The 144,179-nt window shown below is 33.3% G+C and overlaps 4 protein-coding genes and 4 long non-coding RNA genes across 13 annotated transcripts; 6 read left to right on the top strand and 2 right to left on the bottom strand.

The window, feature by feature from the left end:
* Nucleotides 1–16,111: 16,111 nt before the first annotated feature.
* LOC133867700 (uncharacterized) lies at nt 16,112–18,204 on the top strand. The gene is made up of 3 exons (XM_062304465.1): nt 16,112–16,869; nt 16,955–17,387; nt 18,009–18,204. Exons 1-3 carry the CDS (start codon nt 16,830–16,832, stop codon nt 18,022–18,024), a joined length of 489 nt encoding a protein of 162 aa, XP_062160449.1. The 5' UTR covers nt 16,112–16,829; the 3' UTR covers nt 18,025–18,204.
* A 937-nt stretch (nt 18,205–19,141) lies between these two features.
* On the top strand, nt 19,142–19,975 carry LOC133867782 (uncharacterized). The gene is made up of 2 exons (XR_009900185.1): nt 19,142–19,450; nt 19,673–19,975. It is a non-coding gene; the product is annotated as an uncharacterized LOC133867782 (long non-coding RNA).
* Nucleotides 19,976–61,388: 41,413 nt separating this feature from the next.
* Nucleotides 61,389–62,528, top strand: LOC133869257 (uncharacterized). The gene has a single exon (XM_062306212.1). It carries the CDS (start codon nt 61,389–61,391, stop codon nt 62,526–62,528), a length of 1,140 nt encoding a protein of 379 aa, XP_062162196.1.
* Nucleotides 62,529–62,790: 262 nt separating this feature from the next.
* Nucleotides 62,791–65,240, top strand: LOC133869450 (uncharacterized). The gene is made up of 3 exons (XR_009900451.1): nt 62,791–62,937; nt 63,015–63,079; nt 63,686–65,240. It is a non-coding gene; the product is annotated as an uncharacterized LOC133869450 (long non-coding RNA).
* Nucleotides 65,241–76,332: 11,092 nt separating this feature from the next.
* LOC133867713 (ankyrin repeat-containing protein NPR4-like) lies at nt 76,333–80,652 on the top strand. 3 transcript variants are annotated; one of them, XM_062304480.1, is made up of 6 exons: nt 76,333–76,436; nt 77,085–77,434; nt 77,582–78,073; nt 78,222–78,371; nt 79,663–79,697; nt 79,793–80,652. In XM_062304480.1, the coding sequence occupies exons 2-6, from the start codon at nt 77,101–77,103 to the stop codon at nt 80,405–80,407; spliced, it is 1,626 nt and encodes a 541-aa protein (XP_062160464.1). In that variant the 5' UTR covers nt 76,333–76,436; nt 77,085–77,100; the 3' UTR covers nt 80,408–80,652. The 3 variants fall into 3 exon arrangements, with proteins under 3 accessions (XP_062160464.1, XP_062160462.1, XP_062160463.1); XM_062304478.1 differs by having other exon boundaries at nt 79,255–79,697; XM_062304479.1 differs by having other exon boundaries at nt 76,335–76,436; nt 77,110–77,434; nt 79,255–79,697.
* A 43-nt stretch (nt 80,653–80,695) lies between these two features.
* LOC133867715 (uncharacterized) lies at nt 80,696–81,752 on the bottom strand. The gene is made up of 3 exons (XR_009900150.1): nt 81,588–81,752; nt 81,412–81,474; nt 80,696–81,094 (listed from the first exon to the last, which is right to left on the bottom strand). It is a non-coding gene; the product is annotated as an uncharacterized LOC133867715 (long non-coding RNA).
* Nucleotides 81,753–102,509: 20,757 nt separating this feature from the next.
* Nucleotides 102,510–110,171, top strand: LOC133869512 (ankyrin repeat-containing protein NPR4-like). Of its 4 annotated transcripts, none has more exons than XM_062306537.1 (6): nt 102,510–102,621; nt 103,149–103,440; nt 105,452–105,943; nt 106,091–106,243; nt 108,877–109,316; nt 109,407–110,171. In XM_062306537.1, exons 2-6 carry the CDS (start codon nt 103,158–103,160, stop codon nt 110,019–110,021), a joined length of 1,983 nt encoding a protein of 660 aa, XP_062162521.1. In that variant the 5' UTR covers nt 102,510–102,621; nt 103,149–103,157; the 3' UTR covers nt 110,022–110,171. The 4 variants fall into 4 exon arrangements, with proteins under 4 accessions (XP_062162521.1, XP_062162522.1, XP_062162523.1 ...); XM_062306538.1 differs by having other exon boundaries at nt 103,129–103,440; XM_062306539.1 differs by having other exon boundaries at nt 102,518–102,604.
* A 10,470-nt stretch (nt 110,172–120,641) lies between these two features.
* LOC133867720 (uncharacterized) lies at nt 120,642–127,892 on the bottom strand. The gene is made up of 4 exons (XR_009900151.1): nt 127,811–127,892; nt 121,990–122,166; nt 121,153–121,192; nt 120,642–120,912 (listed from the first exon to the last, which is right to left on the bottom strand). It is a non-coding gene; the product is annotated as an uncharacterized LOC133867720 (long non-coding RNA).
* Nucleotides 127,893–144,179: the final 16,287 nt, after the last annotated feature.

Raw genomic sequence — 144,179 nt, 5'->3', positions numbered from 1 at the left:
TTTTTTTTTGTCAATTTGTAGGACACATAATGTTTAATGAATATCTTATGTTTGAGGCGCACCATAGAGGTCGGTTTAATAGGGAAAATAGGTTAGCCTATGTTGGTGGGAATGTTACAAATTACCTTGACCTGTATGACAGAGATGAGCTGTCATTTTTTGAGGTGGAGACTGTAGTTAAATGCTATGGGTATAGTCCCAGTGACCTAATTTGTCACAGAATACCTAACAAGAGTTTAGATGAAGGGGTACGAGTTCTGTCTTTTGACCATGATGTCCTTAAAGTGGTGGGCACCATAATGGCCATGGAATAATAGAGTTATATGTGGTTAGGTTTATTTTGTATGATGTAGCTATTGATGTACCTAGAGGAGAGGAAAGTGTTGATGAGGAATATAAAGAAGAATATGAGAGAAATACTGTATATAGGAGTGATCCATTTTGGAATAAGGTTCTAAATGATGACTCTGACGCATTAGAAATAGATGTTGCTGATCATACGGAGTATGGAGAGGCAGGAGTTTCTGTCGAAGGAGAAAATATAGGAGTAGATCAAGAGTTTGTAGGAGAACCATCACATGCAATAGAAGAAGAGTTGGAAGCAGAAGTAGCAGTTGCTTTAGCTGCAACTGAAGATGAGGCTGCAGAAGGTGAGGGTGTGGGTAAGGGTGTAGGTGTGGGTGAGGGTGAGGGTGTGCCTGTTTTCAATATGTCTCGGAGTGATATACTGATCATTCCTTGTAATACTAGTGAAGAGGATGAGTCTGATTTTTCAAAAAGGCCGTGTGTCACCAAGAGGATGCCATTTACAAAATCTGATTTTGAGAAGCCGACTCTGTAGCTAGGTATGCTTTTGAGAGTGTGTGTGATTTTAGAAAAGCCATTAAACAAACCAATATATTGAAGGGGAAGGACTTAGTTTACTAAAAGAATTCTAGATCGAAAGTAATTGCAATGTGTGGAGACAAGAATTGCAAATATATCCCATGTGCTCATGCCATCTCATCAATATGGCATGGTGGAGGCAACCCTAAGGATCATCTGAACCTATAATTTGGCAAGGAGATGTATCTAAAGGTATACACACCCATCATCTACCCTGTACCTAGTGAGGAGTAGTGAGTCAGGACAAATCAACCCATCATTGAACCACCTAAGGCAAGGGCATCTTCGGGAAGACCTAAAAAATTGAGGAATAGAAGGGTTGATGAGACCTCTGATAAGTGCCAAATATTGTATATTTGGACCCTTTAATTTGCATTTGTTAAACCTTTAGCTTTGTTATTTTCTGATTTTTTTGTTAGTTTTGGTGTTTTAGTGTTTTGCAGGACCTTGAGATAAAATGCAGTATTCTGTGGAACTTGCAAAGAAACAAGAGAATCAAGCACCTGGAAGGCGTAGCACAGAGAAAAACGATGTCGATCAAGCGACCCAGAAAGTCGATTGATCCCATTGTCGCTTGAGCGACAATCAGAGTTGACGTGTCGTGCGCGTATTCCAATGCTTTGACATTTGCTGACAAGCCTATTAGGGTTTTCTAGGGGTAAAGGCACCATTTTGTAAAAGTTTGCCTAAACCCTAGCGTTCTTTTCTCCTATTAGGGTTTAAAGAGGTAGATGTGTCATTTTGTAAAAATTGAGTTTAACCTAATTTTTTGCTATAAATACCCCATGCTAGGCACCACTTTAGACATCCTGTACAGTGTACATATCACTTTCTCTTCAGAGCACTTATCTTAGCTCTTATCTTTTCTTTTGTAAGTTGTTACTTCATTCTTATTTCTTTTAATTTAAAGTTATTCAATTTTCCATTCTTCTTTATTTTCTTTGATATTTTCATTAATCACTTTAATTTAAAGTTATTTAATTTCCAGTTCTTCTTCTTTCTTTTCAATTTTAATTATTGCTTACTTTTTGTTTATTGTTAGTTAGTTTCCGTTTTTCCTTTCTTTCCCATTTTTTTAATTTATTGTTTTCTTTTTACTTTTATTAAATTTATATTCTTTCTATTCTTTGCTTTTATTATTTTATATTTTCATTTTAAGAGTTTTTTGGTGTTTTTAGTCATGAGAGGCTAAATTCCTCAACTAAGGTTGGTGATGAAACCTCATCAATGATAACACCTATACTCTTGTCATGATATTTATAGATTCAATGTTCTCATGTATATTCCAATTCCATGTCAATTTATTGAATTATATTCTTTAGATTGATAATTTTATTAGATGTTTGTTGTAATTCAATTGATGGATATATCGATTAATTTCTTTGAGATTGAGGTATTTATTGTGATTTTCGGATACAATAGATGATTTCAACTCTAAAGGGATAATCGTTGTGATTTGTTTAAGTTGAATTCTTCAAATGTGTTCATGCTTTGTTATTTAAGAATCTGAATATCGAGCTTCTTGAATTGAATTTATGAATAAAATGTAAGAGTAGGGTGTTTGAGTTGATTTGGTGAATTTTGATACCTTAGTGTTTTTATAAATTGTTCTTATTCAGTTTTATTTTCGTTTATTATTTTGCTTGACAAAAATTTCAAATATTTGGCTCTAGGTTAAAATAAAGTTAATTTAAATAGAAATTGATTTTTTCTTTTTTACACACCCTTCCCTGTGGATTCGACCTCGTATTTGCACATACACTACATTGCAAACGATTCATGCGCTTGCGAGCAGTGGCGGAGCCAGGACTTTGGTTTAGGGCGTCAAATATTTATTTTTTATTTTTTAATTTTTTTTTGATGAATGAAAGAAAAAATTAAGTTGAATAAAAATCAATTAAAAATATTAAAAAATATAACTAATGCAATAAATAAATAATTAAGCAAAAATTAGTCATTTTTTAAAACACATATTCTTTGAGCCATGTTGGATTGAAACAACGCCATGTTTTTTCAAATTCTATTTGTCAAAAATTATGGTTAACTAGTTGACAAGGTCTTTTTTGTAAATATGTTCTTTGGATTTGATTTCTATCACTAGAGAATGTAATCATAAACTTTTTTTTTTCGTAAGCAATGATCTATTGGCAAATTGGCTAAATCTACCTTAACGTGAGTTCGTTTATAATTTGATTGGAGCTCAATAGAATAATTGTTGTTTTCTATTATCTCATGTAACTATAATTATATATTTTATACAATTAAAATATGAAAAAAAAAAAAAAGAAAAAAAAAAAGAGCATTATAAATATAAAAGTTTGATTACATATATGATTTTTTTTTTTTTGAACGGATAAGCATGTGCTACCCATAGATAAAACAGCCCGAAGGCGTACATGATGAGAAATGAGGGACAGACCCCTCACACTCTAAGCCAGAAGGATCTGGCTTAAAAACAGCTGCCTAGCAGAATCTCAAATTTTACTAAAATTACATAAAGCCCCCAACTAAAAAATTCTAGTAAAACTTGAGCCACACAAAGGCAAACTGTACATAGAAACAAGAAAAAATACAACACAAAGGCAGAAAACCCTAAAAAAGTCGTCGGCAATGGAGTAGGGAGGCTGCTTCGCCGGAGTGACGGCGCGTGTAGAACACGCGCCGCATCCGGACGCACCCGGCCGAAGAACCGACGCCGGAGACCCCAGACGCCGCCAAGCACGACCAGAAAGTGCGGAGCGTGGCCTACACGCGCAGAAAGAAAACAAAGACGCCCTGGCGTGTGAGGGCCACGCGCCGAGCTCCGGGGACCTGCACGACCGCAGCTTCCAGCACCCAGGGCGGAACACGGCAGGGACCTCGGCTGGGTAGCGCGTGTCCACCAGAAGTCGACGGACATGCGTAGATCTAGCTTCAAAAATTAGAGAAAAAACCAAGAAAATCCGGCCAGAACATGCCGTCGACGACACCAAAACCGGCCTCACTCCACCTTAGACTTCTTAAGAAGAGTCATCCTGCCAAAAACAGAAAGAAAAACAAGAACAAAACAAAGCCACCATAGCCAAAAGAGCTAGGAGTCAGACAACCACCACCGGTTTAACCGGGGGGAACCAAACTCTACAGTCCTAAAGACTGAGAGGAACAAAAAAAAAAACAGCCGGGAGGAGGGAGGCGAGGCCTCCCTCTCTGGCAAAACGGTTCTGCAACGGGGAGGCTCTCTGGGTTTTTCTTGAGGAGGAAACGGGGAGAGAGAAAAGTACATCAGGCAGAGGTTGAATTATTTTTTAAAAAGTTACAAATAAATTGATTTGAACAGTACGTTGAAACTTGATAGCTTGATTTGAATTGTTGAATGCTTAAAGTTAGAAAGAAATACCGTAAGAGAGAAATACTGTAAGTCTCACACTTGATGACTGGAAGTAATAAAAATAAAAATAAAAAATAAAAAATAAAAAAAATATAGCACTTGGTGGTTGGAAAGTGGAAACTTGCGATTTGCTAGTTTAAGCTGAATAATAATAATAATATATATATAAAAAAATAAAAAAAAATAAAAAAAAAAGGAAGAAGAAGAAGAAATGATTGTTAATTGTGCTTTGACGTACTGTGCCTTGTCAGTTGTCATTTCTCTTTAACATCACATATTTCAAAAATAAAATGGTTAAAAAAAGCCATGCCTTTTTTAAAGAAGGCGCAAACTTTGAAAAAAAAAAACTCGCAGAGGTTTTAGGGTTTGGGGAGCACTAATGAAACGATGTGTTTTGAAAAGAAAAGAAAAGAAAAAAAAAACACACGCATCATCTTCAACCTTCCTCTCTTCTTCAACTTCTGTAACTTTTTAACCTAATTGCAGAAACGGCTTGAACAGTAATAACAGAAGAAAATCACGGCGGGAGGAGGCCAAATCTGCCCCTCTATGAGTTGTTGAGGCCTTGAGGGTGGGCAACTAGGGGCATATGTAAAAATTCTACCATGGGTAAGAAGAATTTTTGGGAGTTGAGGGGGGGGGGGGGGGGCATGTGACCCCCCTCGACCCCCCTGCCTCCGCCCCTGCTTGCGAGTTAAATAAATTTGCACATCAACCTCAAATCGCCACACAGTTAGAAAAGGTGGTACGAAGAACCAATGTATGATGTACAAAAAATATAGTCACAATACTAGAACATGCACTGCGAGGATGCGGCATGATGAAAGATAAGAATGTAGGCAGAATTTCTATAGAAAACATGCAGCAGATCTTGACTGCAATCTTGACATGGTATGTGTTTCCTGTCTTCTATTTATGACTGCAAACTTATATGTTATTCAATGTTGTTTACTAACTAGTTTATTTGCTTTTTTTTTTTTTTGTAGTTGGATGGTTCATCCAGCGCCCCATCTATGGTTCATTCTACTGCATCAATGCCAATGCCCCATCCAGTGCCTCATCCAATTTTCCATGTATTGGTAATCCTACTCACCCCAACAGGAAGTAGGGTCAAAAGAGGAGAAGAGAAGAGGGTTCAAGCAATGCATGTGGTACCAATTTTGGTTATGTTATTTACTGCCTATTTGCAAATTTGGGACCAAATTTGAAACAAAATTTTGTAACAATTTTGGTTATGCCTATTTACTACCCGTTGGCAAATTTGGTACTAAATTTGGTACCAAGTTGTGATCAAAGATGCTACGAAAATTGGTACCATATTTGCTTATGCCTATTTACTGCAATTTGGTACTTCCTCTTTACTGACCAAAACTTATCCTTCTGTCTACATAGTTTGAATTTGTGTAAAGACCAAGAAATTAAATAGGGAGTTTAGCAATCAATGAATTATATCTATTAAGTAGATGAGACTAATAATTACATTTTAAGTGATAATATTAATATTATGTAAATATAAATATAATAAGTCTAAGATAAAATAATGGAGTTAAAATAAATAGTAACAATAAGTCCTAGTTAAATAAATAATTAATTATAAGTGTAAGTTTTAATATAATTAAAAATGATGGGCTAAATAGCAATTTATAAATGATAGAAATAGTATAAAGTGGGGGTCCCGATGTAATTAATAAAAGTAGGGGTTTTTTAAAATTAGGAAATCCCCCCTTGCCACATGTCAGCACATGGTTGGCTAGGAGGAGATGACATTGTCTCCTCCCAACCACCCAAAGCTAGACACGTGTCCCACTTCTCTCTCTCTTCCTTTTCTCTTTCCTTTCTCCCTTCTTTTCTTTTTCTTTCCGGATCCCCTCTTCCTCTCACCCGCACAATATCTCTCCCTCTCTTTCTTTTCTTTCTCCTTCCCCCTCTCACTCGGTCACACGCACAACCCTTACCATTTTCTCTCTTCCTCCTATCTTCTTCTCCACGCACATAGCTCCTCTCCATTTCTCTCTTCTCTTTTCTCCTTCAACCCATCACACACCCACACAACCCTTTAGCCGAGAGACCGAACCTGAGAGAGACCCTGAGGTGCGATTTTTGGAGTGGGTTCGATCGCCGGTGGATGGTACCAAATCGACGCTAGTGACTTCGTGGGGTTTCAAGTAGTGATTTTCTGGTGCGTTTCCAACCATGGGTTTTCATGAGGTGAAATCCTTAACATTTCCTTGTTTTTTCGTATTACCCAATATTGCCTAAATAGCATGAAAATCACATTACATTGTTAGGGTTTTGCTTGAGCTTAATTCTTGTTGAGATTTTTGGGGTGAAACTTAATGGGTCTCTTTGGGTTGTAAATTCTGGATTTTTATTGTTTTGGGTGGTGGTTTGGCCGAATGGGTCTTTCCTTTTGGTCTTTGTGGCTACCGATTGAGGTGTGATTTTATGGGATTAATTTAGTTTAGAATTTCTGAATTTTTGAAGCCAAAACTGATTGGGTTTGTTGGTGAAATTTTCTGGATTTGTTGTTGGCCGAATGAGTCTTTGATGTTTGATTCTAGGTGAATGACCATATGATATTTGGTGTGGATTTGTGAATGTGATTGATGATTTTAGTTAGGTTATTGGAACTTTGAATGGGCTTACATGGTGGCCAGATCAATTGAGTTGTTGTTCTCTTGGGGTTTTGGTTCTTGAATATGTTAGCCTATGATTAATGCTCTATTAATAGGTTGTTAATGTTTGATTGGAAATTGATTCTAATGGGTATTTTGATGGAAATTTGAATTTGGTTTTAGGACTTGTAAATTGGGTGATGATGTTGGTTTATATTTTATTATTCGAGATTAAATTTAATTGTGTTGTATTGTTGTTTGGGTTTGTGTTCTTGGGGTTAATGCTAATTGAGAATGGTTGAATGGTTTGGTTAGTTTCTTGTAGTAGCCATGTATGGAGAGAGTGGTTTTAATGGGTGTTCTTGATAGGATTTAAATCTAGATTTTTGGATTGATAATTTGATGATGTTGGATTTTTGATTAAGTTCCCATAGAGTTGTTTTAATGACATTGGAGTTAGTTATAGGTCTTTGATGCTAGTGGGTGCCTAGGCCCTTCATTGGAGTTGATTCGGGGAATACCTTATATGTGGTAGCCGAATGGAGTTTATGTGGTGTTGATTTATTAACTTTTGATTTCTATGGCTAAGGGATGCATGGATTGAATTGTGTAGATTGGTTAAGGATTGATTTTCATAGAAAATTGATGAGTATGTGTTAGGCTTTGGTGAAATTGGATTATGAGGCATGTGGGACCTTGAAAGTGAATGGTGGTTTAGGGATGATAATTGTTATAAGATGTTGGTAGAAGTTATTGTTGATTGGGCTATGTACATTAAAGGTTAATTATGGTAGCTCATAGCTAATGCTTTGAGGTGAACTAAAGGAAGAGTCCAATAGAATAAAAATGAAATACGTAAGGATTATAGTATGGACATCATAATTCATGATAAGGAGTTGTTAAATTAGTAGATTAAATAGGATAAGTTCCATAATCTAAATTACCTAGATGGTTAGTAATTAATAAAGAGTAAGTGTTAAGCAATAGGCTCTATGAGTTAATTATTGGAATGATTACTTAATTAGAAATAAATTAAGGAAATATATATATATACATATAGGCTTTAAATTTGTTTAGAGTAGTAATTAAATAACTAACACGCTTATTCATGTATTTAAAAGTGCTCTAATGCATTATTGAATTAGCTAGACTTAAGCTTAATAAGCATTTGATATATATGTATGTATACATATATGGATCAAGTGTATTTAGTTAGCTTAACTGGATAAACAAGCGATAAGACTTAATTATTAATACTGATAATTAGGTAACTAAGTAACTAATCCACCTATTCATATACACTAAGTATTTTAGTGTATCTTTGGATGGGGTTTAAGCATCGTATATATTCATGTATACATGTATATAAATATATACATATATATGAGTTTAATATATATTGTTAACTTAGTAAATAAGTAATAAGCCATTAAATGATTAACGATGATAATGTGACATAATAATAATATATAAGCTAATGAAATAGTAAACGTGTCTTAAGGATAATAAACAAGATAAATATGAACCTAAATTATGTGAATTTTAAATGTACTCGCAAGTGCACAAATCGTTTGCATTTACTGGATTACAAGTGCGAGGTCGATCCCACAGGGTATTGTGTTTTTGAAAAACAAATTTATGTCTAAACTAATTAAATCTTAACCTAGTTCCCAAAAAAGTTTGATTTTTGATAAAAAGAAAAAGAAAAAACATAAATAAAATAAAACCAAAATAAAAAAAAAAAAAAAAAAAGAAAGAAAATGTACTAAGGTTTTGGAATCCACACCCACTAAATCATAGCAATATATTCTCATGTTCATCAATACATCCAAAGTTCTCACCATATAAATCTTATGTATGTTCTACTATGCTTCAAAAAATCATTAAATCATTCAATGAATTCGTTCTTTGCACAAATCACAAAAGATATCCGGTTAAACCAAATCATCAAATGTATCCGTAGAATGAAACACAATGAATATCCAACGTTTTGATAAATAAAAACCCAAGCAATCAATTATATGAAACTATCTCAAATCATCACATGTATCCGTAAATCACAATAGATATCCAAGAATTATTCCACAGATTGAAAAGAAGTAAAACATTGGAAAAATTAAACCAAATAAAATCAGATAGTATAAACTTACATGAAAATATTGTTGCTCTTCAATGGTAAGGCTTTATCCTCAACCTTAGTTGAAAAACTAGCTACATATGGTTATGAAAAATAAATCCTAAACTAAAGAAAAACTAAACTAAAAGGAAAAGAATATATGTGGTCTCTAGCTTCTCCTCCTAAATCATAGCAATATATTCTCATGTTCATCAATACACATTCGAAGTTCTCACCATATAAATCTTATATATGTTCTACTATGCTTCAAAAAATCATTAAATCATTCAATGAATCCGTTCTTTGCACATATCACAAAAGATATCCGGTTAAACCAAATCATCAAATGTATCTGTAGAATAAAACACAATGAATATCCAACGTTTTGATAAATAAAAACCCAAGCAATCAATTATGTGAAACTATCTCAAATCATCACATGTATCCGTAAATCACAATAGATATCCAAGAATTATTCCACAAATTGAAAAGAAGTAAAACATTGGAAAAATTAAACCAAATAAAATCGGATAGTATAAACTTACATGAAAATATTGTTGCTCTTCAATGGTGAGGCTTTATCCTCAACCTTAGTTGAAAAACTAGCTACACATGGCTATGAAAAATAAATCATAAACTAAAGAAAAACTAAACTAAAAGGAAAAGAATATATGTGGTCTCTAGCTTCTCCCCCCTTTTCTTGAGGCTTAAAGGTCTATTTATAGGGAGAAAACAAATCCTAGAAGCTCTAGAATTTCTAGAAAAATCGGAGGTTAGTCTCCTAGTTTGAGTAAGAAACTCAAAAGTCATTCCAAGAAGGAAAAGGACTCCAAATCCGTCCAGATTTGCGGTATTTTATTGCGAGACACTTTTGGCATATCAAACTTACGAATTAGGAAACTATTATTTCACAAGTATTTGTAGAAAATTGAGTTAGCTTTCTAACGCCGCTTGATTCACCTTAATCGGATATTTGATCTGAAAGTTATGGCTAAAATACTATGACATGTGCAGAATCTGAATTCTAATCCGATTTTGACTCCAATTAGAGAAAAATTCCGATTTAGTCATCTCCTTGATTTGGTTGAACATAACCACATCATCTAGGTCTTCTCAAAATGTGCTTTCTTTCACCTTAAAGCTATTGTTTTCTCTCAATGATCTGCAAAATACTAAAATACCAAAAACTAACAAAAAATATTAGAAAATAACAAAACTAAAGGCTTAGTAAATGCAAATTAAGGGGTCCACATATGCAATATTTGACACTCATCACTAAACCTAAATATTAACTTAATAATAGTTTAGAAGCAAGTAATGCGATCTGTGAGCACGCGGGTAGTATTCGTGGCATAGAGTATAGAGTTCAATAGCCTGGTCTAATGCTACCAATGTTTGCAGGCTCATGTCATGATTGGAGACCTCAGTTCGTTCTCCAATGTTGAGTTCAAGTAACTAGAACACGTGGTAAATGTTGGAGTCATGAGTCCAATGTAGCCAAGGTGAGTATTCTACTCACTGAGAAACTATTATTTTTATGTATTATGAATTTGCAAAATATATATATGCGTTTTATAAATCCGAACCAACATGTATATTGAATATATCTATTTTGGTTGATTTGAGTAGTTTCAATTATGTTCAAATAATACCAATAATGTTATGAAATGATGCATGAATGAAAGGTGTTGAATTGATTTAAAGTGTTTGAATATGTGCTACGGTTGGGATTTAAATTATGTAAAGTAGAATGATAACAATGGATGTTGATTGATTTATTGTTTTGAAGAAAGCATAATTTGCAAGAGTAGGTTATAGAGTTTGAATTGTAAAGCATTAAGCATGAACATGCATAATAATGAAAGAGAGGGTAAGCTTTATAATAACAAAAGAGAGGGTAAGCCTCATAATAACGAAAGATAGGGTAAGCCTCATAATAATGAAGGAAATGATAAGCCTCACAATGTATTACATATTAATTATAGGGAAAAGTACACATAAAAAATATTTTTTTTAAAACAAAATAAAGAAAAATTAAAGAAAAAAAGGAAAAAACAAATAAAAAATAAATTTTAGTTTTAAAAAAATTGAAAATTATAAAAAAAATAAAATTAAATGTGATCGATCGTGGTACGATCAGTGTAATGGATCGTGGTACGATCTATGTGATGGATTGTGGTATGATCATGTGTGATGGATCGTGGTACAATTTATGTGATCGGTCTTGGTACGATTTATGTGATGGAACGTAAGACGATCATGTGTGATTGATCGTGGTACAATTTATGTAATCGATCGTGGTAGGATCTAACTGTAATCAATCATAGTACAATCTAAGTGTGATCGATCATGGTACGATCAATGTGATTGATCGTGGTACGATATAAGTGTGATCGATCGTGGTAGGATCTAAGTGTGATCGATCCTAGTACGATCTAAGTGTGATCGATCGTGGTACGATCTATGTGATCGATCGTGGTACGATCTATGTGATCAATCGTGGTATGATAAAGGTAATGGAATGTGGTACGATCATATGATCGATCATGGTACGATCTATGTAATCATTTGTGGTACGGTCAATGTGATCGAACGTGGTACAATCTATGTGATCAAACGTGATACGATCAATGTGATCGATCGGGGTACGATCTATGATCGATCATGGTATGATCTAAGTTATGGAATGTGGTATGATCATGTGATCGATCGTTGTATGATCAATGTGAGACCTTTTTTTTTTTTTTTTTTTTTTTTTAAACGACTCTAATTTGAGATATTTTTTTTGTTTAAACGGCTGCAATTAGAGCCGTTTTGATCAAAACAACTCCATTTCGAACCGTTTTGTTAAAACGGCTCAAATTAGAGCCGTTTTAAAAAAACGCATCTAATTAGAACCGCTTTTGTTAAAATGGCTCAAACTAATTTGACCTGTTACAACGAAAACAGCTCTAATCGGAGCCGTTTTAGTAAAAACGGCTCTAATTAGAGCCGTTCTAACAAAAATGGCTAAAAAAGCTTTTTTTTTTTTTGTAGTGCCATGTTTATAGTGCCATGAGGAGGTTCTTGTTCATTCAATTCATTGTCTAATATCCATCTTTCACCAATATCCAAAATCTACAGTAAAAATAAGGCATTCATTATTTAGTACAAAATATTTATAGGGAAAGTATGCTATAGATATGTAAATAAATACAAATCACAAAGATGTATTTGCTTGAAACCATGTACCTCTACATTTGATTCTCTTGCCATCACTACTCTAATAAATTAGATGATTCAATTAAGATCCAGTGGCTTGATAGACTATGGAATCGGAGGCTTAACACTCAATTATGTCACCCTGCAATCGAAAAATTAGGATCATTTACTCGTGCTTTGGGTGGCTCTAAATAGGAACACTGGCCATAAATGAGGAACCTTTATTTTTTTAGATGGCACATTAGAATACTTATAAAGTAAAGTTATAGGTCCTAGCCAGCCAAAAAAAAAAAAAAAGGAAGTAACAATTTGTTCTTTTATTTCCATACATTTAACTTTTGCTAGGTAAGTTATAGGATCATGAATTGATGATTAAGCCTGGGCTTTATTTTATTGCCTACGGACAAAATCCAATACATTTTTCACAAATTGGTTCTTAGGCATGTATCCTAGCCATATATGTGTCAATTAGCAATAGAAAGGCCTCCAGAAATCATTCTCCCATTTTTACAAGTAGTACGCGACAATGGTAGGATACATCCACAATTCAAAAGTTGGCATTTAAGTCACTCGATCCCATACTTCCACAGTTCAATAGTTTTTATTCTCTTACGACACAAAAAGAGGCAATTAAACACGACAAAGTCAAGAAAAACCATGGAGAAAAAACAAACCACAAAAAAAATAAAGCCGAACCTGTGTGAAAAAAAAAAAAAAAAAAACTAAAGCCTCATCATCTTATGGGTTTGTTTATTAATAATACTTGTTCATGGGTTTGTTTATTAATAATACTTGTTAACGCCTTTTAAGCCAATTTTTTTACTTTTCAACAAAAAAAAAAAGCCTAAACTTTTTTTTTTTTTTTTGTCAAGAACCTGTGTGAAAAAACAAATGCAAACCCAAACCTGTGTTAAATCCATGCAAACGCAAAGGTTGTCCCTGTAGATTCTTGGAGTCCCACGTAAGTTTGAGTCTTTGAGAGATGAAAACTAGGATTAGAGACACTCGTTGACGTGGGTCTTCTTTTAGGAAGAGAACAAGAACAAGAAGACATGGTCTTTTGTATCTACATAGTATCTATCCATTATTATGAACAAGAACAAGAACGAGATATTCACTTAAGTCAATTAAAAAAGAGAATGATAAAAAGTGACGTGGGTGTCTTTTTTTTTTAGGAAGCTATCTAACGTCGGTTTGAAGAGTTGAGTGAATTAAAATAAGCTATATAAGCCATGTGAGAGGCACATGGTAAAGGATACTTGACAGCTTATTAGATAGATTTATAGGAATTCCTTACGAACCGGTTTGTAGAAAATTTATGTCTTATATATATAGGTTTTTTTAAAATTTTTATTATTATTGTTTAATTGAAAAAATGACACATGGCAAGGGTTCTATGGGAATATTTCGACAAATAGGGTCTTTTTGGCACTTTATAATAGTTTGGAGGGTCAAAATCCAAGGGTTGGTAGTTTGGGACTACTTCCAAACGGCTAGTAATTTGGGGGGCTTAAATGTAATTTTCTCATTTGATTACAATTAACCCATATATATATATATATATATATATATATATATACACACTCCCATTTTGGCCAAAGTTGTGGCCGAGCCACCCCCAAGGTCTGTTTGGGGGTGGCCGAATCACCCTCGTAGCCCTTGGGGGTGGTTTGACCACCCGCAATGGCCAAACCCTAACCTTTTCTATTTTTTTGTTTTTTTTTTTAATATTTTTTTTTTTTGGCCCTTGGGGGGTCGGCCACCCCCATGAGCCATGGAGGTAGTTTAGCCACCCCTAAACCGGCCTCAGCCACCCTCTTGGCCAAAATGGCGGTGGCCGGCCACCCTATTTATTTAATTTTTTTTTTATTTCATATTTTAAATTTTTCTCTGTTTTTTTAAATTGTTTGAAATTTTATTATTTTTTATTTGAAAAAATGACACATGGCAAGGTTATTATGGGAATATTTCGATAAATGGGGTCTTTTTGGCACTTTTTGGTAGTTTTGGGGGTAGAATTCAAGAGTTGGTAGTTTCAGGGTCACTTCCAAAACGACTGGTAGTTTGGAGGAGCTTAAATGTAATTTTCCCTAATCAAATATTGGGATTTGATAACCATACTTGTTTTTATGCTAAACCCTATAAAAAATGGAACTTTGTACTGTAGACAAACAAGTTAATGAGCACAATGTAGTCCTTAACGCTAATTCGTAGTGTTGGACGTAGGTGTGTAACACCGAACCATCCATAATTCATTTTGTTCATTTCTCTTTCTTACTTCCACTATTTTTCTCCATATTTTACATGGTATCAGTGTTGTGGTCCTACTCTCCTTTTGACGCACTTAACCACACCAGATCATATTCTTCAACTAAGCTCACAAGATTTATAGTGTACCAGCATGCACTAGACCCGAACTCATCTAGTGGGCTCCAGGCCAAAAAAAAAAAAAAAAAACTTGTTTGGATTTTAGTCCCATAGTGGGCCCTTTTGCGGCTCAATTCATTGGTAAATTTTGGCACAATGTGGTTTGGCCCCTTCACATGATTTTTAATGGTTAGTTTATGTTCTCCGATCATCATTGTAAATTGCAGCTTGGCTCCTCATGTGATTCTTTTAACGGATAGTCTATGTTTTCCAGCCGTCACTTTCAACCTTTATTGCCAGCGGCGAAGCCAAGATTTTGAGTCAGGGGTCAAAACTTTTTTTTTTCGATGATTTTTTTTCTCAAACTATAGCAAATCGCAAGTTACTCACACAACACACCTCATAGTATTTATATATAGGTTAAATCTGAATGATTCTTCCATGTTACAATCTAAAATGCCCAAAATCTGATTTTGTTGCCCCTCACAGTTGTAGTAATGCTTCACCTTTTTTTTTCTTTTTTTTTTTTTTTTCTTTTCTTTCTTAATGCTTCACTTTTTGTCTTTTAACTTGATGTGTATTGGTAAGAGTCTAAGACCTAGGTAATACTTAACTTTTAGGGCTAAAGACCCTTTTAGTACCTATGGTTTAAAGTTTTTATTTTTTTGCTTCCTGTGCTTCAATTCGTATCACAAATGATAGCTAAGTTATGGGAAAAGACGGAGATGGTACCTCCGTCCAAATTTTCTTCAAAAAACTAACGGTTGTCCACGTATCTACTCTCAGGTGTTGACACGTGTCGTATGCATTAAAAAAAACTGGAGGTGCATGAAGGATCCATATATGATGTTGTCATTACTTATCCTTGGGCCTATGACACCTGGAAACGAAATTAATGTATATTTGCAACCATTGGTGGATGATTTGCATGAATTATGGCATGAAAGCGTAATCACATACGATGCGTTGAGTCAACAAACATTTAAGTTGCATGAGGCATTATTATGGACTATAAATGATTTTCATGCATATGCAAATTTATCTGGGTGGTCTACCAAGGGAAAGCTTGGGTGTCCAGTATGTAACAAGGATACAACATATAAATGGTTGAAGTATGGTGGAAAGGTGTGTTTCATGGGTCATTGACGTTTCTTACCTCAAGGCCATGTATGGCGAAAAAAAAAAAAAAAATCGTTGTTTGACGGTACTGAGGAGCATAGAATGAAACCTAAGGAATTGTCTAGAGATCAACTGTTACAACAACTAATGCATGTCACAGAAGTGCAGTTTGGAAAAGTATGTGGAACAAAAAGGAAGCACACTGATAGTGAGTTGAATTGGACAAAGAAATTTTTTTTTTTTTAAGTTACCTTACTGGTCAACACTGAAATTAAGACACAATTTAGATGTCATGCATATTGAGAAGAACATGTGTGATAGTGTATTGGGTACATTGATGAATATTGATGGGAAGACAAAGGATATGGCCAAGGCACAAATGGATTTATGTGATATGGGTATACGCAGAGAATCGCGCTTGCAAACAAATGATGCAGCTCAATCAATGCCACCTGCGAAGTACACCTTGACACGAGACGAGAAGAAATTTTTTTGTGATTGGCTGAAAGTTGTGAAGTTTCCTGACGGGTATGCATATAACATTGGCGATGTGTGAACAAGCTTCCTAGTAAGATTTCGGGAATGAAAGGCCACGATTGTCATATCTTCTTACAGCGTTTACTCCCTGTTGCAATTCGTGGATATTTAACAACCGAAATACGTACAACATTGATGGAGTTGAGTAACTTTTGTAAGCAACTGTGTGCACAGACATTGAAATTAGATGTCTTGAAGCAAATGAAGGACGATATTGTCGTGATTCTATGCAAGTTGGAAAAGATTTTTCCACCTACCTTTTTTGATATTATGGTTCATCTAGCTGTTCATTTACCTCGAGAAGTTGAGCTTGTGGGACCAGTACAATACAGTTGGATGTATCCAATGGAAAGAACACTTGGTAAATATAAGGTGTTTGTGCAAAATAGAGGATGCACAGAGGGGTCAATTGCCAAAGGTTATTTATCTGATGAGTGTTTGACATTTTACTCCTCGTATCTTCATGGGATTAAGACAAGATGGAATTGTGAAGAGAGAAATGCTAACGGATGGTTAGAGGAAAGGAGTATAGGCTTAGATGTGTTCTTTCAATGAGTTCGACCCTTGGGAGTAGCAAAATTTGTAACACTTGAAGAGAAGGTTTTCACAAGGACTAGATGGTATGTGCTTAACAATTGTAAGGAAACTGCTTCGTACATGGAGTAAGTGTAACATTGATTTTATTTTTCCTTTATGTTCAATGTACTTGATAATTAAGATGAGTACTTATATGTATTTTTTATGCAGTGAACACCATTAAAAGATTGGTGGAGAATGCGACCTTGACATTGAGAAAAGGTATGAAGCTGACTTTGAACGTAGGTTTCAAAATCGTATATATGGGAGCGATGTGGGGAATGTTTTCGAAACAATTATATGATCTTGCATGCGAGGCTGATCATCTAGTTAGGTCAAACAGAGATTGTATTGTGAATGGAGTTAGGTTCCACACAAAAAAATGTGAACAAACTCGTATTACCCAAAACAGTGGTATTGTTGTTCGAGGTGAGCATGGCACGTCGAATATTGAGTTCTATGGTGTGTTGAGGAACATTTTGGAGTTACGTTACCCAGGCCCAAATCACGTGTATTTGTTTGAGTGTGACTGGTGGAACACTGGGAGTAGAACGGGAATGCAAATGGACCAATACTTTACAACTGTGAATACTTCTCGTACATGGTATGAATCTGACTCGTTTATCTTAGCATCTCAAGTTTCACAAGTATTTTACTTGAATGATATCAAATTGAGTGGAAGTTGGAAAGTGGTGCAAAAGATGACCCATAGAAACATGTATGATATTCCAACAATACTAGATAGAGATAATGAAGAAGATGACCAAGGAGTCAGTGGTGAGGTACACCAAGAACGTGAATGTGTTGGGAGTAATGCCATTAATGTAGAAAACAATGATGAAGACTCAAATTTATTATTTAGAGATGACGCGGAACCTACCCCAATAGCTGTTAATGAAGTATTTGTGCAACTTGATGAAAACACGTGCATTGATGATATCTTGTATAATGAAGAACATGACACAAACTCTGATGATAAAGAAGAGTTGTCTAATGAAAACACAAACTTTGAACATGAAGAGGAGTTTTCGGGCAAGACAGATACAGATTCTGATGATGATATGTGTTGAATATATTTCATTTTGGTGTAAGCATTTAATGAATATATTGTTTGATGTATCCTAATGTATAGTTAACTAAATTATTTGTATGAACCTGTTTCATAATGACTTAGTATGATATAATATCATTATATGACTGATGTGTTTCTTTGGCATGTTGGCAGGTTGTTGTTACCCTAATAGAAATGGTGGCAAGAGAAAGGAAAGCAGGGGGAGGCCTAGGCTAAGGCCAAGACCATATTAATCATCATGGCTCACAATCTCTCATTGATGAAGGTGAAGATCTAGGTATAGACTTACTGATGGCAAATGCAGTGCAATCAACGGCTCACTCGAGTTCACAAGGATCTATCCTAACTGCATCATGTAAGTGCTCATATATTTTATGTGTAGTCTTCTTTTGATTTTTGAAGGGATTTTTTTTTTCTTTGTGTTATAAACTATGAACACACTACTTTACTAGATATAATTGACTGCGTTTCCATGTTTTGCCTAACAACGAGCACATTAATTAGACAAAAAAGGGGTAGGAATAAGTGCATAGAGTTTGTGGAATTGTGTAAAAGTGGTCCAATTCGTCTAGAAATCAAGGATGGGACTCGAGGAGCTGTAGGCAAATGTGGTGGGCAATTTAGGAGGATGGTGAGCAAAATTGTTCACGACCATTGTGAGCTACATCATGCTTCTTGGTGCAAGGTCCCATCTGAACAAAAGTCAATGTTAGGAAACTGTATAAAGGTATGTCTCTCATTGTTTGAGATAAAGTTATTTGATACAAATTATGTGATAAAATTTTGACCATTATTTTCTTTATTATTATGTCTCAGTCTTATGTCACCTTGAACATGGACTGTGTGGAGGAGATCTTGACACTTGATGGAGCACTTCAGCGTAGCTATATAGGAATTCGCAACAGATTTTACAACAAATACTATAAACCATTTCTCAGAGATGATGAAGGGGAGGGTAATGAGGAAGGTAATGAGCAGGGTGACGATGAGGGTAAAGCTGAGGCATGGAAGGTAAATCTTATTAATCTAAATTTACAAGGTTGTTATCTATATGCTTTGTACACATCTTTTTAATTTAATGAGTACTGTTTTTTTGAAAACCATTCGACAGGATAAGTCTAGACGGAATAAGAAGAATAGACTTAAATTGTTAACAAATCACACTGCTGGCTCCAAACCATTATAAGTCATCACGATGAAGATCTAAGAATTTTAAATTATTATATTATCATAAAAAATTTGTTGGAAGTATACGTTTATTATATGAGTATTATTTGCAGACAAAGAAAACTGTATTGGAGCCCCGTTGGGTAGAGTTTTTTAAGAAGACTCACACAAAGAAAAATGGTTCTTTTGTAAACCCACATTGTGAGACTTTATATGTAAGTAAATGAAACGTTTATTTGATAATTATGATTTCTTATAATGTATTTATATAATTAGCTTGCATAAACTATTTAATCATAATTTATATTGAGTATGCAAAATCAAATGATGGAGGAATCAGCTGAAGAAGGCATTGACAACACAAAGGAAGCTTCCATAATGACACAAGTACTAGAGGGGCCACGATCTGGCCACGTTAGAGGCATGGGGTATGGTGTCATACCTACCTCATCCTCATCTTGGTTCTGTGACGCAATCCATATCAACAACCATGAAGAGTGTCACAAAAAAATGGAGGCGATGTAGGAGAAGATAGATATGCTAATGGAAATTGTGTTGTTAGAGAATATTTACAATATAATTTATTTTTACACACACTCACTAATTATTATAATGGACATGATTATGATATGAAATTCTCTTCTTCTTAGGCCTGGACGGAGCGTGGAAGGTGATTCAAGCTAGGGCAACCTCTCTTGACATAGTTCAACTGAAGGTGTCTATCGGATTGATGGTGATAGTGGACTTATGCGTAGTTGCCCAATGTTAAAATATGAGTTGTTGCAATTGGAAAGATTAGTGATGAGAAAGGCATGAGTTTGTGATAGAAAAAAAAACAAAACTCATTAACACCTTTTGTAGTAGTTTGTCTTTTGTACGTCTTTCCCCATACTATTAAGCTCATGTAATTGTTACTTTTTTGTATTTTATTTAATTATGAACCTTTGTGTATCTGTTAGCCTCTAGTTTTCTATTTAGTTTTAAATATTCGCTTTCCCCCCCCCCCCCTTCCCACATATTATATAGTATAACAGCTTAAGAACCAAGGGCGGTATTTATGCATGCACATGGATTGTCTAGTGTGATCGTTTTACGGCTAAGGTACGTTGACAATTCAAAGCATTAAGAATCAAGTCAGATTACAAAGTTTTTGCTGGAGGCGTAACCTTCGTTGATTTTGTGATTAATGTTGTTTACTTGTGAGTTTCTTCCACTGATTTACAGACTGGTGACTGCTGAAGTGGCTTATTATAGGAACTACCGTAAGTTTACTAGGTTCCTTCTAGAGTTTTTATGCATCATAGTCGTTGAGAGATATTGAAGTAGGTATTTGACCTCTCCACTTTGAGGAGGCACAGTTGATAATTAGGGCATTGCATTTTCTGTGTGTGGGAAGCAAGCATGATGCATGTTGTATGCCATTCATATGGTGACTAGGCTTAAGATCTTATTGTTGATTTAGCTAAAAATATGCAGTCTCTTAGCCGTGGAGATGCTAAAATTGAACTAATTTATTGCTACCTGGGCATTGTAAGGAGCAATATTGTAACCTGCTAGTTCATATTATTGTATTCTATTTCCTAGTCAAGTATATCTATATTGATTTTTTTTTGCTCGATCAATATCCACTTTTATCTAATTTGTAAATAATTTATACTTTTTCCTTTGGTTTTCATCAGGGTAATGAAGTTAGGTCTAGGGATCTGCCACAACCAATCACATTAATGAGTGGGCAAGAATTTACTTTTACAATTCGGAGTTATGTTAGTGTGAACTATGATGATTTTGTTAATGACATAGAAGTGGGTGACATGCTTCTTGTTGATGGTATGCTATATTTGTCCTCTCCGGTAAACAAGGAAGTTTTTATCATCTAAATTGTGCTCATACATTTATTTTGTGAAATATTTGGATATCACATATTTTAGTGAAGGATAATAATGTTAATGACAACAAAAAAGCTTGGTCTGGAAGTCATATATTTGTGTGGCCATTTGCATTTGCACTTATACATTTACACTTATACACTAGCGTCGGCATATGCATGATTTTGTCACTTATTATTAAGTTTTCTGAGTGCTGAGATTGAACAGATGTGTGGCTGAGTATTACTATGAAAGTTAATCATGATCCCACATGTGCTAAGATGAAATCGACATGCTTTTAGAAATATTCATTATGTTGTTTCGTGGAAGGGTATCTTCAAAAAGAAATCTAAGAATCTGCTCCTAGTCCAGCTTTGAAACCTGCAGAGTGTGGTTTGATAGAATTCTGTTAATAGAGTCAAAATTTCTTTTGTTTAGTAGTTTCTGCTGGCATGTTTGTTTGGCTTGCCCTGTAGTTTTCTACATTTTTGGTTTGTTGGTTTGTAAAGGGCTTGGTGTATTAATTGTTGCTTGCTACAGTCAACCAGATGGTTCTGTGGTTTTGGTCTGTTAGAGACAGTTGTAATATTTTTCATGATTTTTAGAGGGTAGGTTGTCCTCAATTTGACAAAGAATGCTTCATAGCAGTCCAATTATTTGTTAGAAACATGTTATGTTTTGAGCAATTTTTTGTGGTTGACGTCAGATACGGTTTCTCTAATGTCAAGGTCTAAGAATACTACCATATATTTTTATGGTTATGATGTTTCTTACTAGGATTGCTTTCTAGTGGTTAAACTTTAGAGGTTTGAGAAACTTGCCCAATTCAACATATTTGCTTTGTTAATTGGAATTCCAGAGTGTAGCTTGCTTAGAGAAACTGGATTAACATTGGCTGTGTTATTTATTTATAGATAACTCTCTGAGTTATGTTTAAGGCAAGTGATAGATGTTGCAATAATGTTAAGTGATAGATATTGTTTAAGTTCTTTCTGCGCTATAGATGGTATCTCGTCCAACTGGTTTCGTGAAATAGGTGGTATATACAGTACTGGCATGGACAATTTGGCAGTTGTCTCCATAGAAATTTGAAAATGGCTGAGGTTTTGATGAAAGCTAATGCATATTGCTTCCTTAGATTTATTTCATAGTTTCCCATACTTACATGCAAAACGAGGTGACCATCGTGGAATGTCTCTATCATCTTTACCCTATCTTGTTCCCAAAATTGCTTTTTTATTTATTATTACGATAGAAAATTCACATACATTTTTCATGTCAAGCAGTAGACCAGATTTACTTGACGCTGCACTATTGAGACCTGGTAGGCTAGATTGCCTTCTATTTTGCGATTTTCCATCCTCGCTTGATAGTTTGGATATTCTTACAGTTTTCTCTAGAAAGGTATGTAAGGCTATCTAATTAATGAGCCTCTCTTTTAGTTTCTATTTAGCTTTGCACAGACTAATTAATGCTTTTTCAAATATTTAGAATGGGTCGTGAGTTTTGTTTATATAAATGTTTTGTGTTTTATTTATTTATTTATTTTGTATCATAATAATTTGTTATATGTTTGGCAATCTATATTCTAGTTATATATAAAGTGTGCTTTCTTCAACTTTATAAAAAACTTTCAACGACAAGAAAGCAAGCATATGGATCCAAGAAAAGGAATAAGAAAAAGAAGAAGCAACTGTATGTGTATCATATAATGTGGAATAAGATTTGATGATTGAGTGTAATTTATGTCCAATGTGAACTTTAGTTGTTAGGCTTGAACATATATATAACTCTTGACATTCATATTTTTAATTAAATGTAAATCATATTTTACCCAAAAGTGTGGAATATTTGTATGTTGTAGGAATTTAATGGTAAATTTAGCATTAATAATAATATAAATCAATTTATTTATTTATTTTTTTAAAATATATATATATATATATATATTATTATTATTATTATTATTATTATTATTATTATTAGCAACAACTTGAGATTGTTGCTAATAAGTTGTAATCAGGCTGATAATCCAAACTATCAATAGCTATTAGCAACGAATTATGGTCATTGCTAATAAGCAACTATCTCCAACGACATTGGAGTCATTGCTAATAAGCAACTATCAACAACGACTTACGGTGGTTGCTAATATGCCACTACTAGCAACGACATTTCATTCGTTGCTGATAAGTACACTATCAATGACAATACCCATTTTGCTGATTAGTACACTATAGTGAAGACACTAAGCTTACCAACAACGACAAAAAGTCGTTGCGGATAAGGTGTTATCAGCGACAACGCAGAGTCGTCGCTAATGAGCAAGAATGTCCATCTTTTTACAAGGACATATCGGCAACGATGTGTCATCGCTAATTACTTTTAGCAACGACAAATTGTTGTTGCTAAAGACCAAGTTTCTTATATATATATATATATATATATATATATATAGCCTTTCCACTTGTGATCGTTTGTCCAAATGGGGGTATAAGTGTGATGTTCTGTACCTATTTTGCAAAAGTGGTATTGAAAGTCGAGATCATATTTTTTTTTCGAGTGTGGTTTCTCTTTCCGTATTTGGAAGGCAGGATATGCTTCGTTGCATTATGTCTTCCCCTCCTTCCTCTTGACAGGATGTGATTGGTGTGGGGTGTAGGAAGTCAAAGTTGAAGTCCATGGTTGATGTCTATAACCTTTGGCGTGCTAGAAATGATATTAAGCATAGTGGCCAATCAAAAACAGATAAACATATTTTAAAGAAGATTTTTTGGAAAGTTCGTTCCAGAATTTCAAGAAAATGGAGATTCATGAAGTCTAGGGAAAATTTCAGCCTCTGTCAAAATTGTAATCTCAATGTTAATGTGGTGATGTGAAGTCAGTTTTTTTCTGGTTGATGGGGTTGAGATTTCTGAAACAGGGACATAGGTCTATGTTTTGTGCCATGTTTTTATGGTTTTGTTTGTCTGAGTTTTTATTTTGGTTTAGTTGTTGAATGAAATCGATCTACTAATGCCTACAAAATAAAAAATAAAAATATATTATATTGAATAAGGTTTATGGTGTGAGTATTAAGATTATCACACAAGATCTTAAATCATAAACCTTATAGGTTCACAATCTATTGTTTGCAGTCAATGGAATTGGCATTCTATTTGTTAAGACTGTAATACATAAACCTCGATGATTTATCTTCATTGAGGGAATCAACTCTGTCAAAATGGAATGATTGTAACTCCTTGACTTCTTATGATATTAATTCTAAATCCTTAGAGGATTCTGAACTCATATGTCAAGTGGATGCTACTTTTATGCACTTAGGAGTAAGACCTTTATTGTGGTCAAAATTCTTGGTGTGTTTGATGATTACATGTAACATTGTGAGAACAACTTTCTTAAGAATGAATCCAAGCCCTTTATTTAAAGGATAATAAATTTTCACACGAGATAGATTTAATAGAGTAATTTTTTCCAGCCTCTAGCCAAAGTATTTTGATAAAGTGTTACTAAAATATTTATACATAGTGAAAAGAATTTCACATGTCCGGGAATAATTATTTGATTAAATTGGGTACTAAAGGATAAATAGGTAGAGAATTAATTGAATTAAATCTCTATGGAAAAAATTCATGGAAGAATAAAAAATCAATATTAAGAATTGTCTAAAGAATTAATTGTATTAATAAAAAAAATATAAACTACAATTCAATTACATTTTTTTAGATGAATCAATTGTAATTAAATTAGTAACATTGTGATAGTCATGAGATGATAATGGTCACGTGCCTATTTAAACTAATTTTCATTTTATTCCCATTGGGTCCCTCATTGAGCTAATGTAAATTAACAAAGTTCCAGCTTTTATTTATTGGCTTGTTTTAAAGTTTTTAAAACATAGGTTAGAGAGAAAAAATGCATAGAGATGCATGAAGACAAGATTGGGCTTGGGATAGAACCTAAGCCCAATTGCACAAGAATTGACGCCTGGGCTAGGAGTAAAATCTCAACCTTGGCCGTGTTTCTTGTTGTTAAATCAACACTTATCCTAAAATCTTAAGCTTAAAAAGAAATAAATTTAATCATTTAATCAATACTTGAAGATTCTCCCTCACATGTGGCCTCAAACTCCCTCTTAATAGGTGAGGCTCAACACGTGAAATATTTAATTGAAATCAGAGATGAATGATGGAAATAGGGTTCAAACTCAAAAACTCTTGCTTTGATACCATTAAAGATAATATAGTTCAATTGACAAATAAATATAAAGTGCATGGAATAAATAAAGACACAAAGAATTGAGTGGTTCAGTCTATGACCTACGTCTACAGGATAAAGCCCAAATGTCTATATTTTGCTCTTATTTATTTGGCCACTATATACAATATAACATGTTCCTATTTATAGGAGAATTAGAGTAGATGATCAGAATAATACCAATAGACTTCAACTACAACTAGGTGATAGTCTTCAACTATAACTAAGTGATAGATTTCAACTGCATGTAGCTATTGACTAGGTGATAGACTTCAACTATCCTAGTCGCCCACTATATATTTGAAGCTTAATCCCACATTGCTAAAAACTACCTCCTCTATTAGCATGCTCAGACTATAAATTAACCATTATGAAGATAGTAGCATTGTAGGAAATATATTTTACTATTTTCCTAATTAATCCAGAAACTAGAAACTTTTCCGAGTGCCTCTTGCGGCAGAAAAGTTATTTGAAGACCTGGAACATATTCCCTAACATGTTAGGATCTTGACTAGAAAGTTTCAAGTTGTTTCCACGTTGTTTGCTATTTTAATTAATTTTTGCATTTGAAACAGTGTCACTGTATTTTTTTTATTTTATTTTTTTCTTTACAGCCAATGCTATTTAGATTCCAATTTTTAGTTATGCCTTAGATAAGCCCTAAAATTGTTTGGAAACTTGTTTTCGCACGAAAAAATTATGGTTTGACGTAATAGAAGAATCATTTCGGTGTTTAGTAATTGTCACGAACCCGTTCTGGTCTAATTACTGTTAATTAGTCAACGAATCTAAAATTCAGAATTCCTGCAGCATGTTAAAATCTTGTTTTGTTTGATTATCAAATAAATTTGATTCCTTTGATAATGGAATATGTTGTAAAGTATTATAATGTATTGGAAACTCAAAAGGATTAATTTTACAAGTTTAGTTCATGTGGCTTTACAATTCTTGAAAAATTGTTTACAACTTTATGTTTACAAGACATGATTGTTTGCAAAATTATTTTGTTGTTCTCTTGATGTCCAATTGTTCAAAAGGAGTTTTGATCTTTGGTGCATAGTGTAAGAACACAAAAGTTTGTTTTGGGTAATTGTGGTACTATAATTGGGAACCAAAATACCACACAAAATGTTAACCGTGTGTTTAATTAACTCATAATTAAGGGACCCTTGATGAATTTAATTCATAGATGCAATATATGTTGCCTAGCTAGCATAGTGCTAGATTTTTTGAAATGCTAGCTACAATATTGTGACCCTCATTATAAGTTTATGTTGAACATTATAAGTATTTAATATTTTCTAAGCAAACATTAATAGGTGATGCAGGAAAATCAAGAATAAGATTATAAGATTATTTTTGGAATAAAATCATGTCAGCACAAGAATGGAAATAATCGTATAAAATATTTAACGATTACTTTTAAAATGAGAAATATTTAGTTTCATTCTCTCACACATCTTGCATTCTCGTGTTCATTTTTATACAAGAGATTTGCAAATCTACCATTGAATCTATGGGACCCACAAATTTAATGGTGAAATGAAAAAAAGAAAAGAAAAAAGGGATGGACAAGAGATATATATATATAAGAGAATGACACAAAACACATCTATATATTTTAGAATAATATATTGTTCTTTGTCTACAAGCTTAATTAGGGTTATTTTTGTGTTTTTATTTTTTATTTTTTATTTTTCTCCAAGCATTTTGCCTGGAAAGTACTCAAACTTAGAGGTTTGTATTATTTTGAAAATTAAGTTTTGGAGTATCAATAAAATTTAAGGCTTTCAGATTATTCTCTATTTGCTTCTTTGGGCCCCTAAAGTCTTTCTCTTCCCTCTAAAACCTAATTTATTCTATTTTGGACCCAGGTTCATAACACCTCCCAACAAATGAGCTCTACATGACGCAAGGGAGAAGGTGCGGCCAACATGCAAGGGAGAAGGTGCGGCCAAGATGCAAAAGAAAATAGGAAGCGTATTAATAAAGATAAGGGATTAAAATCTAACAAATTAAATTCATAACGTAGAAACTAAAATTAATAAACAGGATAGAATAGTTTGGTTATAAAACAGTACTGCACCAAAGATGTTCATCTAGAAATAGATTATCCAAGTCTAACCCTCATCAGTAGGTTGTTTCCTTACTTATTCTTAGATGCAGCTGTGATGGCATCCGTCTGGGGTTTCAATATTGCTTCTATCAGATTTTGAATATGCGCCAATTTCTTCATCATCTCCTCAGCCCAAGGTGGCGGCCCAGTCTCGTCTGGTATATTCAATATATAACAAATTAATCTTAGCATTCTTTCTTTGACTGACACCTTAAACGACATAACATAACCTAACAAATTTATTAACCAGATAATGATGATACATGCAAACACGCACACATGTACGGATTTAAAATTTTTTGTTAAATCATTACTTATATCAAAAGCTTAAGCCGATAAAATGAAATAAATTTAATCTTTTAATCAATACTTTAATACTTGTCCTTACATATAGTCTCACACTTCTTTTAATAGGTGAGGTCCAACACGTGAAATATTTAATTAAAATTGAAGATAAATATAAGGAGATAGGGTTCAAACTCAAGACCTCTGATCTGCTCTAATACCATGTTAAATTGTCACTTGTCTCAAAAGCTTAAACTGATAAAAAGAGATAAATTTAATTATTTAATCAATATTTTCATAGTTTTAATATAACAAATACCCAACATATAACAATTTTTGGTGCCAGTGCTTAATTGTAGGGTACTGCACGCTGCTCACTTTTATAAGATAAGTATAATTAATTACGAATGACATAACATGAAAATTTCAATATGATATATGCAAACACACAAACACAGATATATCCCAAGTTTCAATATGACAAAATATAGCTGATGATCGGAAGGAAAAACCTTTTGTTTGAGTGCCCGGTGCTTCACTTTTCCGGTTCTTCCTGTCATCCTTCTCAGGTTGATGCATTTTGCCCTTCTAGAATCAGCAAGTCTAATCACTCTCCCTCAACAAATCAATCCACCCTAAAGGCCTATGACTGCAATGAAGTTTCTGTCAGCCCTTCATGAGGATTTATAGCACAAACCTAATTAAGAGCACTAGCAGCAGGTTCCCAACCATTTTCTTTATTTTAGGAAAAATTTAGGGAACCAAACCACTTTTTTTTCCCTATACAAAAACACCTCACAACAGCTTCCCTTTATCTTTTCTTATAAATTAAAATAATATTTCTTTTATCTTTTACTTCTTTTTTTCTTTTTCTTTTTAATTTCATTGCAGACTTTCTTCCTCCTCCTCTTCTTCTTTCTTTTTCTCTTGAGACTTTTTTTTTTTTTTTTCGTCTTCTTCTCCCTCTCATCTGTCTCTCTTTTTTCTTTTCTTTTTTTTTTTTTTTTTTTTTTTCGTCTTCTTCTCCCTCTCGTATGTCTCTCTTCTTTCTTTCTTTTTTCGTCTTCTCTCCCTCTCTCTCTCTCGTCTCCATCTTCTCCCTATTTTGTCTATCTATTTTTTTTCTTTCTTCCATAAACTCTTCTCTCTCTCTCTCTCTCTCTTGTCTGCATCTTCTTTGAGGTTGAGGAATGAGAACAAAATGAGAGAGGAGAGAGAGAGCTGTTTTTTTGAGAATGAGGAATGATGATGCGTGAAGAAGAGAGGAGAGAGGAGAGAGAAGCATTTTTTTTTTATTAAAATAATCTGTTGGGAAGCTACAGTGCTTCCCAATACATTGGGAAGCACTGTAGCTTCCCAAGCATCCTCATCTAAAATGAGGAAGCTGCTGTGGCTCATATTTTGCACATTTTTTTTCAAATTTTTCCTATTTTATGGAATAGAACTACTTATAGGGCATCTGCTACTAGTGCTCTTAGAGAGCATCATATTATCACAAAGTCAATGGTAATTAATTAGCTGGCTTTTCATTTCTTTTTTTTTTTCTTTCGATGGTATTTTGCACTTAACTGAAGATCGATGTTTATACCAATGAGTATCTCTATGTTTGATATGTGTAAACAACTTTGACTTTCATTAATGCTTTAGTTGGATTGGATCGGGCTATGATTTAATCGTACTTAAATCAACGCCTGCAGTTTTTACCGTCTTGGACCTTATGTGGGGCTAAAGATATTTTTAAAAAATTACATCGAAATAAATAAACATTTTAAAATCATACTGAGACAATGTATAAAAAATATTAAATATAGTTTCTTAATTTTTCATTGTAGATAGGGTTGTAACCAAGTTGAGTCGAGCCGCATATTGAATCTTTAAGCTCGATTCGTTTAATTGTTTAGTGTATATATTTACATTCATCACACACATATAAATACACATAAATCCACTCATATACATGCAAAGACGTTGTCAAATATGTATAAATATACACACACACACAGATACACATATATCTAGACTCACGATAATGGAGTTCATTTTTGTCTTTTTAAATACTTAACATGTTCTTATAATAAAGTTAAAAATTATATTATGAAAATAATTAAAATGAAGTTATACAAAGTTATACAAGCTGAATTGAGTTTATATGATCTCATTTATTTAATCGAATTTAAATTTTTGTTTAAGCTCTGTTTGTTTAAGAAACGGACCAATCTTGAGCCAATCTTATCTAAACCAAGCCCAAACTAGTTGGCTAGCAACTCTTTTCATTTATTGTCCAAATTGTCGATCTCTCTCCTAGAAACATAGACTTTTGTTTTGTGGTCCAACACAAAACAAATTGGTAACGTGAATAGCTTTTTTGGTTTCTTTGATATAATAAAAAAAAAAACAGTAGATTAAAAGAGCTTTGAAAAAGGATAAAAGTAAGTGAATTGTTTTGGTGGAGGCTATGTTTGAAAACAGTGTTATACATGAAATTCATTAAAAAAAATAAAAAATAAAAAAATTGAAATAATTTGATAGTGTTAAAGAGTGTTTTGGAAAATGTTAAATTTTTTATTTTTTCGTGAAATTTTTTTAATTTTGAAAATCATTTTATAGTCTATTTTGAGAAATGTTGGTAGTGTTACAGTCATTTTTACATTCTCACGTAACTTTTAAAATTACAAGTAAATTTAGAATAAATTATTATTAGATTTTAATCTAAAAATAATTTTAAAAATTATGCAATAGAGTATGGGATCGAGAAAGAGTACTGTACTCTTTTGACAATTTTTTTTTTTTGAAATTAAAACAAATAAATTTGCCCAAAAAAAATGGTCGCGTGCTGTAATTGTGACAACGTAGTCGATCTCAAAGGCTGCTATGCTGGAGAAAAATAAAAAATTGCACAAAGTCATTGGAAAAATGGCCATTTTTCCTCACATGGATACGGTGGAGGATCTATGGTATAGAGTTATCTATGTAATATTGCCCAGACATGATAACGAAGTCGTAAGCTAAAAATATTTCATTTTGCAGCGAAATAATTTTTCTTCTATTTAATGTCTGAATACACATACTAAAGCTGCTGTATAAACTTCTATTTGAATAAACATATATTAACATTGTCAGTTAGTACATTAGATACACATGCAGTATATCATTTGATTATAAAAAGTGCTACAAGCGGCACATTAAAATATATACATTTAAAATAGACTAAAGGTGCATTTAAGATTGCGATTTCGTAGACAAAAAGTATGATTTTAAACCAAATCGCAAAAAATGAATCGTTCAGAAATTGCGTTTTTAAAAAACTTACAATTTGAAAATGAATTAAACGCTTTTTCAAATTACAGGTAACATGGTGCTTTTTCGAAAACACAAAATCTTAAAAGCTAATCTACGATTTTAAATGTCAAACTATAATTTTATCAAATATTTAACTGCGTTTTTAAAAATTACATTTTAAAAATCGTTATTTTTAAATCGTAAACCCAAAAAAATCTTAAGCCAAGTTAGTTTATGAAAATATCGAGGCTACATACCGCATCCACTGTAGTAACCTAAGCTAGAATACAGGTCCTCTATCTCCTCTACCTCATCTCTTGCATCATCAACTATAAAATTGTAGAATTATCACAATTTCATAAGTGAATATGTGAAGCCATGGTCCTAGTAATTATATTAAAAACAAACATATGTAATATGAGCCTCCCTTTGATTTTTCATTTTTCAAGACCATAACAAAGTTGTTTTTCATTTTGTGGCTTTCAACAGATTGATTTATTTTTTAGTAGAAAGAGAATTAATTGGGGAAACATTTACCCCACGGTCCCCGCCCTACGAACAAATTTGCAATGTTTTCCCAATTTATCATTGAGGTTGTGATAAAAAAAAAAAAAAATAATAATTTATTTTTTTTTAAAAAAAAAAAATTAGAAAAAATATATAAATATAAAAACATATATAAATATTAGGAAAAAATGATTTTTATGTTGTTTTTATTTTTATAAAATTTGTATGAATGTTAGTTTTATATTTTGGGTGCGGCGGAGACACTGCCACCCAAGAGAATTTGTAACAGGAAAGGACAATCCCAACCTTCAGCAGCCAATGAGACCTGCACAGCTCAATATCAAAAGCATGGGAATCACAACTGTACCCCAAAAGGCGGGCTAGCTAGCTTTAGCGCACCTCGATCGGCTCATTCTTATAATACACAACTTCGGTCAATGGGTCCATTCTTATAATACACAAAGTTTAGCACTTATCCAAGCTCTTATTACACTAGGCCTCGCATAATCTAACATTAGGCTTCGGCTGAATCCAACCTTTGGTCCCTTCTTTTGACTATTACACTAATATAACATTTATTGCTGGCAATATTATTAGGACCAGAATGAGCTTGAATCTTCAGTTAAATCATTTAAAAATCCATTATTTTGGAATTTTTAGATCGGTCCAATCAATTAATCTAGGACTAATTTCTCTATAAAAAGGTTTAGGTTCAAATATTTTTACAAAATTTCTCTAAATATTTTTAAGGTTCCCGGAGTAATTTTGCCAACTCATGGATTGTTTTCTAATGAATTGATAGATCATGAGAGTTTGATTTAATCTCTATAACCTTTAATTTTTATACTTATTCTAATTGTGTCTTTCATATTCACAAGCCCATCTGAAAAATGATGTGTCAACCTCTCTCTTTGGAGGGCACAAATATCTTGGTTTGTATCAAAACCTTATAAACGTTATTCTTTTATATATATATTATTCTTTTTAACAATTTTGTATTTTTTTAAAAAAAATAAAAAATTTCTAACCATCATCCATTCTTTTCCTACACCAGAAAACACATCCGAACGAACCCATCTTATAAAATGTGATGGAGCTTAAAGAGATTTAGACTAAGATTTGTTTTAATTTGCTTCCCATAAAAACTATGAATTTGTAGAAAACAATTCCAGCAGAGAACTTCAAAAGTCTTTATAGTTACATGTACCCAAGCGTTTCATCTCTAGCTTTCAGTTATTTTTATTTTTCTCTTCAAGGGTCTCACTTGTAGCTTCCATTATCTTGTTTGGCTGCTCATCTTCAACTTCCATTATTTTGTTACACTTATTGCTGCTGTGCATAGGATTAGGTGGGTGATTATCTTGAGTATTTAAAGTTGTCTCAATAGAGCTAATTATGCAAACTCTCCTACGACACAAATTACTCGCATCAACTCATTAAAATCGCCGGATCATAACCCAATAATTGCAACGACATGGCGCTCACGGCCTAACACACTAACATTCAGTGCCTCAAATTCTCAAACTCCAACCACCATAATTAATTAACCACATGCACAAGAAGAGACAACACCGTAACCCTCCAAACATCCTGAACAACCAACAAATATATTCAAATAAAACAAGCTTGATAAAGATGTTAATAGTGATCTTTTAGAAGTTGTGTATATTCTTTTAAAAGTTTAATAATATTGTATTATGTAAATTTTCTTTGAACTTAATTTATATTCCCTATTTTCCTTATTATATTATTTTTTGAAATATTAATTCTACTCCGAAATATACTAAACCAATTGACATTACGCAACTTGATGTCATAAAAGCGCGTGCATAATCAAGCACACATACACCATGAACGATTTAAAAATAAAATTAAACACATAGGGAATTCCATCAATTAATATAATCTTTTACAAATATGCCTTTTCAATTTTTTTTTTTTTTTTTTTTTAAGGTTACTGTTTAAGGATCCATGGTTATTTTATGTTATTATTATGTTAATTATAATGCCATTTTAAAGATTAAAAGAGGGGTGATGATATGACGTTATATATAATATTCATATTTAGATTTGTTTATGATACATATTATTAAGACCATATATGTCAATCCCGTTGACAGTAATTCACACCTTGTAAACAAGATAATTAATGACAACCAAAGAGCCAACTCACGATGGCCGAACACTCAACAAGGAAAGATATTGCCTTAGTACTAGCTAGCCCTGCAAAAGAAAATTCTGCAATGTTACCTTATGCAGATAAATAAATTAATTATGCAAAATCCTTAATCACTCCAAATAGAAAATAAATGCATCCCTGCAAGGAAGTTGCCAATCCACTACATAAAGAATAACAGTTAAGTTTACCATATCTGTAATTAAAATAATTCTACAACAATGACAACATATATACGGGATTGTTCTGTAAAAATGACTTGTGTATGAATTGTTTTCATGCTCTGTACGTTAATAATATTCATACAGAAAGTGAGAGAGTTACAAAGCATATCAGTGTTTTATCTTTTATGATATCAGAGCTGATCAAGAACCAAGTCTAATTTATATATATATATATATATATATATATATATATATATATTTTCTGATGCTATGGATTCTTCAACCTCAAACACATCGTTAACCACTTCACATGAAATCATGCCTTCCTTTGCCTCCTTTGTCAACATCTCTCACAATGTACATCATAATCAAATTCATGGGTGCATTTTCAAATGTCTACCTATTTACGTGGTCATAATGCGTATAGGCTTGTTGATGGCACGGTAGTTCCATCTACCCAAATCATCCCCATTCCCAACCCCACTCCAACCACTGACGCACCTACTACTGTACGTTGCAAATCCAGACTTCCTACTCTGGGTTCAATAAGATCAACTAGTACTCAGCGCTATCATCTCCATATTAAGACCATATCTATCAATCTCGTTGATAGTAACTCACACATTGTAAACAAGGTAATGACAGCCAAAAAGTCAACTCACGATAGACACTCAACAAGAAAATTAAGATCTTGCCTTATTACTAGCCTACCATGCAAGAGATGATTTTACAATGTTACATTATGCAGATAAAGAAATCAATTATGCAAAATCCCCAATCACTCCAAATAGAAAAGGAATGCATCCCTACAAGGAAGTTGCCAGTCCACAACAAAAAGATTAATAGTCAAGTTTACCATATCTATACTTAAAACAACATAAGGATTAATAGTCAAGTTTACCATATCTATAATTAAAACAATTACATAATACGTGAGTTTGTTCGATCTGTAAAGGCAAAATGACTTGTGTATAAATTGCTTCAAGCACTGTTAATAATATTCACACAGAAAGTGACAGAGTTACAAAACATATATATCAATGTTTTATCTTTTATATATATTATATTCATATGAAAGTGATTGAAAATAACATAATTCTAAATAAGAGGGCAACTACTCGATGTTGTTTTAAATCTCTCTTATAGTTAAAAGTTTGGATTTTCGTGTGATATGACATAAAGGTAAAAAGATCTTTGAGTTATTTGTTAGTGTTGTCCAAAGAAAGTTATTTGTTACTATTTTATTTTATTTTTTGGATAAAAAAGAAAAAAGAAAGGAAAAAAAAATTAGCAACCATACCCATAATTTTTATTTATCTCCTTCTCTGCCCTCAAACTATAAAGATTTTACTTGCTTTAGGGTAAGTGTTTGGTGAGATTCGCAGACAATTTCAAAAGCTCACATGCAGGCCGGCTAGCAGTAGTACGTGGTTCACTAGCTTGCCACCACAAGAGACCTTATTACACCCAAGGTTTTGAATTTAAGAAAGATGATGTGACATTATATTGATGTCTAGATTTGTTTTTGACACATTATATTTAAATAATAATTGAAAATAAACATAATTCTAAATGTGAGGATAACTACTCCTATTTCAAATCAATCTTGCGTTCGAGTTGGGAATAGAATTATCTTCATGAAATGGATATTATTCATTTCAAATTAAAGGTTGGGATTTAACGTCGATATATTTAATGGTGTATATGAAGTCAATGTTAATACGTCTTTTAAAAATTTAAATAATATAAAATTATGTATACCATTAAATGCATAACTTTAAATTTTGACCATAAAATAAAGAGTATCTATTTCATTTGAAATGGAGAGGATCTTATTCCGTAAAAAATTGACGCTAGTTAGCAGTTATATTTATTTATGACGCCGAACATAATTAAAATTGTACTACTGATAACGCATGGCAGAAAAAATAAATATGTGAAAGATTTGAAGGTTATAAACGAAACTTTGGAAGAGAGAAAAATAACAATTAAAGAAGAGAAAGACCCTTGTTGCTTCAAAGAAAATAGAGAATAATTTTAAAAGATTGAAATTTAATTAATACTTCAAAACTAAATTGAAAAATAACACAAACCATATGCCTTTATTTAGGGTAATTTTTAGTGCTCTCCAAGCAAAATACTTAGAGAAAAACAAAAAACAAAAATACAAAGATAACCCTGAAACTTGGAGACGAAGCAAAATATTTGAAGACAAAGCAAAATACTTATAGACAAAGCATAAAGATATTCCTCCAAAAGTAATCCTCAAAACTTATACCCGATTATTGCCATGCTTGTGCCGATCTTTTCTTTGAAAAGATTCGTGTGCCATCAATTCGGTATGAGTAATGATTCATCACCACCTAAATATACAACTTTTCACCTCATTGTCTATGTGATAAGGTGGTCCCCTACTACTTTTTGAGTTTTTTTATTTTATTTTTTAGAAATAAAATAAAGTGGGGGACCACCTTGCCACATAGACAAGGTGGTGAAAAGTTGTATATTTAAGTGGTGATGAATCGTTACTTATTCTGCATTTGACAACTCAAATATTGATTCTCGTGCTCTAGACTCCCTGGGTTGAAAAGAATTTGTCATTGAATTCAAATCATCTTTGCCTTGATCTTTCTGATGTCCAATCAATCTCTTACATCCCGTACTTCTTAACACCAAAAAACTTAATATCAGAAGAGAAACAATTTGAAACCCATCACAACATGAGGACTCTAAAGACTATATCTAAAGTTTGTTGCACCAACTTGAGATAAATTAATCTTTATAAGCTCTTGATTTATTGTCTTAAATTTACTATTTGCAAAACTTTTTAAAAATATATCAATTCTTTCTGATCATTAAAAAATAAATAAAAAATCCTCCAACATGCCAAAACCAATATCAAAGTTTTATTTAGGAAAATTTGACATAAAATATTTCAATTTAACAAAAAAAAAAAAATCAACCTAATTAATTTTCTCAATACCCCATTAGGATTTTTCAGTCTTTGAACTTTCTTCAAACATACAGTGAACATCATTCACTTCAACAACTTTTATGATATCAACCAAAAAGTTTATATCCTCCAATAGATACTCTTTGTTAGGATGGATGTCGTAAATCGGTGGAAAGTCCCAATTTACTAAAGAATCTCTCTCGAAAAATTTATCTCCCACCACCGTATGAGATGGATTTGGTAGGTGTGCTTGAAGCTTGCTAATTAGCAACAATCAAGGCGGTAAGAATGCTAATAAAATTTGGATGCTCAAATCTTAAGCCTAAGTTTCCATGTCTTCTATTCCGATCACGTTGTTCCCAAATCAATACAGAATTGTGATAAGGGTTCTCGAAACTGGATTTTAAATTGTACTATTGTCAATATCGCAAATGGGTCAAGCCAAAGCATTAGCTAGGTTAACTCTAAAAAACCTGGCTAAATATATGTTTCTTAAAAGGAAAAAGAAAATGAAAGTATATGGGCTTGTTTGGTAAGTAATTGGGTTGTGGAATATTTGTGTATTGTGTAGTAAAAAGTGATTGATGTGATATAAAATTTGGGAATGTTTTATAGAAAAGTGAAAAAGTTTTGTTTTGTAGTGAATTTTTTTATTTGAATAATAATAAAAAAATTATTAATATGATATAAAAAGTGTAAAAAAATTAAAATGTTTTTTTTGGGAGAAGTAAAAAAAAATAGAAGGAGAGTTTGAGTAGTTTGCCAAACTAACCCACATTTTCTTGGGACTGATAATTTGACAAGGAAAGAATTATGTACTTTAAAGTGAACATTAATTGTATGATTGATGATCGGTGATGATATATGCAAAAAGAACTTCTAATATTTATTTAGTGATCTGCGCTTTTTTCGCTAGGGATTTGGTGATTTACGTTCAGACAAGGTCAAAATTAACGTCACTGCATGGGGGGCTAGTAGCTAGTTCTGAATTTACTGACTTTGTTGTAAATTAAATTTACGTGGATTCATGAAGCTTGAATTGCTTGCAGTTTACCGGCCTTTAATTTGGTGACGCTTTTTAAACATTACTATTCACTAAAAAAACATCACTAATCACTTGGTGTCATATATTTTGCGTAGTTTACTAAGTGTTCTCTGCTCACAAGTCTGAATTTTTTTTCACCACGCTTCTTTTGTAAGGCTTCTTCCACGAGTGTCATAAATTATTTTTTTAATTATACTTTTTTTATAAACGTCATAAATTATAAATAATGTCGCTTTTTTGTAAAGGATGCTCTTTTTTTTTTTTTGTGACGCTTACACATCATTATTTGGTGACTAATATATAAAAGACATTAAAATTTTATAACATTTTTTATGTAAGTGTCACAAAATTATGTCGTTTACTCAATAAACGTTATAAACATTCTACAAACTAATTATTTTTTTAAAAATAAAAACAAATTGGTTATCATATGAAATTTCCTCATTTTTTAAATATGTTTTTACCTCATAAAACATCTGCAAAATTACTTAATCGAAAACAAAATTATATGGACAAAATAGTATATATCATTAGATTGCCAACAATGTAGTCATATATAAATTGCATCATTGTTTCAAAATAAGCAAACAACTAAAAGCAATGTACTCATAGTACCATTGTTTCAAAATAAGCAAATAGCTAAAAGCAATGTACTCATAATACCATTGATTTAATTCCTTAATTACAAAAAACTTATAAAAAAAAAAGACCAAAACATCATATTGCATGTTCTGCTTGACATCTTGTTGTATATATATCAGCCTTGTTCTACACCAATGAAATTCAACAGCTGCTCTAAATCATACAATCTGGGAAACAAAATGCTAGGATCATCCATATAGTAGTCAAATAAATTAGTACTAGTAGTCAAAACATTACAACTAGGATCGCACATCAAACTTAACATATATAGACAATATCTTTATCTCATACAACCATTGTAAGCGTTTTAATTTGTCTATGTGTTCTAAGGAACATTTTGGTTTTGATGCCTATGCATGGGTGGAACAAGTATAAACAAACAATCTTCAAATCTCTGTAGTTTATCTAATGAATATTGTTTCAAGCCCACAAAGAAACGAGTAAACGGAAAAGGGTAATTGCTTCCAGGTTTCACAAACAGTAAGTACTTGGGCAAAATATACCTAAACCAAAAAGAGAACGGTTAAAGAGAATAAATAGACCAGAAGACAAATTGCATAACCTATCTGTTATCAAAAGAGAATTAAGAAAGAAAACTCAGGCATTGTAATTTTAATAAACTGTAATTTATCAACGTAAAATCTTTGATACTTTGCCAAGTATCCAGCACTATAAAGTCAACATCGATCAACCGTCAATGTCCGTCAACTTATAGTCATTAATTAGCTAGACTTCAACATTTAGATTATGTATAATTAAGGGGAAAGTAATTTTGAAAAATAAACTCTTCCAATGTTAATGGTTTCTAAGTTATGATCCAAATAAATGGACATGCACACTCTAAGCCCAAGGCATTGGATTCGCTTTAGGCCCAATCTAAACCTAAAAGAGGGGTTGTTACATTTAATATCTCAATGGCATCAACAAAGGTAAATCCTATCACACTTCACTTCTTTTGTGTTCTATACCAAGAAAAGTGCATATAACGCATAAACCAGTAATATATGATACTACATCTCATAGTTAACAAGCCTATAGGGGTTTATAGGATGAAATCCTTTGTAAATAATTCGTGTTTGTAAATTTCCGCAGTGAGGTTGTAGTTATAGAATGAGAAAATTTCACTCAAGTTTTATGCAATGTTTGTTTGCTTTTGTTTGTAAAAATGCAGGATTCAGTAGTTAAGTTCCAATTTTATATAGAGTTTGTTTGTTCTCTGATTTGTTGGTTAGTAAAGTGAATCTTATTCATATAAAAAAGAAAAGAAAAACAAAAACAAATGGTTTTTTAATTAGCATGTGAAAACACAAAGAACAAAAATGAATCAGAAGGTACACTTCAACCAATGGACTAACCTACTCTAGTGCTTTAATATAACATAAAATGGTAGATTATCAAATGACAACAAAATTCCAAACATGAGGGGTACTAGCAATATTAATTAATTTAAAGTTATAGTATCAAATATATACCTCTCTTTAATCCCTCTTTTGGTGTCTTTTTGTCCAAGTCTACCTTTTGAATTTGAACAAGTCACCTTGAGAGATCGATTATTGGTTATCTTTATTTCATCTCATGACGATAAACCATAACGAGTGTCTTCTTATAAATTAAGAAAACCCCTCTTAACTTTAATAACTGATATTATGAGAAAAGCATGAGTTCATGGACCAGAAACATACTGCATGTCTCTAGTCTCCGGGACAAGAAACATTCCCTGTTACTTCTGTCTAGTTGTAGTACATGTGGTGAAGGAGATCTCCTTCACCACATGTACTACAACTAGTGCATATATTACTAATAATATATGTAGGCCAAGAAACATTTCCACACATTCTAATAAAATATGTAGGCCAAGAGGTTTCTCGAATCTCTGCTAGCTGCAGAATTTCTGCACAAACATGATATTCAGATATTCATGAAAAATGAGATGGATTAGCAATTTTCAAGTCTGAAACTCCAACCCGGCCAGATCCAATAAACAAAGTATCCTCCTTCCTACTCAGTTGAACATATGATAGGCAAATCTTTCCCATTGCGTCTTGTTTGCAAACATTTCATCAAACATATGATGTGATGTGATGTGAATTCACGTCCTTTAATTAAGTCTTTGTAGGAGTTGATTGATCTCCAAGTCTTTGTAAGATTTAATTTTTTTTAATTTGAGACATGTAATCATGTAGTCTCCTGTTTAATTAATATATATGTCACCTGATCAAGTTTACAAAAATGAGTAGACCTCGGAGCCAGGGACGGAGCCAGAAAGTATTTTGGGCAGGGGCTAAGCCATTAAGACATAAATTACAAGTATATTAAAATTGGAGTAGGGGTCAAAGTATGAATAAAAAATATATAAAGATTGAAGATGAAATAAATATGTAAAAACAAAATTACCATCAATTTTGTTTTCACACAAAAAAAAAATAATAAACAAAAGAAAATATATAAAATATGTGTTTCATAATACATTAAATTTAAGCCAAAACACCTATCAAAATGGAACCCGTCGTGTTTTTGAATCCCGAAAACCATTTATGATTGAATCTATTCTAATTGTTGCAGCAACTTCTCTTTCGATGTACACCATTAAAGAATCCGTCAAAAACTCATCTTCAATTTTGTTTAGACTTATAAATTATAATAACAAATATTCACAATATTTAATAATCATAATATTCTAATTACAATACCACTTATATTAGGTATTGAGCTTAAAAAACTAACCTCAAAAAGTGCGACCTGCTTTGAGTGATTTTATACCGTTTTTGTGTTGCAAAGTAATTATTGTTCTGTATCATAAAAATCATATCAAATCAACCATTTTCAAAATTTTATCTGTATACAGTACACAAAATAATTAACAAACCTATTAAAAAAAAGAACTTTGTAAATTTTATTTGCACACAATATACAAAACAATTAACAAACCTATTTTAAAAAAAAAAAACTTTGTACCTATCGCTGTGATTTTTTGTACTTATAACTGTATTCAAAGCATCTCTATCACAATGACTATCGGCTTTTTGAATATTTGAGAACAAAAAAAAATAATTTTTTTCTTTCACTCTCTAGGGACAATTGAACAAACGTCAAAAGCTTAAAGCTTTTTCAATTGATAAGTCAAGTTAAAAAGGTACACAAATCCACAATATTTTTTTACTTTTCTTGTGTCTAGACACTTCCATAAAACAAAAACAAAAAAAATAGTTTTTCCTTCCTCAGAAAGGCAAAAGACTCAGAGCCAACTCCTCTTCTTCCTCAGAAAGGCGAAAGCCAAATGGCCCAAACACAAGTTCACTTGTTCAAGTCAAGTTGAAAACAAAAGTCATCAATAGTTATCAACAAAAAATATGAACACAATAAATTACCATGTGTCATGGAACCGGCGGATTTGGTGTGCAAACTGGAAACTGCAGACTCAGCAGTGCAGCAGTGAGTCGGCTGAGGCTTGAGGGATGGAGAAGAGTAGAGGTATTCTGTATTCTTGTTTCAGTTTTCTTTTTATTAAATATTTTTGTTTCAAAATTTGAGTTGTTTGGCCGTAGACTACAAGATTACAACAAATATGTGGATTTGGGCTTTGTTTTAGGTTTATTTCGTTAATGAACAAAAATTAATTGGGTAAGGGCCAACAAATTGAGAAGGGGCCAATGGGCTAATTATTTGTTTTTTTTTTTTTTTAGAATTTCTTTTTATCCTTATAATTTTTTTTTTCAAATAAGTGGGGGGGGGGGGGGGGGGGGGGGGGGGCATGGCCCCTACCGGCCCCCCCTCTCCTCCGTCTCTGCTCGGAGCTAGACTTCGATCTGCATGGCTAGCTAGCTAGTAGTGGACAAGATAACGATGAAGAAGTATTCGCTGCCTTTAAAATGATCGACATCCCTACAGATGAGGATTTTATAGATGAACTCATGAACCTAATATTAATGCTGATGAGTGCTCTCTCATTATTTCTTTTTGTCACATAGATGCAATTACATGTTAACTCTGCGAAGGGAAGTTAATACAGCATGAAATACCATAAAACCAGTTCCTGTACCTATTCCTAATTTGCTTAGAAATAAAAGAATAAAAAAATAAAAAATCGAGGGAGAAAAAGAAATGATAAAGAAAGAGTGAAAGGAAAAAAAGCATAAAAAATTATGCATTCATTTCCGGGAAACGACAATATGGAGTGCTAGCTAGGACAGGAGATCTAAAGAACACAATTATATTTGCATGGCAGTCAATTAGAAAGGCAGACCAAGAGCCATAGAAGTGGGCTCTTTGTGGAAAAACTTTTCTCTATGCCCTATCCATTGTTTCTTTAGAAAATAAATGTAAATTAAAGATTCATAATCATTATTTAACGATAACAAGCTCATAACCTGCACTGATACACGGGATTTTTTATTATAATTTAATTTCAATACTTCAATCACAACATATCCTACCAAGCTAAGTTTTATAAATGTCGTAGATAATACAAATGATCTTAAAATTTTAAATTTATCTTTAAATATAGCAACACAAAACATCTAAATTTTTTAGTTTTGTTTTAGCAGACAATAAAGTTAAAAGATTGATATATTTTCAACAGTAAATTTCTAGGGATAATAAAGTTACAAGATTTTTAACAATAAATTTGTAAATCGTAATAGTTAACCTCATATTTCAACTAAAAAGTATAATTACATAACACTTTAATTCATAAATTAAAATATCTATCTATCAAGTAAATCTAAACATTTAGAAATTAATGATACAAATTAATAAATTTAAAAACTGCAATAGTTTATCGTTGTTAAAAACGATTGATATATTGTCCGTTATAAATAAATTTTAAAACATGTCTATGTGAGAGAAAACATATATATATATATATATATATATATATATATATATATATATATATATATATATATATATATATATATTTTAGTTTTGTTTTGGCAGATAATAAAGTTTAAAGAATCATATATTTTTAACGATAAATTTCTACGAACAATAAAGTTAAAAGATTGATATATTTTTAACAATAAATCTATAAATCGTATGAGTTGACCTGATATTTCAACTAAAAACTAAAATTACACAATAGTTCAATTTATAAATTAAAACATTTATCTAGCAAGCAAATCTAAACATCTAAAAGAATTTAAAAACAAAAACAATTTATCGCCTGTTAAAAAAGATTGAGGTATTGTATGTTATAATTAAAATTTAAGATATATCTATACGAGAGAAAACATATAATTATTTAGTTTTGTTTTAGCAGACAACAAAGTTGAAAGAATGATATATTTGTAACAATAAATTTATAAATCGTATCGTTTGACATCATATTTCAACTAAAAAGTATAATTATATAACAATTCAATTTATAAATTAAAATATTTATGTAGTAAGAAAATCTATTGCAAAAATAGTATACCTCCGTGCAATATAGAACATATAAAGTTAAAAGATTGATATATTTTTAACTAAATAAAAATTTAAGAAGAAAAATGAAAGGGATGAATATAAAAAAGCCCCCAAAACTATCACTCATTCTTTGGATGGCCCCCAGAACTATCAGTGCTTGCAATCCAGCCCCCCAAACTACCAATTGCTTATTTTTTTGCCCCATTCGTCACTTTGTGCCGTCTAAATAGGTGGAAACCGAGTCACGTGCATGGCCTGTGACTCTTTTAGCCCAAAAGCCCGAAAATACACCTCTCCCTACACAAAAATCTATTTTGTATCATTTTTTATTCTTGTTTTTCACTCCTTCGCAGCAAGTCGTCACCCCACACGCTGGGGACACCGCTTCGCATAGCCTTCCGACAGCCCGTCATCTTGCCACACCCAGCGCCTCCTTCCAATTTAGGGGCTCGAAGGAGGACACCGCAAAATCCCAGAGGTTTCAGCACCTGGAATCGTGTTTAATACTCTAAAGGCCATTAAAATAAGTAGGAAGTTATCATTTAATAAATTATATTTATTAAATAATTGAGACTAATAATCAGATCTTAAAGGATAAGTATTTATAATATCCGTTATAAGATGAGTCTAAGATAAAATAATGAAAATTGAAATAATAAAATGCTACTAATGAGTCCTTAGGAAATAATAATAGGCCCTAGTTGAATACATAATTAATTATAAGTGTAAGTTTTAATGGAATTAAAAATGTTGGACTAAATAACAATTGATAAACGATAAAAATAGTATAAAGTGGGGGTCCTGATATAATTAATAAAAGTTGGAGGTTTTAAAATAAGAAAATCCTATCCTGTCACGAGTCATCACCAAAATGGCTAAGAGAAGATTAGCCCATATTCTCCCAACCAATCAACAAACCACTGTCCCGCCTCATCTCTTTTCTTTTCTTCTCTCTCTCTCTCTCTCTCTCTCTCTCTCTCTCTCTCACGCACGTTCTTTTCTTTCTTTTCCCTTTGTTTCTCCCTTCTCCCATGTCACTCGCACGCCCAGCTTCATTTCCCTCTTCTTTCTTCTTCCTCTATTCGTCCTTCTCTCACACACCCACACCTGCACAACCCGTGAGACCCGTCGGGTGAGAGAGAACCTGAGACACAGAGAGCCACCGTGAGAGCTAGAAGACATAGATCGAGGTTGAGAGGGGAGTTGCAGAAAAATGAAGAAAAATGGGGGTTTCGGTTATGTGTAGCAAGAGAGGTAAAAATCATCTTCCCTTTAGCTTTTAGAATTTTTGATGGGTTTTCTACCTTGGTGATTGTCGATTATTGGACCGATTTGTTTAGAGATTTGATTGCAATTTTCTGTTTAGGTGATTTTTGGGTTGGTGTTCTTGAAGCTAGATTTTTTATGGGTTTGATATTTGGGTTTTGATTGATGAGTTTGTGGAAGATTTCCTTGGGTGGTTGAATCGAATGGGTTTGTTTGAAACAATTGATTGGGTTGATTTTGGTAGGTTGCCATGGGTTATGTAATTGGGCGGATGATTGTGGATTTTCATGGCAATGTTATGAGATGAAATTCTAGGGTTAGATTGAATGGGTCTTTGGATATTAATTTTCTATTATGATTGATGAAATATGATATTATGACATGGATGTCTTTTAATTTCGAAACTTTGGAGGGTGATTTTAATTGGTGTATTTTGGTTGAATAAGAAATTGGGAGTTTGGATTTCAAGTTAATTTTATTGGCCACCAATTGATGCTTTGTTAAGGAACTTTTGGTGGTTGATGATTGTTTGGGTGTTTGGCTTGTTGTATGTGTGTGTCTTGGTTATGGATATCGGTTGGTCAAAATTCAGTTTTAGAGTGTTTGATGGCTGATTTGGAGTGGTTTTATGTTACTTAAATCCTTCTTTGGGTGTTAATGCTTGGGAGGAGGAATGGTAGATTCTTGATAAAATAAGGTTTGGTTAATCCCTTTATTGTTTATTTATTTATTTTCTTTTTTGCAACAGTATTAAATTGTTGTCGTTTGTACACGGCTTACTGTGCAAATGGCAGCAATTTATGTCGTTTGTATATTAAAATGTTAGTTTTGTTGGTTACATTCTGTTTGACAAAATCACTGTTATGTAATGTTGTTGTTTTTATCAAGGATACTGTTTATTTCAGAGTCTTCAATTTAGAAAAGTGTTGCAAGATGTTCAAAAAAGATTCTGTGCAGATTCTAACTCAGAAAAGTCGGAACCCAAGTTTCAGTCCGGACGGCCCAGCCATGTGTCCGGATGCCCATCAATGTCAAGAAGCTTCCAACAGTACAAGGTTGTATCCATCCGGATGACATGGCAACACATCCGGACGCTCTTTAGGGTTTGAAAATATTCCATCTCTCATTTGCCAACACAGATTGGGAAGACAGCTTACTCTCGACTGGACGCCAAGGCTACACCGTCCGGACGCCTAATTCATTGTTAAGGAAATTGTGTTAAGCAGTTCTGCAACCGTCTGGACGATAGGGCAACACTGTTCGGACGTGGTTCATATTATGGAAGTAACGTGCAGATAAAGTGCAACAGTCTGGATGCTAGGGCAATACCGTCCGGACGCGGCCTTATTTAGAAAAGCTTTTTGCCCGTTATGGAAAGTCGGTTGCACAATTCACCTTCTAGACGACCTCAGCTTGTGTCAAGAAGCCACCTATAAAAATTCGAATCAGTGTCGATTTAGGACATCTGTAGCCTATAAATAGAGGCATCTAGGCATGTATTATTTACAAAATTCGGTAATGAATTCTCTATAGTTTAAAGAGATTATTTAGGAAAAAATTGTGAAGATCCGCTAGCTCTCAAGCCGTTGTTGTTGTGTTGTTGTTGTGCTCGTATTTGAAGTCTATCTTAGGGAGGAGCCCTAAGGTAAAAGAATCTATATAAGACATCTTCAAGTAGGAGATTTGGCTGGGAGGCGTTCATGTTGGATTATGTGTTAGAGTACTAGATACGATCGCTCCATCGGGTATGTGAGTGTTACTGTCTATGTACTAGCTTTGTTTTCTAATATTGGATTTCCTGGATTTGGTTGCTACAGAGTGGTTTTTCTTTTAATTAAGTTTCCACTTCCTCAACAAAATATTTGTGTTCTTCAAATTCTACATTTACAATATTTTTTTACACGTTGCACACATATACGGTTCAATTAGAAGTCTCTATTTTTCCAAAACGACATAAGATTTATGCTGCTTGAATAGTAAGCGGCATTAAATTTACACTGCTTACTGTGCAAACAGCAGCAATTTATGCTGTTTGTATATTAAATGGCACAATTTTGTAATTTGTGCCGCTTGTAAATAAACGGCCTAAGATTTATGCCGCTTGAATAGTAAGCTGCACTAAATTTACACCATTTATTGTGCAAACGACAGCAATTTATGTCGTTTTCATAATAAATGGCACCAATTTTGTAATAAACAGCACAAATTTATGCCGCTTGTAAATAAACGGCATAAATTGACGCCAGAATAGAATAGCGATTATTCTGTAGGCTAATCAATGGGCAGTTTGCAAGGAAGAAGACAGAAAAATTACCCCAAAAGATAAAACATACCTGTAGGCTAAAAGATATAACTCTGTAGAGTTTTGAGAGAAATTCTCTGATTTGATAATAATTCAATTCATTGATTGATTGTCTCATTACATAGTAGGCAAGCCTATTTATAAAAGAAAATTACTTGTAGAGCAAGTAATCTATCCTAATAATGAAAAGAAATAAATAAAACAAATCAAGTCCTAGTAAGGAAATAAAATAAAGTCTATAAAACAAATCTAGTCCTAGTAAGGAAATAAAATAAAGTCTTAATCCTAAGAGAAAAAATAAATAAAGCAACTAGTAAATCTTGTCCTAGTAAGGAAAGAGAACAAGGTCTTAATCCTAAAAGCAAAAATAAGTAAAGCAACTAGTAAATCTTGTCCTAGTAAGGAACGAGAATAAAGTCTTAATCCTAAAAGGAAAGAGATAAATAAAGATCCTAGTAGGTAAGAAAAATAAAGTCCTAATCCTAAAAGAAAAGAAATAAAGCTTCTAGGGACCATACATTAAAGGGATCTTTTAGGAACCTTCTAGGAACTTTATAGGAATTCACGTGGTAGTTTTATTACTTGCCAATTTTGTGCTAATCTGCCTATCCCAAGTAATCCAGCGCCATCAATGTGCAATCTGACAACTCAGCATCGTCTGACTCGGGTCTCCCTGCATTAGTCACTCCGGGTTGGAAAGAACTCGTCCTCGAGTTCACAGCAATGTCATCGGAATCCGCAAAACAAGGGCTCAAGTGCTTCACATTAAAGACATTAGACGTCTTCAAATGACTGGGGAGATGCAACTATAGGCGTTATCATTGATCTTCTGCAATATCTCACAGGGTCTGATCTTCCACTCCTTAAGCTTATTATACTCGCCAACAGGAAACCGGTCACGGGTCAAGATTGCCCAAACAAAATCACCAACATCAAAAAGTACTTGACGACGATGACGGTCCACCCGAGACTTGTACTTGTCATTACTCTCCTGAATGGCCAGTTTCACCTGCTCAAGGATGCCTCGAAGATATTCGGTCAACTCTTCTGCCTTAGGATTCAAACGACCTACACGTGGGACAGGAGCTAAGTCCAGTACTCCGGATGGATTCTGACCATAGAATATCTCGAATGGGCTCATTCCTGTGGTCCTGCTTTTTTACCTGTTTTAGGCAAATTTTGCTTGTATCTATTGCACCTCTGGTGGCAATTCTGGAGTCTCGTCTACTGCATTATTCCCACAAGGCAGTAAAGCATAACTCTATCTTCACTCTCAACTTCGACTAAGAACCTGGACATAGAAAGCAGGTTAGTATTATCGGCTACCGGGGCAGGACTGGCTCCGTCCCGACATGGTGCTAACACAATCTTCTTCCCTTTGATGCTAAGGGAATATGTATTCTTCTTGCCGTCATGCACCACATTGCAATCATACTGCTAAGGTTTGCCTAATAATATATGACAAGCGTCCATAGATACTACATCACACAAAACATCATCAAAATACTTCTTGCCAATAGAAAAGGACACTAGGCACCGTCTATCTACTTTTACCTCACTCCCTTTGTTGAGCCACGATAGCTTGTAGGGCTAAGGATGACATTCTGTCCCCAACTGCAGTTTCTAGATAGCTTCTTCAGACGCCACGTTCTCACAACTACCACTGTCAATGATCATCTTGCAGACTTTGTCTGCCACTGTGCAAGTTGTGTGGAAAATATTGGTTCTCAACCATTCGTCTCCAAAGTCGCCCTTGGGAGTCAGTAGACTCTTACGAATGACCAAATTCTCTTGTCTGTCCCCATTCAGTACACCGTCATCTCCATCATCATCATACTTGTAGTCTACCAAGTCTTCCTTAAGTAGGAGGTTCTTGCCCTTCTGACTGGCAGGTTCCTACATTCAGTCGCTTTATGTCCCAATTCACCACATCTAAAACACTTAATATTAGGGTTAGAATTACCCCCGTGATGGCGGCTGGACAGGGCGAGGTTCTTGGGGGCGAACAGGGTGATTGCCTTGGTTATTTCTGACCACTGGCCGCTTGTCCTGCTGCTTCTCTGCGACACGTGCACGTTGATAAGCCTCAGAAACAGTCCACAACGAGTGCAGGCTGAGGGCATCTTGTAGGGGTTGTCGCAATCCACCCAAATATCGCGCCACCATCTGCTCTTCTGTCTCAGATAGATCGTTCCGTGCGACCAATTGATAAAACTCCTCGGTGTAATCATCCACCGATCTCATGCCTTACCTCAACAAGTGAAGTCGCTGAAACAGAGTTTAAGTGTAGCCGAAATGAAGGAAGTGACTCTTCATCTTGATCTTCATCTTCTCCCAATCGGTGATCTTGGCTTTGCCTTGCCTCTCTCTTGACCACTTCAACTACTCCCACCACGCAGATGCTCTACCCTTTAATTTGATGGCGACCAATTTCACTTTGTCACGATCGGGGACATCTTTATACTCGAAAATCCGCTCCAACTCATTCAACCAATCGACAAAACCTTCGGCTTGTAACGTGCCAGAAAATTCTAGCAGGTCTACTTTGAAATCGACGACTCCATGATGACTTTCCTAACCACGGTGCCCCTGGTTTGGAGCAGGATTGTGATATGGGTTGTCAAAGGTGGAATCGGAATCGAAGTTCTCTGTTTCACGATTGCCGACTTCCTGTGCCGCTAGATGCTGGGTTAACTCTGCAATTTGCCTCTGCAAATCCTCAATCATCACATCCTGAACGTTACGATCACGGTCCGGAGCTTCCTCATTCGGAACCTGCTCATAACAACCACCACAACCACGACCACCAGCCATCGAAACTGATGAAGAACTCATCTCAGGAAAGTGCTGAAGCTCTTATACCAACTGACGCCGGAACAAAATAACGATTATTCTGTAGGTTAATCAACGGGCAGTTTGTAAAGAAGAAGACAGAAAAATTACCCCAAAAGATAAAACAAGCCCGCAGGTTAAAAGATATAACTCCACAGAGTTTTGAGAGAAATTCTCTGATTTGATAATAATTCAATTCATTGATTGATTGTCTCATTACATAGTAGGCAAGCCTATTTATAAAAGAAAATTACTTACAGAGCAAATAATCTATCCTAATAATGAAAAGAAATAAATAAAACAAATCGAGTCCTAGTAAGGAAATAAAATAAAGTCTATAAAACAAATCTAGTCCTAGTAAGGAAATAAAATAAAGTCTTAATCCTAAGAGAAAAAATAAATAAAGCAACTAGTAAATCTTGTCCTAGTAAGGAAAGAGAACAAGGTCTTAATCCTATAAGGAAAAATAAATAAAGCAACTAGTAAATCTTGTCCTAGTAAGGAAAGAGAATAAAGTCTTAATCCTAAAAGGAAAGAGATAAATAAAGATCCTAGTAGGTAAGTAAAATAAAGTCCTAATCCTAAAAGGAAAGAAATAAAGCTTCTAGGGACCATACATTAAAGGGATATTTTAGGAACTTTATAGGAATTCACGTGGTAGTTTTATTTCTTGCCAATTTTGCGCTGATCTGCCTGCCCCAAGTAATTCAGCGCCATCAATGTGCAATCTGACAACTCAGCATCGTCTGACTCGGGTCCCCCTGCATAATAAATTTATGCTGTTTGCACAGTAAATGACGTAAAAATTATGTTTAGTGATGTTTGAGCAAAACAACATTAAAAAGAAGGGCATAAAATGTAGTTTTTTTTTTTTTTTTTTTTTTTTTTTTTTTTTTTTGTGATAAAGAAGGGAAGATATAGCATGAAAGAGAAGAGCCTGTCAGTTTAGCGAAGGTCACTTCCATGGGAACTAAATATGGTTTCTAGAAAATATTAATCACTTCAAGTTTAACCTCTTGCAAGTACCATGCAAGTCATGATCCTTGGCTACCAAACAAGAGTCTTATCTTCATGTTAGACCTTACTTAGAAGACCTAACATGAAAGATCGAGAAGAGCCTGTTAGTTTAGTCATGGTGACTTGCGTTAAAACCAAATAAGATGCGTAAACAATATCAATCACTTTGACCTCTTACAAGTCGCAGGCAAGTCATCCTTAGCTACCAAAGGAGATTCTTATCTTCATGTCAGGCATCACTCACGCTTAAGCTTGTACCACAAATTGAAGAATCTCTCAATATATGGTGCAAATAGTATTTTGGTTCTGGGATATATAAAAACTTGTTGGTAAAGAAATAAGACAAAGCATGAAAGAAAAGAGATTGTCAATTTAGCCAAAGTGACTTGTGGGGAAACCAAATAAGTTTTTCGAACAATACCAATCATTTTAACCTATTGTAAGTAGCAGGCAAGTCATTATTGGCTACCAAACGAAACTTTTATCTTCATGCTAGATCTCTCTTCCTCTTAATTAGCTGTGGTTGCGATCTGAACAATCCCCATAAAAACTACTGCGAAAGTCCTAATCAATGATTGACATATAATATTTGAAAAGTTTGTTGATGAAGAAGAGAATGTCTAACATGAAAGTAAAAAGCTTGTCAGTTAAGCCAGAATGACCTGACTGGAAATCCAACAAGGTTAGTTTCTAGACTTTGCCAAACTTTATAACCTCTTCCAAGTAAAGGAGGCAAGTCATTCTTGGCTATCAAACAAAACTTTAATCTTCATGTTAGACCTCACTTCCTCTCAAGTATTCCTGCTCTAATGGGAAGTCTTGGAGTTTCTATTTATAGGCGGCGAAAGAATTGAGACTAGATTCGGGTAGCCAATTTTGTTGTATAGTTTTTCTTGTCGTCAAGTGCATGCATCATTTTGCAGCCCATAAATGGAATATATTCCTTATCAGTTGAGGGTACCCTAATTAATGTACAATATCTTCATGTACTTTCAGCTCAGCAGTGGAGAAAGAATTTCCACTCGCAGAAAACTGATCACGAAGACCTCAATCTGCCACAAGCTAGTCACATGGATAGCTCCTTGGTCAATCTACTTATACTGAGCAAATGTACTCTACTGATATGGCAGACCTTAGGCTCCTTGGAAGGATTTTCATCATCGAGCTCAATTTGGTTCAGCTAATTATTTTATAAGAAAAAGAAAGACTAGCTAGCTTTATTCACAAATATACAGGGATTGGCCCGTTCAGACCAATATTCCTGGTTTTTTCTCAGCTTGTTTGGTGCTCGGTGCCTTATTCCATAGCCTTTTGAGCATTGTTTTTTTTTTTTTTTTTTTTTTTTTTTTTTTTTTTTTGGAGATCAAATCAATGAATCATCATGTCTAATATGGGAGAGAGAAAGGGAGAGGGGACTGGTATGGGAGCCCATGGACGACTGTTAATTAAAATATTGATTAAGTGATTAAATTTATCTCTTCTTATCAGTTTAAGCTTTAATTTGAGGACAAGTGATGGTTTAACATGGTATCAGAGTAAAGGTCCTTAGAACTCTATCTCTTTCATTTACCTCACATTTCAATTAAATATTTCACGTGTTAATTGGGTCTTATTTCTTAAAAGGAAGTTTGAGCCCACACATAAGAAAAATTGTTAAAGTATTAATTAAATAAATAAATTTACCTATTTCTACCGACTTATTCTTTTGAGACAAGTAATATTTTAACGTGGACGACTGATTTGAGTGAAATTTCCAAAGAACAAAAGTTTGAAAGTACGTAAAACTCGTTACAGATAGAACAGATGTTTACAACATACAAATTATTATCAAGACGTACGTAACCTCGGCATGAGTTGTTTGAAAGCTTTTTTGTGGTCAGAAACGGTGATATCGCTATGCATTAAAAGAAATCCAACTTTAACAAAATTTATTGAGAAATGCTATTTAACTACTATCATACAATTAAGATAATGTGATAATAAAAATCAATAAATCAACATTTAATATTTTGTTCTTTTTATAAATCATTGTTGATTCAAAAGCTAATTTTCAATAATACGTCATCTCAGGTGTATGTCAGTCATATAACCGTTTAATAAATAACTTTGCTAAAATTCATTTCCTTCTAGGGTCCGTCCCACCGGGATGATTTAGGCTATTGGGGCATCTGCATTAATCACATGTTTATATTATTATGTTTAGGTATTTTAATTAAATATGTTTCATAGGGCACAGATGGAAAATCACTTGATTATTTAAGTTTTATTATTAAATTAATTTAATGTTTGATCTTATGATTCAGTAAATTATATTTTCTAATATTATTTCTTGCATTGTAGTGCTTGCACGTATATATATATAAGACTGTTTCGCGTCTTTTAAACACGACATGAACGGTGAAATAAGCGACGTAAATTGTCTGAAATTTAAATGTTAACAAACTTAGCCGGTTAATAGTGCTCAGGGTGTTACAATATTGACTAGAGACTTCTATACAAGCATTATTTTCTTTTCCTGGGGAAAAAAAGCATAAATCAAAAGTTTAGTGAAAACGACGGGGGTAAGATCTTCAATTACATGTTCTGTTGAAATTCTTGACATTGATTAAGGCTTAATTTATATATATGAGAAAGAGAGGTCCTAAATCCAAGAGAGGTAGGTACGTTGGTAGTTGGCCCAAAAAAGAATTTGCCCATTAACTGACCATCAATTAAGGGAGCATATTGGACGAGACCAAAAAAATTACCCTTTTTTTTAGATATATTAAACATCAATTTGATTTTTTTACATCTTTTTTTATGTTTAAGAGAATACAACCAAGCCTTTCAATTCTCTCTCTCTCTCTCTCTCTTCTATTTTTTTATTTTTTATTTTTTAAAAATAAATTTTTAAATAAAAAAAACTTTTGCATATTATATTACACTCACCCCTAGCCTCTTGTATTTCATATATGTCAATACAATTTAGAGTTGTTTTGCTAACACAACTGCAATGAATCATGACTTCAAAAAAAAGTTTTCCTATTTGTTTTAGTGTTAAATATTTTCTAAAAAAGTTTTTTGTTTTTTTTTTTTAAAAAAAAGTGTTTAGTGCGGCATAAACTTAAAAATGTTTCTGAATGACCAAGAAAAATAACATTCACGAGTTATAAAATAATTTGCACTTTTCATATGCGTAAATCATTTTCTGCCGCCCTCTCACACCCGAAATGAACAAACAGCAAAAAATAACAACTTTTTCCAGTTGAAAACATTTTTTAATAAAAATTATTTTACACTAAAACAAACGTAACTAAATAGAATAGTTAAACTTAATTAACATCCATAATGTGAGAGCCTTTACAGAAAGTCAATAAGAAGAAAAGCAAATTTTAGGGGGAGGCATCCAATTTGGATTGACATTGGCATTAGAATCATGTTCCCCAGAGATTGGAATTTAAAAAGGGGTTGGACTAAAAGATGTAATTGTTAGTTGTAAGCTCTTGCTATCACCAAAGTCTTACCTCCAATATATTAACTTTAGTCAAAATTCAAATTCGTCAAACACGTCTATTTTCATCATGGCATCTCCAAAACATCAGGAGGTCAGAGAGCCCCATGCATGACAGTTCATGAGGATGAGAGCAGATCGATAACTCGATCCGTTATCAAACTCAGACGAAATCTGGATTTCTTATTTGGCAAAAAGCATAAGTTAAGTCTAATTTTAACTAGGATTAAGTTTAATATATATATAATTTAACTTCAAATAAATAATTTAAGAAAAAAATTTCAAAACCAAAAGTCCATCCCGGACCCCCTTAGTTTAATTCGTCCCTGATGACCAAAGCTCATAGAGCTAGCCGTACGTACTACACGAGTGTGGTACAAATTAAATTATTTAAATTGATCTTTTTTTGCTTAGAAAAAAATGAAATGGTTATATATATGGGAAAAATACAATTTAGCTCCTCAAACTACCATAATTTCTCCAAATAGCCCCCTAAACTACTAAGGTTTACACTTTGGTTCCCCGAAGCCAAACTACCAAAACTTTTGAAAAATGTCAATTTTGATGAAATATCCCATAATACTCTTGCCATGTGTCATTTTTCAATTAAAAAGAAAAAAAAATAATTTATTTTTTTTATATTTTTTTAAAAAGATGAATGTTGGGGGTGACGTTATTTTCCAACTGCGACCCAATCTTCCCGACACCTCTCCGATCACCGTACGCTTACAACGCCGTGATGACCGATTTTGTAGCCCGATTCTGCGAGTTCTAATTCGCAATCATCAACTCGTTAATCTCAGCTGAGCTCAAGCTCGCCAAGCTACATGCGTGCATCATATCGTACTCAACGACGATGCTGGAAAGAAGTAGTACGTCTTCCAGTCGATCGCAATATTTTTTAAAAAAAATAAAAAATAAAATTTCAGTTTTTTTTTTAAGTTTTTAAATTTTTATTTATTTACTTATTTTAAATTTTTTTAAATTTTTTGAATTTTTTATTATTTTTTAATTGAAAAATGACACTTGACAAGGGTATTATGGGAATATTTTGTTAAAATAGGCTTCTTCTTTTTCTTTTTTTTCTTAAGGTTTTGATAATTTAGAAGACCAGAATGCAAGCCTTAGTAGTTAAAATAGGCCTTACATTTTTTATAAGACTTGAGTTCAAGGAATTTTGCTAATTATATATTCAGCGATTTGGAAATAAACTGACAAGATTTTTGGCCATTAAAAAACTCACCTTTATATTTATGAATAAAGTCTTTCTTTTCTTATAAAATAATTAGTTGAACCAAGTTGAGCTCTATGATGTTGCACATGCATCCTTTGTATTGCAGCTGAAGGTCTAGCTAGCTATCAGTAGAGTACATTTGTTCACTACAAGTGGCTTGACCAAGGAGAAGCATGTGACTAGTGGCAGATTAATTGAGGTCTTCATGAAGATATTGTACGTTAATGTTTAGGTCCCCTCAACTGAAAAGGAATATATTCCATTTATGGGCAGCATACAAGACGATGCATTTGATCTCTAGAAGAAAAACTATACAAGAAAGCTTGCGACCCGAATCTAGTGTCAATTCTTTCAGTGCCTATAAATAGAAACTCCAAGACTTCCCATTGGGGCAGGAATATTTAGAAGAAGTGAGGTCTAATATGGAGATTCAAATTTTGTTTGATAGCCAAGAATGACTTGCCTCCTTTACTTGCAAGAGGTTAAAACGTTTGGCATTGTCTAGAAACTAATTAACCTTGTTGGATTTTCAGGCAAGTCATTCTGGCTTAACTGGCAAGCTTTTTTCACTCATGTTAGACCTTCTCTTCCTCACCAACAAGCTTTTTAAATATTATATACCATTGATTAGGAGTACTTTTTTTATGGGGATTGTTCATTCACAGCCAAAGCTAATTAAGAGGAAGAGAAATCTAGTATGACGATATATAAGAGTTTCGTTTGATAGCCAAGAATGACTTGTCTGCTATTTACAAGAGGTTAAAATGATTGGTATTGTTTGAAAACCTTATTTGGTTTTCACGCATGTCACTTTGGCTAAACAGACAAAGTCAAAATACTGTTTGCAGCATATGTTGGGAGATTCTTCAATTTGTGGTACAAGTTTAAGCGGGAGTGATACCTAACATAAAGATAAGAATCTTGATTGGTAGCCAAGAATGACTTGTCTGTTTCTTGCAATTGGTCAAAGGGATTGATATTGTTTAGAAACCTTATTTGGTTTTCACGCAAGTCATCTTGGCTAAACTAACAAACTCTTCTCTTTCATGTTGGGTCTTCTCTTCTTCACCAAAAAGCTTTTGATACATTATATATCCTAGAGCCAGAGTTTTATTGGCATCCTACAATGGAGACTGTTCGCCTTACAGTACAAGCTTACGAGGAAGTATGGTCTAACATGAAGATAAGAGTCTTGTTTGGTAGTCAAGGATCATGACTTGCTTTGTACTTGCAAGAGGTCAAAGTTGAAGTGGTTGAGATTGCCTAAAAACCTTATTTGGTTCCCATGCAAGTTATGACCTTGGCTAAACTGACATTCTCTTCTCTTTCATGCTAGGCTCTCTCTTTTTTACCAACAAGCTTTAATTTGACACATGTATATGTCTTGGAGCTTGAGAATTAATTATTTGCAACCCGCATTGGATTTTGTTCAATTTGCAACAAACTTCGAAAGAAGTAAGGTCACCAGGAAGATAAGAGTCTTATTTGGTAGTTATGGATTGTTACTGTAGATGCTAGACTTAGAAGGGGGATGAATAGGTCGTCTTGAATTAACCTACCAATCGTATCATATCATATATGTGCTCAACATATATGATTGGGCAACATAAACGTACGTAGGCATATTTAGCAAAAGATGTTCATTGGGCAGGTGATGATCAAAATTAGAAATGTAACTCAAGCAAAGAGGAAGGGAAATTGTTAGAGCTAGGTAGCTAGTCAATAAATTTTAAACAATACGAAAGAAAGAATTGAGCAAACGAAAACTTTGAATTGATGTTCTTCTTTATATTTCCATCAAGACTTGAACATTTGATTTTCATTGATTAGAAGTACTACCATCATTTTTATTATTAATTTTCTATTATATAAATTTCTCTGTAAACCCACAATGCATGTATGGGTTGATACCGTTGATTCATGTAGTCAAGCTACCAATTAGTAGGAACTTCCATTTGTTCTATACCTCTCTTTAATTTGATATCTGTTGTTATATTTCGTACGTAGCACATATACAAGAATATATACATGTAAAAAAATATCAAGAATTAAATCACAGAGAAACTAATCTAATTCTGGGAGATTGTCTACATATCTATGAGGCAGCAAGAATGATACTTTCATTTCACTAGTATCAGCAAAAAATGATAGTTTTGGGCTACTCTTTATCAAAACACCCTTAAAATTAGTTTTCTCGATGCAATAGAACGATAAATTTATTGAGATAATTAAGCTCAATTTACACTGAGGAAGAATATTCACGTACAGCCAGAGAAAGAAACAATTGCTCATATGTTCATATGGGTTCCATTACTAAGCATGCTTGGGATTATATTGGAAAATAGAGATTTTATATCTAAAAAGAACTTTTGAGAAAAAGTTTCATTTTTATGTTTTTTTTTTAATACGAAAAAAAAACCCAAAGAAAAACTTTTGAATTTTTTATCTAACATATTCATTTTTATTTTACACAACCTTTTATGTATTAAAAGTATTTTTTTAAGTTCTTTAACGCAATCTCAAACGGCCTTTAAACACCTAGCTTGTAAGAACTCTACTTTTAAAAAATAAAACAGCTAGCATTGAAAAATGTGAAGTCTAGAAATTGGTTTACTATAGACTCATGATAGGCGACTCAACTCCATTTGAGGCTCTAGCTTTACTATACATTCACCATTATTCACCAATCGATTCACTATGATCTTGTCTTTCCATTTGTCAATATCTCACTTGCGAGCTGCCATATTCTAGAAAATTAGTCCAACATTGAGTGGGTGGATTGTGAATGTGTTATATGGATGTAAAGTCTCAAATTGATTCTTTATTAAGGGAGATTAGGATTTATAAATGATTATAGAAACTCCAACAATAATATTGATTCGTCCTTTACGAATAATAATACATGTGGTTACCAGTTTTCTTGGGTTGTGACATTGCTTTGAAGTTCAAACTCATGGCACGTTTCTCCATTGATCTCATCGTTATCTTGGGTATCATCGTCCATTCGTCCCTGTGATTACAAATAGGTCATGTCTGCATTCGCTCCAACATATCCTGCAGCTGCTGGATTGCATGCTACGTTGTTTGCTAGATTAACTCCTAGAGTTCGCCTCTCAACGGAGCCTCCCTTTCACGAGCGGCGTCGTTAGGGGGATTATCGCTGTTGTGCTGATTAGCCATGATCATAATAAAACCTTCTAATCAAAGATAAAACAAGCTCTAAGGCTAAAAGAACAAGAAACTCCGTAGAGCGTTCGAGAAAATTCTCCGATTTGATAAATAATTCAATTGTGTGATTATTACGTTGCAAACTCACTTATATATATATATATATATATATATATATATATATATATATATATATATATATATATAAACAGTAAAGAAATACTTGTAGATAAATTAAACATATTTCCAGTAGTAAAAGTAAACTTAATCCTAATAAAGAAAAGATTTTTTTTTTTTAAATGAATCAGTAAGCATTTTCTCAAACAAACTGCAATTACAAACTAAAGTCTAACTAGACCTATCAAAACAACAAATCTCAAAAACTACTCTGCATCAAAACAGAGAAAGCTAAACTACAAGGAAACTAGAAATCCAAACAAGACTGATTCTGCTATAATCCAAACATGACAAAGAGAAACATTTACTCTAGAAATAGGGAACTTCCCCTTCCCTGATTTGCGTGAACGGACCTCCCAATAGATCCTATGAAGAATCTGCTCCTCTGTTAGAACTCGGCCCTGGAATTTAATAGCATTCTTAGCCTGCAAAATATGATAAATAGTAGAGCTAAGAACTAATCTGCATAAGACATCCAACATGCTCTTAGAACTCCACTTGCTACAAGCTTCGGCCAACATAGTCTGCCAGTCAATGATGTAGCACATGAAGGTCCCTAGAAGTTTCTAGAAGATCCCTAATAAATAGTTTTTATTTATTTGATTTCCTTTTAAAATAAGGTTTACTTTTACTACTAGGATAAGGTTTACTATTGTTATTAGAATAAGGTTTACTATTACTATTAGGATTAGGATTACTTTCTCTACAAGTATTTCTCTCCTATAAATAGGCTTGCTTATTATGTCAAAACTCAATCAATTGAATTGTTATAAAATCAGAGAATTATCTCTCAAATACTCTGCGGAGTTTTATCTTTCTTTTAGCCTGCGGGCTTGTTTTATCTTTTGGGGTAGAAGACGAAGACGCTTCTCCTTGCAGAATCGAAGACGCTATTTTTTGATTAGTTACCTTAGTCTTCCGCTACGTCAGTTGGTATCAGAGCAGGCTTTATCCTGATCATGGCCAATCAACACAACGGTGACAATCCCCTAATGACGTTGATCGTGACAGGGAGGCTCCTTGGAAAGCCGAATTCCAAGAGTTCCAGCAAACAATGCGAGAAGAGATGATAGAGCGCATGCACGTGGGTCCTAATCGTAATCATAGGGACAATGATGCCCATGATGACGATGGGATTCGAGTGAGGCCTATTCTTCACTGACAACTTGCACCCATAAACCGACCACCGGTCTATGAGGATCTTAGTGACGATGAAGACTTCGCTGAAGGGGTGTTCGGACAGAACGATGGAGTAGATCGACGAGGTGAAGGACGTAGGCGCGCCGGTCATGGCGGCGGCGCAGGCTTCAGAGGTTATGAGCGCGGTGGAGCTGGCCATATGGGGAATGTCTATGAAGGCGCTGGCCACCGGGATGCTTATGGAGAGCAACCCAGACGTCAGGATCACGGTAGGGAGGAATCCCATGAATACCGAATGAAGATTGATCTCCCATCATTCAACGGGCATCTTCAAATTGAAGATTTCCTAGATTGGGTGACAGAGGTAGAGAGGTTCTTTGATTACATGAATATTCGCGAGGATCGCAAGGTGAAATTAGTGGCATACAAATTCAAGGGAGGAGCTTCTGCTTGGTGGGAGAAATTACAGATTTCTCGTGCCCGACAAGGGAAGGGACCGGTAACTTCATGGTTGAAGATGAAGCGGCTACTCAAAGCACGGTTTTTACCACCGGATTTTGAGCAACGACTATTCCAGCAATACCAAGAATGTCGACAAGGAGGTCGAACCATCCAGGCGTATGTTGATGATTTCTATCGCCTATCCGCTCGGAATGATCTCATGGAGACAGAAGATCAACAAGTTGCAAGGTTTATTGGTGGACTGCGTGTAGCAATACAAGATAAAGTCTCTATGCATCCTGTCTTTACTTTGAACGAGGCAGTTAGCTTGGCAACTCGAGCCGAGAAGCAATTGGAGCGGCCTAGAGCACCAGCTTGGGAGTGAAACCCGAGCGATTCAACGAGAGCAACACAAGGTCGGGGAAAGCAATCTCTAGTTCCGACGGTCACACCAAGTCAACTTGTGACTTCCACGGGAAAAGGAGCCAGTAGCAGTTCAAACATCCAGAGACAACCAACCAACAATCCGTACGCACGGCCCGGTCCAGACAAGTGTTTCAAATGCAACCAACCAGGACATAGATCTCATCAATGTCCCCGGAGACAGATGGTAAACTTGATCGAACCTGAGCCAAAAGAAGGATCCGAGCATGGAGTTGATGATACACCCGAATATGAGGAAGAGGAGTTGGCTGACGCTGATGAGGGAATCCCACTTTCCCGATCCTTAGTAATTCAACGTTTACTCTTGACCCCGAGGCAAGAAGATCAATCCCAAAGGCACAAGATTTTTCGTACTCGCTGCACAGTCAACCAAAGGGTATGTGATGTGATTATTGATGGTGGTAGTGGGGAGAATGTAGTGTCAAAGGAGATGGTATCGAAGTTGGGTTTGAAAACTGAGAAGCACCCTGCTCCATACAAGATCGGATGGATCAAGCGAGGAACCGAGACACTAGTAACCGAGAGAAGTCGTTTCACATTCTCAATCGGTAAACATTACTCAGATTCTCTTTCATGTGATGTAGTCGAGATGGACGCATGCCACTTAATCCTGGGAAGACCTTGGCAATTTGATGTGGATGCCCAGCACCAAGGAAGGGCTAATGTTTACATTATCTTTCGGGATGGTCGGAAGATAATATTTCGACCCTTACAAGAAGTCGAAAATTCAACTCATTCCAAGGGTAAGCCGGTCCTCCTATCCACTAGTTCAGAATTTATAGAAGAAGTTAAGGAGGCCCGAGACATCGTAGCATTGGTGACTAAGGGAACGCCGAATTCCGTCTCACAAGAAGTTCCCAAGATAATGCAACCGATATTAGAAGAATTTCGAGACATCATGCCTGAAGAGATGCCCGAAGGCCTGCCACCCATGAGAGATATCCAGCACTGTATTGACTTAGTGCCAGGAGCAAGTCTCCCAAACTTGCCACACTATCGAATGAGCCCAAAGGAGAATGCTATTTTGCAAGAGCAGGTAGATGGGTTAATTCAGAATGGACATCTGCGCGAGAGTATGAGTCCATGCGCAGTACCGGCCCTACTTGTACCGAAGAAAGATGGAAGTTGGCGAATGTGTGTGGATAACCGAGCAATAAACAAGATCACGATCAAGTATCGATTTCCAATTCCCCGAATAAGTGACATGTTTGATATGCTATCTGGGGCTAAGATTTTTTCGAAGATTGACTTGAGGAGTGTCACCAAATCCGTATACGACCGGGAGATGAATGGAAAACTGTAATGTCCAGGACATTATTTAATAATTAAAGTATAAAATTTAAGTAAATAATTTATTAAATTAATTTAGTGTCACTAAAAATATAAAGGAATATTTTTAGGTCTAAAGAAATAGAAAAGAAAAAGAAATTATAAAAGAAAATAGAATAAAAATGAAATTATAAAAGAAATTAGGAAAGAAAATTGAAAATAAAAGAAATTAGAAAATAAAATTATATATATATATATATATATATATATATAAAAGAGGGCCTGATGGCGGGGTCATCTGACCCGAGAGAAAAAGAAATAGGAAGGAGATGATTTTTCATACAAAAATTATGATCTATGAAGATCCAACCGTCCAAACTCAAATCCGACTTCGGTAACGTGATCTACGAAGCCCGATCTACGTTTCTACCGATCGTTTTGAGGTAAATAGTTAAATTCATATTTTGAGATTTTTGGTTAAATCTAGCAAAATATGAGCTTGATATAGTGTTTTCTTTAGGCTTTGTGTTATTTGGAGCTTGCAAAGATTCCCAAACACCGGGTATTATTTGGGTAAATTTTTAGGTAAGTTTCTTTAATCCCTAAGTTATGGGTTAATGTTATTCTAGATATATTAGTGTTTATGAGTGAGATTAATATTTTTGGTGATTAAGTTAGTGTTTCATAAACCATGGGTTAATTTTAGAAACCTTAATTCGATGGGCTAAATTAATTTGGGAGTTTTAAGTGATTAAAATTTAGATAATTAAATTATGCTAATATGTTAGTAATTGATGTAAAAAGATTTATGAACATAATATTAGAGTTAATGATATTGAGAAAATGTTAGCGAGAAATAATCTAAAGATTAGTGAATATAATTTTAGGGCTAATATTATTATAAAAGTGTTAGTGAAAATAATGTATGAGTTAGTTGAATTAATTATGGGTTAGCAATTAATATATTTTTATGGGTAAATAATTAAATAGTGATGTTAATATTTAACCCTTAGTGAATACTTTGGATTAATATTGTTTGAGTTTTAATTAGTGTTTAGGATTTATGGGTAGGCGTTTGGAATCCTTAAAATACTATGAGTTTTCCATGGGTTAGCTCTTGAGCAATTTAGGAGCTAAATGTGAGTCCAATATTAGAAGTTGTCAATAATGTGCAATGTATTGTTTTTACAGTAATGCATTGCATGGTGGTGTCTAGGAGACCTAGTGCTTAATATCCGCGCAGCCAGGTGAGTATTCTACTCACTGAGAAGTATTATTTTCATAAATGATTAATTGCAAAATATATATTGTTTTACAAATCTGAACCAACTGTATGTTGATTATGAATTGTTTTGGATGATTTGAGTACTTTGGAGTATATTGAAATATTGATGATGTTTTGAACTATGAATATGATTGGTGAGTTTAGAGTGAGTATAAAGATTTAAGTTATGCAAATTGTTAAAAAAAGACATGTTGAATTGATTATGTTTTGTAAAGAAAGCATGTGTTAAAGTCATGATTATGAAATTAAATGTATAGTATTTGAGCACGAGCATTGAGCATGGCACGAACAAGACCGAGGTTCAATTCCCTTAGGCATACGAACAAGACCGGGGTTCAATTCCCTTAGGCATACGACAAGACCGGGGTTCAATTCCCTTAGGCATACGACAAGACCGGGGTTCAATTCCCTTAGGCATACGAATAAGACCGGGGTTCAATTCCCTTAGGCAAACGTACGACACGCATGCACAGCATTTGTTTCATGATAATTGAATTGTTTTCATGTTTTTGATATATAGTAGTTTTATGCTAGACGTATTAATATGCATAAGAATCTCAATGGAAAAGAGCTTATGTATGTTTCTATCGGATGACCACACGTTTTATATATATGGTAGTTTTGCTAGACGTATTAGTATGCATAAGAGTCTCAATGGAAAAGAACTTATGTATATTTATATCGGATGGTTGCATGTTTTAAATGCCATTGTTTTCTAAGTCTTACTAGATCAAAGGTAATATAGTAGGTGAGGATGTATGTAGTTGTATCCAACAATGGAAATTCTACGTATAAACTCAGCTGCGTAGTATGGTTTAAATGTTTTCTATTAGTCAGTGTCTACTATATCAGCTATGGGGGTTTTCAAACAAAAGTTTATAAAATTGGTGGCTGTTATAGTATACGCATGACTAGAAAAGAAAGGTTGGTTCTTTGCGAAAACTTAGTGAATAGTATACCTCTGAGGTCTTAGTGTATTTATTTATGCTAAGGCGGTGGGCTCATAATTCCACCTGTACGGATGCGGCAACCCCCGCAACCGTGCATACATTGATGCTTTGGTTGCAGGTTTTGCGGATATAGATATTGACTCGTCCACCTAGCGTATGGGATACTATGATTGGAGCACATCGCGACAGTCATAAGTCACGGACTCATGGGTAGTCCGCATTTTGGGTATTTTATCTATGGCTCGTGTCCTACGTGGCACATGTATTATTGAGCGTATATTTTAGAATGTAATTAGTGTAATATGTTATATAAGCCTTAAATAGATAGACTTGTAAATGGCTCTGGTTGTAATTAACTGTTGTATAATAGATGTATTTCCGCTTATGATATGTGTTCTGCTACACATTGATTACTATATTCCGCTGTTAAATGTAACTCTGATTATTAGATGCATGTTATGGGACATGTGCCATATGTTGGCTGAGCGACATGTAGTCGTGCCACTGTGAAGATCCGTTTGTACGTTTTCAAAAAAAAAAAAAAAAACGGGTCGTCACAAAAACTGCGTTTAAGACTAAAGAGGGGCTTTACGAGTGGATGGTGATGCCTTTCGGTCTTTCAAATGCACCAAGCACTTTCATGCGACTCATGAATCAGGTATTGAAACCTTTTATCGGAAATTTTATTGTTGTCTATTTCGATGATAGCAACCCGGTGAATCACATGGATCACGTGAGGAAAGTATTGGAGGTCCTCTGTGAAAATAAGTTGTTTATCAACTTAAAGAAGTGTAGCTTCATGATGGATCAATTAGTCTTCTTCGGATTTGTGGTTAGTGCCGATGGAATCAGAGTGGATGAAGAAAAGGTGAGAGCCATCAGAGAATGGCCTACGCCCAAGACAGTGGGAGAAGTAAGAAGTTTCCATGGGTTAGCAACTTTCTATGGAAGGTTCGTTCGGAATTTCAGCAGTATTGTAGCACCAATCACTGAGTGTATGAAGAAAGGAAAATTCAACTGGGGTGACGAAGCTGAGCGAAGTTTCTCAATCATCAAAGAAAAACTATGCACGGCACCTGTACTTGCCTTACCCGACTTTGACAGGCTGTTTGAAATTGAGTGTGATGCATCAATCGTCGGGATAGGAGCTGTGTTATCTCAAGAAGGGAAGCCTGTGGAATTTTTTAGTGAAAAGCTCGGAGAAGCAAGACAAAAGTGGTCAACAAATGAGTTGGAGCTTTATGCTGTCTTAAGAGCGCTCAAGGTGTGGGAGCACTACCTAATCCAACGAGAGTTTGTCCTTTATACCGATCATCAAGCATTAAAGTTCATCAATAGTCAAAAGAATCTAAATCGGATGCATGCTCGGTGAGTTTCTTATATCCAACGGTTCACTTTTTCTCTCAAGCATAAGTCGGGCAAACTGAATCGTGTAGCTGATGCTTTGAGCCGTCTAGCTACCTTGCTGATAACCATGAAAGCTGAAGTGACTGGATTCGAGTGCCTAAAGGAGTTATATGAGGAAGATGAGGATTTTGGTGAGACTTGGAAGCGTTGCAAGGCGGGGCAACCAGTTTCCGAGATACACATTCAGGAGGAGTATTTATTTCGTGGGAATCGGCTATGCATTCCAAGGAGTTCCTTACGAGAACAAATAATCCAAGAATTACATGCTGGAGGCTTGGGTGGTCATCTGGGAAGAGACAAGACTATTGCTCTAGTCGAAGAGCGATATTACTGGCCGCAACTGAAGAAAGAAGTAGGTAATTTTGTTCGACGATGCTAGACTTGTCAGGTCGCCAAGGGACAAACTCAAAATACGGGATTATACATGCCTCTACCAATACCGGAAGCACCATGGGAAGATGTATCTATGGATTTTGTATTGGGTCTCCCGAGAACCCAACGAGGAGCAGATTCTATAATGGTAATTGTGGATAGATTTTCCAAAATGGCTCACTTTGTTGCTTGTAAGAAAACATATGATGCTGTTCAAGTGGCCAATCTATTTTTTCGAGAGGTGGTTCGATTGTATGGGATCCCAAAGTCTATCACTTCTGATCGAGACATCAAGTTCTTGTCTCACTTTTGGCGAACATTATGGAGGCGGTTCGACACAGCATTGAAGTTCAGTAGCACGAGCCATCAGCAGACAGACGGGCAGACAGAAGTTGTTAATCGAACTCTAGGTAATTTACTTCGTTGTATTGCAGGCGATAAACCGAGGCAATGGGACTTGGCTTTAGCTCAGGCTGAGTTTGCCTACAACAACATGGTGAATCGATCTACTGGGAAGGCACCATTCGAAGTCGTCTATGGGAGAACTCCAAGACTTGCAGTAGATCTGGCAGTTTTACCTAAGTTACCGGGAGCAAGTGTCGCAGCAGAGCATTTAGCAGAACGGGTGAAAGCTACCCAAGAGGAAGTTCGTCAGCATCTAGAAAAATCCTATGCTAAGTACAAGGCAGCAGCAGACAAGGGTCGGCGATCAAAGATTTTTCAAGAAGGAGATCTTGTGATGGTATATCTACGCAAGGGACGATTACCGACTGGTGTTTCTGGAAAGCTGAGGAATAAGAAGTACGGTCCATGCAAAATACTTAAAAAGATTAACGATAATGCATATGTCGTTGACCTTCCTGAGGACTTGGCAGTATCTTCAACATTCAACGTGGCAGACATTTTTGAATACTTTCCACAAGAGGAGTCGGAATTTAACTCGAGGACGAGTTCTTTTCAAGAAGGGGAGACTGATGTAGCACATGAAGGTCCCTAGAAGTTTCTAAAAGATCCATAATAAATAGTTTTTATTTATTTGATTTCCTTTTAAAATAAGGTTTACTTTTACTACTAGGATAAGGTTTACTATTGTTATTAGAATAAGGTTTACTATTACTATTAGGATTAGGATTACTTTTTCTATAAGTATTTCTCTCCTATAAATAGGCTTGCTTATTATGTAAAAACTCAATCAATTGAATTGTTATAAAATCAGAGAATTATCTCTCAAATACTCTGCGGAGTTTTATCTTTCTTTTAGCCTGCGGGCTTGTTTTATCTTTTGGGGTAGAAGACGAAGACGCTTCTCCTTGCAGAATCGAAGACGCTGTTCTTTGATTAGTTACCTTAGTCTTCCGCTACGTCAGTCAAGCTGAGGAAGAAGAGATCAACTTTGAATACAAGTTTTCCAGAGACGAGAACTAAAGCTACACTGGAAGAAGAGATGATCTCGACTTTCAATGCAATGAAGACAAAAATGGCATAGAAAATCACCCTAAAAACCCCAAGTGATGGTAGCTCATTAGAAAATCAGTTCAAGGAAATCACTGTGCATTGCAGCATGTATCTCCCGCAAGTGATGGTAGCTCATTGGAGGTATGATTTATCCCGCATAACCGTCCACAATTCTCTTTTCTAGCCTTCTTCTTTTTTTCTTTTTTCTTTTTTCTTTTTCTTTTTTTAATGATTAAAGAAATGGAAACAAGATAGCCTGTAAAGCTGTAATAGTGTAAGATCAACAATTTGCTAAAAGACAATATAGGAGAGAAGTATTTGGTTCGTAAACTGCGCCTTAATCATCTGCGTTTGGTGCACAGAAAGGATATATATATTGAATTGACATGGTGGGTGATACATATCAAACATTTGCCAATCATTTTTTCGAAGCCACAGATTTGTCAGCAGGAATTATTTTTTTTTAATTTTTTTTAAGTACTATAAGGTTTTTTGTGTTTCTGTTTCTTTTTTTTTTTTGTTAGAGTGAAATGTTTGGCCGGTACAGATGGTTTGGAATGGGTATGGTTAAAAGGTGATACCAACAACCCTATTGGGTGTGCGATTTTTTTAAAAGATTGTGAATATTGAAAGAATTTATTTTTTGAAATTATATTTAGATAGTTTAAAAAATATAAGTAGAATCTGAAAACCCAAAATTCAGTATTTGAAAAAGCAAAATCACCCAAACATGCCCTAAAGCACGTTTCTTTCAATTTTGGTGGCCATAAATTAATTAACACAAGTCAAATATGTTTATCTTTATCTTTTTTAGTTTTTAACTAGAATGCAATTTACCCTTTCTATATATGTTATATATGCTGGATTTTCAAAAGTTAATATTTATACTACAATTTCTAAGAACGGGATTTCCTGGTATAAGGACTATTAGAACAATATTTTGTACGGTAGAAAATGCATGTTGTTACTAAAACATTTGAAGAACCTACGGTTTCATTTGGTTTTGCGGAATGACTATTTTATTAGAAAAATGAATAGCTATTCCAAGAAATAGAAGGTGATGGAATAGAATGATTATTCTTAATCTTTACTTTGGTAACAATTCATATACATTATTTGGAATACAATCAAAATTACTAAAAAAACCACATTATATATGTATATTTAAAAAAAAAAAAACTTACTTATAATTTTTTTTTTTTTTTTGAAAACTAAAGGTGGTCCATTAGGGTGGTCGGACAGCCATTGTTAAGGGGAGGGGGGCATTGGGGTTTCGTTTTTTCCTTTCTTTTTTTTTTTTTGGAAAATCTAGTCTATTCCCGTTGGAATAGCTATTTCTCTCATTTTTTATTTTTTTATTTTTATTTTTATAGGAACAGGTATTCCTCTTCGTAAGAGAATAGATATTTCAATGGGAATAACTATTCCAAAGAATAAATCCCTACCAAACATAAGAATGACTATTCCATAAGAATAATCATTCCATTCTGAAGGTCTATTCCGCAAACCAAACGAGGCTGTAACTAGCATTTGTTATATATATGTTGTTACTTAATATCTGCGACATGTCAATTTATGTTCTTACGTTTTTTACGTCGACTTCTAACATTATTTGCAATGAACAAATTATTTTCTTACCAAAATGAGGGTGGCCAAGCGATGGCAGGTAACACGTTCCTTCTTTTTTTTTTTTATTTTTTTTTTTCCTTATTATTATTTTTTTTATTTTTTATTTTTTTTAAAAAAAAAAAGTAAGAAAAAAAATTATTTTCAGCGACAACAATCGAGTCCTTGCTAATTTTATCACTAGAATAAACAGAGCTGACAGAGATTGCAGACTTGTTTGCACTTACACATTTCTAAACAGTAATAAAATCTACAAAAATAAAATGAAGCCTTTTATACATGGGTTTGAAACCCTCCAGTTGGGATGATATTGTTGATTTAGGGATGCAGAGTTGGAAGGGTGCTAAGTTGAAAGATTATTTTTGTCAGTTGGTATTTGGTTATGGTATTTACAACCTTTGGATAAATCATAATGTTATCCGTTATGTTAATCATCCTAAAATTGAAGAACAAGTGCTCAAACAGATTATTTGGGATGTTTGAACTAGTATTCTTTCTAAAGGTAAGTTTAAGGCCACTAAATGAAATGTTATCCTTTGCAGGAATTAGGGTTTAGTTGGGCTTTTAGTTTGATTTTTATGTATTTTTTTCCCGTTGTTCTCTTCTTGTTGATCTCTTTAGGGGGGTTGTCTTTTGCTTTAACTTTTGCTAAGGTTTCTTTGTAATTAAATACTTTGTTTATAATGAAAGTTACTCATTCATTAAAAAAAAAAAAAAATTAAAGAAAAGAAAAGAAAAATGCTATATATTAAAAATGTGACATGTTAACAATGAAAATTAAGTATATTTTTATCAGGTTTTTTCACTTTATGTCGTATAAAAGCTTTGAGTAAAAATTGTATTTTGATTTAATAAAGAAGAAGCATCTCTTTAAAAGTAGTAAAAAAAAAAAGCTTTTTAAAATGAGTTTTTTTTTTTGCCTTGATAACATGCCATATATATATATATATATATAATATGTAGCATTTTTTATGTCATCTGAAGTACAAAAAGGCTCGAATTCATATAATTTGAAAATCTCAATTTTTTTTTCAAATTATAGAGGATCTAATCCAAACGACGGACTCTGACAATCGACAAGCTAGACGAATCACATGATCGACCATTTTTGTATTCCAATTAATTCATTCCACAATTCTTTTCATCTTAATTAATTAGCACACCCACTTGGTCGGGGAATATATGCGATTCATCTCCAAAAGAATATCGTCTGCATTAGTTTGGATCGACACAGAAGAGAATTGAATGAGCACCAACCTAGACAATAAAATATTCAAATCATGCATGTTAGAAATTATAATTAAAACAGAGAATTTCTATATGGGATCGTAAAGACAGACAAAACGCAAAGCACAACTCTTGTAAGACCAAATAATTATGATTAATTACGTCATTGTACTAGCACTGGGGACGCCAGTTTCTGGCTCCTTCTACTACTCATTCTTCATGCCCACACACTAAATAATTGATCCTAATGTCTTTAGAAATTCAAATGTCGTCCTATCTACATCATTAAATATTGAAGGTATAGGGATATAAAAACACTCTTCAAGAACACAAAACAATGGTCTCAGCCTCTCGGGGCCTTTTTGAAAATTTGGCCTTATGATGTTATATATATGTAGGTCTTAAGAAATTAAAACTAATGTTTACGGTATAAGATTATGTTTGGGAAAGCATTAAAAAATAAAGCTTTTATCGGTATAAGATTATGAATGAGAGTAAGTATCATTCAGACATGTACTATAGGGTTTCGCAACTTATAGCAGTTTAAGAAATACTGTCCTACTCTTATTTAATTGTTTTTTATTTATTTATTAGCAATTTTTGGGACTTGGGGAACAGATATACATACATCGACACAGTTGCTTGCACGTGATCTGAAATCATGAGGTCCATATAACATGTATATATGTATTATGTAACTAGCTTTCAAAAATAAAATAGTGTCGACGTAGACTCCTAAAGCAAGAAGCACCATCCCAAAAGCAGAAAGAAGAAAATAAAATAAGAAAATCGACCAAAGGGCCAGGAACAACCATTCACTTCAAAAAAGGAAACTGAAATGCATGGCTCTCCAACATATGCTTTAAAGTAAAATGTTTGCTACATTAAACTTTTACATATGAAAATTCACTAGTGCATGTTAAATTAAGATTAAACGAGTATGTGATGATTTAACATGGTAATAGAGTAAATGTCTTAAGTTCAAATCTTGTTTCAGTTAATTCATCTATTTAATTAAATATTATACATGTTAGACCTAACACATTAAGAAAGAATTTGAGTCCACGTGTTAAGGGGATTATTAAAATATTAATTAAATGATTAAATTTATTCATTCATGTATATAAGGTTAAGCTTTTGGGATAATTAGTTGATAATTTAACTTATTAAAGTATTAATTAAATAATTTAACTTATTAAAGTATTAATTAAATGATTAAATTTAACCTGACCCTTTCTATCAACTTAAACTTTTTTTTGGGACAAATGGTGATTTAATATGATATCAAAACAGATGTCTTTAGTTTGAAAACTGTCTTCATCATTTACCCCTCAATTTAATTTAATATTCCACACAAAGTAAGATTAATTAAATGATTAAATTTATTCATTCATATTAGCTTAAGCTTTTGAAATAAGTGGTTATTTAATTTGAACAATGTCTCCATTATTTTACCACCATTTCAATTAAATATTTTACGTATTACGCTTCATCCCCTTTCTTTTAGTTTAAGATTTTGGGATAAATGTTGATTTAACAATTGTAGCACATTGAGTGATTATAATATTGAGGGCAATGATTTACTTTTTGGTTTTATTAGTTTCTCTTTCTCATTTTAGTTAAACTTTTGGAATAAGTAGTGATTTAGTTCAAACCATACCTTTGTTAATTCACTACTCATTCCAATTAAATATTCTACATGTTGAGTCTCACCCTCTTCCTATCAGCTTAAACTTTTTGAATAAATAATGATTTAGCAATTGCAGCGCATTGAGTAAAGATATTATTGAGGGGCAATAGGTTACTTTTTAATTATTATTGGTTTCTTTCTCTCTCAAAACATTGAAAAATTATATAGAGATTAAAATAAATTATTTATTAAATTTTGTATTAAAAATATAGTAATTAAAATAATAAAAAAATATATATGTGTTTTGAATAGTTAAAGTAGTCACTATTGTTTAAGATACTCCTATAGAAACGGTGGCAGCCAATCTGTCACGGAAAAGCTTTTACTAGATCATGTGCGTGCCCGTCAGTTGCACAGAAAACATTACCTATAAACACATACGCATGGTGGAAATTATTCCAAGTCACTTTCCCCGGGCCCTTGAGAACCCTGGTGAAGAATAATCATGATATGCTAATTAAACTCCAAATTCTTGTATACTAACTGGTATTGGCCCTTGGGAACCCACCGGTTATTAAACAATGTTTATGAAACATTACTTAATGACTAATACTTTTATATGACCCGTTCTCTTCTGTCGTTTACTGGACACAAGGTGTACACCATGATATTTAACTATGTTTTCAACTCCCAGTAATGGAGATTATTGCAAAGTTTCGTTAGTGAGAAAATAAAAGAGATGCCGTCACTCCTGTTGGAACTTTGATAATCTTGTCCCATATTTTGACGAGTCATGTTTGGATAAACATCATGTTCTTCAAAGCTCTTCAACGATATGGACGTTTTTCTGATACTTAAATTATCTTTTTGATTTTCTTGTTAACACCTTTCTCACCGTCGAATAATGCTTCACATGGCCACACGTCTTTACACAGGCGAGCTAGGGTGCCTCGGTTCGTGGAAAGGGAGGATTATTATAAGTGGTTAGTGCAAGCACGCCAGAATCTGTTTTGTGGGTTGGAGATAGTGGAGTTTGCTTTGTTTCTTTGGGAAAATAGTTGCATGGTCTTGAAGTTTAATTTGTTTTATCGTCACTGTATGGTACACATGCATTTATATTTAGGATCAACTCTTTCTGTGTTTTTTTCCTTTTCTATTAATATTGCTCGAATTAGACAATGAGGCAATTCTCCCTTTTAGTTATATATGCATATGGGAGGACGTAAGAAACTTGGTTGTAAATGAAATAATAGACCAATGCAAGATTTTAAACATCGACTAGAAAAGGGATTGAATAGGTATGTGCCAATAATATGAGAAAATTAAAAATTAACCACAAAATATAATGAAAACATTAAAACAATCAATACAAAGGATTTGGTGACGAAGCTGAAACTTTTTAGGTGCAAAGAGAAAAATCACTCCGTAGTAGCTAGCCAACTTAGAAATCAATCCATTATATATAGAAGAATAAATATTACAAAGAATTTACGCTTACAAAATTTTTGAAGTTGACACTCTATTACATAAGACAAGAGACCGACAAATTGCTTTGCTGCAGACAATTTTTGGGTAAAATGCCTCATCCGCAATGCGTCTAAAATCATATATAGGAATGAGCCCCTGAAATCTATACTTCTTTAGAAATCGGTTTTACGATTTTAGGGCTACTTTCTCAAGTCTATTTAAGGGTTTTTTTAACACAAATTTTGTAAGGATTTTAAACATTATATATTTCATGAGATAAAAAAAATAAAAAATAAAAAATAAAAAATAAAAAAAAATAAAATAAAAAAAAAGGTCTTTTTGTTCATGTGCTAAGAGAGAAAGTTTAGGTTCTTATGCTTACAGTGCACATCTCCTTAGAGTTTGTCATCAACAACAACTTAAGCCTATCGGAATTCTAATAAATGAAATCAAGTAGAAGAATTATTTAGAGGTTTTGGAAGAACTACTGCATTAGAAGGCAAGTGGGTCGCTTGTCTAGTACAAGAGTGTGTCAATTGCAAATGTTTTGTAAGTATAAACATCTTGTAATTTTTCATTCTTCTATAGTGAATCGATTTCTTGAATTTGGCTGGTATATACCTATTCAACCCTCCTTCTAAATGTTATTTTGAGTCTTGGTTATTAGTTTTCAATTGAAAAAACAACTCTCCACTCGATTATTAACGTGCAATTGTGACAACCAATTTCTTTTGTTAACAATTATTAATTTAAGAATTGGTTAGAAAAGTTACGTCAACTTTATATAGAATAGTTCTACTTTATAAAATTCTTAAACACGAAATTAATTTGATTAGATCAAACGTACACCTTCCATGAAAGAACACTTAGTTCCAAAATGTAGGTAATCATTATTTTATTGTGAAGATGAGGTCATCATAAAGCATCCAAGCACGCTCATTTGAGTAGTCCCATCATGTACCATATTAAATATGTAATAGGGTACAATCCCGATCAACATAACATATATGCATGCCGTATATATATACGCACTCGGAAATCTCATATTTGGGCAGCAAATTTTCATGGTAGTCTTAAGAGTAATTTTAAAAGTTTTCTTTGTGTTCTTTTTTTTTCTCTCAATAATAATTTAATTTTTAAAATCATCGTTAAATTAAAATTTAATAATAATTTATCATAAATTAAATTATAATTTTAAAACTACATTATTTTTAAAGGGTTACAAGCCTTATTCGTAGTCTTATAAAGTTTTTTCAAAATCAATGCCGCAATTATAAGATCACGAATGAAAGTCCTATACTTTTCAACTTCCTGAACTATGGACCGCATAAAAAACCACAATCACCTAAGCTTCAAACTATGCACTTTACGCCAAAACCTATTTTCTATAATATAGAGAAATCTATTCTAAAATTTAACAACCACACACGATTTCACCAAATCAAGCAAAGAATAAAATAGTGTAGACACAAGAACTTTGGTGATGAAGTGTATTGGTTTTTTTTTTCTACCGCAATAACTTTAGAACTTTGGTCATTCTTTTATTAAGTTTCCTTTACAACTCGGAACTCTAGTGGCTGAATATTTGATTTTGTGCGGTTTAATGAAATTTAGGAGGTTAAAGATTTAAGGAATAGGAGTACAAAAACACTCTCCAAGAACTCAAAACAACGGATTCAAGATCTATTGAAAATCGTGCTTTATGATGTTTATATAGGCCAGGCCTAAAGAGAACCGAGATTTAAGATGTAAGTTTGTTCTAAAAAAATGTTGTCTGAGGCTGCATTCGAATTAGAGTAAGTATTATTCAAACACTTGCTAGGATTTCAAAACTTATTGCAGGTGGTGTTTGACCAGGGTTCGAATGTCATCGCGACCTGATGATTCTGCTAGCTAGACTCGATCAACCTAGTACGTACTTGAAGGAATTAAGTTTTAACGCCTTTGTGATCAAAATTCAAGTTAGTTTATTTAATTAAGTCAAGTGATAAAATCCTAACAATAATTAATTAGCTAATAGGATGGAGTTACAAAAAAATATTATGATATTTGCTTTATATAATGAATGAATATGTTAATTGAGAAGCTCATGTGCATGAACAAATTTGAATTCATTCGAAAAATAAATGAACTAAACCTGAACATAGTATCTATTTCAAGTTCAGCTCATGTTGGAAATAAAATTAAATGAGGCAATCTTAAGTATTACTCGCTTATTATGGGAAGAAATTTCTTGTATATTTATTGAATTATTATATATAGAAACTAATCTTTTGAGAAGAAAACAACTTTCAAATAGTATATATATGTACGCGCGTACTCGACTACCGAACAGTAGTACGTACGTGTTTTGCCCGTATGTTTTTATCTCTATATAATGGTGAATATTATCTTACCATGCCAATCTACTCGACTTTTTGGCCAAAACTCCTGCAAGGTTGAGTATCCAAAGACTCCCGTGTCTTCGGACTGCTCGAGAGGCTCTGAAGCTCAATCTGTAACGGCTAGAATTCGAATTGAATAGTAAGTAATCTCAATTAAGTACCTGTAATAAATCTTCACCATAACTGTTGTTATCATCGTGACTTTAGCATTTTTCTGTTTCTCATTACCTTTTAATCGTATATTGTTTCATTTTCTAACACTAACAAATTAAGCATCATACTTATCTTTATTCCTTCCGAATCCGTAAATCAAAATCTTGGTACTTTGTCATGGTGGTTCTTATTTACAATTTTGCAAATCTGATAGAAGAAAAGGTGATGAAAAACCAGAAGAAAAGGATCAATAAGTTTGTTGTGAGGCCGGGATCGCTTAATCCAATGTGATTGTCCTGCTAAAATTGGATCGCAAATCGTGATAAAAATTTACTCTTTAAATTTGTTAAAATTAAAAATATTTGAAGTCTTGTTTTTTACTTTGGCCTCTTAAAAAAAAAAAAAAACAAATTCAATCCATTCTCGCTCTCTAAAGTTAAATTTGTAATTATGTCCCAAAATTCAAGGAAGAAAATTTGAAATGATCAAGAAAAATGAAAGAAAAAAAAAATAAATTACGAAATGCATTTACTCTTGAATCCTTCCTCTCTCTCTCTCTCTCTCTCTCTCTCTCTAAACCTCTCAATACATGACTTCTCTATAAATCGAACTTCACATGTGAATTTTCTATCAGATTTCTTTTTATAAATATGGACCAGAAAATGAAAGTGGAAGAATATGCTATCAACATGCCTCATGGAGGACGACAGGCAAATGAGGGAATTGCAAGGAGTGAGACATTTCGACGTCATACTCAAAGGTCTTCTTCTGGAAATGCTATCCATCAACAAAGATCCCCTTCTACAAAAGTGGATTCCCCCGGCACCTCTAGTACTCTTCGTTCTACAGCATCGTCTAATGCAATCCATCAGGAAGGATCATCTTCCGTTCCATCGTTTCCTGGTCAGCCATCGTATTCTGATGATGCCGGAGATAGTGGTAGTCACTCGATTATGATCGGTAACTTGGACCCAACAAATGGGAGTAAGTGCCTCTCTCTTTCACATAATAGATGGTCATCCAACATGATCTTAGCATGCATCCAAGTGGCGGGCATGATTTTTCACCACGAGTTGTAATTAATACGTACGTTTGGTCTATTTTTTTTTTTTTAAAAAAAAAAAAATCCAGGAGAAAGAACATCAGATGACTACCGTGATCTGTGTGTTCCCCTCCTTCAAGCTGCCATAAAAGGTAATTGGAGGGCTGCTCAGGCTTTTCTTGAGAAACACCACTTTTATGAAGAAATTGGTCGAGCTCGCATAACGAAAGAGGAAGCGACAGCACTTCACATTTCGGCGGCTGCAGAACACACCACTTTTGTAAAGAAGTTGTTGAAATTGATGAGTCCGGATGACTTGGTATTGAAAACCGATTACGGATTTACGGCCCTTCACTCTGTTGCTCAAGTAGGAAACGTCAGAATTGCTAAGCAGCTGGTGGAAATGAATAGGGGACCGCTATTGATCTGTGATGCCAATGAAGACACACCACTCATTGTTGCAGCTTATCAAGGACATACGGACATGGTCTCGTATCTATTCACTCAGACTGATCTTGAACAGTTGACTGATCTAAAACGCATTGAGCTCCTTGAGTATACTATTTACAATGATATGTATGGTAAGCCCTACACCATCTGACTAATATATAACTTTTGTTTGATGAATTTGAGGCGCAGCTACACGTACAAGTGGGATGGAGTTACCACTTTTATTGTAATATTAGCGACCATATTATAATCAAATTAATGTGTCGTTTCTATGGACAGATACAGCATTGAAAATTCTGGAAAAGTGTCCAAACATAGCAACTGCGGGCACTGAATGCTGGCGGGTAGCGTTGGAAATGTTGGCGAGGAAACCTTTTGCAATTGGCAGCGAAAGTCAGCTATCGTTCTGGAAAAGTCTCGTAAACTCATGTTAGTTTGCCTCCAACACAAACTTCTTTAATTGAAAAGATATATACGACATTTCCCAAGTAGTTCTTTTATTACATTAATCACAACTTGATGACAATTTTACTCAAATTACGTACCTTGGCATCCGAAAATGCTCTTATTTCATTTCATCAAATTTCACTACAAGAAAAATGGTCTTCAACGAACAATATTTTAGCGACGACTCACGAGTCTTTGCTAATAATCACTCATCAGGGACGATATTTTGGGGTTGTCACTAATGTCATAAAAGTTTTAACATCAGTGACGACAAAATTGTTGTCCCTGATATGTCGACGATCGTTAATATTGTGGCGGCCGGAATTTTTTTCCCGCGTGAGAAGTATTTGCGACAAGATTTAGCTTATTAGGGATGACAACTTGATGACAGTTTTTCTCAAAAATTACATAACTTGGCATCGGAAATTGTTCTTATTTTATTTCATCAAATCTTTAGATTAAATCTACTTCTGAACTATGGAAAATTCTATGAGAAGAGTTATTTTCTATTGTAATACCATGTAACCTCTTCTTTTATACAGACACAGGAACATGGGGGCCGGGTAGTGTTTTTCTTTTTTTGGCAAAATCTAGCAGTTCTTTTTACTTGAATTCAACAGATAGAAGGCATTTAAAGTGCCTGGGTTATGCAAAGACAAAACTTATCTTAAGAAGTCAATCATTAGGAGTACACAAGTAGCCATGCACATCTAATGCTTTAGTTATCTTTGCATTTTTATTTTATAAAGCTTTCAATATAATTTCGTATTATGGATATTGGTAAAATAATTATATAGATTCAATATTTCTTTATTACCAAACCATCTCATATTTCTGAATAGACTCTTTTCTCTACCATATATAGGGTTCAAAGGAATCTGTAACAAAGCTTTGATGAAGACATTAGCCCATCAATTAGTTGACAAACTTTGGAAAAATGTTGGAATTCCGGACAATTCGTTCTCATCAAACTTGGTTCACAATAAAATAGCTTTAATGATTGAAGCTGCAAAAGTTGGAAATGCTGATTTTCTAATTATACTAGCACGTTCTTGTCCTGATCTTATATGGCAACAAGACGAAAATCAAATGAGTATATTTCACATTGCTATTTTATATCGGCACGAGAGTGTGTTCAATCTAATACATGAGATAGGTTCTGGGAAGGATAGCCTTGCATCTTATATTACTTTAGAAACCGGAGAGAACATGTTGCATTTAGCTGCAAAATTGTCTCCTTCAAATCAACTAAATATTAATGTATCAGGAGCAGCCCTTCAAATGCAACGGGAATTGTTGTGGTTTAAGGTACGTAACTGATAATATTATTTATTTTCTTCTTCTCCTTGCATATATAATGGGTCAACTATATTACATGTCAATTTATATGTGGCCAACTGTAGGAGATAGAAAAGATTGTGCCATGGCATTATGTGAACAAGAGGAATTCAAATAGCCAAACACCTAAGGAGATATTTATAAAGGCACATAAAGATTTGCAGTTAGATGGTGAAAAGTGGATGAAGGATACAGCAAACTATTGTATGCTCGTGGCAACATTGATTGCCACTGTGATTTTTGCTGCAATCTTCACTGTACCAGGTGGCAGCAACCAAGAAACAGGCACTCCTATTTTTTTGAGAAGAAACTGGTTTATGGTATTCTTCATATCAGATGCAATAGCATTGTGTTCCTCTTCAACTTCGATAGTAATTTTTTTGTCAATTCTCACGTCACGTTACACAGAAGAGGATTTCTTCAAGTCATTGCCTTCAAAGTTGGTGTTTGGACTTGTAACACTCTTCATCTCTATGGCGGGTATGATGGTAGCCTTCAGCGCAACTTGCTTTTTGGTGTATAGTAGCGTAAAGGCATGGGTTCCTTTTGTCGTCATCACTTTGGTTGGTATCCCAGTTGTTTTGTTTGTTTGGCTACATCATGAACTTTGGGTTGATACATTTCTCTCAACATACAAGTCTAGATTTCTTTTTCGACCTTCTAAACGTAGACTTTTCTAGTGGAGGATGCCGATTGGGGGATTCATAAGTAGAATATGACATGCAAGTCAAACGAAAAGCAAGGAAAGCTGTTTGGAGGTACGAAGGGATCGATGTTGAACAGGGAAGCTAGGCCAAGGAAAGAATTGAGCAAATAAAGACTTTGTATATTGATGTTCTTCTAATTAGTTCAACCAAGACTAATTGTGGTTTATACATATTTGCATTGTCTTTGCACTGTGAATCATGATCGACCATTTTTGTAATATTCCAACTAATTCCTTCCACAATTCTTTTCATCTTAATTCATTAGCACACCCGGCCACTTGGTCAGGGAATATAACCGCTCCTAGTCCTGAGGCAATCAGTGACCGGGGTCATGGGACGCACTAGTCCTGAGGCATTCAGTGACTCAATCTGGTTAAAACACAACTCCAAGGCCCGACGTGCTGACCGCTCAGTCTCTAACTCACACTCCATCGATGCGATCCTTTCGTCCAGTGAGGAGGAACTCCACCTTTGCCTAGATGATCATGGCTGTGAAGGGGTTTGTGAAGGGGTGTAGTATGAATACGTCATCCCCCCCCATAGGCAAAACATTTAGCCCAACTTACCGAACCCTTCCCGCGTACTCTGGTTTGCCAAGCGCCTGTTCGTACGTGTCATTTGGTGCCCATCGCACCGTGCCTTCAACCATGCTATGTCAGGCTGCAAGGTCGTTCGGAAAAATCAAATAATTTAGAGTACCAATGAAAAAAAAAATACTAAAAATAACATTCAGCCCAACCAAATTTTTAGGGAATAATCGGTAATCTAACATTTGTAAAATATCAAAACTATACATAAATCAACAAAAAAAGAAGAAGAAAGAAAGAACAATCTAGGCTAGCAACCAGAACCAAAAAAAATAAAAATAAATAAAAATCACATTTTTAGGGAATAATTGGTAATCTAACATTTCTAAAATACCAAAACTATACATAACAATCTAGGCTAGCAACCGGAACCCAAATATATATATATACCTGAAACGGGAGAGACACGAGAGCTAGGTGAGGTAGACGGTGGTCCGGCCTTTGTTGCCAGAGCTATGCGAGAGATTGAGATTAGAGAGAAAAAGAGTGTGTGTGAGAGAGATGAGAGAGAGAGAGAGAGAGACCGGTACCAGAGGATGAGAGAGGTAGAGGGAGAGAGGACTTACTGTCAGTGGTGGTGGACGTCGACGGTGCGTGGGGGGCGGGGGCGACGCAGGAGTTCTGATCCGGTCAGTGCAGTGAGAGAGAGTGATGGAGTTGAGTGAGAGAGAGTAGAGAAGTTTCGAGATAAATGGGAAGGAGGCCAAGCACCCTGGGTACTTGTCACGCTCGCATGCACGCCCCCCAACGCAAAATTTACCGACGTGGCATATATACCATGTCGGCAAAACTAGACGTGCCACCACTAGCAGGTCACAATTTTACAGTTTTAAAAAAAAATTAAAAAAAAATATAATTAATATATGTTTTATATAATATATTATATATATATTATTAAAAATTATTAAATTTAAACAATATTATATGTATATATATATACACAAAAATGTGAAACCCTAACCCTCCACATACTATGTATGGCAATATTGTACATAAGGTTAGGGTATATATATATGAATATAATGTGTGTGTGTGTGCATATATATATATATATATATATATATATATATATATACATGAAGTAAACCCTAACACTACTTATACTATATATAGCACTAACTATGTATATTAAAATAACATATACATATATATAGTATATATTAAAATATCTGTAAACTTAAACTATATATATATATAAATATGTGTGTGCGCGCGTGCGCGCGAACCCTAACCCTACTTACACTATATATAGCACTAATGTATGTATATGAAAATAATATTTACATATATTTAGTATACATTAAAAAATCAATAGACTTAAACTATATATATATATACACACACAAATGTAAATCCTAACCTTATACTATATATAACACTAATAGGGTTTGGGTATATACATATAGCACTAACGTATACATATGAAAATAACATATACATATGTATAGTATATATTAAAAAATCAATACACTTAGACTATATATATATATATATATATATATATATAAACCCTAACCCTTCTTATATTATATATAGCACTAACGTATACATATGAAAATAACATATACATATATATAGTATATATTAAAGAAGTAATACACATTTATATTATATATTTACATATAGCACTAACGTATATATATGAAAATAACATATACATGTATACTGTATTAAAAATTATTTTAGATTTAAACTATATATTATATATATACATAGTGTATATATTCTATATTTATAGTGCATATCCGTAGGGCTAGCGTAATGTTCCATAATTAATTAACTAGTTATAAATTGTCCTAATATATATAATGCTATTTAATAATAAGTAACATTATAGAATTTATTATAATTTAATTTATATAATAATAATTATAATTATTTAATATACTAAATAATTACTGACATGTCAACAACCACATCACCGATTATTTAGTGACATACCAGATCCACATGCCATACATTAGTGACATGTTGTGAGTGCATGTCTCTCATTGGTAATGTGGCATGTTGACACGTCACCAATGTATGACGTGTTAATGGGACACGTCCTCAGATGACGACGTGTGGAAGTGCCACATCATCATTTATTGAAATGTCAACTTCCCACGTCACGAATTATACCAACGTGGTTAAAAAGACAGTAATTTTCAGATGTGTTGGTTTGACTTGTCATTAATTTATGACGTGTCTTTCACCCACGTCAATAATGCATAACGTGATTTTTATACACGCCATGTGTTCTGGACGTGTTCTTTGACACATCATTCATTACCGATGTGTGATTTCAACACGTTGATATTAAGAGACGTGTTGCAATTGACACATCAGTAATTCAAGACGTGTCCAAATGTACACGTCGAGAATAGACAAGTGGCACTGTGGACATGACGACAACAATTTTACCAACGTGTCTTTATTCAACACGTCTGTATTTCGTGACGTGGCACTTCTTTGGGTACTGTAGCCATGTCAGGAAAGTAAGCTTTTTTTTTTTAAGCGAAAGTAAAAGGTAGTTTGATTCCTAAAATTTAATTAAGAAAAATTGTTGCTACTACTCTAAACCAATTTTTTAAGACTGAATTTTGCTAACAATAATTTACTTAATATATATGTCACTCCTGTTAGAACTTTGATAATTAATCTTGTCCTATATTTTGAAAAGTCATGTTTGGATAAGCATCATGTTCGTCAAAGCTCTTCAAGATGGACGTTTTTCTGATATACTTAAATTATCTTTTCGATTTTCTTATTAACACCTTTCTCACCGTCGAATAATGCTTCACATGGCCACACGTCTTTACACAGGCAGATATCATCATATATATCAGGACCAATCAATTATGTTTTGTCATCACAAAAATAATGTTGCGAACTAATTAGATAAGAGCCAGATCTTGCATCTAATATAATATATCTACGCAAAGAATTACATATAGAGAGTCCAAAACTCAATATAAAGTAGTCGAGAAAATTTAATGAATTAGAAACACAATCTCTTAGGAAGGAATGAATATAATCATTTTATTCTACACTCTTTCATTTTCCCAATAAAATACTTTTTTTTTTTTAACACAAGATAATAGCACCTTCATTACTATGGAAACATGTCCCAGAGGGAATACAAATAACCAAAGGATATACATCAGTTCAAAAGGCTAACAACAAAGCTCGAAAGCTAAATCACTGCCCGAAAACCATCACAGTGACTAGAGATGAAGAATCTCTACCCACTAAGTCAAGAAAGTCCCAACTTGAAGCAGCTACCAAAGGTAGATTGTGACCAAGATCAAGAATATACAAAAACTACAGCTATCCAAATAATAAACAAACATTACAAGGTGCAGACATGTTAAGCCTCTCTTGACAGTGAAGCACAACCAAAACAAATAAAGAGAAGCAGATCTAGCATCAGACCATCTGATGCAGGAGGATCCGAGTCAGATGACGCTGAACTGTCAGATTGCACATTAATGGCGCTGAGATACTTGGAGCAGGCGGATCAGCGCAAAATTGGCAAGAAATCATAATCTGGCCTAATTGGGGCAATTTCCGAATGCGCTGCAGTGATTTGGCCATAACTTTGGCTACGAGTATCCGATTCGTGCGTATGATCCCAATTCGAAAAGCTCTCTTCGGCGCGCACGCCGTGGCCACCGAGCTACGCTCGGTGCGCCTCATTTCGAGCCCCAAAATCCGCTGTTTTCCTTGTCAAAACCCTAATTTTAGATATTTTTTTACCATTTATGGTAACTTTTCGTTTATTGTTTATGAGGTGATTCTGAACCAGATTTGGGCCAGATTTTCGGTAGACTATTTATTTTATTCCGTATTTCGTTTTATTAGGGTTTTCGGGATTTTGCTATTTTTGGCAAAATTCTTTTAAAGACCTAATTTTCAGCTATTTAAGCCCGGCTTGTGAGCGTTTTCGAACAGTTTTGTTATTATTGATAATTTATCGAATTCAGAGTTTTCTCTCTGTTTTTGGGGCGAATTTCCTGTTTTCTTTCTTGCAATCTACTTGTTGATCAGCCTGCAGAATAATCACTATTCTGTTCCGGCGTCACCATCAGACAGATCCTATAATGTCTGAAAATTACAAAAGATAAACTGTAAAAAACACAAGCAGAAAAAACACATCTTCAGAGCACGCACAGAGAAGACAACATCCCAGCACCGGCGCGTGGCTTACACGCGCCACCCCCCGGACTCCCCTTTTGCTGCCAAACGCCGACCAACCCGAAAGCACCAACAACCAGGCCGGAAGAAATGGAGCGTGGCCCTCACACGCAGTTCCATCCCCGGTGCGTGCAAGCCACGCTCCGAGCGTGGAGTTTTGACGCGGCCAAAAGTTGTAGCGACTAAAACGGAAGTTGACGGCAAGCAACTTTGAAAGGGACGTGTCGCAAGATTTCCGGCGTATCAACGTAGATCTAGCTCAAAAGGAGGCCGGAAAAAAATGAAACGGTCACTCCCATGAACGTCTCCACCGAAGTGCTTCTGCCAAAAGAAAAACACAAAAAGCAAACAAATAAACAAAGCTCCATAGCCCCAACATATCAGAGCAGTTAGTCCTAGGGTTTGTTAGAAAAGCGGAAGTCTAGTTTTGTGTTAGAGTCGAGGGATAATAAAAGAGCCTTAGGAATTTAAAAGCTTTAACAAAGATAAAATATTTAAATTAAATTCTTCGTATGCACTGCATAATTATTGTAATGCATATGTTAGGATCTGTGTAGTTTACGTAGCATACCTTTATGTAGACAAGATATGCCACTTGGACAATCACATTTTTCTTTGTTTGGAAGGGTTGCATGCGTCTCAATAGATTCGAGTGCGACACGTTCCTTTTTCGTGTCCATGTATGTGAAGTCGTGTCGATAGAGAACAAACCCTTAGGATGAAACATGCGTGGCCGCTCTTGTGGTGACGCTATAATGGGTAGGCCTAAGGTTAGAGTCACGTAGTCTTCTAGAAGAGTTTAGCAAGGATATGGTAGGCTATAGACGATGTAAGAGAGAGCTTCTCGTGAGGGTAGACTAATAACCATTCTTTTGAGAAGTGATGACGTCTTTTTGGGCGCATTGAAGGAGACGACCATCCACCGAAATAACTACTCAAACGACGAGAGATGTATCCTCTAGGGATTCAACCGATCGGAACGAGTTAAAATAATAAAATGTTAATGTAAAACAGACTAAACAAGCGAACGACTAAAATGATAAATCTTAAGATATCTTATTTTAATAAATCATGAATTTAAGAACAATTTTAAAACAAGTAGTTAAGTATGATTATTTAATAAAATTTAAGGGCTAAACTTGAATGCTTTTAAATACGATTTCAAACATAAGAATTAATTTAAAAGTTTAAAGTTCAAATGTGTTTTGTGTGTAAGACATGAAATTTAATACAAATTACTATTGCAATAAAATGGATAGTTTAAAGAATAAGTCTTAATAAAATTGTAAGTGTTGAATAACATTGTTGGAGATAGGTTCAATGGTTAGGAGAGAGTTATTTGATGGCGTACACTTTGATGAAATAATGGTGCCATAAGCATACTTTGGATTGTAAAACCAATATATTTAGAGAAAATTTACATTCTGAAGGCATTGACAAAGGTAGAATAGTAAGAAATTAATGGATCGAATCGATAATATGTGGTGGATAAGTCACCAGTCATGAATAAGAACAAGTTGAGGTCTAGTAATGTTAGGTTAAGCGTGAAAATTTTAATGGTATACCTAATTGAGGACGGTAGTACCAATGATTTAAAAGAAATAAATCATAAAACCGCATGGGGCTAAGTAAGATTTTGAATATTGGGAGACACTTAGTAAGCCCACACAAGATCTTTGATGTCTTAAAGGTCACAGTTGAAGACAATTAGAACGATTCCATTATGATACTAGGAATTGACAAGGTAAATGATAGAGGAGATTTATGAGAAACTATCAAATTACATAAATTGAGGGAGGTACCTTCCGTAGTGATGCAATAATATGACCAAATTTTTATTAAGGTTGCTTAAGGAATAAATTTCATGGCTAAAGTTTTGGGTAATAGTTGCCATAATGACTAAGAGATTGAGGCACCAAGGATAAAATAAGGTATATGGTATAGAGAAATGAGAATAATCCACCTTAAGTTATAGCTTGGATAATGAGTTTTGAACTAAGGAGGGGAGACTTAGTGAAACGACTTATACTTATGAGGAATGGGTATGAAGTGACAAGTGAAACGTGCAGAGTTTTGTATAGTAGAGTGATGCAAGAGTCGAAGTAAATGAGAATTGTAGAGGATGATGTAAATTTCGAGTTAATGAAGTAAAGGTTAGCCAAGTGTAAAGATTAGTTATGACTTTGAGGTTAAAGATAGAATACTTGTTGCAAATTATTTTTAGGACCGTTGGGGAAGTTTCATGTAAGCATCTGAGATCGAAAGGGTTGTTCATAAATTTCGAGGACGAAATTTCTACAAGGAGGGGAGGATGTAAAGACCATGAAATTAAATAGGAAGTTTACCAATTAATAAATGCTGTTCATTAAATAGATGTGATTGATAATTATATTTTAGGTAATAATTATTATAGTGGGTTCTAGTTGAATAAATAAATAATTACGTTAATAAAAGTGTGGTTTGAATAAATGTGTGGTTAAATTTTATTTGTTAAGAGATAGAAATAAAATAGGATGGGGTCCTTCTATAATTTTTATTATTGGGGGGTTTTAATAAAAAGAAACCTTAGTTTGCCACATGTCACCACTAGATTGGTTAATAGAAGATTGCATTATCCTCTCTCAACTAACCCCATGATAACACATGGCACCCAATCTCTTTTCCCATTTTCTCTTTTTCCCCATCCGGATCTCTCTCTCTTTTCTTTCTTTTCCTTCCCTCCCCCGCACCTCTTTCTTTCTTCTCTCTTTTCTTTCTTTCTTTCTCCCTGCCGCACGTTCTCTCTTCTCCTTCTCTTTTCTTCTTCCTCTCGGTTCCACCCGACGGCAGCAGCTCCATTTCCGCTTCTCCCTTTCACGCACAGCCCACACTCCTTCCCATCTCCTCTTCCTCATTTCTTCTTCACCCACACACACACATGGCCGTGTGAGATCAGCCCGAGAGATTCAAGTGGGATGTTGAAGCGGAAGATCCATGCAGAGATGGAGAGACCCGTGTAGTTCCAGATCGAGAGAGAGACCACGAAATCAGGTAAAATCCTCTTCCTTTAGCTTTCGGTTTGATTTCCAAATGGGTTTCTTTGAGTTGGAGATTATAGGTATTCTTTTGTGAGTTTCGGTTTTGGTGGTGTTTGAGGTTCTAGAGTTGATTGTTGGAATTTTGGGTAGGCTTCCTCAATGGGTAAACCGAATGGGTGTTCAAATCACCTTTGGGTTCCTTTGAATTTGGTTTGTGAACCGAATGGTATAAGCCTCTTTGGGTTTTGGTTTTTAGAGGATTTGGTTGATGTTTTGTGGTTTTAAACTATGATTTATATTCTGTTATAGATTGATTTTGGGTAGGATTCATGATGGATAAATGAGATTATTGGTGGCCCCTTTGTGATGGCCGAATGGTGTTATTTCTTGGGGTTTTGGTTTTGTTGTGGCTTGCCCATGTATAGTACTCTAAAATGGATTGTTAAGATGTAAGTTGAAGTGGAAGAGTGATGTTTGGATAAAGGTTTAAATCTGGTTTGCGTTTGTAAATTTGGGGATAATAGTGTTAGTTCACGATTAATGCTCCATTTTAAATTGTGGAATGTTTTGTTAGATTAGGGTTTAGTTTTGGAAAGGAATTTTAGGAGTGAAGTGGATTGACCCTTAGGCATGAGTATGGTTATTGGAAATTGGTTGTTCTACCCATGGTAGAGATTGGGTTCATTCAATCTTGAATTATGTTTCATGAGTCTAAATTTAGTATAGGAGTTGGTTTTAAAATATGAGATGAATTCTTAATGTTAGTTTATGGTTATGTGAAGCTTGCATTTAGTAGGAAATTATATATGAGTTTATATTGGGTTATTGATTGAATGTACATGTTAGAATCAATGTTGATGGGTTCCTTGAGGTTTGATTTTTGCCTATGTTGGAGATAACCAGATAGTGGACATTTGTTGTAGAGAGTTTACTTGGATTGGTTGTGATTTGATTCGAATGAGATACCTTTGGGGCATGTTGCTTGGCTATAGTTGGTGGATGATTTTGGTATATGATTTTAGAATGTTGTAGGAGGGTTGTGATTTATTGGTAAAGGTTATAATTGATTTCAAGTTTTCTATTTGAGAGATTAACCGTATGAGTTGGATTTTTTGATACATAAGAACTTTGCTTGTGTCTTGATGAATAACCCTGAATAGTTAATGTTTGATGGAGGTGACTCTTATGAAGAATTATGGTTATCTTTAGTGTTTAATTTCAAGTGAAGGGAGAAGTTGGGGATTGTTTGCAGATAGTCAAAAGTGAATAAGTTCTGATGTAGGAAGGCTAAATGAGAAATGAGAATCAAAGTTTAAGAGTAAAGGACATAAGATATATAGTAAGTGCTAAATGTAATTGGTAGACTAATCGATGGGTAGAGTATGGAATTATACCCAACTGGTTTAGTTATTAATCAATGGAACCATTAAGGGCCTACAACCTAATATTAGAATAAAGTACTTAAGAATAGTACCGAACTAAGCTTAAGCTTGAGGAGCGATGTATGTGTGTAAATACACATGCATGTATATTGGTTAAATATACTTATTACCTAATTCAGATAAACAAGAAGTTATAAAAGCATTAACAATAATAATGTGACTTAATCATAATAATAAGTAGTCAAATAAGATAGTAAATGTGTCTTTGAGATAATAAGATGAATAAAACGATAATCTAATAATAGTTTAGGAAAAATTTAACTATACCTAGAAGCGGGTAATGCGACGTGTGAACACGCGGGTAGTCTATGTGATATACAGTATAGAGTTCCATAGCGTTGTCTAACGTTATGAGTATTTGCAGGGTCATGTCATAATTGGAGACTTCAATAGGTTCTTCAATGTAGAGCTCGAGCCAGGTGTCCAATGCAGCAAAGGTGAGTATTCTACTCACTGAGAAAAGATATTTTTCGTATTTTATAAAAATGCAAATGATAGATGATTTTCTACTGAACCAACGATATGTTAACATGTATGCTTTGAATGTTTTAAGTAGTTTCAATTATGTTGAAATATCAATGATGTTATGAACTGATGCATAAATGAAATGTTTGAAACGATTTAAAGTGTCTGAATATGTACTGCAATTATGCAAAGAAAAAAAAATAAAGAAAACTTCATGTTGATTGGTTCATTGTATTTGAAGAGAGCATGATTTGTAAAGAATAGGAGTATAGAGTTTGAGTTGTAAAACATAATGCACGAACACATAATAAAGAAGAGAGCGTGAGGTTCATAATAATGAAGAGAGCGTGAGGCTCATAATAATGAAGAGAGCGTGAGGCTCATAATAAAGAAGAGAGCGTGAGGCTCATAATAATGAAGAGAGCGTGAGGCTCATAATAACGAAGAGAGCGTGAGGCTCATAATGAACAAAAAGACTATCATGAGCATGCATAGCATTGTTTAAATTGTGTAATGTTTTCATGATAAGTATATTGTAGTTTTGATAGACGTATTAGTATGCATAAGAGTCTTGATAGAAAAAGAACTTATGTATATTGATATCGGATTGTGTGATGTTTTTATGAAAGTATATTGTAGTTTTGCTAGACGTATTAGTATGCATAAAAGTCTTGATAGAAAAAGAACTTATGTATATTGGTATCGGATGGTTGCATGATTTAAATGTCATTATTCTCTATAACGAATTTTCTACGTATAATCTTAGCTGCCTAGTATGTTTAAATGGTTTCAAATAGTCGGCGTTTGCTATATCAACTATGGGGTTTTTCAAACAAAAGTTTATAGAATTGGTAGCTGTTATAGCGTACGCATGACTAAAAAAATGAAAAGTTGGTTCTTTGCGAAAACTCAGTGAATAGTATACCTCTGGGGTCTTAGTGTATTTATTTATGCTAAGACGGTGGGCTCATAATTCCACCTATACGGATGTGGCAAACCCCCACAACCGTATAGATGCTGTTTCTTTGCCTGCAGGTATTCCAGTCGTAGTATATGGAGTTGTAGAAGTATACTGAGGATATTATGATTGAAGCTCAACGCGACGGTTGTAATGTGTTAGACCTCGGGATGTCTATTCCTTTAGGTATTTTGATTATGGCTTGTGACGCTTGTGCCACATGATCTTTGTTAAGCCATTTATGTTATGTATTTAATTCGAGGAAAGATTTAATCATATAGTTATTTAATGACTCTTTGTTGTAATTATTTGTGATGGGTGTATAAGATGTGATTTCCGCTATTAGGTTATGTTTTCCGTTGCATAGTTGATAGATGTTATACTCTGATTTGCCAGGTACATATTATGGGGTATGTACATATGTTGGCTTTGCGACATATCGTCGTGCCACTGTGAAGATCCGTTTATATTTTAAGGGATTAATGATTATGTGGATGTTTTGTATAAAAAAAAAAAACGGGTCGTCACACAACAGCTAGGAGGACAACAACCTCCACCGGATCTAACCGGGAGGAACAAAATACTCCACAACCCTAGTGGCTGGGAGCACAACTATCCGCACTGGAACAAGCCAGGGGGAACCAAAAGAGCCCTTGGCTCTAAAGGAGCCAGGGACCAACTGGGAGTAGTGAAGCGTGAGGCCTCCCCCCTCCCAGAGCTACAGACTTTCACCGCGCTCTCACTCAATGAAGAAGACGGAAGACCCAGATGAGAGAGAAATTTCCCAATAAAATACTTATTCTGCAAGCTTTGGCGGCTTAAGATTTCTCTTAAGAAAAATTTAAGACAATTCTGGACATAACACGAGATATAGGCTAGTTGACTTAAAAGTAGGGTACCTCCCTCAAGGAGGGTCTAGTCTTAGAATTCCTTTCCAAATTCAAAACAAGTTTCATGCTTTTTTTTTTTTTTTTTTTGTATGTGAGGAGTGAGTTGTTCTGAAGATATATATCTACCTCTAAGGACTTGCACGTGCGCATAGAAATGATTAGAATTCAGTTGAATTTATCATCCCATTTGTGTTATAAAAGTCTCCTATTGATATCATACATTTTTCTTAATTAATCACAGTCCCCCTCAGGGTTTAAAGGTTAAAATTGAATTCAAAGATTTTGGAGTGAATTGAACTTCTTCTGTTTGTTTTCTTTGAAACCCTACCAAAACATTTTAAGCAACACATCTTAACGTAGTTCTTCCTGCTTAAGACAACAGTACCTTCACCTTCCACCTAGATATTTTTTTTTTTCTTGGACCTTTTCTCTGATTTCTTCAAAATAAAACTTATCTTTTTGAACATTCAAAAAAGAAAATCCATTAGCAACTTAAATTGCTTATGAGTGACAATAATTTCGTTTGTTTCTTCTGATTTTATCCAACCAGTTTCAACAATTTTTCAGACGTCAATTAATTTTAAAAAGAAACGCATGCGTGCTTTCCAATAGCCATAGTTCGTCCCATCAAAGGGCGGAACTTAATTAAGATTTTGAGACATTAAAAAAAATAATCAAAATAGAAGTTAAGAGAATACACTCAAGAAATAAATCTTAAACAGAGTGTACCAAGCTCTGATACCAAATGATAATTAAATATTGACTTCTAACAACCAAGTGTGTGTGTTTGTGTGCAACAAAATATCTTAAATGCGGAATTTAAAGAAGACAAGATATTTGTTACAAAGTGGAAACTCTGTGAAGAGAAAAATCACTCTGTAGCAACCAAACCCAAGAAATCCACTATACTGAAAACAAAACTAGTTACAAGACACTCGTACTCACATACCCTTATGCAGTAGTCATACCTTTAACCCTGACACGAAGCCTATCGTGAACGCCTCACAACCAAGTCTCCTACTTGAAGGGGTTTTCAATGGATTCATTTACCTTAGGACCGACCCCTATGATAGACTTCACACAAACTGTTGAGCACACACCGGCAACAGCTTGAGAGCTAGCGGATCTTCGATTCTCCCTAAACACCCTTTCAAAGCACTACAGAATTCGATACAAAATTTATACAATTTACAAGCCTAGGGCCCTCTATTTATAGGCTTAAAGAAAACCTAAATCTGCTGAAATCCGGGCTCTGGTTGTCGAGCATCTGGATGGAAGATAGCTACGTCCAGACAGTTTTCTGCGATAGCCTTTTAGAAACAGCGCAATTCTATCCTTATTAGGTCCACGTTCGGACGGCTTGGCCGAGCCTCCGGATGGCCTTTTCTCTAACTCCTTTCCTGTTCGAATAGAACACTGGAATATTTTGAAATGCTGCATAGCGTCCGGACATGTTGCCACGTAGTCCGGGAGGCTTGCAGAGACTTCCCTAACAGTGTCAACTTCTGAAATCCAACTCTGTGTTGAATAATGATTGACCAAGCGTCTGGACGGTGCTGCTCTGACGTCCGGACGTCTTCAACGTAATCTGGTAGACACTGCGGGGTGTCCGGACACCTTCAAAGGATCGTCCGGACGGTTGCACAGGAACCGGTTGATTTGACTTGGAATTTGCAAGTACTCTTCATGGAGATCTTCTAGAAGCTTGTGATCAGTCACATGTTTTGAAATGAGCATTGTTCGAATAAATGAAGACTCTGAAGAAGAATCGATCATGCTGTTTTTGTCATCCAGAATGTAGCCAACATAAAATACTAACAACTTTAACCCTTATAAAGATCTTTGTAGCTTGATAGAATAAATATTCGAGTTTTGGAATTATATGCTTCAGACATTTTGTATCCTTCAGTGATTTTCATTTATATATCATTATCAAAAGATCCATATAAATATGTTGTAACAACATCCATTAAACGCATATCCAAACTTTCTGTAACTACCAATCTAATAAAAAATCTAAATATAATTGCATCCACTATAGGGAAATATGTTTCTTCATAATCAATATCAGGTTTCTGCAGGAAACCTTTTGCAACAAGTCTTGCTTTGTATCTCACAATTTCATTTGTCTCATTAAGTTTTTCGTTTGGACTACAGGTCCAAATACTTCATGTTTTGCTAGTGAGTTCAATTCTGCCTGAATTGCTTCCTTCCATATTGGCCAATAATTTCTACGTCTACATTCTTCGATGGAATGTAGTTCAATATCATCATTACTTTTGGTAATGTTAAATGCAATTTTAAATGAAAATATATTGTTGACAACAGTTTTGTTTCTATTCAATATTTCTCATGTATTTATATAATTTATTGAGAAATCTCCATTTTCAAGTACCTATTTCTCTTCAGGGGGGTAACTCTTCAGGAGATTCCTCTTCGAGGGATTCTTTTCCAAGAAAATTTTGTACAGAAAGTTTGGATTGATCAATTTTTGTTGAATGTTTTATGTGTATGGCCTCTTCCATAGCGTCGATTTCATTTCCTTGTGCTTTTCTCTTCCTGTGAATCTTATCATTTGCATCGATTGGTCTTCCACGCTTTAGGCGTGCCTTAGACTCGTTTGTTGCTATATTAATTGATTGTCCTATAGGGACTTCTATCTTCGACGGAGTATTAGCAGCTGAAATTTGAGACTTAACTATTTTCTTGTTGTCAGTAAATGCATCCAACAATTGATTTTCAATATTTTGCAAAGGAATGATTTTCAATAATTTCCAACAATTGATTTTCAATAATTTCACATAATTTATTGCTTGGTTTTTATTTATAAAACAATTGGATATCCCTTGTGATTTATTCTAGGGATACAATTGATGTTTTGATTAAAATTGGATATCTTATTGTGATTTACGGATACACTTGATGATTTAATTTAAATTGGATTTCTTTTGTGATTTGTGTAAAGAATGGATACATGAATGGTTTTGCTTAAATATTTAAAGCATAGTAAAATATACACAAGATTTTAATTGTGAGAACTTCGAGAAATATTATTGATCATGGGAATATATGTTAGTTGCTATGAATTTGTTGCGAATTCCGATACCTTAGTGCTTTGTTTTACTTGATTAAATTCACTTTAAATTTGATTATGCTTTTGATCTTTTTATTCACAAAAACAATTTCTCAATTTTTGGAACTAGATTAGGATTTGATTAATTTAGTCATAAATTTGTTTTTAAAAACACAATTGCCTGTGGGATCGACCTTGCACTTGCAATCCATTAACTGCAAACGATTCGTGCAGTTACAAGTACAATTAAAATTCACATCATCTATCAACAACTTTTCACTCCCTAGTGATGGGAATATATTTTTTTCAAAATGATTCAAAACGTGCTTTAAAAATATCACTAGTTAAAGTCTTAAGGTATCTAATAGTAGAGGAAAAATCAAAACCAATATAAATCCCAAGTCTATGTTGAGGTGCCATCTTAATGCGCTGAGGTGGAGCAATTGGAACATATACAGCACAACAAAAAAATGCAAAAATGAAAAATATTTTGTGGTTGATCTCAACTAATAATGCAGCATGTAATATTGCATGTCTCCAAGCAGAAATAATAAATTTTGTTTTCATAAACAAATATGGAGCAATTAACAGAAGTTGTTTAATAAACGATTAAACTAAACCATTTTGAGTATGAGTATGAGCAACATGATGTTCAATATTAATTCCGATTGACATGCAATAGTCATAAAAATGTTTGAAATGAAAATTTACTCGCCTTATCTATTCGAATAGATTGAATTGGATTATCAGAAAATTGTGCCTGTAATCTAATTATTTTGACAAGAAGTCTAAAAAATGCAATACTACGAGTAAAAAAGCATGGAAACATGTGACCATCTAGTTGGTGTATCTATTAAAACCATAAAATATCGAAATGGCCCACATATCCCCTCAAATTCTTTGTAAAAATGATGGAAATTCAACAATTACCTTAGAAGGGATGATTTGATAACAAGTTTACTTTGAGAAAATGCAGCAAAAGGATAATCACTTAGTAAAAGAATCTTCTAGTTCTCTAAGGGACATCCATGTGAGTTATCAATTATTCAACACATCATAATTGTTCACGGTTGTCCAAGAAGATCATGCCAAAGCATAAATATCTTTGGATCAGAGCAGTACTTCTGGTGCATCACAACATGTGATTCAATTGTTGTAATTGTAGTATAATACAACCCGGAAGAGAAAGTAGACCGTTTTTCTAATATGAGCTTCTAGACCAAAATTATTGAAGTAATATAAAGATATTCGTCACTACCTTCATTAGTGGTTTCAACATGATAACTATTTAGACAAATATTTTTAAAACTAATTAAATTTCTTCTAGATTTATAAGAATACAAAGAATCATCAATACAATTGTTTTTTTTTTCTTTTGACAATATGATATTTGTTCTTCGAGAGCCTTCAATTAGGTTTGATGAACCTAATATTGTATTGACACTAGCTTTGTTTAATATTTAATATTGAAAATATTTTTTTATCTTGAATCATTCCATCAGTATGACTCATGCCTCCATATATAAACAAAATATATATATTAAATTTCATTACTAAAAAAGAAAAGAACAAAATACAAATAAAGTTGACAATGTAAACATGATGTGATTAAGACATAATGGAAAAATATTAATTGTTGTAGACATATTAATCACCAATCAAAAGATCAGTTTTTTTTTTTGTTAGAGTCTACAAAGAAATTAGAAACATCAAGATGAGTGATACCCTCTTCATTTAGAATATTAAGAAAAACCAGAAGATCTACAGGATCACTGTGATTAGTAAAATTCATTTCGAATCCCCATTTTTTTTTCTTTTTTGTGGAGGCTTGATATATGTCTACAAAATGTTTAGGCGTACGACAGGTATGTGACCAATATCTTTTCATATTACACCTGTAACATTTATCTTCATAGTTCTTTTTAGGTTTATTCTGTAAACCTTTTTTTTTTTTTTTTTTTTTTTTTTTTTTTCATTTTGTTTCACCTCAGTGTGGTTTCACTTCTGGTGGTATGAAACATTTCTTTTGTAAGAATTATGAGAACGTTCCCATTGACCTCTATAACTTTTTCTACCACGTCCACGGTTTCCTTTATTACCATGAAATGAAGTTTCATTTTGCTTCAGGAAATGGTATATAATCCATTGGACGAGATTGATGATTTTTCATTAAGAACTCGTTGTTTTGGTCAGCTATTAGAAGACAATATATTAATTCAGAATATCTTGTGAAATTACAATCTCGATATTGCTGATGTAGGAGCACATTCGAGGCATTAAATACGGTTTTATATCATTATAAGTGACTTTTTCACCACACAATTTTAATTGTGAGTCGATTTTAAAGAATGCAACATCAAGTGCATCTGACCATAATGAGCTTTTGGAAGGATAGTTGTCTTTTGGTGCTCGTATCTCTCCCTTAAACTATTCCACAAGGTCAATGGATCTTTTACTATAAGGTGCTCATTTTTTTATTTTTTTTTAGAAAAAAAAAAAAAAAATTATCATGCAGATGATGGCGAAAAAAAAATCATTGTTTTAGCGCGATCTTGTTGAGATGCTTGATTTTCTTTCTTAATAATATTTCCAAGATTCATAACATCAATATTCATAGCGTTATAATGATAACATTTTAGTTCATATTAATCTCATATGGATCATAAGATTCTTATGTTATAACATGATTCTTAAAATACTAAAAATTTCTAAGCATATGTTAGAACGTTAATTAACAAAATAGATAATAAGATTACTAAATCTTAAAAAGACTTACAATAAATTGAGAATATCTCACAGATAACTTTTGATAATGAGGATCAAAAGAACACAACAATTGGTTAGAGCTTCATGCTGATAACGTATTATAAAATCAAAGAAAATAACAAGACAAGATAAAAAGATTTCATGCTGATAACGTATTATAAAATCAAAGAAAATAACAAGACAAGATAAAAAGATTGCAATATGTAAAACTAGTTTTTGAGGAATTATGTACGATTTTTCTCTATTATTGTGTGTTCTACATACTACTCAATACTCTCCTTTATAGACATAGAATCATAATGAGAGGTTAAAGAATATAAAATGATAGAACATAAATCAAAATGCTACATCAATGTATTACATGGATGTTATAAGGATTCTAAAAGGTGACATGAATGTGTAGCATTCCAAGAGATGGAACTAATTATGGTCATCCACCAAATGGATGAATGCATTCATAACAAAATGATATTTTTGCATCTTTTATACATCTATTGTATATCTAATTTTTAAATTTAACTTTGAATTTATGGGGCTCACAATAAGCCCATTAAATTGTGAGTCCCACAAATTTAATGGTAAATTTGAAATTGACGTATAAAAAATGTATAGAATATAAAAATAGCTGAGAAGTGCATGGCTTGTGCCAATTAAGTGTACGGGTTCATGAGGTAACTTGTAGTTTTGCAGTTAACAAAACCTTTAGCGTAGTGGAGAACAAAAAATTGATTCCTTGAACAGCTGGCAGAATCTCGATGCGATCAAATGTGCCAAGAGTCTCATTAATTATAATATTGGGCGTGCTACATGATAAGATTCAAAATTGGGTTTGGCAGTGATTCATGCACGAGATAGGTCTAATTAGTCAATAATTGGGACAAGAAAACAATTATTGACACGTACACGAGCTCTGTCATATTTATTTGTATAATCAATCATTTGTCTCATTGATCAACCTCATCCAACTCCTACACTGTAGCTCTGTTTTGTAGATATGTCTTCATGCATCTTTTAAGATTGTTAATTTTTTTTTTTAAAGAATATTCTAATATCATATACAATATTTGATTGTCATAGGTTGCATATGTTGAGCTTTTAACTTATATTCGAGCTTCGTTCAAAAAAAAAAACTTATATTCGCCCGTGGTGCAAATATTAGAGTAATGCTAAGATTTAACTTACGTCCACGCGTGGTGCAAATATTAGAGTAATTAATGCTAAGGGCTTATCACCTCTTTCGTGAATAAAGTACGATTTTCAACAAAAATCTTAAAAAATGACTAGTTTGATATATATATATATATATATTTAAATATTTGCGATTTAAAAATATATAAAATTGCTTTGTCAAATTGCATGTGAGGGGTATTTTTTTTTTCTTTTGAAATTACAGTATTTTAAAGACTAAATTATAATTTTAAATGTTAAATTGTGATTTTGCAAAATGCTTTACCACGTTTTTAAAAATTATTTTTTCAAATCGGACATTTGAAAATCGCTATTTTGAAACTACAAATCCAAACGGATCCTAAAACGAGAAATGAAGAACGAACTCGTCAATAATTCCGCCCCAACTGTGCGGTTGCTTGAAAAGGTTTTCTATGGAAAGACCTTAGTTATCCTTAAATTTTCGGGAGAATATTTGACAACAGGCTTTTTTAAAAGGACCATTAAAAGGCATGTTTTCTTTGGGTCGACTTTTCAAAATTGATATTTTTAAAATTACCATTAGAAGTGTGATAGATCATTATTGAATTTTAATTCAATGACAATTATAAAAATCACTTCAATTTTAAAAAGACTATAAAAATCATGAATCGCTTCTAGAAAGTTTATGAGCTCATTGAGCCTCTCAAAAAACGCATTGAAAAAAAAGGAGACACTATGGCTTATAAAGTGCACAAATGAAGAAAATCTTAGCGATGTGAAACACTTAAACACTGGCTATGATACCATGTGAAAAGTCCAATGGCCCATTGACACTCTCAAAAGACACCTCGAGAAATGAGGGGATACCATGACTTATGAAATGTCAAGGTGAATAAAATCTTAACAATGTAGGACACTTTAATAGATAAGATATATCATTGCGAATTCTTGTGGGGAAAAGAAAAAATTTTGCCTTCCACAATGAAATCTGATAAGAATGATTTAAATTACCGAACTATTTCAAGTTATCTCCTATGTAAAATTTGACAACTATTTTAAAAATAAAAATTCTGGGATGCCAATCTGACTAAAATAAACAAATTAAGAAACACTAATTTTAAACGTTATGAAATTTGCCACCAATTAAATAGAGAAGAAATTCATGGTCACTTTCAGCTCCTACGAAAGCATTACTTGCATGCCTTATTATGGCAAGAAATTTCTTGTAGATTTATTCAATGAGAATAACTTCAATCAAGTTTTAGGCTAAATTCACTTATTTACAGTCTACAATAACAGATTAACACACCACATTGGAATACCAAATATTATAAACACGAAAATACCGAATCTTTTCCCTCAACTAGTACTAGATCCTCTCTTCTCTCAGATTTGTAAGATTTCTGTCTCATTTTGTTTTTTATATGGATATTTTTTTTTGAAAGTATATATATATTGCAAGTGTATGGATATTTGTTTAATTGAGGATAACTCCTATAAAGAAGTAATATAAACAAGTTTTTTGTGCCCTTCAAAATAAAAGATAAACACCTCAGTATAGAATACAAAAAACACTAGATCAATTAGTCTATTGTCTTCATCAAATTACAAGCTATTGACAAAACACCAGCTCCTTCCGATCCTGAGCAGTGCCACTAGGGCCATCAGATCGTCCAACCTTCTGTACGTTTTCGCTTTATGGATTTCCCTTTTCTCTCATCTATCCAGATTCCAGAGCTGCAAGTCTTCCTCCGACGCAGAGTTATGGGTTGGCGTGGACTGAGGAATTTCCACTAGAGGAAGACATAATTTATTTATTTAATTTTCTTTTCAGGCCAAAGATCGAGAGTACTACCTAGTACCTATCCAGAAAAAAGAAGATATTAAGATTCAAGAAACCTTAGGGAATTAAAAACCCTAGACCCAAATAAAAATATTATATTAATATTTAGCTAATTCAGATAATTAAATATGAAACTACTATTTTGTTATATATAACTCAAGCAGCGATGAAAGATTACTGCATAGAACCAGTAGAGGAACACAGCGGAGAAAGATTGAACTAAGCCGGTCATGCGTCTGAGCTAGTGAGGAATTGATCATTAACCAGGAACGTACAGAGGATTCCACTGAGAACAGAAGACACGAATCTCAAACATCATAAATTTAGCATCCAGATTATATTCAAAAAGAAGGGAATAGTGGTTTCTTTGGCAGATCTCAGCAAAACAAAGACCTTTTTGCTGTCAAAATTAATGGGAGATTTCAAGCGATATTTTATGGGTTATTTTGGTGCATGTGTTGAACTCAGTCCTACATAAATTGTCATTTTAAAGCTGTCACTAAACTTGATTGATAAAAAAGAAAAAGGAAATATGTTATTTTTACATAAATTGGGTGTATACCCAATGCATATATTTGACAGGTCTCATGCACGTGATGTGAGTCCTATACTGTCAAATGTATTGAGTGTACATTTGATGCACTCCCACTTGGCGTACAAATAGCATATTTCTTAAAAAGAAAAAAAGAAAAAAGAAAAGGGACGCCATGTAGGATTTGGTGTAGAAGAATTCCATTGGAATAAAAACAAACTTACTCTCCTCGACATCTGTTGTAACATCCTAGGAAAAAATTTTAGCTATATCTTCACTATCACTCAAAAATGACTATTTAATTTTAAATAATTTGGTGTAGAGATATATATAATACGTTTACAACTTCTACATAATTAGAATAATTTTTTAAAATTAACTATTGGATATGTAAAACTCGCATTTAGGAAAACAGATCTAATAGCTAGTTTAAAAAGAAAAAAAATAATAAATTGTTAAAAATGTATAAAAATTATATAAAAGTTGTAAATATACCATTTGTTATCTTGAGAGAATTCAAGAAAGAGATAAGTCTTCCTTTTCAATTATTACTCAATATATAGGAGAGGCTCTCCATCTTATTTAATTATTATAGAAAACGTATGCTTTGAAAAGAAAACGACTTTCATATACGTAGTCTAGCTACGTACTACGTACCGAACAATAGTGTTTTGTCCTATTAAATGATGAATACGAGGGGCTAGATTTGGAATTTTTTGGAGGATTCCAATATATATATACATATAGTCTTTTTATATTTGTACGTGTAAAATAAAAGTAATAAGTAATGTATAAAATCATCTTTATAAATAATTTTCTTTCGAATATAAAAGTGTTCTATTTTGTTATAAACATATAAACAAAAAAAAAAAAAAAAAAAAAAAAACAAAACTTTGTATCTCTTTGTAATTGTACTCAACAACAGTTTTTTCATGAAATAAAATTAATCCATTATTTTTGTAGTGAAATTCTTAAAAAAATTTGTGATATTATAACTAATTAAAAAACTTGTTGTCCCTAAGTCGTAATTTGGATCATCATGTTCTCTTCATTATCGATACGATCAACTACTTCGTTAAAATAAATAAATAAATTTTTTTTTTTTAAAAAAAAAAACCATGCTCTAAAGCTCGCCTTATATATCTTCTTATAAATATACCCGACTTTTTGACCAAAACTCCTCCAAGGTTGAACATCAAAAGAATCCCGGTTTCTTTGGACTACTGAACAGGCGCCTCTGAAGCTCAATCTGTAACGGCTAGAATTGGAGTAGTAAGTAATATCGTCAAGTACGTACCTGTAATAAATCTTAACCTCTTGTTGTTATCCTCATGACTTGAGCATTTTTCTCTTTCTCCTTACCATTTTTCTTTTATTCTTACCTTTGTATCAGCATATTCTTTCATTTTTTAACACTAACCAGGCATCATACCTTTTTGATCAGTTTTTCTTCTTCTTACTTTTGTCATGGTGGTTCTTATGTACTAGCTATTTTATGAAAAACCAGAAGAAAAGGATCAATAAGTTAGTTGTGAGGGATCGCTTAATGCAATTTCAAGTCCTTTTTTTTTTTTTTTTTTTTTTCCAACTTTGTCCTCTTAAAAAAATAAAAAATTTCAAATCAGTCTCGCTGTAGTTATGTCCCAAACTGCAACTAGGTGTCTCTATCTATCAGTTTGGGTCGTGTAAGTACAAGAAAGAAAACTTCAAATGAGCAAGAAAAATGTTCATATGTCAATTTTCTATCTCAATTCATTACTTCTATAAATATTGATCATATGTTAATTCTCTATTAGATTTATTTTTATAAAACCAGTAAAGGAAAATGGAAGAAGGTGCTATCAACACGCCTGATTATGGAAGACAGAAGGCAAAGGTGAGAATTGCGAGTGAAAGGACTTCTTCCATTGATCAACCAAGATTATCTTCTACAACAGAGTGTTCCCCCTACAGCTCCAGTCTTCGTTCAACAACATCGGACGCATTTGCGTCATTAGATGCTGCCACGTCCCAAGCAGAATTCGTGCAGACAAATGCAGGGGAGCCAACCCCAAGTGAGGATTTTGAACCTGAATCTGTGCAGATTTATATAGGGGAGCTAAGCCCAAGTAAGTACCTCTCTCTTTCGAGTAGTGCTACCTACCATTTTATTCATCCAAAAAATATATATATGCTACGTACGTACAATCTTTTTATTTTTTTAACTTTGATTTTGCCTTTTAAAATCATTATTGGATCAAAATTTAATAGTTATTTATTTAAAATTTACTAATGATTTTAAAATGCAACATCAACTTTGAGAAGATAAAATGATAGAATGTATCATTAGTCCTCTCTTTCTCTCATATGCAGTCAATTAAATCGACATGTTTTAAATAGCATATGAAAAGTACATAATTTTTTAATAAAATTTAATCTTTGTCCCTTTTATTAGAAAATATTTGTTTCTCACATGTTCAAAGGATAAATGGTATTTTTGTAGTATTTTTATAGACTGTAAATTGAGTTTAAAGGAAAACTGTCCTTTGTTCCATTTCCATTCCACCAGCTTGCATAAGCTGCATTTTGAAATGAGCCAAAATGCATGTTGTGTTAAGCACCTTCTGTAGGCCAAAACAAGAATAACAAATCATGAAACAAAAGAAAAATTACAAACACGCGTGCTAACACAAGATTTCCCTTGCTCCAGATATGTAAGGTCATGAGATAAATTAGTTCATTCAACATCTTAGCATGTATTGAGACAAGAATTACAAAAACTTAAGAGATAAAAATTACAAGCATTCAAGAGATAAGAGTTACAAACACTCAAGAGACAAGAGTTATAAGATGATAAATTAAATTTATTGTTTTTAATGTAGAAGTAGAAGAGACTTGTAACGTTCATACTCTTTCTCTATTAGTAAAGTCGTGTATACAACCAAATAAATCAATGAAAGATGTAGCCAACAAAAAGGTTTTGACATGTGGATGTAGGCCATAGGCCAAACAATCTAAAATCTATGTTTCCTCTCATTAATTCATTTATCTCTCTTTAAATTATTATGTTTTCTTACATGGTATCAGAGCTTTGTGTTTTTATATGGTATCAGAGCCATATGTTAACGCCCATATTCGATCATGTGCCAATCTTCTTTTTTTTTTTTTTGTTCACTCATCAATCCTTTTGCATCTTCCATCATAACCAAAATCAAAATGCCCACAATTATCTATCGCATGCCAATTTTTTTTCTTGGATTTTCTCATCCTTCTACATTTTCTCATTTTGTGCCCGAGCTATTTCTCTTCTCACACCCATGTCAGTCTCTATTTATGTCAAGATGACATGTCGCACTGCCATTGTTTCCTCTACTAGCAAGTATCACCCACCTAATTCTCTCTTGTTGAAAAAAAAAATGCCCAAAGAGGTTTCATGCTCATAGTCGACCCAATTCTGGCCATAGTAGCCGCTTCCGGCCATAATAGCCGATGTCATCCAAAGTCGCAAATGTCCAAGTCCCTGGAATAGTAGTCGATGTCGGCCAGAGTCACCGAAGTCCAAGTTTCGGTCATAAAAACTGATGTTCCAATTCAGGCAATAATAGCAATATTTTTTTTTTCAACCCTTTGATGTTCAAGATCAAATCTTAACATACGTGATCTATCATTAGGTTTACGGGGACGTATTGAGACAATAGTTACAAGAACTCAAGAGACAAGAGTTACAAACATTCAAGAGAGAAGAGTTACAAGCACTCAAGAGATAGACAAGAGTTATGAGAATTCTAGAGACAAGAGTCATAAGATGATAAATTAGATTTATTATTTTTAGTGTAGAAGTAGAAGAGATTTGTAACGTTCAGATTCTTTCTCTATAAATAGAATCTTGTATACAATCAAATAAATCAATAAAAGATGTAGCTAAGAAAAGGCTTTGACGTGTGTACTTAGGCCATAAACCAAACCACCTTAATTCTATGTGTCTCTTTTTTCTTATTCTCATCTCTTTGCTAGATTATGCATTCTTACATATATCAGAGCTTTGTGTTCTTCCTGTATGCATCCAAGTGGCATGATTTTTCACCACAAGTTGTAATTAATACGTTTGTTCTTTTTTGAAAAATAAAAAAAAAATTCCAGTGAAAAGGACATTAGATGAATGTCGTGGCCCGTGTCGTCCACTCCTTCAAGCTGCCATAAAAGGTGATTGGTCGGCTGCTGAGGCTTTTCTTAAGGAAAACCGAGACTATGTTCGAGCTCCCATAACGAAAGAGAAAGCGACAACACTTCACATTGCGGCGGCTGCACAACACACCGCTTTTATAACAGAAATGTTGAAATTGATCGTGAGTACTCCGAAGGACTTGGAATTAATGAAAACAACATCTGGATTTACGGCCCTTCACTCTGCTGCTCAATCAGGAAACGTCAGAATTGCTGAGCAGCTGGTGGAAATGAACAATAAACTGCTATCGATCAAGGATGTCAATGAAGACACACCACTCATTGTTGCAGCTTATCTAGGACATACGAACATGGTCTCGTATCTATTCGCTCTGACTGGTCTTGAACATTTGACTGATGGAAAACGCACTGAGCTCCTTGAGTATACTATTTACAATGATATGTTTGGTAAGCCCTTACATATTCTGACTATAATTAACTTTTGTTAGATGAAGTTACCACTTTTAATTATTGCAATATTAGCGATCATATTATAAGCATTTCTTAACCAACCTTTTGACAATCATCAAATTAATGTACCGTTTTTATGAACAGATGTAGCATTGAAAATTTTGCATATGGATCCAAACATAGCAAGTGCCAGCACTGAATGCTGGTTGGGAGCGTTGAAAATGTTGGCCCGAAAACCTTTAGCAATTGGCAGCGAAAGTCAGCTATCATCTTGGAAAAGTCTCTTAAAGTATTCATGTTAGTTTGCCTCCAACTCAAACTTCTTTAATGGAAAAGATATATACTACATTTCCAAAGTAGTTCTTTTATTACATTAATCACAACTTGACAATTTTACTCAAATTACCTAAGAACATCGATCTCCAGCAATACTAGCTATTTTAACTAATCAAAATACATTTTTTTTTTTTTTTTTATTATTTTAGCTACTACATTTTCAATACAAACTCGATCTAACATATTTTCTATTCATTTCTTTACTTTCTTTAAATATTATTCTTCAATGTTTTGAGAACCATATATATATAAGCCGATCGAGTTCCAACTTAGAATTGACATAGAATTATAACACGTGGCGTGAACCCATAATTTTTAAACACTGAACCGATCATTTAAGTATAAAACTGGTCATTTATGTAAAATAGAGCCGGTGAATTTTTAAGGTTGAACCGGTTTTATCATTATTTTAATAAATTTATCATGTTTTACTGAAAAGATCATGGGTGTGAATCTTCATATGAGACCAAAATAAATTTTTTTTCGTATTATAACATTAAGTGTCATTATAGCATTAAGTGGTGAGAATTTCTTTTAAAAAATCTAAAATTAAAAATTTTTCCTTATCATATATATATATATATATATATATATATATATATATATATATATATAAAAAGCCGAATTCCAACTTTGAGTTGGCCTAGAATTGTGACACATGGTGTAAATCCATCATTTTTAAACACTGAACTGATCTTTTAAGTAAAAAACCGGTGAATTTATATAAAAGCCGAGTTCCAACTTATAATTAACATAGAATTATGACATGTGGCGTGAACCGATAATTTTAAAACACTGAACCGGTCTTTTAAGTAGAAAACCGGTCATTTATGAAAAATTGAACAGGTGAATTTTAAAGGTTGAACCGGTTTTGTCATTATTTTAATAAATTTATTGTGTTTTAATGAAAAGATCATAGGTGTGAATCTTCATATGAGACCAAAATAAAGATTTTTTTTTTGCATTATAACACTAAGTGTCATTATAGCATTAAGTGGTGAGAATTTTTTAAAAAAATCTAAAATTAAAAACTTTTTCTTATCATATTATATATATATAAAGCTGAGTTCCAACTTTGAGTTGGCCTAGAATCGTGACACGTGGCGTGAATCCATCATTTTTAAACACTGAACTGGTCTTTTAAGTAAAAAACCGATGAATTTTAAAGGTTGAACCGGTTTTGTCATGATTTTAATAAATTTACTGTACTTTAATGAAAAGATCATGGGTTTGAATCTTTATGAGACCAAAATAAAGATTTTTTCTCATTATAGCATTAAGTATCATTATAGTATATATTAAGTAGTGAGAATTTTTTTAAAAAATCTAAAATTAAAAACTTTTCATTATCATATATCATATATTTATATAAAAGGCGAGTTATAACTTATAGTTGGCCTAGAATTGTGACACGTGGCGTGAACCCCTCATTTTTATTTTTATTTTTCGTTCATTTACTTTTTTGAATGTTTGGAACTATATAGGATTGAAATATAATAAGTATCACATCAACAATATGTGAGATGATTTAATTTATTGCATTAAATGTTGAGTGAAAGATTTTGTTTTATTTTGTATTCATTAAAAAAAATATTTATTTTGCTCTTTTTTTTTTTGTTCTTTTTTTTTTTTTACGTTCAAAAATTATATGGATTTTATTTTTATTAAAACATAATAGGTATCACACTAACAATATCAGAGATTCCTACTATTAATCCTACTATTAATGCTTTGATAATCAGAATCCATGTTTTTCTCTCGCTATTCTTTTTTTTCTTTACACTTCTTTCCATTTTAAACTACGCATCTAGGAATATTTTAAATGTTTTAATTTATATGAATTAAAACTAAAATTATAGTTCTTTTAATTGTAAAATTTTATGATATTTATATATTCAAGCAATGTTCTATGTGCAATGAAGATGTTTTTTAAGTTTTAAAATTAAATTATAATTAATAATTTCGCGCATTGAGCAGGTTATGAGCTAGTAAAGACAAAAGTAAAGATACAGAAAGCACAAAACCCGATGATTCTTTCTCCAATAAGAAAAACAATATTTTACTTTTATTGTGTGGTATAGTAAATAGCAAAAAATTAATGTATTCTACTTATATGAGGGGTTTACATAATTTGTTGGAGATGCTCTAAATTGATTTTATCAAATCTTTAGATGATATCTACTTCTAAACTATGAAAAATTCTATGAAATAAGTTTTTTGCTACTCTATATGTCTCAATCTACTGTAATAGTTGTAACCATTTCTTTTATACACACACACACAAGAACATGACCATCGGGAGTAATATTTTTCTATATTGGCAAAAGGTAGCATTTCTGTTTACTTAAATTCAAAAGATAGAAGAGATTTAAAGTGTCTAGTTATGCAAAGACAAAACTTATCTTAAGAAGTCAAAATATAATTAGGACGCAAGTACCCGCATCTAATGCTTTAGTTATCTTTGCATTTTTATTTTATAAAGATTTCAGTATAGTTTCTTATTATGGATATTGATAAAATAAGTATATAAATTTAATATTTCTTTATTACCAAACCATCTCTGAGTTCTGAATAGATTCTTTTCTCAACCATAGGGTTCAAAGGGATCTATAACAAAGCTTTGATGAAGACATTAGCCCATCAATTAGTTGAAGAACTTTGGGAGAAGGTTGGAATTCCAGACAAACAGTTCTCATCAAACTTGGTTAACAATAATATGGCTTTAATTTTTGAAGCTGCAAAAGTTGGAAATGTTGAATTTCTAATTATACTTGCACGCTCTTATCCCGACCTTATATGGCAACAAGACAAAAATAAAATGAGTATATTTCACATTGCTATTTTATATCGACACGAGAGTGTGTTCAATCTAATATTTGAGATAGGTGCTGACAAGGATAGTCTTGCATCCTATGCTGCTTTAAAAACCAAAGAGAACATGTTGCATTTAGCTGGAAAATTGGCTCCTTCAGATCGACTAAATATCGTATCAGGAGCGGCCCTTCAAATGCAACGAGAGTTGTTGTGGTTTAAGGTGAGTAATAATATATATATTTTTTTCTCTTTTGGTTGCATATATAATGGTTCAACTGTAACCTGCCAATTTATACTTGGTCAACTGTAGGAGATAGAAAAAATTGTGCCGCGGTCATACGTGAACAGGAAGAATTCAAAAGGCCAAACACCTAAGGAGATCTTTATAAAGGCACATAAAAATTTGCAGAAAGATGGTGAAAAGTGGATGAAGGACACATCAAAGTATTGCATGCTCGTGGCATCATTGATTGCTATTGTGATTTTTGTTGCAACCTTCACTGTAGCAGGTGTCAGCAAACAAGAAACAGGGACTCCTATTTTTGTGAAAAGTAACTGGTTTATGGTATTCTTCATTTCAGATGCAATAACACTGTGTTCCTCTTCAACTTCAATAGTAATATTCTTGTCAATTCTCATGTCACGTTACACAGAAGATGATTTCTTAAAGTCATTACCTTCAAAGTTGATGATTGGACTTGCTACACTCTTCATCTCCATGGCGGGCATGATGGTAGCCTTCAGCGCAACTTTCTTTTTGGTGTATACAAGCGCAAGGGCATGGGCTCCGGTTGTTGTCATCACTTCAGCTATTATCCCGATTATTTCATTTGTTCTACTACATGGTCAACTTTGGATTGATACATTCCTCTCAACATACAAGTCTAAATTTATTTTTCGGCCATATAAAAATAGGCTTTTCTAGCGGAAGATGCCGATTGGGAAATTGATCAACTGAAAATACGAAATGAAAGGCAAACGAATACTGGAAGTTGAGATTGGAAGAGATGACACTCCTATTTGGAAGTCCTCTACTGGGAATTATTCTTGTTCTCAAACTTGGGAGCAGATTAGACCCAGATCTGAGGAGGTAGTATGGCATAAGGTTGTTTGGTATGCACTGGCTATCCCTAAACATGCTTTCATTTTGTGGTTGGTGTTTAGGGATGCCCTCATTACCAAGGAGAAAATGTGCACTTGGGGTTCACGGGTTCCACTTTGTGCCTTTCTTGGTTTGCTTGTCAAGAGAGTCGTGATTATCTTTTCTTCAGTTGTAGTTTTAGCTGTCGAGTTTGGAAGAGTATTATGGCTAATTGTTTAGTGTATGATCCTCTTGTGGACTGGGACTCTGTGGGCAGTTGGTGTGCAGCTCGTTTGAAGGGTAAAAGCTTACATGCTACTATCTGTAGGCTCTATTTTGGCACCACCGTTTATCACCTTTGGAGGCATTGAAATGACTTATTACATGGCAATTTCCCTCATACTGAGGAGGCATTGATTAAGCAAGTGAAATGGGAGATCCGGTCGAGGTTACTTACTAGGTGCTCGGCCAAGAAGATAGTGAATAGTTTTCTTCTGGTTCAGAAATGGAGTTTACAACCCTTGCTTTGTGTTTAGTTGGTTCAGGGGATACAGATTGTATGCGATGGTTTTGTTGTTGAAGCTTTGATGTATTTTTCTGTTTCTATTGCTTAGTGGGGTATATCAGCTTGTTCAGCATGTTGCTGGCTTTACTGTTGTTTGTAGCTACTGTGAGTATCTCTGTTTTTCCAATTTTTTTGCTAGGAAGTGTATGTTGACTCATTGTTTGGTTATAAGAGATTTGATTCATCCAAAAAAAAAAAAAAGGCAAACGAATAGGAAGTTGTTGGAGATTCACAAGAGATTGAACAAGGAAGGCCAAGGAAGAATTTATGGAAACTAAAGACTTTATGTTGATGTTTGGCTAAACTATTCCATCAAGACTTGTTGTGGTTTATACATACTAGACCATAACCCGAACAATTTAAACACATTTATTGTACTTTTCATTGTAAGTTTAAAAATGCAATTCCATCTTTAATTTAATGCAATCAAATAAATCCTCTTGCCTAAAGTTTAATGTTTAATTATCTATTTGGTGTTTTGAAGGCGTTCATGTTCCTTTTCTACATAGCAATCAAAGAAGTTTTTCACCTTCTTTTGCTTTTAAAAGTAGAAAAAGTGAATGCAGAAAATGCCAGAAAATCTATGTAAAAAATCACACACACAAAAAAAAAATCTCATAAAACATTAAAATGAATTAAAAAGTAAGAACATTAATTTTAGTTTAATTCATATAAATTAAAACATGTAATACCTATTATATTTTAATATAAATATTGTTGATGTCGTACCTATTATATGTTAATATAAAGCAAAATAAACAAAATCTTTTTTATGAATACAAAGTAATACAAAATCTTTCGCTCAACATTTAAAACAATCAAATAAATCATCTCACATTAGGTTCAATGCTTAATTATCTATTTAGTGTTGCAAAAGAGTTTCTATTTCTTTTTTGCACAACAATCATCTCACTGAATTCTGTTTATCAAAGCATCAATAGAAAATTAGTAGGAATCTTTGATATTGTTGGTGTGATGCTTATTATATTTCAATACAAGTAAAACCCATGCATATGATTATGAGCATTGCAAAAAAAGAAATAATGATTGTTGTACAACTCTTGACACAATTCTAACAATTTTTTTTTTTCAAATTAACCATTGGATATATTTTTGAATTTTTCTACATATGGGTCCTACACATCCAATGGTTAATTTAAAAAAAATAAAAAATGTTTGAATTGTACATAAGCTGTACGAAAATTGTAAACGTATCATATCTCTTGAAAAAAAATATAGAGCAAAACAAACAATTTTTTTATAAATACAAAATAAAACAAAATCTTTCATTCAATATTTAATGCAATCAAATAAATCATCTTCATATCAGGTTCATTGCTTAATTATATCTTTACTGTTTCAGAAAAAATTTCTCTTCCTTTTCTGCACAACAAGAAAATAAGTTTTTGCCTTATTTTCTTTTTTTTTCAAAACTAGAAAAAAACACTTCTAAATGAAGAACAGTTCAACCAAAAATTTCACAACAAAACAGAAACAGATTCATATCTCATTCAAAAACTAGATTCAGATCAGTGTTTGGTACAAAGAAACTTTCTCAACAAACAAACATAAAAATAATCAATTTACAACCATGGAAATTTTATACATAAAAACATAAAGAAACATCCAGGTCAATGAAATGCAAACTCTCGTCTGAAGACAAACGCAACAGTGGATCATACTATATATATATCTCATATGGCAAGTCCTGATTGGAGATTCTGTCAAGGTCAATTAGGATGCAGTTGTGGATAGGCATACATGGAAGATGAGTGTCATAGTCATCATCCGGGATTGCAAGGGCGAAGTTTTAGCTACCTGGTCTGCTCCATAGGGTCATATCATCAATCCTTGTATTGCAGAAGCTATAGAAGCATTGAGAGCGGCTAATTTTTGTAGAGAGTTGGGCTACCAACGGATGGGGCCGGAAGGCAACACTCTTCAGGTGGTGCAGGCTTTGTGGAATTAATGTAAGTAAATAACTCATCTCATATCAAGTTCAATGCTTAATTATTTCTTCGATGTTTTGAAAGTGTTTCTATTCATTTTTTGCACAATAGTCGAATAAATTTTTGCCTACTTTTATAATTCTAAACATTCAAAAAAAAAAAAAAATACAGAACAAAATTAAACAAATTTTTTTTTTTTTTTTTATGAATACAAAATAAAACAAAATATTTCACTCAACCTTTAATTCAATCAAATAAATCCCACATCAGGTTCAATGATTAATTAATTTTTCAGTGTTTTAAAAGCATTTCTATTCATTTTCTGCACAACAATCAAATAAATTTTCCCTTCTTTTGCTTTTCAAAGATAAAAAATCACTTTAAAAAATGGCTAAAAATCTTGGTAAATCACACAAACGAAAAAAAAAAAAAAGAAAAAAAAAAGAAAAAAGAAAAAGAAAAAGAATGTATAACATAAGATCCTTAATTTGAATTTAATCCCTATAAATTGAAACATGCTAAAATATTGTTCCCATAGGGAGAGTTTAAAATGAAAAATATAAAGAATAATAATAAATAAATAAATAAAGCACAATACGAAAACTTGGATTTTGATTATAAAAGCATTGATAGAAAATTAGCAAGAATCTCTGATGCAATCAAATAAATCATCTCACATCAGGTTTAATGCTTAATTACCTCTTTGGTGTTTTAGATGTGTTTATTTTTTGTTCCTGCTCAACAATCAACTAAATTTTTGTCTTATTTTGCTTTCAAAAGTAGAGAAAGCACTTCCAAAAAATGGAGAAAAATATAAAAAAGCCCTTGAACTAACAGATTTAGAATATTCACCTGAATTTTCAAGTGCACCAATGTGACCCATCTAACTATCAAAATGTGCCAAAAAGACCACTTTTATCGAAATATTCCTATAATAATCTTATTCTCTTCAAAACTAAAATAAAAAATATTTTTTTAAAAAATAAATAAATATTTTAAAAAACTATTAATATAAAACTAAAAAGTTAAAGAAATCTAGAACTTAATTTTTTAATTAAAAAAAAAAGGAAAAAAAAAAAAGAAGAAGAAAAGGGGTGTCTAGCAGCCACCTCAATTAATAAATTTTAATTTTTTAATTTTTTAATCTTTTAGCTTTATATATTTTATATATATATTTATTAGGAAAAAAGTACAATTTAGTCCCCAAAACTACCACACTTTATCTGGATGACCCTCCAAATTACCAAAGCTTTTGAAAAAGGCCCATTTTGGCTAAATATCCTCATGTGCTCCTGTCACGTGTCATTTTTCAATTAAAATTTAAAAAAAAAAATTCAAAAAAATTCAAAAACAAATTAAAAAAATAAATAAACAAAAACTTATTTCTTATTTTTATTTCTTATTATTTTTATTTTTTATTTTTAAAAAAAATGATGGGTGTTTGGGGTGGCGTTATTTCCCAACCATTACCCGATCTTCCCGACATCCCTCCAGTTACCGTCCGTTGGCAACGCCGTGATGACCAATTTTATAGCTATGCTCGGTGTGTTTCGATTCGCAATCAACATCTCACTGATCTTGACCGAACTCAAGCTCGCCCCGCTCTGAAAAATATCCTCCACCTAAAAGAAAAGCCTTGTGATCCTTGACCCTCAAGTAGCTATTGTCCAACATTTTGAATGCCAAACAATCACAGAGAGAAAAATGGATATGAACATCAACGAACAAGCTCATGGCCGTTGATTTCTCCGTAAAAAATCAATCGAGATCTTCCAGAACGATGATAGACTTGCTCGTCGTTTGTAATAAACCAAAATTCAAATTAGAATAATTCATAACCTTCGAAAGATTAATATCATAGACATCAAATGATAGAAAATTAGCCATGTCTGCGTTCGAAGAGGCGAGGATGAGTTTGCCGAGTTGCAGGCGTGCATTGTGCCCAACGACGATGCTGGAAAGAAGTAGTACATCCTCCGGTCGATCGCAATATTTTTTTAAAAAAATAAAATAAAATTTTAGTTTTTTTGGTTTTTATAAAATTTTTTTTAAAAATTTTTTTTTTAATTGAAAAATGATATGTGACAGTGGTATTTTGGGAATATTTTGTCAAAATGGGTCTTTTTCAAAGGTTTTGGTAGTTTGGGGAGCCATCCGAAGAAAGGATGGTAGTTTATGGGCTAAATTGTATTTTTTTCCTATTTATTAACAGTAACATGTGTCGTCATTTTATTGATGTTAATGTGGCACAATAACCCAATCTGTCAAGAGTTTTGACAGAATTTGACTGCAATGAGTGATTTAGTTATATAAATATATACTTTTAATATATTAATATTTGAAAAAAAAAAAAAATAACAATTTAGCCCCCAAATTACTATCCTTTCTTTGGATGGCCCCCAAACTACCAAAGCCTTTGAAAGATGCCTATTTTGGCGAAATATCCCCATAATACCCATGCCACATGTCATTTTTTAATTTTAAAAGAAAATCACAAAATTCAAAAAATTAAAAAATTAAAAAAACTTAGAAAAAAAATTAAACAAATTGAAAAAAAAAGTTAAAAACTAAAAAAAAAATATTACAATTGACCAAAGGACGTACTGCTTCTTTCCAGCATCGTCGTTGGGCACGATGCAAGCGTGTAGCTCGGCAAACTCGTTCCCGCCTTTCTGAACACGAACATGGCTAATTTCCTATTATTTGATGTCTATGATATTAATCTTTCGAAGGTTATGAATGATTTCAATCTAAATTTTATTTTTTTACAAACGACGAGTAAGTCTATCATCATTGTGGAAGACCTCGATTGGTTTCTTACGGAAAAATCAACGATCGTGAGCTTGTTCGTTGATGTTCATATCCATTTTCCTCTCTTTATTTTTTGGCATTCAAAACGTTGACCAATAGCTACCTGGGGATCAAGGATCACAAGCTTTTCTCTCAGATGGAGGATATTTTCTAGAGCGAGGCGAGGTTGAGCTCGGCCGAGATCAGTGAGTTGATGATTGTGAATCGGAACTTGCTGAGTCGGGCTATAAAATCGACCATCACGGCGTTACAAATGAACGGTAACCGGAGGGATGTCGGGAAGATCGGGTCGCGGTTTGGAATAAATGCCACCCCAAACACCCATCTTTTTAAAAAAATAAAAATAAGAAAGAAATTTTTGTTTTTTTATTTTTTTTTTATTTTTTTAATTGAGAAATGACATGTGGTAGGGGTGTTATGAGGACATTTCCCCAAAAGGGGCATTTTTTAAAAGTTTTGGTAGTTTGGGGGTTAGAGTGCAAGCCTTGGTAGTACTACCAAATTAGTTTGAGGTACCATCCGGAGAAAGTGTGGTAGTTTGGGGGGGGCAAAATTATATTTTACCCTTAATATTTTTTTAGAAAGAGTGATACATATCATCATTTTTTTGGTGTTGACGTAGATACTAACAGAATCCGTCAAGTATTTTGACGGAATTTGACTACAATGACTAAATTATTATTTTTTGCCTACCTTGAAGACCTTTGAATTATTTTTTATCCCGTAGTGAGAGAATTGTAATTTAAGCCAACCACATGGATTAATTTGCATTTATCTTTTTTTTTCTTCTTCTTTTTTTAAATAAAAAATAAAAAAATAGTTTAGTTTAGTTTAGTTTTCTTTTTTTTTTTTAGTTGGAAATTGGGGTATTATCGGAATATTTCGACAAAAGTGGCATTTTTGGCACATTTTAGTTGTTTGATGGGTCAGTAGACTCTCGGAGATCAAAATAGGTGATTGTGATAAGCTTGTTTGGTAGGCCTTTAGGAAAGACTATTATGCCAGTTATGATACTTGGGATGCTCTAAGAGGAAGGAAAATGTAGGTGGATTGGTGATAGCTTGTCTGGTTTCCATATGTTATTCCCAAGCAAGCTTTTGTCTGTTGGTTGGCTATAAGGAATATCCTTTCCACGTGTGATCGTATAAGTGTGATGTTTTATGCCTATTTTGCACAAGTGGTATTGAAAGTTGAGATCATAGTTTTTTCAAGTGTGGTTTCTCTTCCCGTATTTGGAAGGCAAGAATGCTTCGTTACATTATGTCTTCCCCTCCTTCCTCTTGGCAGGATGTGATTGGTGTGGGGTGTAGGAAGTCGAAGTTGAAGTCCATGGCTGATGTCTATAACCTTTGGCGTGCTATAAATGAGATTAAGCATAGTGGCCAACCAAAACCAGATGAACATATTTTAAAGATGATCGATTTTTGGGGAAGTCTGTTCCAGAATTTTAGGAAAAGGAAGATTCAAGAAGTCTAGGAAAAATTTCAGCTTCTGTCAAAACTGGAATCTCAATGTTAATGTTCTGATATGAAGTTAATTAGTTTTCTCTCTCTCTCTCTCTCTCTCTCTCTCTCTCTCTCTCTCTCTCTCTCTCTCTCTCTCTCTCTCTTTTTCTGGTTTATGGGGTTAAAATTTCTGAAACAAGATGTAGGTCTTTGTTTTGTGCCCAATTTATCTAGGTTTATTTGTTTGAGTTGTAAGTTTGGTTTAGTTGTTGAATGAAATCAATCTACTAATTCATAAAAAAAAAATAAACAAAACAAAAAAAGAATTGTATAGAATATGGTTTATGGTGTGTGTAATTAGATTATCACACAAGATCTTAAACCATAAACCTTACAAGTTCACAATCTATTGTTTGTGGTTTATGGTATAAGTAATTAGATTATCACACAAGATCTTAAACCATAAAGGCATAAACCTTACAAGTTCATAATTTATTGATTCCATTCGATGGAACTGAGCATTCCATTTGTTATGACTATAATACATATACCTTGATGATTTATTTTCATTGAGGGAAGTAGAGACTTTGGGTTAAAGTGTTGGTTCATAAGCATAGGGATGCAATGCATTGAATGAAACATGAGAGTTTTCATCCCTTATGAACTCTGTAAAAAATGAATGATTGAACTCCCTGATCACTTCTTATGATATATATTGATTCTAAATCCTTAGAGGATTGTAAACTCATATATCAAATCGATGCCACTTTTATGCATTTAGGAGTAATACCTTTATTGTGGTCAAAATTCTTAGTGCATTTAGTGATCACATGTAGCATTGTGATAACAAATTTCTTAAAAAGAAATCCAAGTCCTAAATTTAAATGATAAGAAATTTTCGCTCGAGATAGATTTAATAGAGTAATTATTCTCAGTCTCTAGCTAGAGTATTTTGGTAAAGTGTTATAAATATTTATACATAGTGAAAAGAATTTCACATGTTCGGGAATAATTATGTGACTAAATTGGATACTCAAAGATAAATAGGTAGAGAATTAATATGACATAATTATTGACTTAATTCTCTACGGAAAAAATTCATGAAAGAATCAAAAATCAATATTAAGAATTGTCTAAGGGATTAATTGTATTAATAAAAAATATAAACTAGAGTTCAATTACATTTTTCTAGCAGAATCAATTGTGATTAAATTAGTAACATTGTGACAGTCTTGAGATGACAATGTCACATGCCTATTTAAGCTAATTTTTATTTTTCCCTTTAGGTCCCTCACTGAGCTAATGTAAATTAACAAAGTTCATACTTCTATTTAGTTTAAAGTTTTTAAAACATAGGCTAAAGTGAAATAATACGTAGAGATGCATGAAGAGGAGACTGGGCTTGGGATAAAACCTAAGCCCAACTGCACTAGAAGAGGCGCCTGGGCTAGGAGTAAAATCCCAACCCTGGCTGTGTTTCTTGTTGCAAATCAGCATTTATCCTAAAAGTTTAAGCATAGAAATAAGTAAATTTAATCATTTAATCAATACTTGAAGACTACTCTCCTTCATGTGTGGGTTTAAATTCACTTTTAATAGGTAGAGTCTAACATGTGAAATATTTAATTGAAATCGGAGTTGAATGGTTGAAACAGGGTTCAAACTCAAAACCATATTTTTATATATATATATACCATTAAAGATAATATAATTCAATCGACAAATAAATATAAAGCGGAATAAATAAAGACACAAAGAATTATGTGGTTCGGTCTATGACCTACATCCACAGGATAAAGCCTAAAGGGCTACATTTTACTTTTATTTCTTTGGAAATGTTTACAATATAACATGCTCCGATTTATAGAACGATTAAGGTAGATGAGAATAATACAAATAGGCTTCAACTATAACTAGGTGATCATAGTCTTCAATTGTGACTAGGTGATAGACTTCAATTGTAGCTGTTGACTAGATGATACACTTCAACTGTAGCCCTTGACTAGGTAATCGACTTCAACTACGTACCCCAACCGTCCACGTACTATATATTTGAAGCTTAATCCCACATTGCTAAAAACTGCCTCCTCTATCAGCATGGTCAGACTATAAATCATTATGAAGATGGTAGTCTCGTAGAAAATCTATTTTACTATTTTTCTAATCTAGAAACTTTTCCGAGTGCCTCTTGCGACTGAAAAGTTATTTTATGACCTGCAACATGTTCTTTAACATGTTAGGATCTTGACTAGAAAATTTTAAGTAGTTTCAAGGTTGTTCGCTATTTTAATTAAATTTTGCAATTGAAACAGTGTCACTGTATTTTTTTTTTTTTAACAGCAAATGCTGCTTAGATTCCAATTTTTAATTGTGTCTTAGACAAGCTCTAAAATTATTTGGAAACTTGTTTTCACATGAAAAAATTGAGGTTGACGTAATAGAAAAATCATTTCGGTGCTTATGAATTGTTATGAACCTGTTCTGGTCTAATTACCGTTAGTCAACGAATCTAAAATTCAGAATTCTTGCAGCTTGTTGAAATTGTAAAATCTTGTTTTGTTTGATTATCAAAGAAATTTGATTCATTTGATAATGGAATATGTTGTAAAGTGTTATAATGTATTGGAAACTCAAAAGGATTAATTTTACAAGTTTACTTCATGTGGTTTTACAATTCTCGAAAAATTGACCCTCATGATAAGTTTATGTTGAACATTAAAAATATTAAATGTTTTCAAAGCAAACATTAATAGGTGATGCAGGAGAATCAAGTGTAACATTTGAAGGTTATTTTTGGAATAAGATCATATTAGTACAAGAATGAAAATAATCGTATAAAATATTTGACCATTACTTTTAGAATAATCAGAATGTTTAGTTTTATTCTCTCACACATCTCTTGTTTACCTCTGTGCAAGAGATGTGCAAATCCACCATTGAATCTTTGAGATCCACAAATTCAATTATATAATGAAAAAAAAAAAAAAAAAAGGTGGACAAGAGTATTGTAAAAAAATGACACCAAACATATCTATTTTAGAATAATATATTTTTCTTTATCTACAAGTCTATGGTTATTTTTATATTTTTATTTCTTTAGTTTTCTCCAAGTAAAAATGCTTGGAAAGTACTCAAACTTAAAGATTTGTATTATTTTGAAAATTCGGTCTTGGAGTATCAATCAAATTTAAGGCTTTTAGATTATTCTCTATTTGCTTCTTTGGAGCAATTAAAATCTTTCTCTTCCCCCTAAAAACCTAATTTATTCTGTTTTGGACCTAGGATCGTTACACCTAGCTTCCAACAAATGAGCCCGATCTACGTACATGATGCCAGCACTCATTTTGGACCTTGGTTCGTTACTTACCTGACCACTCTCAATGTCTTCATGCTCAAAGCAGATTGCTCGTCATTCTGCATATGCGTGCACTGAAAATAATAAATAAATTGTGTTATATATTTTTATTCCCTTGCATTGTTTATTCAAAGTTTTTTTAACCTTGATAAACATATCAAGGGAGGTTTAATAGACAAAACAAAACACTTCAAAATTACTTTCACATTTATATCAAATCAGAACACTTTCAACCGAAAAATATAAAAAGTACTCCATCTAAAAAGTTTTATCAAACAAACCTATAATATCTTTTACCAAGAATACAGATATAAGAAAATAGCCACGTATCGCCCACTGTGAGTTGTTATGCAAAGTTATGATATAACGACATAAATAATAAAACATTCAACACCCACTGTGAGTTGTTCAGGAGTCTCATATAGAAGCTTGGCAACAGCACACTTCTCTTCCACCACATTTGACACCAGAATGTAGATGGAGTCTTATTTTAAAAATAAAATGCAGCCACATACATAAAATAGTTAAACACAAACACGCATGTCACGTAACACCAGATAGTACTGCAAGTAGATGCTGACTCCGTCCCCTCGATCATGGCGTAGTCTTCCTTTTGTTTCGTAACAGGATAGTGCAAGGGAGAAGGTGCGGTCAACAGGCAAACAAAAATAGGAAACGTATTAATAAAGATAAGGGATTAAAATCCAAAACAAATTAAATTCATAACGTAGAAACTAAAATAAACAGGATAGAATAGTTTGGTTATAAAACAGTACTGCACCAAATTAAAGATGTTCATGTAGAAATAGATTATCCAAGTCTAACCCTCATCAGTAGGTGGTTTCCTTACTTATCCTTAGATGTAGAAGGCAAGTTCTTCGCAGTCCCAGCTGTGATGGCAGAAGAAAAAATGAGTGTATAGGGATAGCAGAAGAAAACTAAACAATCTTATGCCAAGAAACAACGTATAAAAAACTTATTCCTAAGCTTTTCCAAGGTTTCTGCACTCAAAAATCTGCCACTTTTCGAGTCCCAAATCACTTTATCAGTTTCTCCAAACTCAAACCTCAAGAAGCAGACGACTCTGTATATCAACAAGAGCTTCTGATCTTGCACTAGGCCAATACTATGAACCTTCCTTAATAATTCAATAAAGTTTAGGACCTATAGCATGCATGCCAGTCCTAAGTCCACAAACATCAAATAAGCACCTTTCCAGATGCCAATTATCATACCAAATGAAGAAATTTTGGCCATCCCCAACCAGGTGACTAATAAATTATCTTGCAAAAATTTGGAAATTTTTGTTAAATCACCACTTATATTAAAAATTTAAACTAATAAAAAGGGGTAAATTTAATTAATCTTTTAATTAATACTTTAACACTCTTCCTTACGTGTGGGCTCAAACTCCCTTTAATTAGTGAGGTTTAACACGTAAAATATTTAATTGAAATAGAAGATAAATGAAAGACACAGGCCGGCCAAGATTCGAACTCATGACCTTTATTTTGATACCTCTGTTATTGTGATCTCATGTTGTACCCAACATATATAACAGTATAATTAATTACGAATGACATAACATACAAGAAAAATTTCAATACGATAAGTGCAAACACACGAACACATATATATCTGAAGTTTCAATATATATGACAAATTGCTGACGATAGGAAGGAAAAACCTTTTGCTTGGGTGTCCTTCGGTGCTGTACTTGGCGGGTGCAGGGCAGGGGGGTTATCATTCGGTGGTACTCTGTCAGTCTTCGGAGGGGATACAGACATTTTGTCCTCCTCTATCGGTGGTACTCTGTCAGCCTTCGAAACGGGTACAGACATTTTGCCCTTCTAGAATTAGTGGGCTTGTTTTGGCAAAGAACAGAACAGAGTAGTGAATTGTTAGTTTTAAAATTAGTAAAAAGTGATGATGTGATATAAAATAAAAAGAATTTGTATAAAAATGTGAAAAAGTTTTGTATTGTAGTGAATTTTTTTATTTGAATAATAATAAAAAAATTATTAATGTGATATAAAAAGTGAAAAAAATAAAAATATTTTGATATTGATTTTTATTTAAAAATTTAAAAAAAAAAAAAAAAAAAAAAAAAAAAAAAATGAATAGTGACCAGCACTATTCTGTATTCTCCCTGAGCTCAACAAACAAACCCAGTAAGTCTGATTAGTCTAGCGCTCAGAAGAAAAAGAAAAGAAAAAAGTCTCAGGAAAAAAGCCTAATTAGTGAATGGCACCAAATAATTAATGCTCGACAGGTCAATGATATGTCTATAAAGTATATATGTCAGCAACTGGTGGAGCTAGAATTTTGGTTTAATTAAGAAGACAATTTTTTTTTTAAAAAAAAGAATTGAAACAAAATTAAATATTAAAAGTATTAAATAATATAAGTAAAAATAAATTAATGAATAATTAAAATTATTTAATTACCATTTAAAATATATAAACCTAACTTATAATGTGTTTTTTTTAATTATTATTTATTTAGGTATTTTAGACATTTTCTTATATTTTGAATTTTCTATATGATCATCAACACATTAATTAACTACAATTATATAGTTTACAAAATTAAAGTACATAAAGAATGTAAATATACTCATCAACAAATTAACTTAAAAGAAAAATCCAAATATAAAAATTTAGAAAGAAAATTTGATTACTTAAGTGTAAATTGAGAAAACAAATCTATGTGAAAGTTTGATAACATATTTTAAACAAAATTTAAGAAGTTAGATGTGTGCCATAATTCCTATAAAAATTTATCATAATACGTAATTTTCTTCCCCTAATTTTCGTTCTCAATTATTAAAATACGCGCGTGTACAGAGAAAAAATAAAATTATTGCGATGTTGTGGAGAGAATTTTTTTTTTTTTTTTTTTTTTAAAAAAAACAGTTAAATTCTTTTTTGGCAGCATCATCCCAATAAAAAAAAATTGAAAAAAAAAATTGAAAGAAAGAAAAAGAAAAACCTGTGTAAGCTTTTAACTTGAGCATGAAGAAAAGATTTTAATTAATCCTAAGCTATGGTTTTGTGAAATTTATATATATTAACTCAGGGATGGAAGTAGAAGCTCTTATGGCCAGGGACCAGGGGTTAAAAAACATTTTTTGGTTTTTTGGTAGAGGCCAAGGCCAATACTAAACTCTTCCCCCCCCCCCCCCAAAATCCATCATTGTACTAACTGCTATTTCACTTATTTGCCATTTTAGACTTTTACTACTATTTGATGAGTAATGCTACGTACATATTATGCTTTTATCCTCATTTTATCTTTATAAGTTAATGTGACTTTTAAAATTATTATTGGATTAAAATTTAATAGTGATTCAGCTTCTATGGGGGATTACATGCCCAATTCTTGTTGTTACCTCATGTACAAGAGCATTACTAAAATCCTAGCTAATCGGTTGCTTCCTGGTCTTGATGACATCATAAGTCCCAACCAAGGAGCCTTTATTCTGGGGAGAAGGATCTCGGAAAATATCCTTCTAGCTCAGGAAATTGTGTGTGACTATCATAAGCAAAAGGGCAAACCTCGATGCACATTGAAGGTGGATTTAATGAAGGCTTATGACTCCATCAATTGGGAGTTCATTCTCCACTGCTTGCTGTGTTTTGGGGCTCCTAGAAAATTTGTAGCTTGGACTCGAGAATGTATTACTCACCTTAGTTACTCCATTGCTCTCAATGGTACTCTTGTTGGATATAAAAGGAGGAAGGGGCGTAGGCAAGGCGATCCCATGTCACCTTACCTCTTTGTTATAGCCATGGAGGTGCTGTGTTTGCTTTTGGAAGAAGAAACCAGCATCAACCCCTTGTTTGAATTCCATCCTAGGTGTGCTGGTCTTAGACTAAATCATCTGTGTTTTGCTGATGATTTATTGATATTTTCTGCTGCTTCTACCAATTTTGTCCAGGTTGTTAAAGAAGTGTTGGGGGAGTTTGAAGCTCTTTCGAGGTTAAGGGCCAATCCGGCTAAAAGCACTTGCTTTTGTCCTGGTATTTCAGATCAGATTAAGGGAGAAGTTGTGTCCCTTCTCCAGATAAGTGAAGGCTCTTTCCCGGTTCGTTATTTGGGAGTTCCCTCATCACCAAGAGGTTGACAGCTGTTGACTATGAGATGCTGGTTTCTAAGATCACAGCTCGTATAGACTCTTGGCTGGTGAAAAACTTATCTTTTGCTAGTTGCCTTCAGCTCATTTCTTCAGTCCTTTACAGCCTTCAAGTGTATTGGTCCCGTATCTTTATTATTCCAAAGAAGGTTATCAAATTGAATGAACAAAAATTCAATCGGTTCCTTTGGTGTGTGCAAGATGTTAAAGCTAGGGCTAAAGTGGCTTGGGAAAGGGTGTGTGCTCCCAAGAGAGAAGTGGGTTTAGGAATCAAGAAGTTGGAAACTTGGAACCAAGCTTCTATGATGGTCCACATCCGGAACTTGTGTGCCAAGGCTGGTTCCCTTTGGGTTGCATGGGTGGAAATAGTGTGGTTGAGAGGGAAGAGCTTTTGGCAAATCCCTATACCACATATGTGCTCTTGGAGTTGGAGGAAGATCTTGAAGCTTAGGCCCATTGCTAGGGCTTTTCTTAGCTTCAAGATTGGCGCTGGCAGTCGGATTTTCTTGTGGTATGACTCTTGGCACCCTAATGGATGTCTTGAGAATTATGGATTCAGAACCTCTTATGATGCAGGGCATAACATTGGACCCATGATGTCTTCTATTATAAAAAATGGAGAATGGCATTGGAAATCTGCTCGTTCGAAAAATTTGGTGAAAATTCAGTGTGGAGTACCTGAACTCTCTATTGGTAATGAGGACACACCCATTTGGAAGTCCAATAATGGGAAGTATTCCTGCTCTGAGACTTGGAACCAGTTGAGGGTGAAGTTCCCGAAGGTATATTGGTACAATATTGTTTGGTTTCCCTTAGCCATACCAAGGCACTCCTTCATTCTTTAGTTGGTGTTTAGGGATGGCTTAACTACCAAATATAGGATGAGTTTGTGGGGGCCATACTAGGTCTACGGTATGTCTTTTCTGTCATGGACATATCGAGACCATGGAGCATCTTTTCTTCAACTGTAGGTTTAGCCGCAGAATTTGGAGGGTGATTTTGATAGATTGTGGAGTTGATGATCCTCCTATCTTTTGGAATAATGTGGTTAACTGGTTTAAAGGGAGGATGAATAACAAAAGCTTGAAATCAGCTCTTTGTGGGCTAAGTTTAGGGGCGGCATGCAGTGTATCATCTCTGGAAGCAGAGAAACGATCTTCTCCATGGCAACCCTCCTAGATCAAAAGAAGCTATAGTTTTGCACATCAAATGGCAAGTATGGTCAAGGATGTTAGCCAAAGGCTTTGTGAAACTGATAGGGGATAAAATTGGACTAGTTCATCTCTGGAATCTGCAAACTCTTATTCGGATTTAATTCTTGTTGTTTGAGTTCCGCCTTTTGCTTGGTCGTTTGTTGGTAGTTTGTTGATCCTACTCTGGGCTTGTCCTACCTATGGATTTTTTGTGTTTTCAGTATTGATTCTTTTTTGCTGATGCAATTTGATGTGAACTGTTCAATGGTTTTTTTGTTGTGTTCCTCTGCTTAGGGGATATGTCCCTTTGCAGGAGTTTGATCCAGTTTTTTAATGGAGTAGTTGTATTGGTGTGTTTGAGCTTTATAAAGCGTTTAATTCATCCAAAAAAAAAAAAAAAAATAGTGATTCATCTTAAATTCAATAGTAATTTTAAAAGTTAAATCAACGTCAGAGAAATAAAAGAAATTAAGATAAAAATATGGTATATATGTAGCATTAGCCATTTGATAATTAACCAAGTTAAATAAAAATTTTGGCGCTATCAGCCCCCGGGGGCATTTGCCCTTTCTCGGCCCCTACTAGCTCTGCCTTTGATGCCAGCCAATGATAAACAAACTAGCTTGTGCATCAATTTGCTTGTATACCTAAGTTGCTTAAATTTCATGCAGCGACTTCTTTTAAGAGTATATTTAACCTTATAATTTTATAGGCATATAAGTGCATTTTTAAACAAATTGCGGATGTGTGTATCTTGTTTGGAATTGCGCTTTTTAAAAGTAGTGGTTTGAAAATATGAAAAAATATATGTTTTAAAATTACAAAGAATTAAGGGGACATGAGTTATTAAAAACATAGGATTTGAAATATCAAACTGCAATTTTCATATATGCTTAACTGTGTTTTCAAAATTTTCGTTTTTGAGTTATACATTTTAAAATATTACAAACCCTAAGCATCTAGATCCTTCAAGTTATATTTTTGGTTTGCAATTCTCATAAATTCCCTAATTTTTCTTGGCCAGATCACAAACTGTCTGAATTCAATCACACTATTTAATCAAACATGCATATACTGAAAAAAGGGCAAGAAACGTTAAAAATAGTTATTTGAATGTCAATAAATAATATATATTATCCTAACGAAAAGTACTCCCCAAAGACTTTTCTGATAAAAGTCCTGAAATCTATTGAGAATACTTCCTTTTTATATTCTTGTTAAAATATAAAGATAATACTATGGGAAAAAGTAACTAAAACTCGATTGTCATACAATTAAGATGACGTGATAGTAAAAATTAATTTTTTATTATTATTATTATTATTATTATTATTATTATTATTATTATTTTATGCAAATGCTGATCGAATAGCTAATTTCATTACTGTATCATCTGTATCATCAAGTTGTATCATATTCACATAAGAGTCCACTAAATAGCATTACCCTTCTAATTTACTGCTCTATAAATAGTATGATAATATAAAAATTAAAGATAAAAGATGGAAGACACAACGTAAAATCCAAAATATGAAATCCTTTCGTCACAGCCGACGCTAAATTAAGTACACAGGATCTCACTGAACCTCTGTTTTCACATCACTAAGTTAGATGACATACTATATACGGAAACTAGGTTTCAGGCGTGAATTACTAGGATTTATCACAGAAGTTATTTTTATAATTTTGACTATTAATTTTCTGGTTCTTTTTATACTTTTTAGCCGTTTAATTAAGAAAAATGAAATTTCATCATGTGAAAAGCTTCACCTGCATGCAATAGATAAACTATTCTTTACCAAACATATATAATCCTTGGACAAATTTCAACATGCAAGTTTACAACCAAAAACTCTGTTGGGGGCGTTCTTATAATTCCATAACTAGCTCCGGCCCTGAAAAAAAATATCTGCAACCCAAAAGGAATATCTTCACGTCCTTTTCTTTGTTTCACGGTTAATTTCCAAAAGGAATTTGATTGATTAGTAATGATCTTTATCAGAAATGAAAGCAAATTCCAAGTAATTAACTCAAACTCATATCTATCTAATCATGACAGATAATGTAAGCTAGCTAGGTATTCGATGGGTATCTTGATCATGAATGCTTCAAATTTACAAGAGTACGTATAATATATTTGAGACAAATGTACAAAAGTATAATATGAGACAAACAAATACCTGTCGAGAGAAGATCGAATCACTCTCCCCCAACAAATCAATCCACCCTGAAGGCCGAGGAGTGCAATGCAGTTTCTGTCAGCCCTGGCCTTCATGAGGATTTATAGCACAATTAAACCTAATTAGAGAGTATCATTATCACAAAGTCAATGGTAATTAATTAATGAGCTGGATTTTCATTTCTTTTTTCTTTTTCTTTTTTCGATGTTTGTAACCCCCAGAGACTTCAATATTCAAACTTCCGCTCATGCCGGATAATATTAATAGTGATCGAGATGCGGGTGCGTGCATCTATGCTGCGTTTGGAGGAAGGGTTATGCTGCCGACAAAGGGATTTAAAAGGATAAATTATGGATAAAATATATTTTATGCCTTAATATATATATATATATATATATATATATATATATATATATATATATATATATATATATATATATAAACAAGATGGTATTCGATGTTTCTTCAGTTAATAGGTGCTCAGTGGGAATCTTCATGCTTATTAGTGTAAAAAACTTTGGTTAAACTCGGTCAGACTATGGTTTAGTTGGATTTCGATCAATCAGCGTCGTCTAGGACTCTTCTGTGCTGCTAAAAATATTTTTAAAAAATTACATCGAAATAAATAAACATTAAAATCAAACTAAGACAAAGAATATAAAATATTAAATATAGTTTCTTAATTTTTCATTGTCGTCTAGCTAGGGTTGTAATCAAGTTGAGTCAATCCGCATATTGAATCTTCAAGTTCAGTTCGTTTAATTGTTTGGTATGCATATATATACATTCATCATACACACATATATAAATACATATAAATCCACTCATACATACAAATACGTTGTCAAATATATACACATATATCTATATCAAGACTCACAATTACAATAATTCAAACTATATTTATCATATTACGTAAAGATGGAGTTCATTTTTATCTTTTTAAATACTTAACATGATGTTCTTATAATAAAGTTAAGAATAATATTACAAAAATAATTAAAATGAAGTTATACAAACTTATACAAACCAAACTTAGTTTATATGATCTCGTTTATTTAATCGAATCTAAATTTTTGTTTAAGCTCTATTTGTTTAATAAACGAACCAATCTCAAGCCTTATATGAATCGAGCCTGAACTTGTTGGCGATTGAGTGACTCTTTTCATTTACTGTCCAAATCGTCGATCTCTCTCCTAGAGACATGGACTTTTTTTTGTGGTCCAACACAAAACAAATTGGTCACATGGATAGCTTTTTTTGGTTTCTTTGATATACTAAAAAAAAAACAGTAGATTAAAAGAGCTTTGAAAAAGGATAAAAGTAAGAGAATTGTTTTGGTGGAGGCTATGTTTGAAAACAGTGCTATATATGAAATTCATAAAAAAAAATGAAATAATTTTTTGAATTTGAAAATAATTTTATAGGTTATTTTGAAAAATGTTGCAGTAGTGAGGTCACACCTAAATCTGTTGGGCTAATTGATCGATATTTTGAGAAAAAATTTCCTCATTCGAAAAAGGAATAGGGTTTTACAAAAGTTTATCAAAAATGCCGCATTTTTCTTTTTGAATTTTGTGATAGTTGTCCAATTTATTTCTTTATGTTTTAGGACAAAGAATTAATATCCTCCAATTATTTATTGTCAAATCAGTCCCCGTTGCGAAAGCAAGAATATTTTAACAAGAGAAATGATACTTAAAAAAAATAAATAATAATAATAATAATAAAATAAAAAGAAAAAAGAAAAAGAAAAAGAAAAGAAAGATAAGCACACTTTTACTCTTGCATTTTCACTTTTACATTCTCACGTAATTTTTAAATTTTTAAAATTATAATTAAATTTAAGATAAATTACTATTAAATTTGGATTTAAAAATAATTTTAAAAGTTATGCAGAGAGTATGGGAGTAAGAGTGTACTCTTTTTTCTTTAAGAAAAAAAAAAAGTGTACTCTTTTTACAAATTTTTTTTTTTTTTTTTTGAAATTGAAACAAATAAATTTGCCCAAAAAAATTGTCAAAGTACTGTTTGTGACAACGTAGTCTCGGCACATACGCCGAGAAGCCAACCATGCTGCTCACTCACTCTCTAGCAAAATCTTCCTCGTCAATTCCTAATAATACAGTCCGTATGGAGGTCCGTCCTCCTATCCAGCAAATTGTATTTGATGAACAACAAGCCTCTATTTGAGCATTAATAATATCTCAACTATTAAAAATAAAAATAAATATAAACGTAGTCTCAAGGGCTGCTATGCTGAAGAAAAATAAAAAATGCCACAAATAAAGAATCCTATCTCATCCAAATCATCTAACAAAGTCATTGGAAAAAGGGCCATTTTTCCTCACATTGATACGGAGGAGGATCTATGGTATAGGTATAGAGTTGAAGATGTTGCTGCCGATGAAAGGATAGAGTTTTTAAGGTTGGAATTGAGGAAGAAGAAATTGTCAAACTGACATGGGTTTGTATGGGTTTGCATTCTGGATGTGATTTCGTTGTTGCTTTTTTGGGTCTTTTTTTGGGTTACTGAAATAGGGTGAAATATTTGAGTCTTCGTTGTTGCGTTTTGGGTTATTGGGTAGATCCTTCAGTTTAGATGAAATAGATCAATCATGGTCTTCTTTGTTTCTTTGACTTTTCACTATAGTAGTTTTACCTTAATTACTTCAAATTCTGAGTTTCTTAAATACGGGCATGCAAGCAAAGCATTATTTTCAGCTTCCTAGGTCGCAAACATTTAATTTGCTTTTTCTTTTTTTTTTTCTTCAGGAATGGAGGTGAAGAACCCGACAATGGTGGCCGGACTCAGGGCACGAAATGGGAGCTGCCAAGATAAGAAGAGGCGGTTGACGAGCAAAGAAACAAAGAAGACCATGATTGATCTATTTCATCCTGTCCGAAGGATCTGCCCAGTAACCCAAAAAACCCAAATCGCTGAACGGAAAGAAGACAGAACTGAACTATGATGGAAATTCAAAGTAATTTGTTGACAAAAAAATTCTGGGCGGTATTTCTCAAAAATGTCTCTAGCGAGGAATTATGATTGGTATTAATATAAAAAAAATAAATAAATAAATAAAAATAAATAAATAAATTATTAATTTTGAACGGTTTTGCCCAAACAGTTAGGAATTTATTCCTGACGGTTTGGGAAAAAGCGTCAGGAATCAATTCCTCACGCTTTTGCCCAAATCGTCAAGAATTAAATTTCCCGATGCTAGATTTCAAACGATTTCAAACTGTCAGGAATTGATTCATGATGGTTTTTCACATGTTTTGGACGGTTCAAAACTGTTTGAAAATAGATGAATTTTTGTAGTGGATGGTCATGAACTCATCAAAACTTTGTAGTTAAGCTTGCTTTTGCGGGAGTAGTACCAGGATGGGTGATTTCTTGGAAAGTCTGATTTGGGGGAGCCAAAAGCGGACAATATTGTGTCATTGGGGTGGGTTATTACAAATGATATCAGAGCTATTGTCCAGCTTGAGATGGGGGAAGCGTGCACAAGCTCATAAGGGTTGCCAACGAGCACTCGTTGGGACGCCAAGAATGAAAAAAATCTCATGAAGGTCGCCAATGGGGATACTGTATCCCAAGAGGGAGTGATTGTGACATCCCACATCGCCTGGGAATGGGCATGTGCTTATATGTATATTCGCACCCTTCTTAACATAGCGCATTTTAAAGTCATAATGGTCATGAACCTGTCGGAACTTCGCAATTAAGCATGCATCTGCGAGAGTAGTACTAGAATGGGTGACCTCTTGGAAAATTTGGTTCGGGAGAGCCAAAAGCGAACAATATTGTATCATTGAGGTGGGTCGTTAGAAATGGTATTAGAGTCATTGTTTAGCCTGAGATGGGAGCTAGGAGCGTATACAAGCCATGAGGGTCGCCAACGGGCACTCGTTGGGACTCCAGGAATGGGGGGACCCCATGAAGGTCATCAGCGGGGACGCTGGGTCCTAAGAGCTAGTGATTGTGACGTTCTACATTGCCTGGGTATGTGAATGTGTATGTACTTATATGTATATTCACATCCTTTTTGACACAACGCATTTTAAACCTGTGATGGTCATGAACCTATCAAAATTCTGCAATTAAGCGTGCTTCTGCGAGAGTACCAGGATGGGTGACCCCTTGGAAAGTTTAGTTTAGGGGAGCAAAAAGCGGACAATATTGTATCATTGGGAGTAGGTCGTTACACCCCTCTTCCTCCTTGAAGGCTCCTATCCTACTAGAGTTTACTCTAACCCTACCCATGTCTTCTTTGGAGGTATTTTATCTACTTTTCTACAATCAACACGGTTTTCATGGGTCTCCACCGTGTCTTCCGCTGGGTTTGGTTTGGATCTAAGGGCGTTCACTGCTGGAGAGAGGTCTTTCAGTGCTGGCGCGTGGTCTACAGGCGCAGACACCGACAACTCCCAGCCTCAACGCCTCCTCCCTATAGATGCATGTTGTGTTGCTTTTATTTTCCCACTTTTTGTATTTTCGGGCATTTTGTTTTCTATATCTTCCTTGTGTTTTCTGTAATTGTTACGCAATCGATGTTTGGGTTCTCTAGACTTTATATATACCTTTAACCACCTTTACTAGTGGCTTGGGTTCTTGGCATCCGTGCCAAGAATCAATATGCCCGCATCTTAATTTGATGCATTGCCTCCGCGTACTTGCATTCTTAGTGTTTATTTTTGGGTTGTCCAGCCTTAATTTTATATAATTTTATTTTCATGTATCTATATTTAAAAAAAAAAAAAAAAGCGTTCGATAAAGCTGTTAATAGTGATCTTTTAGAAGTTGTGTATATATTCTTTTAAAATTTTAATAATATTGTATTATGTAAATTTTCTTGAACTTTATATTCCCTATTTTCCTTATTATATTATTTTTGAAATATTAATTCTACTTCTAAATATATTAAACCAATTGACATTACGCAACTTGATGTCATAAAAGCACGCATACGGAGGATGTAAAAATAAAAACACAGGGAATTCCGTCAATTAATATAGTCTTTTACAAATATGCCTCTTCAAATTTTGTTTTTTTAAGGTTACTGTTTAAGGATCCATGGTTATTTTATGTTATTATTAAAATAATTATACTGGCATTTTAAAGGTTAAAAGAGTGGTGATGATATGTCTGACGTTATACTCATATATATTTAGATTTGTTTATGACACATATATTATATTCAAATAAAAGTGATTGAAAATAACATAATTCTAAACGAGAGGCCAACTACTCGATCTTGTTTTAAATCTCTCTTTCGTTTAAAAGTTTGAATTTTGGTGTGATATGACATAAAGCTACGTAAAAAGATCTTTGAGTTGTTTGTTAGCGTTGTGTGATGAAAGTTATTTGTTAATATTTTGTTTTTTTTTGTTCTTTTTTTTTTTTTTTTTTGTGTGTGTTTTGGACAAAAAAGAAAAAAGAAGGAGACAAAAATTAGCAACCATACCCATAATATTTATTTATCTCCTTTTCTGCCTTCAACCAATAGAGCTTCTTCTTCTTTTCTTTTATTTATTTATTTATTTATTTAAATCAACCAATAGAGCTTTTACTTAGTCTAGGGTAAGGATTTGGTAAGATTCGCAGACATGGTCAAAACCTCACATGCAGGGCTAGCTAGCAGTAGTTCTGAATTTGTAGTAAAATATGTTGTTTTTATATTTATTATTCTAATCTTATATACTAAGTCAATCCCTTAACAGCCTCCCCCAGCTAGATGAGGATGCATGTTATAGATGAGTGCTCATGTAGATTGTAGATCTCGTTCTTTGTGGTCCATATGCAGTCACACGTACAGATATGTACGTGATAGATTTTTATATATTCACGTATTTAGATCGATACCATAAAACGTGGGAGAAAAATAAATTATAAAGAAAGACTAATGAAAAAAAAAAAAAAAAAAGTGATGTATTGATCATTTAATTTTTTTTTGTTTTTTTGTTTTTTTTTGTCTTTGCCATACGTACGAGTCTATCCACAAACTAGCAAGAAGATTCCGCTAACTAAACTGGTTTAAAAAATGAACTCGAAAATTGTACTTAATTGTCTTTGCATAGTTTAAATTCAAATTTATTCCACAAAAAAACAAAAATGAAACATAATTTTATTTTTAAAATAGTCAATTAGGCTAAAATTAATGATCGATCTGTTAAGGATTTCTATATAGGACAAGAGAAAGAATGACGCACATAGTACGTACACACAAATTAAATTATAGAAGAGAAGAAAGTTTTCATTTGTTGCCTAGCTTCTTCCTGCTTCTTTAGTATATATAAATTAAACGGTATGATTTATCACTGAAATATAGGAGTTCATATGTCTGCTTCGAAATATGAAATATATTTAATATTTCATGAAATATTAATTATATCAAACACCTTACGTCTTCCCAACTATTTATTATTATTATTATTATTTTGTTTGCTCTAATTAATCACACATATAATTGGCCGGGACAGATTTACTCAGATCGACTTCGAATGAGAAACTAGTCTTCCTTGAAATAAATGGGTCTTTCGTACAAACTTGATTCAACCATATTCCTATCATGAAAATTAATAATAATGTCTGCCATATCTCTTAATTAATTAAACACAACAAAAAACACCATATAGCACTTAGTACTACTCCTTGCTTGGTTAAAGGTTCACAGTAACAGGTACAATGGGCACTAATTAAAAATAATGTTCTTTTATTTGGACAATTTTAATTGTATAATCGGTTAAAGATGGAGGATAATTTTGAAAAGAAATTAGATTATTTATAAATTTGTCCAATGGGCACTTGGCCGGGGAATTATATATATATATATATTCTAAATCTTGTAGATTTCTTTCTAAGTTCATCATGACAATAATAAATTATTCACTATTGACATATAATTTCACTAATTTGGGTACACTCTGGGATCTAGATGATGAATTCCTAAAGAGACAACTCGCAAGATTCTAGTCTCTAGACACTCGGATGGGTTAAGGTTTTCTTGAGGGAACACCATGCACCAAGACCACCCTACATACCTACCTTAAATTTTCAAATGGACTGACCGGTACGTACTACTGGTTCACTAGCTTACCAACACGTACAAGAGAGACCTTATTTTACACCAAAGGGTTTGAGTTTAAGAAAGATGATGCGACATGCATTATATTGATGTCTAGAATATTTGTTAATTTTTTACACATTATATTTAAATAATAATTGAAAATAAACATAATTCTAAATGAGGGGAAGTACAACTACTCCTATTTTAAATCTCTCTCGCTGTCAAAGTTTGGATTTTATATATGCTTTCTGATCCACACTACTACAAAATGTCAAGAAGTCAAATTGAGGCTATATATTTATATTTATATATATATGAAAGTAGTTGAAGGAGTTTTATTTAATTTTTGGATTTATGCCCTGTTTGTTTCGGCGTAAAATGATTTCTGGAAAATGGTTTCGGTATTTTCCGGTGTTTGGTAGGGGCGAAAATAATGGTCAACCGGAAAATGATTTCCGTTTGACCAAAAATGCTTAATAAATTTTGGAAAATTATTTACGCTTTTTAAAAGCGTAAATCATTTTCCGTAAATGGTAGATGCAATCAAATTTTTTTTAAACAACGTAGTCGACCTTTACGTTCAAGCAGTTGACTATTGCTGAATTTCGACAAGTCAGATTCCGACTCCGGTCGGTACCGGAATTCGACAAATTAAGCCGGAATCTGAGGACGTCCAGTAGATGTCGCCGGATTCCGGGGATATCATCTCCGGCTATCTCGCCGGATCCCGGCCCAAATTCGGCCGTTCTGGCCGGAGAGGCCGGATCCGGCCGGACCCCCGGCATCTGGCCGGATCCGGCCGTTTTGTGCCGGATTCCGGCAACTTTGCCGGAATTTGTATATGCCAAATTTTAAAAAATATTTTTATATTATTTTATATTAATATTTTTTATTTTGTGAATAAAATTTAATTTTTTTAAATTAATATGATTAAATTAAAATATAAAAAATATTTGTAATTTTCCGTACGCGCCAAACACCGAAAAATGATTTCGACGGAAAATATTTTTCTAAAAAATGACTTCCCCGAAATTATTTTACGATGGAAACCATTTTACGCCGAAACAAACGGAGCATTAATGGTATTTGAATTGTGAAATACAATCTATATAGGAGGATATGGATTTGGGTTGGGCGTTTTCCTTAAAATGCCGCTAAATTCTTAGGAAAAAGAAATACGTCATTTATTAAAATTGACGTTAAAACTACGTATAGACAATTCTCATTGTATGTATAAAAATGCTGCCAATTATATATTCAATAATTATATTTCATATTTAACGTCGTTTTTTTTATTATTATTATTTCATAGACATTAAAATTTGCACGTTTGTTTAAACAAACAACATGAACTTGTATAAAATTCTCTTCACTTTTCTAATATATGGTCACGGAAATTAACATTCTCAACGCTATTACTAAAGGTGGAAAAAAAAAAATAACAAGAACATTTGACGCTAAAAATTAATTAGCATCGTTTTCTTAATGATTTGTGGCGTTTTAAACCTGACAATAAACAGGTTTTTTTTTTTTTTTTTGGTGGTAGTGGTAGGGGACTTAATTATTCTTAGTGCTCTACAAGCAAAATACTTGATGAAAAAGATAAATTGATTCTCCTATAAATCAATTTATCTCCCTCTTTGCCTCAAACTATATAGAACTTCTAATATTTATTTAGTGATCTACGCTTTTTTCGCTAAGGATTTGGTAACTGGCTAGCATTTTAAACTTGCGTACGTAGTTAAACTAATCTTAAAATATTAATGGATAGCTTGATCATCAGTGACTCAAGGTTACACGAAAGCATATTGCTTAGGTATAGTATATACTATTATGGAGAGGAACTTCTTGTAATTTTCATTTTAGTATTAAATTACGACAACTGGGTACAATATGTCAGCTGATCAGTTTCCAAAACTGAGTAGACCTCAGAGCTAGCTAGGCTTCTGGCTGGTAGTAGTGGACAAGATAACGATCAAGAAGTACGTGTCTCACTGCCATTAAATCATAGACAATATCCCAGATGAGGATTTTATAGATGAACCTAATGCTGGTCGATCACATAGATGTTATTGCATGTCAACTCTGCAATGGGAATTAAGTTAGCTAGTACAGCATGAAATACCATAAAACCAGTTCCTGCATGTACCTATTCCTAATTTGATTAAAAAAAAAAAAATCGAGGGAGAAAAAGATGATAAAGAAAGATGATAATTTTGGAAGGAAAGTAGATTGTTTAATTATAAATTTATCTAGTGGGTACTTGAGGAATATTCTAATCCTAGCCTGTAAAATATTAATTATGGACAAAAATTAGCTACAAAGTAGTCTAATAAAGTAATATATATTCTTAAAACATGTGAGAAATACGTGCTTTCTTATTAATGTTATTAAAAAAATATGTGAAAAGCACATGCTATTAAAAAAATATGTATTTTTCACATGTTAAAAGACATGTCTCACTTTATTGATTTGGTTCGTAGTTAATTGCTACAAACTAGTTTGTAGTTAATTTTTGTCTATTAATTTCTCTCTAAGATCATCACATTAAATTATTCACTATTAATTATGTAATGCCTTGAATTAATAAATGCATTATCAAATTAAAGCATTTACTACGTGGAGCTACTACTATTACCTTATAACATTGCAATAATAAAAAAAAAATGGCAACGAAAGTGCTATATGTATTTTTAAACTGCTATGCATAAATAATATGATTCACTAGATCTCCAAACAATTGTACATCACTATGAGCATTACATAACTCTTCACTGGGCCAACCAATTAAGTTAGCCTCATAGCCCAACCCATCTCATCTTCTTGCCTTGACCAAAGCAAATTTTTGCTAGTTACTTACCCCATTTCCCAAATTGCTCCCTATAATCAACTTCATCTATACGTTATACAATTCTACAAATGGGCGGTTATTAACCGCCTATTTTATATATAATATATATTAAATATATAAACAGATAATAATATAATACAAAATAAAATTGCAATTATGGTTACGGTTAGAAATAATATCCACTTGTACACCCTGTCATAAACTACAGCCTCATTTAATTTGATAATGCTTTATTGCTTCTGGAAAAGTAAAAGCATTTACAAATAAATTCAATTTCTTTATACACATTAAATACTTGAAATTAGAAAAAATTATAGTTTAATTCCTCAAAATTTTTTATTAAATAAAAAAACTCATTACAATACAATTTTTTTTTATTTTCACTTTTTCATATAAATTTTTTCTACTTTATATCACATCAATCACTTTTTACTTTCACTCAATAAAAAAATTTCACTATAAGAAGAAGGGATGGAATTATTAAATGGGGCTTAAATTGTAATTTTTCCTTAAAATTATTTTCACTAAATGTTGTATTAAATTTTTTTTGCTTTTCTAATTAAGAAAAGATTAAAACGCAATAATGAAGAAAAATATTATGTGAAATGAAGCGGTTCCACGCTATACAGTATACAGTACGTGCACTGCTGATTCTAGAAGTAACAGACAAAAAGTGACTGTTAAGAGTGTGTGGTCTATATTTACTCCTCCACTTCAAATATCAGGAAGAAGAAGAAGAAGAAGAAGAAGAAAGTTAATTATCAAGCAATACCAGAACTCTCTCTCTCTGAGTGAAATGGGTATGTTTTATCATCTGGGATTGTTTTAGAAATAGTTCATATAGTTTATGTTATCCACGTGGCTCTATGGACCATAATTGATTTCTTAACACAAAGGGGTTTCTTTCCCTGTCGATCTGCTTCCTAGAAGTATTTAATAATTTATGCTTCAATTGCTTGAATTTTTTTTTTTTTTTGGTGTGTGTTACCCCAGCTATCTTGTATTGCAAGTCTTGATGCTTTTTTTCATAGAGCCTTGTATCTTTCCTATGCCAGCATCTTTCTCTATGTTACCATAAGATAAAGATCACTTAATTGCCCAATCTCTACTTTGAGTGGAGTCTTCATGGATGGGGGAACATGTATTATTGATAAAGGTTTCTCCTTTTGTAAAACATGAAATGAAGTTAACTATAATGTTTCTTTTAGAACACATATTTCTGCTTATTACAAGAGGACTGTTATTAGTAAGCTCTGTGCCAAAAACGGAGACATTCAATTCTGGTGCTCTTTGATCATTTTTATTTCCAGCTTACCTGGATGGTTTTAAGGTTGATTAGAAGTCTTCATTTAGGGTACACACAATCAATATGCATTATGCAGGTCAAGCAGCATTCTCAGTTCACCTGTATTTTTTTTTTTTTTTCTTCCAGAGCACTTTGGTATTTTCTTGCTGCTTGTGGTAAAAATTTGCCCTTTTGGTTTTCACTGTTGTAAGTTGGAACAAAAACATTGTGGATTTTCAATGAACTTCTCAGTATTGAAAAAAAAAAAAAAAAAAAAAAAAAAAAAAAAAAAAAAAAAAAAAAAAAAACTCGCGGGAAATAAGCTTTTCCTTGAAGGTCTTGCTGTGCCTCACTTTCCAGGATTTTCTACCCCAATGGATATCCTTCGATTCTTGTTTTTCTCCTCTCTTCTCTTGGTTTGTGTCTAGGCATTTGGAATGAATTGACCAAATCTCAGCAAAGCCTCAATTCAAAATGGTCTGTCTTTTTCTGTAAAAAAAATTTATGAGGATTATTATTTTTAATTATACAAGATTTTTTCTAAGATATATATATATATATATATATATTTGTATGCAAATATGAGCGATGAAAAAATGGGAGAGTGCAAATCAACTCATAGAGGTAGAAACAGATTTTCCTTTGTTTAAATATAATTTTATTTTTTATAATTTGTACGTATAATTGTTTTTGAAAAGTTATGTTTTTTCCTATGTGTAATATGTTTTAAGATGTAATTTTTTGTGTTATTTATTTTATTTCTGAAAACGCGGCTTTGGCAGCTTAAGATTTATCTTAGGAATAATTTGAGACAAATCCGCACATAACATGAGTTCTAGACTAGTTGACTTAAAAGTAGGGTACCTCCCTCAAGGAGGATCCTAGTCTTAGAATTCCTTTCCAAATTCAAAACAAGTTTCTATGCTTTATTTATTTATTTGGGTCTAAGGAGAGTGAGTTGTTTTGAAGATATGTACCTCCAAGGACTTACATGTGCGTATAGATATGATTAGAATTCAGTTGAATTTGTCATCCCATTGATATCATACATTTTTCTTAATCACATTCACCCTCAGGCACTAGGGTTTAAAGGTTTAAATTGAGTTCCAAGATTTTGGAGTGAACTTCTTCTTTTTGCATGTTTTCTTTGAAACCCTACCAAAACATTTTAAACAACACATGCACAAAAAAGATCTTATGAGCATACGTTGTTCTCCCTGGTTGGGTAAAAATTGCACTTTTTTAATTGGTTACCTTCACCTTCAACCTAGAGATTTTTATTTATTTTTTCTCTCTCTGAAATTTTTGTCTGATTTCTTCAAAACTGAACGTTCAAGAAAGAAAATCCATTAGCAACTTAAATTCAATGAAAATCAACTTCGAAGCAACACGCCGCAATTCCTTCTTAATTATTGTACGTAGTTCAGAGCAAATATATATTCATCATGCATGCAGTAGGAGAAACGAAAGTAGCACTAATGACAATTGGAGAGCCCCTTTAATTGGGCTTGGGTCGGGGGCCAGGACGTAATAGTCACCAATGTAACGACCTGTTTTTTTTTTTTTTTTTTTTTTTTTTTTTTTTTTTTTTTATACAAAACATTTCATAAACATTAATTCCTTAAAAATACAAACGGATCTTCACAGTGGCACGACGATATGTCGCAAAGCCAACATATGGTACATACCCCATAATATGTATCTGGTAAATCAGAGTATAATATCTATTTACTATGCAGCAGAAAATATAAACCTAATAGTGAAAATCACCTCTTAAAATACTATAACAAATATTTACAACAAAGAGCCATTAAATAACTATATGATTAAATCTTTCCTCAAATTAAATATATAACATAAATGACTTTATACATTAACAAGTATCACAAGCTATAAATAAACCTATAAAATAGTTGACAACCTATGTTCTGACAATTACAACCGTCGCGGCTTGCTTCAGTCATAATATCCCATGCATACTTCTACAACACCGTCAACTACGACTGGAATACCTGCAGCTAAAGGAACATCTATACGGTTGTGGGGGTTTGCCACATCCGTATAGGTAGAATTATGAGCTCACCGCTTTAACATAAATAAATATACTAAGACCTCAGAGGTATACTATTCACTGAGTTTTCGCAAATAACCAACTTTTCTTTTCTAGTCATGCGTACACTATAACAGCCATCAATTTTATAAACTTTTGTTTGAAAACCCCTATAGCTGATATAGCAAACACCGACTAATAAAAATCATTTAAAACATACTACGCAGCTGAGCATATATGCAGAAGTTCCATTGTTGGAAACAACTATATACATCCTCCCCTACTATAATACTTTTGATGCAGTGAGACTTAGAAAACAATAGCATTTAAATCATGCAACCATCCGATAAAAATATACATAAGTTCTTTTCCATTGAGATTCTTATGCATACTAATACGTCTAGTAAAACTACTTACAGTATAAAAACATCACTCATAAAAACAATGTTATGCATGCTCATGCTTATTGTTTTATGCCTTGGAAATTTAACCCAAGCGTAGTGCTTCAAGAGAATCTAACCCATGCAAGCACTAGTACCTCAAGGGAATCTAACCCAAGCAAGCACCTCATGTGAATCTAACCCATGGACGAGGACTTCAAGGGAATCTAACCCAAGCAAGTACCTCGTGAATACTTCAAGGGAATCTAACCCAAGTAGGGGTGTGCATGGGGCGGGGCGGGGCGGGTTTTCGCCTTTTTTTGCCCCGCCCCGCACCTTTGCGGGTTGGAAATTTCCAACCCGCAAACCGCACTTGATAAAGACTAACCGTGCAGGGCGGGTTCGCGCGGGGCGGAGATTGCGGGTATTGCGGGGCGGGGCGGGTATTTTTGAGTGGCCTTTACGTAATTTTGATTTTATTTATTAAAAAAATAAAAAATTCAAAAAAATACTGGTTTTTTAAATAAAAAATTAAATTCATATTTCCATTCAAGAACATTTTCTGTGGAATTAGCCTTTTAAACTAAAAGCCCTATTAATTATAAGATAAAATTCTAAGAAACATGATTTATATTTTCTCCCATCAACAAAGCATAATTGAATAAATGTAAAGAATAAAAAGTTATAATATTTCATTATTCCATGTAATCAGTTTTCTTGTCTTTTCCAGAAGTAATGAAAAGATTATTTCAAATAACAATACAATAAAAATGTGTACATTTTAACATCCCATGAAATTGAACCATAAAAATTGTATTTCTCACACAATAAAATGAGCTAGTGGACCACTTTTTTATTTTTATTTTTATTTTTTATTTTTTTCTTCTTTGTGTGGTGCGGGGCGGGGCGGGGACCCGCATTTTTTAAAAGGCTAAACCCGCAACCTGCCCCGCATAAATTTCTCAAATTAAGACCCTAACCCGCAAAAAAACCTGAAAACCCGGTCCTTTACGGGGCGGGGTGGGGCGGGTGCTGCGGGGCGGGGCGGGGATTGCGGGTTTTGCACACCCCTAAACCCAAGCAAGTACTAGTACCCCAAGGGAATCTAACCCAAGTAGGCACCTCATGGGAATCTAACCCATGGATAATTTCCCGTGGGCTATGAACCTCACTTCAATGCACGTTTAGCGTTCATATGCTTATGCCTCATGCCCTAAAACAATGTACATTTCATTTCATGAATCATGCCTTTATCATATACTTTCTTTATAAAAACATAAATAGTCCAACATATCATTCCATAGGCAATTTGCAAAACTTAAATCTTCAAATTATACTCACTCTAAAATCACATATCATATTCATACTTCAAAGCATTATCATAATTTCAATATACTTAAAAGTACTCAAATCATCCAAAACAGATCATAATCAACATACAGTTGGTTCAAGTTTGTAAAACAATATACATTTTGCAATTAATCATATATCAAAATATTACTTCTCAGTGAGTGGAATACTCACTCGGGCTGCATTGGACTCATAACTCGAACTCTACATTGGAGAACCCATTGAAGTCTCCAATCCGGACACTATCCTGCAAACATTGGTATCGTTATACTATACTATTGAATTCTACACTCTATGACACATAGACTACCCGCGTGCTCGCACGTCGCATTACCTGTGTCTAAGTCTAGTTAAGTATCCTAAACTATTATAAGGTTGTCATTTAGGTTTAGCTCATATTTTATTTATCTTATAATCTGAGTTTCGCTTACTATTTTATTAGTCTACTTATTGTTATTAAGTCACATCATCATCGTTAATCCTTTTTATAGCTTCTTGTTTATTTACCAAGTTAGCAAAATATATATATAAGCCATACACATGTATATGCATATGTATACATATATACATATACATATACACTTAAGCCTACTTCAACAATACACTTGAGTACTTTTAATATACATGAATAAGTGCATTAGTTATTTGATTACTACTTATATAAGTAGTTTAGATTAAAGAACTTTAATCTTGTTTAACATATTAGTTATTGGATTAGGTTACAATCACGTATCGCTATATATCTATTTATTAAAGCTTGAGGCCTATACATAAATCTCAAAGACAAGCATTATACTTTGGATCAATTTGCTATTAGTCTATCACTCTTATGGACCTTATTATGTCTATTTCAATATCCAAACTATTATCTATGTTTGTTCAATATCATTCTCGCATATATTTTATATTTAGTTATTCACTTACTTTATTTATTGAACTCATATACTTGTTTATTTACTTAGTGACTTATTTTCATGACTTATAACATCAAAACTAACTAATTGACTCCCTTTAAATGACCATGAACATATAGCAAAAGAACCGAAAGATCAATTTCCAAAACCACATCATTCTCACCTAAGCATCTCTAATTAGCCAACACAAACAATCATCAACAATCTAACACAATATCGTACGACCATTCACTTAGGAACTCTTCCACAATCCCCATAAACTCAACTTCAAGCTCTACATCATCAAACCAACACTTTATCAACATTCTACAAACCTAGCATTTCAACTCACTCAGCCACAATAAAGAGACTAACTAGCCCTTCAAAATTCAAGCCTAACGACCATCCACAATTCTACCATCACTAAGAAACTGAACCAAAATCAAACATCTATTCGGCCAATTCCAACATTCAATAAACACCCAAA

The sequence above is a fragment of the Alnus glutinosa genome, chromosome 5, assembly GCF_958979055.1.
Source record: "Alnus glutinosa chromosome 5, dhAlnGlut1.1, whole genome shotgun sequence".
NCBI classification, from domain to species: Eukaryota; Viridiplantae; Streptophyta; class Magnoliopsida; order Fagales; family Betulaceae; genus Alnus; species Alnus glutinosa.
Note: the sequence above shows the minus strand (reverse complement) of the source record. Positions and strands in the feature narration are given on the sequence as shown.

Bases quoted from the DNA above. Each gene is read 5' to 3' on its own strand.
- LOC133867700 (XM_062304465.1), top strand. From the start codon at position 16,830: ATGTGCTTAACAATTGTAAGGAAACTGCTTCGTACATGGA. The intron at 16,870-16,954 runs GTAAGTGTAACA...TTTTTTATGCAG, and splicing joins GAAACTGCTTCGTACATGGA to TGAACACCATTAAAAGATTG.
- LOC133869257 (XM_062306212.1), top strand. From the start codon at position 61,389: ATGGTAAACTTGATCGAACCTGAGCCAAAAGAAGGATCCGAGCATGGA.
- LOC133869512 (XM_062306537.1), top strand. From the start codon at position 103,158: ATGGAAGAAGGTGCTATCAACACGCCTGATTATGGAAGACAGAAGGCA. The intron at 105,944-106,090 runs GTAAGCCCTTAC...TTTTATGAACAG, and splicing joins TATTTACAATGATATGTTTG to ATGTAGCATTGAAAATTTTG. The intron at 106,244-108,876 runs GTTAGTTTGCCT...TCTCAACCATAG, and splicing joins AAGTCTCTTAAAGTATTCAT to GGTTCAAAGGGATCTATAAC.
- LOC133867713 (XM_062304478.1), top strand. From the start codon at position 77,101: ATGGACCAGAAAATGAAAGTGGAAGAATATGCTATCAACATGCCTCAT. The intron at 78,372-79,254 runs GTTAGTTTGCCT...TACCATATATAG, and splicing joins GAAAAGTCTCGTAAACTCAT to GGTTCAAAGGAATCTGTAAC. The intron at 79,698-79,792 runs GTACGTAACTGA...GGCCAACTGTAG, and splicing joins GGGAATTGTTGTGGTTTAAG to GAGATAGAAAAGATTGTGCC.